General features: G+C 38.1%; 12 protein-coding genes across 16 annotated transcripts; 7 read left to right on the plus strand and 5 right to left on the minus strand.

Moving 5' to 3' along the window:
* Positions 1-485: 485 nt before the first annotated feature.
* Positions 486-3,164, minus strand: rbx1 (ring-box 1, E3 ubiquitin protein ligase; the record flags this gene model as incomplete). 2 transcript variants are annotated; one of them, XM_084433411.1, is made up of 5 exons in its annotated part: positions 2,826-3,164; positions 1,799-1,877; positions 1,628-1,698; positions 1,386-1,471; positions 486-690 (listed from the first exon to the last, which is right to left on the minus strand). In XM_084433411.1, the coding sequence occupies exons 1-5, from the start codon at positions 2,901-2,903 to the stop codon at positions 678-680; spliced, it is 327 nt and encodes a 108-aa protein (XP_084289537.1). In that variant the 5' UTR covers positions 2,904-3,164. The 2 variants fall into 2 exon arrangements, with proteins under 2 accessions (XP_084289537.1, XP_084289538.1); XM_084433412.1 differs by lacking the exon at positions 486-690 and having other exon boundaries at positions 1,382-1,471; positions 2,826-2,940.
* Positions 3,165-3,394: 230 nt separating this feature from the next.
* chadla (chondroadherin-like a) lies at positions 3,395-11,540 on the minus strand. The gene is made up of 10 exons (XM_084407892.1): positions 11,418-11,540; positions 9,140-9,324; positions 7,904-8,098; positions 7,637-7,792; positions 7,001-7,146; positions 6,639-6,877; positions 5,209-5,486; positions 4,355-5,047; positions 4,029-4,195; positions 3,395-3,941 (listed from the first exon to the last, which is right to left on the minus strand). Exons 2-10 carry the CDS (start codon positions 9,293-9,295, stop codon positions 3,596-3,598), a joined length of 2,376 nt encoding a protein of 791 aa, XP_084264018.1. The 5' UTR covers positions 9,296-9,324; positions 11,418-11,540; the 3' UTR covers positions 3,395-3,595.
* A 1,845-nt stretch (positions 11,541-13,385) lies between these two features.
* On the plus strand, positions 13,386-22,890 carry napsa (napsin A aspartic peptidase). Its single transcript, XM_084429779.1, has 9 exons — positions 13,386-13,732; positions 14,996-15,185; positions 15,278-15,401; positions 15,491-15,609; positions 16,534-16,733; positions 17,270-17,392; positions 17,573-17,717; positions 18,998-19,096; positions 22,211-22,890. The coding sequence occupies exons 1-9, from the start codon at positions 13,509-13,511 to the stop codon at positions 22,370-22,372; spliced, it is 1,386 nt and encodes a 461-aa protein (XP_084285905.1). The 5' UTR covers positions 13,386-13,508; the 3' UTR covers positions 22,373-22,890.
* A 959-nt stretch (positions 22,891-23,849) lies between these two features.
* Positions 23,850-38,204, minus strand: mief1 (mitochondrial elongation factor 1). The gene is made up of 6 exons (XM_084434985.1): positions 38,097-38,204; positions 35,926-36,221; positions 32,652-32,813; positions 29,810-29,990; positions 28,887-29,149; positions 23,850-26,094 (listed from the first exon to the last, which is right to left on the minus strand). The coding sequence occupies exons 3-6, from the start codon at positions 32,796-32,798 to the stop codon at positions 25,276-25,278; spliced, it is 1,410 nt and encodes a 469-aa protein (XP_084291111.1). The 5' UTR covers positions 32,799-32,813; positions 35,926-36,221; positions 38,097-38,204; the 3' UTR covers positions 23,850-25,275.
* Positions 38,205-40,624: 2,420 nt separating this feature from the next.
* On the plus strand, positions 40,625-47,327 carry LOC311304792 (uncharacterized protein; the record flags this gene model as incomplete). The annotated part of the gene is made up of 4 exons (XM_084432036.1): positions 40,625-40,670; positions 42,106-42,553; positions 42,674-43,072; positions 43,452-47,327. The coding sequence occupies exons 2-4, from the start codon at positions 42,107-42,109 to the stop codon at positions 47,325-47,327; spliced, it is 4,722 nt and encodes a 1,573-aa protein (XP_084288162.1). The 5' UTR covers positions 40,625-40,670; position 42,106.
* Positions 47,328-49,221: 1,894 nt separating this feature from the next.
* On the plus strand, positions 49,222-51,424 carry mpst (mercaptopyruvate sulfurtransferase). Its single transcript, XM_084414073.1, has 2 exons — positions 49,222-49,854; positions 50,647-51,424. The coding sequence occupies exons 1-2, from the start codon at positions 49,266-49,268 to the stop codon at positions 50,946-50,948; spliced, it is 891 nt and encodes a 296-aa protein (XP_084270199.1). The 5' UTR covers positions 49,222-49,265; the 3' UTR covers positions 50,949-51,424.
* A 908-nt stretch (positions 51,425-52,332) lies between these two features.
* Positions 52,333-55,984, plus strand: LOC311293655 (SUMO-conjugating enzyme UBC9-like). The gene is made up of 7 exons (XM_084414085.1): positions 52,333-52,922; positions 53,159-53,241; positions 53,342-53,425; positions 54,222-54,294; positions 54,527-54,636; positions 55,237-55,316; positions 55,430-55,984. The coding sequence occupies exons 2-7, from the start codon at positions 53,176-53,178 to the stop codon at positions 55,491-55,493; spliced, it is 477 nt and encodes a 158-aa protein (XP_084270211.1). The 5' UTR covers positions 52,333-52,922; positions 53,159-53,175; the 3' UTR covers positions 55,494-55,984.
* A 209-nt stretch (positions 55,985-56,193) lies between these two features.
* cimip4 (ciliary microtubule inner protein 4) lies at positions 56,194-61,598 on the plus strand. Its single transcript, XM_084433531.1, has 5 exons — positions 56,194-56,213; positions 56,590-56,649; positions 56,739-56,871; positions 56,986-57,096; positions 59,985-61,598. The coding sequence occupies exons 1-5, from the start codon at positions 56,196-56,198 to the stop codon at positions 60,065-60,067; spliced, it is 405 nt and encodes a 134-aa protein (XP_084289657.1). The 5' UTR covers positions 56,194-56,195; the 3' UTR covers positions 60,068-61,598.
* A 19,004-nt stretch (positions 61,599-80,602) lies between these two features.
* On the plus strand, positions 80,603-92,768 carry il2rb (interleukin 2 receptor, beta). The gene is made up of 10 exons (XM_084419530.1): positions 80,603-80,742; positions 83,245-83,335; positions 85,123-85,234; positions 85,334-85,403; positions 85,504-85,591; positions 88,974-89,107; positions 89,271-89,493; positions 89,601-89,700; positions 89,915-89,999; positions 91,279-92,768. Exons 2-10 carry the CDS (start codon positions 83,257-83,259, stop codon positions 91,969-91,971), a joined length of 1,584 nt encoding a protein of 527 aa, XP_084275656.1. The 5' UTR covers positions 80,603-80,742; positions 83,245-83,256; the 3' UTR covers positions 91,972-92,768.
* Positions 92,769-98,455: 5,687 nt separating this feature from the next.
* Positions 98,456-106,416, plus strand: c1qtnf6a (C1q and TNF related 6a). Of its 2 annotated transcripts, none has more exons than XM_084413716.1 (3): positions 98,456-98,500; positions 101,474-101,650; positions 104,078-106,416. In XM_084413716.1, exons 2-3 carry the CDS (start codon positions 101,482-101,484, stop codon positions 104,623-104,625), a joined length of 717 nt encoding a protein of 238 aa, XP_084269842.1. In that variant the 5' UTR covers positions 98,456-98,500; positions 101,474-101,481; the 3' UTR covers positions 104,626-106,416. The 2 variants fall into 2 exon arrangements, with proteins under 2 accessions (XP_084269842.1, XP_084269843.1); XM_084413717.1 differs by having other exon boundaries at positions 98,477-98,495; positions 104,078-105,071.
* Positions 106,417-111,794: 5,378 nt separating this feature from the next.
* mgat3a (beta-1,4-mannosyl-glycoprotein 4-beta-N-acetylglucosaminyltransferase a) lies at positions 111,795-131,316 on the minus strand. Its single transcript, XM_084413709.1, has 3 exons — positions 131,144-131,316; positions 113,939-114,146; positions 111,795-113,214 (listed from the first exon to the last, which is right to left on the minus strand). The coding sequence occupies exons 1-3, from the start codon at positions 131,167-131,169 to the stop codon at positions 111,976-111,978; spliced, it is 1,473 nt and encodes a 490-aa protein (XP_084269835.1). The 5' UTR covers positions 131,170-131,316; the 3' UTR covers positions 111,795-111,975.
* Positions 131,317-133,672: 2,356 nt separating this feature from the next.
* ddx5 (DEAD (Asp-Glu-Ala-Asp) box helicase 5) lies at positions 133,673-138,627 on the minus strand. 3 transcript variants are annotated; one of them, XM_084405861.1, is made up of 13 exons: positions 138,465-138,627; positions 137,342-137,513; positions 137,145-137,241; positions 136,925-137,058; positions 136,781-136,846; positions 136,557-136,698; positions 136,311-136,471; positions 136,063-136,235; positions 135,863-135,973; positions 135,714-135,775; positions 135,570-135,629; positions 134,492-134,713; positions 133,673-134,353 (listed from the first exon to the last, which is right to left on the minus strand). In XM_084405861.1, the coding sequence occupies exons 1-13, from the start codon at positions 138,503-138,505 to the stop codon at positions 133,947-133,949; spliced, it is 1,848 nt and encodes a 615-aa protein (XP_084261987.1). In that variant the 5' UTR covers positions 138,506-138,627; the 3' UTR covers positions 133,673-133,946. The 3 variants fall into 3 exon arrangements, with proteins under 3 accessions (XP_084261987.1, XP_084261986.1, XP_084261988.1); XM_084405860.1 differs by having other exon boundaries at positions 137,342-137,516; XM_084405862.1 differs by having other exon boundaries at positions 134,479-134,713; positions 137,342-137,516.
* Between the last annotated feature and the right edge of the window lie 1,790 nt (positions 138,628-140,417).

Genomic DNA, 140,417 nt, shown 5'->3' on the forward strand with positions numbered 1-140,417 from the left:
ACAGCCTTCTTCAGGATACATGTCAATTGTTCAAACAAGTCTTCTTAAACTATTAAAACTCTTCTGAAAGTGATTTCAGCAATATCGCTATACGTTATCGTTATGGTTGTGGTGGACAGTTATTCTTTCAAATTTTGATCATTTTTAGAACTATCTTTATAGTATACAGGCCTTTAATATCCAGTGATATAAATCAGTATGTAATGTAATACTAATATAACGTAGTACTGTATATAATATTCACAGAATTACATCAGGGTCTCTTCACTTGTGCACTGATCTAGAATCTGCTTCCATCACTTATAGATTCTTTTTTAACTCTTAATATTTAGAATCTGAGAATTCTAAATCACATTATTCTTTTATTGTTATTATTTTAACAAGAGATGGAGCAGCCTGAGCTTTTAAAGTCTCTTAGATTAAGCCATCATGTAACATTTCTAAGTAATGTGTAAGAAGAATAGGATGCAATTGAAACTGACAGCTGCATTTAGAGGGACTTTTATTGATCATTTACAGCTTTGAATGCTGTACACAGCACAGAAATAAAAAAACAAGCATAATAATCCCAATGTGGACTTTAACAGGGAGAGAATTATGGCATCTAAACAAAAAATACAGTTGAAGAAAAGCAAATCCTGGATGTGAAGCACAAACACTGGGTCGTCCAGACGCCGCTAATGGCCGTACCTGGAAAACAGAGCAACATTAGATCAGCAATAACACAAGTGTGAACATGTAAAACCAACGAAAGACATGTCAGGAACACCAATGCAACTTTCCAATGATAAAGTTCTAGAAAATACTATTAATGGAGGAAAACATAAGTAAATGGTTTAAAAACTTTTTTTTTTGATATGCCCTTTAACCTTTAATCAAAACAACTTCCTCTCCCTCTTGCAGCTCATCTCTTCTCTGATGATGCGTTTACTGGCGTGAGGGCGGGGCAACCTGTCACTCACATGACATCACAGCAACAGCAAACAACCATCCAATCTGACGCGGGGAGGACTTAATTTCGACCCACTACTCTCGCACATGACGTCATAATTCCATTTATGATGTAGCTTATGAAGGTTTTGCTGCTGTTAGGATGATTTACCCGCCTTAAGAGAGATAATTAGTTTTTTTTTTAGAGTGATGGATGAGGTGGGTTAAACCTCATGTTGTCTATGTGAACGCTTTAAAATGTAATTTAAGAGTGACAAAAATCAAGCCCCGCCCTACAGTTTTTCTTGCTCGAGAAGCCGCTTCACTCGGATATACGTCAATAGGGAAGAAAAGACAATCGCAACTTCCATTTTATGCCTTTAACGTTAAGTAGGATTTTCTATTAATACACTTCCTCGGTCTGCCACTTCTAATAAAGAAACAAAATCACTTACTTCTGAAACTCCCACTCTCTGTTGTCCAGGGGACACACCTGTCTGGTCTTCAGCCAGCGAGAGATGCAGTGGAAATGAAACGCGTGCTGCAGAACCAAAAGCACAGTTAGAACCAAAATGAACAGACCTAGAGATCAAGCAGTATGTGTGTGTGTGTGTGTGTGTGTGTGTGTGTGTGTGTGTGTGTGTGTGTGTGTGTGTGTGTGTGTGTGTGTGTGTGTGTGTGTGTGTGTGTTACTCACATTGCAGACTCCCCAGGCCACTGTACACTCCTCTGATGTAGCTGATGCCTGATTGGCCTGACATTCTATACCTGAAGGAAATACAGGTGTTAAAAATGAACTGGACGAGACAAAACAGAGAACGCCGTCAGATTAAAAGATCACAAGGACCAAATAGGAGTTGATACTCACAGAGGTCCATAATGTGATTTCTACAAATGGCACAGTTGTCCACCACAATGTCCCAAGCCCACAGAGCCACGGCATTCCACTGCAAGAGAAACAGTTCAACCAATCAGATCTCAACACAATTGGGTTGAAATTTGTACATATTTTGTCAGTTTTAAATCGAATTTGATCTCATTCGCATGTTTTCGTATGATCTGCGTATGCCCCACTGAGTCAGTGACAGTTATGTTTAGGAGTTTACAGGTAGACCTATATATTTATTTCTAAAAAAAATAATGTTTTTTTAATGGAAGCCTGTTTCCACCACAGAATAATAAAAGGTAAATTCAACTTTTTCATCTCACAATTGCAAGTGTATGTCACAATTCTGAGGGGAAAAAGTCAGCATTGTGAGATTAAAAAATAGATATATATTTTGTGATAATTTTTTATTTCATGATACTTTCATATAGGCCTATACCATGTTCCTTGTAACGTTACTTAAAAAAACGCATAGTAACGTTACTACTCTGACACAAGTTCAGAAAGTGTTATGATCAGACTCAGGCCTGAGTCTTCGGAAGGCGCCCATGATGTCCAAAAAGATCAAATCGAACGTTCGGATTGAGTCTTATGAGAAACATTCGGAACCCGCCCATAATTTCCAGAAAAAGTTATCTCGGCAGGCAGCTCCCATCTGATTCTCGTGATTCCCATCTGTGTTTCATTTCTAGTGGCCTGGTTTAATAATCTGTCGGATTACGCAGCAGAATTTACTAGAATTCGAATAAGGAACGCCCAAGTTATATGTGTTTGCTTGATATCAGATTCTACATATTCTCGTGACATATTAAAAGCTGTTTGTTAATCATAAAAAACAGCCATTGGTTGAAGATGATGTAAAAAAAAAGGAGCGGAGCAGAGCAGCTAATGCTAACAGGGGATTATAAACACGCAGCTATGTTAGAATTTAAAAGTTAAAAAGACAACAAAAAAAAAAAACTATGTATACTTAACATCAACCCTTTACATTTACTTCTCAATCCGTTACCTTTTTCACTTCAAAACGCTTCTTACTGGCTCCACTGTTAGCTCCACTCGGGGTGTCCACATCCATCGCAGCCGCCATGTTTGTTAATGGTCTGCTCTCTCGCGAGAGTTAATGAGATCGCCTCGTTCCTCAGTTTAATAATCAGCGATAGGTTTTAATCATAAAACACTTCTGTGTCTTTTTAGACCTCTTATTTTAATTATATTAATGTATTTAAAAGTGGCTTTTCTCAACATATCTATTGTAGAGTAGAGTAGACTATACTGTTATGTTGGTAAATGGAAAACATTAGGTTCCACCGAGATTTGAACTCGGATCGCTGGATTCAGAGTCCAGAGTGCTAACCATTACACCATGGAACCAGATGGTAGCATTAGCGAAATATTTCCGTATTTAAAGGAACGTTAATATAATCGTCATTTTGTCGTCCTTAATATATTATGAGATGTCATTTAGATAGAATTGCAAGGGAATTCAAAACAAGGTTTTTTAACATATTTGCTTTATTTAAATATGCACACACTCAATATTATAAAAAGTCATTTTATGAATAAAGACATAGGCCTATGCCTAAACAGCTTTTGCTGGAATGGTTCACGGATTATTACACAAATTAATTTTGTTCCGCCCTCAAATAAATTGCACAATTTATGATAAGTGCATGTAAACAAAGAAGTGACTATATCTTTATTAGCTTTACTTTGAACCAAATCAACAGCAATACTACCACACAGTAATTAACTGCTGCTAGTTTCAATAAACTCAATGGCTTATTTCCTTGACAATTTAATCCTTGGTTGCCTTCCTCTTTTTTTCTTGTTTGGCCTGGTTTTCAGGGCTCGCACTGGTTTGAGTTCGCTAGACTCCTTTTTCTTAGGAGCCTTTGCTGGTTTAGGATTAGGTTCAGATGAAATGGGTCTGGCCTTTGCTTTGATCTGCATGGGTTTGGGTTTGTTGGGTTTAGGGGCTGTGGTGGGGATGGAGGTCTCATTGAAGGAATGATTATTTTCTTTAGAGCAGTTCTTAAAGATGACCGCCTCAAGCACGGACTGGCCTCGCAGCTCAGGGGGGTAACCGCACACAGCCTCAACCTTCAGACTCACATTTTCCAACCACCTGAAAGAAAGAGAGTTGAGACAGACAGACATGGATGGATGGATGGATAGATAGATAGATATGAATTTTCATTGGTGTGCATCTCACCTATAAAATGGTAGCAATTTGCAGTCACACATTAGTGGATTTTTGTTGAGGGCAAGGTTTTGAAGGCCAGTAAGAGGTGAAAGGTCAGGCAACTTCTCTAACTGATTCCCTTCCAGAGACAAAGACAGCAGACCAGGACCAAACCCTGCCAGAGACCTCACGCTCATCTACAACCACAAACCAAAAAGAAGAAAGAGAGAGAACATTGTCCATTACAGAGATTAGTAAAAGCAAGGATTAACTGTTGATCCTTTATCATTCAATAATGCATGCAATAAAAAATCTTGTGTAGTTTGTCATTTAAAACAGCACAGCATCTCCTCTACCTTTTGAATACCCATTTTATCAATGTACAGGTGCTTTAGACTTGCAGCCACCGCCCGGAATGCTTTTGGCCCAATCCAGCGAATCGGATTCCCTGAGAGGCGGATCTCAGTTAAAAGAGGGGCGTGGCCTAGCGCATCACTCGGCACTTCCGTTAGCACATTAGCTCCAAGATGAAGGAGGTCCAGCTTGGGTGCTGGATCCAGAGCTTTTGGCACTATGGTTGCGATGGTGTTATTGTTGAGGTAGAGGCCTGTCAGCTGAGGAACTGTGGAAAGGAGCCCCGAAGGCTCAAGTTTAGCTATGAGGTTTCTCTCCAGATGCAGCTCCAGGAGTTTGGGAATGTGAGCTAGTGCAGCTGAAGAAGGAAACTGAGTGAGCTTATTGCCTTCTAGGTGAAGGTACATGATCTCATGGGCACCTTCAAAGGCTTTTGCATCCAGGGAGGACAGTTGGTTGTCGGACAGGTAGAGGTACATTAACCCCTTCATGCCCTGGAAAGCTCCACCCTCAATCTCATGGATCTTACAGCCGTCCAGATGAAGGGACACCACCTTGGGGATGCCGGGGAAACTCTTGCTAGGTAGATAATGAAAATGGTTGCCACGCATGTCAAGCAGAAGAGTGTTGCCAGCGAAACCAGTGGGCACTTTAGTGTGACCACGGTGCTCACATGTAGCGTGCTGAGCTGCAGCCTTGATAATGAGAGGAAGGAGAGCAGAAAATGGGGTGAGACGGAGATATGTAGATTAAATTAGGTTTGTTGTTACGCTAACAGACCAGAATAAGAAATCTAGTAAATCTATTATGAATAAATAACTAAGATTCCCTCCACCCTTATCCAGCCCTTTCTCACCTCACACTGGCAATTCATTGGGCATTTGCTCTTTTTCTTTGGCTTGGCTGTTGGCACGGCCTTCTCTCGCACTCCATCTTCTTCGTTTCCTTCTTTTTCAGTCACATCCAGCATCAGCTCATCCTGTGGTCTGCAGCGGAGGTCTTGTTCTTGAACATTTTCTAGAGGTTCATCTGAGAGGTGTGGCGGCCAAGCACAGGCCCCGTAGAGCTTGATGCCTGAGCTCAGCGCCCATGTCTTCAGCCCTTGCAGTAAACATGTACATCTGATGGGGTTCCCTGAGGGACAGTGATTGAGAGAGAGAGAGAGAGAGAGAGAGAGAGAGAGATCACTTTGCAGTCTGATTTTGAAATCTATGAATTATAAGATATTTTAAATTAATAAATCACATGCTCTTCAGAATTACAACCATGTAATTGAAAGATAAATAATAATATATCATATTGTAATATGTCATATTAAAATTGTAATAATAATAATAATACATCTATGATAAATAATATAACTAAAGTTCCAACTATATTTCCTTCCCAGCAGAGGTCCGGACAATAATGTTTTGGAATATTTATAATAAACAGTCAGAATAGTCATCAAAGATGAGTATATTGGACCCCCAGAGCCAAAGCAGTGGTGTTTGAGACTTACAAAAACACAAAAAAAACACCAGTTGAGCCCATTTGGATATGAATATTAAAAGGTTAGAGCAGATTTTTATCAGTTTTATCAGGCTATTCTTATTTTTACCCTCAGATACTCATGTATGATGAAGGCCAGCAATATTCTAGGGGCTCTATATTAATGGTAACCAAATACAGATACAGAACTGACAACTATACTGTATGTTGTTGCTGTGTGAACATTGCCAAATATAACTTGAATAAAAAAAACTACTTTTTAAAAAAGTTCCACCGGTTTCCTAAAGTTTGAGTAGGAAAAGGTTTAGCAGTGGTTCTTCAGAAATGCCACTAAATTAAATAATTAATAATAATAATTATTACAATTATTATTATATTTAGTTCAGTGGCATTTCTAAAGAACCACTGCTCACCTGAAGTTTAAGGAAATAATTTAGGAGTAATATGAACAATGATTCAGTTATTATTATTATTACTTTTAATATATTATTATTATTATTATTATTATTGTCATTAAATTACATTTATAATATTATAAAAGTGCATATAATTAAATTACATATTCGGTTACGATGCGGTTCCGGTCTAAAAACAACTGCTTCAATGATTCATATTTTTTAGGTGATTACATTTATAGATGGATGGATGGATGGGTGAATGGATGGATAGATAGTCTATATAAGAATACAAGATAATAAAAATGTTTGTTGAGTAAAAAATGATATTGACTGAAAGGTTAGTGTGGTAACAAAGTAAATACTGAGAGAACACTGACAAAGCTGTATTCATGGTTACCGGTGAGGTTAAGGCTGGTGAGCCGCGAGGGCCCTGTGAGGGCCTGTATGTAAGGAAGCTGGTTGTAGCTCAGGTCCACATGAGATATAAAGGGAGACAGAGACAGAGCCGACTCAGACAGGTCCTGCAGGGCCATGTGGTTCAAAGACAGATGTGTGAGTTTTGGCATTGACACGCTCTCCTCCACCAGATATGTCATAGGGTTAAAACTCAGATCTAGATGAGTCAACTCCACTAATCTGAGACAAACAGAGAGAACAGTGAGTATACCAGAGCATGTCCAACATCATCAACAGTATTTCATATTGTTAGCCAATTTCTGTGGCAAAATAAAATAAAATTCAGTGGTTGAGGGTGGTTACCTGGTCATGGTTTTGGTAGGAAAGTACTGGAGTTCATTATGGTCCAGGTTTAAATGCGTAAGTGCAAGAAGACCAGCAAAGGCTTCTGTCGCAAGATTATTTAGGGAGTTATAACTCAAACGCAACAACTGGATATTTAACATTCCCTGGAAGACACAGATATTTGGGAATTATTCCAGAAGAAAATGATTGAAAATGGTCTACAGAAGGAAATAACATTAACCTTTCAAACCAACCATCAAAACCAGTATAAATTCAGATTGGACTGGTAAGATTTTTTAATGCTTTTGAAAGAAGTCTCTTGTGCTCAACAAGGCAACATTTATTTGATCAAAAATACAGTAAAAACTAAGTAATATTGTGAAATATGTTTCATTTGAAAATGTAATTTATTCCGGGGATGCAAAGCTGAATTGTCAGCATCATTACTCCACTCTTCAGTGTCACATGATCCTTCAGAAATAATATGATGATTTGATCCTCAAGAAACATTTATTATTATTATCATCAATGTTGATATATTGCTGTTTAATATTTTGTGGGAAACCGTGATGCATTTTTTTCAGGATTCTGAACAATCAAAATATTTTTTGTATTTTTTTTTGAGAATCTTACTGGCTCCAAACTTTTGAACACTAGTGTACCTGGAATGCCCAGGTAGACCAGCTGGTTATGAGTGAGGGAGAGCAGGTTTAAAGAGTTTAACGCAGCAAACGCCCCAGGGTGGATCTCTTCGATGCGGTTCCGGTCTAAATACAACTGCTTCAATGATGATAAACCATCAAATGATTCCTACAGGACGGGGAGAGAGAACAAAGACAAAAACACACAAATAGTCAGGTTCAGAAAGATTATAGCACCATTCATCGTTCTAAAATCTCAAAGAAGGAACCTGGCACAAACCTGGTAGAGGATGTCAATGTTGTTGTTAGTGAGGTCAAGCTGCACCAAACGAGAAAGTCCCCTGAACGCCCCCTCTCGTACAGACTGGATACTGCATCCCTGCAGGTTCAGGTGGGTCAGGTAGGGGGAGTGTTTGAAAGCACTTTTAGCCAGTTCCCTAAAATTATTCCTCTTCAGGTCCAATTTCAATGTGATCTGAGAGAAAGAAAATGACAAATACTGCGTATGAAGATGTTGATCCCCATGCTCATAAAGTTGCAAACAGATCTTATACATGTCACGGATATGTTTAGGGTGTGTCTGAAGTCGGCCATTTTAAGGGCTGTCTCAATGGCAAAATCCGCTCCCTAAAAAGTCTCACAATGCACCGTGAAAACGAGGGAGCATCGATGCTCACGATGTTCCCTTAACTTAAATCACGTGAGCCAACTCACACATGCGATAGATGTCTTTTACAATACAAACCATTATTCAATTGTATGTCAGCTAGACAGGTAATGAACATAATCTAACTAACATTCATAATTTATTTACGGCTTTATCGTAATGTCAGAAAGATATCATTTCAGCTGTTGTTCATAAATACCAGTAGGGAGCTGATTGAGTCGCACCCATTGTTTTATTTATTTTTAGTTTGGTCCTGTTCTGTTCCTGTTTGCCTGTGTTCCCTTTGCTTGTTTGTTTCCATGGTTTCTGATTAGTTACGCACCTGTTTCTGTTCCAGTTAATTGTCTTCCCCTGTGTATTTAAGCCCTTAGTTTCCTATGTTCAGTGTTCGGTCTCATTTGCGTCATACGTGGTTGTGTTTTCTGAGAATTCTTCCCGTGTATTTCCAAGTTTAGTTTTGTCATTAAAGACTTTGTTATTGAATTGCGACTATTACAGCCACGCCTGACAATGGCTGCGTCCAAAAACTGATAAATGCTGCCTTCGGAGGACGCATTCCATGGTCGTGAAGCATCAAGGCACGTCCGAATACAACGTTGGTTTCACTTCCTGTTTCCTGATCGTTTTTTGAAGGCAGCATAGATGCATCCTTCGCTGCCTTTGATTTCCCACAATCCTGTTCTTTCTGTGACAGTCGAGCTAGAAAAATAAAGATGGCGTCTGAAAGTTGCGGCTGGTCGTCAAGTTTTGTGTGTAAATGTACATTTTTGATCAACGTTTTCCACTTATGATGTCATTTCTGGCGAGAAATTACTATTGTAGTAATTAAATGTGGAAAGTCACACTGACCTCGTTTATAGTAGGTGGAACATGTGTGAGGTTCTTCCCTACGCACGTCACTGTGAGCTTTGCGTTGTCACAGACGCAGGCGGCTGGACACTTCGCAGTCTGTCCCGCAGGCACAGAGCTCATTAGAAACAGAAGCAGACATGCTACTGTCAGCATCTTGGGAGTGACCTTCTCCAACTGAAGGGCTGCAATGGAAAATGACTATTATTTGCATTGGAACATAATGGAAAGAGCAAATACACACTGACAAGATGGTACCATGTAAAAAAAAAAAAGACTTTAAGGTCTTTTTTGCTGTTATTTTTTGCATTTTCTATACAGGTGTAGTAGGTCTATTCTTTCACATGTCAAAAAATTTAGCCTGTCCATTTATTTATATGTAGTGTACATGAAATTTCCTCAAAGTAATACATTATATAAAAATGAAAAATTACACTACCATTCAAAAGTTTTGGGTTAGTATAGGTTAATACATGCTTTTGAAAGAAGTATGCTTGCCAAGGCTGCATTTATTTGATAAATGTGTAAAAATACTGATGTAAAAACTGAGATGTTGTAAAATATTATTATTTTGAAGGGGGTGGGTTTACAATCCCTCTTCTTGTATTATATAATTAATTGGAAATCATAGTATTCTTAAAACCAGTGTATCTATTCTGGTATTTCTGTTACAGGCAATGTCTGTATTTGGTCTCTGAAGTGACTGAGGGTCCGGTCATGCCAGGAATGCAGGGTTTACTCATTTAGCCCGGCTTCCAGAGAATAAATAATTAATTAATTTGCTCATACAACCAAATTATTCAAGAGTCATATTTTGTAGAAAGAGAATTGTCAGTTTTAACTTTATTCTTATTAATATTATTCTGCTGTCCTCATGATAGCTGCATGAGAAACATAAAGACGACTGTGTCTAAGGTCATGAAGGTCAACAACGCATTACATGTTCACCAACCCATATTCACACTAATTCTTTTTAGGATTTATAGCACCATTGGTTAGTATATGTTAAAATATGACAGTGAATCATGTGTAGACATTTGTATCAATCCTCTGTGTGGATGGAGTTTTAATGTTATGTTCCAGATAAGTCTTGACAAAACTCAGCTTTGAAGGGAAAAGATATTGCACGGTTTATCCAATTGTGCTTGCAGGACTTATTTTAGACGCATATGACCATGCCAATCCAGATGAGAAGAGTCCTTCCAGAATTTATGACTCACCTGTGACTCTTACCAAAGTTTCTTACATATAAAGGACAAAGTGTGCCTTAGATAATGTCTTTAAATGACCTCAGTTGCATAAAGAACAGAATACCATGTTTACCATCCTCTTAAGTTTCAGGCTGGATCCTCTAACTCATTTTCAACGGCCTTTGGAAGAGTGGAGAACTTTGTCTTCAGCTTTGACTCCTGCTCTTCATTGAGCATACTGGTCTCTTTAGTCGAACTGTAATTCTCATACAATTTAAAAATCACTGTTTTCTATTTGAATATATTGTAATAAATATAATTTATTCCTGTGATCGAAGCTGATTTTCAGCATCGTTACTCCAGTCTTCAGTGTGTCACATGATCCTTCAGAAATCATTCTAATATTTGATATCTATAATAATTTGATGCTCAAGAAACATTTCTTTTTATTATCAATGTTGAAAACAGTTGTGATGCTTAATATTTTTATGGAAACTGTTATCCTTTTTTCAGGACACTTTGATGAATAGAAAGTTCAAAAGAACAGCATTTATTTGAAATATATTTTTTTGAAACTTTACTGCCACAATTGAATACATCTTTGATTAATTCTAAAGTATTAATTTCTTTTAAGAAAAAAATACTCACCCCAAACATTTAAATGTTAGTGATCAACGAAATAAACATATGAGAACAAACAGTGTTACAGTCCTTTCAAATATTTTCCAGGTTTTATTCTTATTTCAACCAAAACACACAAAACATTTTTTAACATCGATACATTCTTGCATTTTGACCTCTGATCCCATTCTGCCCTGTTCAAATTAACACAGTGGTACCACATTTCACAGTGGCTCCAACCTTTAGTGAATGAATGGAGATGTAGAAAGACAAAGAACTGTTTTACTCATTTCCATTTTTTAAATCTTATACATATGCCAATTCATCCTGAATGCAAACCTTTTTGTGGTAGCCTATAGGCCTATAGCCTATATCTTGATCAGGATGGGAAACATTTTAATTGGACTTACTATTAATTTGTAAATGATTATTTCAGAGATGTAAAGATAAATGGGGAAAAAACTCACCTCTGATACAACACTTGCTTAGTGATTTTTCCTAAATCCTTTCGAGTTATATTCAATCCCAGATGGTAAAAGTTATGGGATCAGTAGCTTACCTCAAGCGGTTCTTGAAACTTGACAGTGATGAGGAAATATTTTCTTGTGTTAACTTCCATTAGCCTACAGGTTTTTGAACTTACAACTAAACATGACGCAAAACATGCATCTGTGCATAGATAGATAGATAGAGATAGACACCGCGCGCTGAGTTCAGTGGGATGAGCGCGAGAGAGGAGAAGAGGAGGCGCGTCGGAGGAACGCAGATGTCAGATTGGGGGGGACAGCGCGTTGTCAAAACTTATAGGCTAGTGAATGAGGCTAAATAATAAAGCATAGCATAGCCTACTTATAATGCACCATTTTTCATGTTTTCATAATTATTTTATTTGACCACAAATTCCAAAACATTGCCTAGCCTACTCGAAAATATAATTTTTACAGTAAAATTGTTGACCAAGTAACTGTTTTTACGGCATTCATAATCACCCATCACTTTTAAAAAACTCTCTATAAAAAAGGAAGTAAAATAGAGAAAAAAAAAAAGTACAAGTATAATTCCATCAAAATGGGTATGGTAGCCTATAGCCTACATGGCTACTTTTGAATGACTGAAGAAATAGCCTAGTTGCTGTTGCCCGTAAAATGGTGTACAGGCCTAGTTCTGTCATCTAGCCTACGTCATCTACCAGCAGGGTCCACGCTAACAAGTCAAGTCTTTAAAAGAAAAAAGAAAAGAAAGAAAAAGAGTTTGTTTGTAGCCTAATGTTGCGTCAATATAGGCTATCATTTCGTACAATTAATAAGAGGACATTTTTTATTTTTATCTGGGTTTAGGTTTTGTTGGTTAGGCTACTCCACTTCCTCCTTTTGTTATTGCAATTTCCGTTCAACGAAAAAGAGGAAGGATATTTTTGTCATTATTTACATGAACCTAGGCTACTTGGATTAGAAACAAAGATGAAATGTTTGTCTGAAATGAAAAGATTTTAATTTGTCATGGTTGCTCATTTGGAAGCCTATGCTTTCGAACTAGGCACATTTAAAATATAGGCTAGCCTACAAAAACATAAACACACGATCTGTCATTGTAAACCAGTTACACCACATTTCAGCAGGCAGCCAGTTGAGGAAGCGGTCGCGGGTGTGTGAAATTGAACTTGATTGATTTGTTCTTTTACCCAATAGTAGTGTTACATGAATCCTGCCAGCCAATCAGGCTTAAGGAGAGCGGAAACGCCCGAACTTGCACGAAGCATCTCCGAAAGTTAGGCTACTTGCGGATGTTCACACCGCCAGCGATTTTGTCGCTGCATGTCGCTAGTCTCTGTACAGTGAAGTCGCTTGTGGGCGTTCCTAGTGTTGTCGCTCTAATGTTATTGGTAGACTGCACGTCTGAGCATATACCATCACAAGTGTTATATAAAACTGAGATATAATTCTAATTTGACTAGGAATTGGTCTTAAAAGATTTAAAATCAATATTATGCTGTTGGGAGAGTGTTGTTATATTAACCACAGCAGTGCAGTGCATTAAATATTTAACTACATTAACGATCGATCAATCAACAAATTAAACTCACTCATACTGTCAATAGTTACTAAAACGTCATTCGAATTTGACAAATAATCCATTTCTTGTCCCTTATAATCCACATATGCAGGGGAAACTGTAAAATGAACTGTCTGCAGCAGTGCTAAACTTGCATCATGAAATTACAACACTCGAACTAAATGTGTGAATTAAACTCACTGAGAATGTCGACAGTTTCTTTTCCATGCATCATTTTATTATATCCATACAGTCAAATCATATAAAGCAGTGAAATCGCCCTCGAACTCTTCTTGCCTGCACTCGAGACGGTGACGTGAGCTGAACTCCACTGAAAGTCTTCTTTCCTATTGGTTGTCGCTCGCGAAAATCGCTTCTCATTTGCATAAAGTTGAAATTTCTGAACTTTTGTCGCGCGTCTCGTGTCGCTTGACACGCCCACATTCTGTCGCCAACGGTCACTGTCGCTCGTGTCGCCGGATGTCGCCAGCGCTCCATTGAAATGAATGGGATCATGTCGCTTTGTCGCTGCGTGTCGCTGGCGGTGTGAACGGGGCTTAAGTTGCGCACAGTCAAGCGGCGGCGGTGGAAAAGCGTACTTCAGTATTGAATTTGTTTCAGGATCTGAAGTTAAACTATTTGTTTCTTTTAAAGATCAGAGAATGAATCGCTTTCACCTTTTCGCGTTTTTAATTTGGCTGTTAATTGAGGACAGCCAAGCAATAATCAGGTAATGCATAATTTATTTTATTTTTATCGATGTAAGCGCGTCATGTCCTGCACATATTTAGGCTGCATACATATGTAGGGTAACTTCATGAAAGAGTTTGCTACAAAAAACGTAAACAGCCCAATGGTGATTCTGCGCATTAACAGTATTGAAGTTTATCTGTAGGCTATTGCAATAAAATTGAATCTTCAGTCAACAGATCCCACGCATTATATTTCTTCAGTTTAGTCTGGCTGCAATAAACAGTGCTGCTGTCAGGACGTTTTGTGTAAAAGCTATTTTATAGCATCAGCTCGTGCTTTGGACCAGGAAGTTGAACTCACATGACAGAGTATTGCTACAAGTTTGTAAACAGTAACATGTGTGAACTGGGGGGTAATTCCAGAAAGCAGGTTATGTGATAGGCCTGTACCTGGGTATGTTTAAGGGTAAGTAATCGGATAACCTCAACTTTCGGTTTCAAAAACGAAGGTAACTTTTAGGGTGTGCAAGTAGAAGCATCTCTGTCTGAACATAACCTGCTCCGCACATCTCAACGCACAAGTAAATAAACCGGTCTCAGTCCTGTTGCGCAGATAATTAGTCCATTCGGTTCGTACGGGAACTTAGTGCTTATAAAAGTGCCGAACTCGCGGTGTTATTAATTATTGGCCTGATTTATGTTTCCATTAACCATGGTATAAATATTGGTAAAATGATTAGATCATTTTGATTGATCTAATCCAGGTTTTAATAAACTGTAGCCTATCTACAAAATATACTTAGGCCTAGATTATGAAAAATGGCACATTTCAGCATAAACAAAATAAAAAAAATAACCTGCTGCAGGGAACGTTCTGGTTCTCTATAGGTTATAAAATAAGTTCTATAAATAACCTTCTGGGAAATTTTTCATTAGGTTGCAAAAAAAGAACCTACAGAGAACGTTCCTAGAATGCTCTTATTTGGTTCCCCAAAAACAAAGGGGGAACTTTCTGTGTTTGCTGGGTTTACTAGGCTACTTGTTTCAAAACATTCAGAGAACATTCAAAAGTAGTTTTTATAACTTAAGGGGAATGTTAGCAAAATGTTCATGGAACATATTTTTGTTAGTTGGAATAATCGCTACGATACCATAACATACCATTGCCTTTGTAACGATGGCACGTACAAGCACTAGTAACATTCTCTTTGGAAAACCATATTGTGACCGTTTTATAGATGCAATAAACTACTTGAAGCAGGTGCACGCGCTCAGGTGCTTTATCACTGCTGTTTCTCTAGAATTCCTCTGCACAAGACGCGCACTGTGCGCCGCATGTTGGCAGACAATGGGAAGACTATTGATGAGCTCAAATCCATGGCCAGAGAGAAAACCTCCAAAGTCAAATTTCCAATCGCTACTAAAACCACACCACCACCGCGAACAACACCTCTACCACCACCTGTAGAGAAACTCACCAACTTCATGGATGTAAGAGAACCTGGTATTCTATCCCTTGTTTTATGCTTTTGGTTCTTGCGTAAAGAATTTAATTAGTCTGGTTGTCCTTTCTCCCTCTTCAGGCCCAGTATTTTGGAGTGGTCAGTATTGGTACCCCTCCTCAGGACTTCACTGTGCTGTTTGACACCGGATCATCCAACCTCTGGGTTCCATCTATCCATTGCTCCTACCTGGACATAGCATGCTGTGAGTGGTGTTTTGAATGATTGTATTAATCCGTATTTGATTTTGGGTTTCTTTAGTAACTTTGTGCTTTTACTCTTGCTGTCTATCAGGGTTGCACCATCGCTACAACTCTAAGAAGTCAAGCACGTACGTTAAGAATGGCACAGAGTTCGCGATCCGGTACGGCAGAGGGAGTCTCTCTGGCTTCGTCAGTCAGGATACAGTCACTGTGAGTAAAGACTTGACAGTAACCTGTCATGAAAGCTATAAAAACGTCAAAATAACAAGAAAAGCATCATAAAACTGACCTACTATACCACACTACATTACAGGTCCTCAAAGAAATCTGATGTTTTTGTGTTAAAAATTTGAGTTCTTTTGAACTTTTTTAGAAACGAACCAATAATGTTGTAGTTGCTGATGCCAATCTTATTTTAGTAAGTAGTAGTATAGTGTTATATTTATTAACTTGGCTTTATTTTTATATTTTCAGTTTTCATTTTAATGCTTTTGTCATTTATATTTGTTTTTAGCAATTTTAGCACTTTTATTTCAGTTAGTTGCCAAAGCAATATTTTTCATTTTCATTTAAGTTGAATTTTTTCGTGAAAAATGTACACCGGTGGTCAAAATTTTAAAATATTAAAGTTTTGGTTTTTTTTGGTCGTTTTTTTTTAAAGAAGTCTCTTTTGCTCACCAAGGCTGAATGTATTTGATCCAAAATACAGTAAAACAGTAATATTGTGCATTTTCTATTTTAATACATTTTAAAATGTAATTTACTCCAGTCTTCAGTGTCGCATGATCCTTCAAAAATCATTCTAATATGATGATTTTGTAATGATTTGGTGCTTAATTATTGGCTCAATATTTTCAACATTGATAATTAATGTTTCTTGATCATCAAATCATCATATTAGAATGATTTCAGAAGGATCATGTGACATTGAAGACTGGAGTAATGATGCTGAAAAATTCAACTTTGCATCACAGGAATGAATTACATTTTAAAACTCTTTTTTTTGACCACCGGTGTAGAATTTGTTTTTATTTCAGCTTCATTCCAAATAAGAAAATCAATTTTTAATAGTTAACGATAACAACACTAGTTGATGCATCAACATGACGGCCTCTCGTTCGCTTCTGTCTGTAGTTGGCAGGGCTGAAGGTGCCAGACCAGCAGTTTGCCGAGGCGGTTAAACAGCCTGGGATTGTGTTCGCGGTGGCACGTTTTGATGGCGTCCTGGGCATGGCATACCCCGCCATTTCTGTAGATGGGATTACGCCGGTGTTTGACACGGCCATGGCTGCCAAAATCCTGCCCCAGAATATCTTCTCTTTTTATATAAACCGGTAAGGCTCGCTTCTGCTCTTGGCTCCTGTTACTCCATTTCAAGTTTCATTTTACTGTTTATTTTAGATTATTTTAGCCAATCGGTGGACATTTAATATTGACATGGGAGAGTTTGGGAAGGAACTGGGAAATGACCTTGTTTCCCTTATCTGAGGTTCCTCTATTTTCTTCTCCATTTCAGTTTTATAATGTTGAAGAATGTGGCTACAGATGTAGACTGATAGTTTGACCTTAAGCATGAAAGAATTGTATTTATTCTTGTGTTAAACGGTAACGCATGACTCATTACTGCTTGCATAGCAGTGCCACCCCCTCCTTGCTTTCCAAAACGCACTTGCATGTTATGGCCAATTTATCAGACAATAGTTGATTGTTCTGTCTGTATAAAAAGCCTCTTTTTACTAACTGAATGATTTGTGACAAACGTGTGTATGTGCGTCAGGTTTTGGCGACTAAATGTCTTTTATAAGGTGTGAATAACCTAAAAGATGGCTTAATGAACATGCTAAATTTTATTAACAAATGTTGTGTGCAGGGACCCTGCAGGTGAGGTTGGAGGAGAGCTGATGCTGGGAGGTTTTGACAACCAGTATTTCGACGGTGATCTGCATTACGTCAACGTCACGCGAAAAGCCTACTGGCAGATAAAGATGGATGAGTATGTGATCACCAAGACTGTGGCTTTTCAAAGATTCTGCTCCCTCGTTTTAGACTTGATTGATTTTTGTTTACTGGATTATCAACTATTTTTGGGGGTTCAGTCTCTATGATTGTTGGAAACTGAGACAAAATCTATTTGTATTAATACTCATTGCATATATTGGTTGTTTTCCTACAGGGTTCAGGTAGGTGGCACTCTAACCCTCTGCAAAAGTGGATGCCAGGCAATTGTTGACACGGGAACATCAATGATCACAGGGCCGGTTCAAGAGGTGCGGGCCCTGCAGAAAGCTATCGGAGCCATACCACTGCTTATGGGAGAGGTGAGGAGAACTCCAGCTAAATATATATATATATATGTATGTATATGTGTATATATATATATGTGTGTGTATGTATGTATGTATGTATGTGTATATATATATATATATATATATATATATATATATATATATATATATATATATATATATATATATATATATATATATATATATATATATATATATATATATATATATATATATGTATGTGTATGTATGTGTATATATATATATATAGTTTCTGCAGGTTTTTTTTTTTTTTAAGTCTTAATTTGCAAACAAAGGGCTGAAATCAGAGCTGAAATCTTAAGTTGCATTAAATGTTGCATGCATTGCAAAAAAAAATGTGTCCTGTTTTCCAATATAAATATAAAAAAATCTTTGAATTGAGATTTACTTGAGATGTAAGTGTAAAAAGAACTCTTGAAAATTTTTACCAAAATAAAAGTAGTAGTTCACCTAAAAATCATTTACTCACTCTCAAGTTGTTCCAAATCTGTATACATTTCTCTGATCTGCTGAACACAAAGGAAGTTATTTTAAACAAAGTTAGCAACCAGGACACTTTGGGGCACCATTGACTTCCATAGGAAAAAAAAAATACCCAGAACTGTTCAGTTTCCCACATTCTTCCAAAGAGTTGTTCCAAATCTGTATAAATGATGACAAAATTGTGTGAACTATCCCTTTAAGTGCTTTTATGCGTAGAACAAGAACGTATATCTGCCAATGAGTTATCCAAACTTGCCTTTGAATTAAGTTTTTCTCAGCCCATTGGCAGATATTTAGTCTTGTTTTAATCATAAATTTCATTTTGATCAATTTGACAGGAAACAAGACTTCATATTTTGTATCTCTAGTAAGTGCATATTGATTAAAGAATCTTAAGACTTCTGTTGAGGAAGAAAATCACTTTTTGTGCAGTGTGATCAAAATACACCAGCGGTTGGAAACAGAACAATTCAAGCTTTATTTGTAAAATGAATTCAAAAGTAATCGATATCTCCTGAATTTTTTTTAAAACTGTAAAGTGTTGCTAATACAGCTGTTTTTCTCCCTAGACATTCACATTTAGAGAACATATTGACGTATTAAGTTCCCTTTCATTTATTCCGTAAATTTTCTCTACTTTCTCTTAAAAAGGTCTTAAAAATGTACCATCATAAACTTTTTTTGGGACACGTTTTATCTTAATATTTTCAATTGTTTATTTTATGTATTTATTTTAGCATAAAGTGAGGAAGTCGTAATGTAAATATTTCCATGTGTTTCCTCTGTAGTACTGGATTGACTGTAAGAAGATTCCATCACTTCCCGTTGTTTCCTTAAGCCTGGGAGGGAAGATGCTCAACTTAACTGGAGAGGACTATGTTCTGAAGGTAGTAATAATAATAATAATAATAATAATAATAATAATTCGTTACATTTATATAGCACTTTTCTGGGTCCTCAAAGCGCTTCACATATGTAAGGGGGGAATCTCCTCAACCACCACCAATGTGCGACAGCAGCCATATTTAGCCAGAACGCCCACCACACACCAGCTTACTGGTGGAGAGGAAACAGAGTGATGAAGCCAATCAGTATATGGGGATGATTAGGAGGCCATGATGGACAGGGGCCACTGGGCAAATTTGGCCAGGATGCCGGGGTTACACCCCTACTCTTTCGAAAGACATCCTGGGATTTTTAATGACCACAGAGAGTCAGGACCTCGGTTTAACGTCTCATCCGAAGGACAGTGTCCCCATCACTACACTGGGGCGTTAGGATCCACACAGACCACAGGGTGAGCGCCCCCTACTGGCCTCACTAACACCTCTTCCAGCAGCAACCTGGTTTTTCCCAGGAGTCTCCCATCCAGGTACTGACCAGGCTCAGCCCTGATTAGCTTCAGTGGGCAACCAGTCTTGGGCTACAGGGTGATATGGCTGCTGGCAATATCAGATTCTGGTACAGAATCTGCTGGGGTTTTCCTTTTAGTCTGCTGAAGTTGGAAAGGGACATTGTAGGGTATCTCTGTACCATGTTCAAATCTAAAACCTCATAATCTGTCACAGAATCTCAATTTGTGATAATCATTCACATTTTCTGTTGCTTTTATGTTTGGAATCTAGTCAAATCTCTTCTGAACTGAATGCAATATTAAAGAGCTACTTCGCTGCTGGCAAAATGGGCTTTCAATAAAACGTGGCTACCTATTACTGTAGAAAAACAAAACCAAAAATTAAATCTGTGCTACCTGTCTAGAGAAAACCAAGTAACCATGACGTAATTGATATCAAATACGTAGCTGACATTTTAACACGTATGCGCTGTAGTAGGTTTCGATTACGTCATGAAAGTTTAAACAAGCATGGGCGCGATTACCTATAACATTATCCACCACAAATTACATTATTTTATCAAATCTGTATGACATATGCCATCCATAGTGTCTATAGATAGAGGATGAATTTAAACATTAAAGCTTTTACATTATGGCCCATGTTTTTCTCCCTACTGGCAGCTTTAAAGATGTATGCAATTTTAAAATACTGGATATGCATTTTTTATTTTATCTCCTGTGACACTGCCTACATAAGTGCCATTATTATCCATTATAGTATTATTGTAATCCATTATTATAAGTTTACACAAAGCACTGTAACATGATAGATATGCAAAAGTTGCACTATAGTTATTAGGATATCCATCACTCTAACGAATTTAGTTGAGTTTTAGTTGTTTTAATCTGTCATATAATTTCCCATTGATATAATGCCATTTCATTTTTGTATTTTTAGATCATTCTAATATATAAACATTTTAAAACAATAAAAATGACATTAAAATGAAAGAAAAGATGGGTTCACATGACTAATAACGCCTCTGTCAGGTCAAATAAATGTTCTTTATAGTTGCTTTTCACACCATCTAAAACACTCAAAACAACATTGGAGATCATAAGTTTAACTTTAGGTTATACACTAAATTTCTAAATATTTAGAAGGGAAAAGTCTGCCTAGACAGAGATTGAGTGCTCTCTGGATAACGGAACGCCATAGCGCTATTTTTCATGCAAAGAGTAATGTTGGCTAATTAATAGGCTATCTTTTGTTATCAACTTATTATTGTTTGTAAAGCATTCAATATGAATATATTTCAAATGTCTTTATTCATTAGAACGTCGATCTATCTCTAGGGATTTAATTTGCATAAAAAATAGAATTGTTTGCATTGTATTAATATTAGCCTACCTGACATTGTCCCCAACAGTTTGTGAATTCGTTGGATGTTTTAACAGTCAAAACCCATTATTTATCAGACACAGGATCGTTTTTCTTCTTTTTCTTCTTGTTGTCTTTATTTATTAAATCTCTTATGGTATAAAAAAAGATGTCCACACAGAGAAAAAAGGCTGTTGTCTTCACTTTTGCTAAATAGGTGGGAAAACTTCAACACCCATAATGCACTGGGCATGTTGCCATTTAAGGCCCCTCCCTACCAGTCTGCTATACACTTACCGAAATCAAATACGGCCTTGATTTAGTAGGAAATACTTCTTAGCAAACTTTTAGTCATAATGGTGTCGACTTGTATTGGTTCCGGGAAGAATTCAAAGAGTAAATGTTTAACAGGAGTGAGTTACTTTCGGTTTTCAGTGCGTACAGGTAAGAAAGCTGTTGTCATAGTATTTTTACCATAATGCTGTTCAAAGAGTAGACAAAGTATGATACAACTTTCAGTGATAAACCTACCCTTATAATAACTGTTCTGTTAATAATCCCCGTCTCGATCCAGCTGTCTGTGGGTGAGCCCGGTGAGGATACAAAAATGCGGAAGTATAATCTGTGGTTTTCATGAAATCCCTGGAGCTGTCAAAAGTCGTCAACATGCAGACTTTTGCTGACAAATAAACGTGAATTTCTGGGTTTCTTCGCTCGCAACACTGAGAATGAGTAAAAAGTTAATTTACATGTACTACCGACCTTTGTAACAATACAAAGGGGGTTGAAAAACGGCAAAGTTACACTTTAAGTAAATAATATAGTGCATTAGTGCCCGCCCTCTTTTTCAGCGCAAGTATTTCAGCTGGTTCCAGAAGTATTTTTTCCATTCATTTTCCCATAGGGATGCTTCAAGTCTTCATTAAAGAGTTATAAGCCTATGAACCAAGCCAAACAGCTATGAGGTGAATCACAACAGTGCGATGTTTGAGTTGAAGCAAAAAAGTTTTTGATTCAGACAAAAAGACAAAGGCACAAGACTGTGTACTTAACGGTTTTATTGAGGGAAAGAACTACAATCCCACAAAGCATTGCGAACCGCATAATCGAATTAAAAACGATGAAGAAATCTAAAACTACTCACCAAGACTATCTTTTCATTCAAAAGGTTATCATTCAAAATCAATCTGAAAATGGATTTGCTTTCGTTTTGAGTTTTTACTTCCAGAACCCGACTGTTGCGCTCTATTGAACTCAATTTACCTCATTTCTGTCTCTTCTCAGGTGACTCATATGGGTATGAGTGTTTGTCTGTCTGGCTTTATGGCTATGGATATCCCGCCCCCCGCCGGGCCGCTGTGGATTCTGGGAGACGTGTTCATCGGCCGCTACTACACTGTGTTTGACAGGGAAGCGGACCGCGTGGGCTTTGCTCCTGCCAAGTGAACAGAGAGTGCGTGAGATTATGCTATGGTACTGGATCTAATGGACCATTAGCTATACAGTTGTTAAATTTGTTGCAAGATGAAAATATGCAACATTGACATGAGCAAATCAACAAATGCCTGGATCAAGATTAAATCAAGATTAAAACATGTTCAGCTACGGTTTCTCTGTACTTCCCCTCGAAGGCTGCCTTGTGTTTTTATTTTGCACGAAGTTTCAATAGATTGAGTCAAACTATGCATTTTTATACTTTAGCCATTAATAGTACATTTAATAAAGCCTGATTACATGGCTGGTAGATTTCTAGTTTTGTAACTTTTGTATTTGAGTCAGCTCACTTCTGTATATGTGTGTATCATTTTTGATAATGTTAACAGCACTGGTGTATTTTACTTGATTTACCAAACTGAAGTGAACTTTCTGTTAAAGCTTGGTTTCTTAATCACTGTCTAATCACTGAACTAGAAATTGTAGCAAAAGTTCTTCCAAACCTGGAGTTAAATAAACTTTTGTTTGTAGTTACGTGTTTGGTGTGGGTTCAGCTCAAGCATTGTATTTCGATGGCGGTCAACAGTTGTATTTACTTTGAAAACTTTTAGAAAGTTAATGTCTTGTGAATACACAGGGAAATGTCATAAAGAGGCCATTCCCATAAATGAGTTGTCTAAAAATGAACTAGACTGATGGGGGTTTTAGTATTTAGTGATTTGTTGAATCCAATGTGGGGAAAACCAGTACAAGCAGGGGTGTTTTCCAGATCTTATTTCTAGAAGTTCCTCAAATAGCTTTATATACTATATATATATAGTCCAATTTGTTAGCAGGAATTTCTATGATTTCATTGACTGCATCTCCGACCCTACAGAAAGAGACGTGGGTTCTCTATACTGCGATTATTATACCCTCAAACAGTTTATAGTATCAGTCATCTTCAGTCTGTTCATGAGATGTTGCAAAACGTCCATCACATGATTTATAGGACACAACATTCAGATGTGCCACCATTTCAAATACATCTAACATGAACAGAACTGCAACAAATGTTGATTATAATATTTACCTTTGGCTGAACTTCTGTCATACCACTGAAGTTTATTTAATTTCCCTTCAACAGATCTAATTTCCAAGTCCTGAAAACTGTATGTGAACATAATGCAAACATTAAATTGGGGTCAGTAGATGTTTAAATGTCTTTGAAATAACTCTCTTTTGATAATTTTTACAATAAAAAATGCAGTTAAGTAATATTGTAAAGTATAATTTAACATAACCATTTTCTATTTTACTATATTTTAAAATAGTTTATTCCTGTGATGGCAAAGCTGAATTTTCAGCATCATTACTCCAGTCTTCAGTGTCACATGATCCTTTTAAGTATTAATTTCTTTCCAAAAAAAAACATCTTACAGACCCCCAAACTTGTCAGCTATTAAGAGTCATAACTGTAGACACAAAATAATTCACAATAACACTGTAATACAGTTTCACTCCATTTTATTTTGTTGTCATCCTTTGCTCTCTATCGCATTACAGAGACCAGAGTCACGAATCACTCTTACAGAACAAATGATACAAAGTGCCGTTTAATAAAAATAATAATCACCAGGAAATGAAGAAACGAGCACAGACGCATCACATGCAAAGTACTAGGCCAAGCTGAACTCCACTAGCAGATCTAATTTGGGTTCGGTGCTGCTTTCATTTCATTCGCTAGGTAAATGTCTATCTGCTACATCACACAGGTCGACACAGGTGTTCCGGTGTTTATGCAAGCAAAATAAATGCTTCAGTACACATGATCTTTTGAGTTTTGGCATTTCATAGCGGAGACATAGCCTACTTTATATTTTGTTCTATTAGACGACTCTCCAAGCACAAAGTATGATCATAAGATATACATAAATAAGTTTTGGTTACATCTGTACAATCAGTACAAAAATACTAAAATGTCTCTGTTTTATTAGGCTCTTGTATATCTTTTGCACACAATATCCTTCGGTTCATTCGAACATTCCTTTTAACCCATACATCCTCATACAATATAGACAAGAGGGGAAACATCCTTCCATTTCTGTTTTCCAACACCTTTTAAATGATTCTACGTATGGGCAGCTTCAATACAAGAAAAATCACATCTGCTCTTTGTTTAGCCATTCTAAAGGAGTTTAAACATATCTTTTGATGATCAATTCAGGTGTTTAGCTTCTTCTGGTTTCAGCAGTGTGTAATAACCCGTTTCAACCATTTCAATAGCATCATATTTCTACGAGCGTCCTTTGAAAGAGTATGAAGAAAAGCAATGTATCCTACATCAGCAACAACTAAAAATCCTTACATAACATGTCTCCAGCACTGCTTGTCATAACAGGTAATCTGCATATTTTATTGGCACAAACTGACAAGAAAAATTGTGTTTGTCTTTGCAATTAATTTTGAATAATGGACAGAATTCGTCTTTTGTTGTAAGTGTTTATGAACAAATCAAGGAAATACTGAACCATGTTCCACAAGTCCCAAACTGGGGAACATAAAACCATGAATGTATCACTGTAACATGCCAAATTACCTCCATTGAATCTCAATGCATTGTGTGCAATAACGGACACACGTGAGATGACTGTGCCTGAATTTATACGAATATCACATACAGACGATATAATCTTCATGCCAATTCACTGTGCATCAGGAAAGACAAAAACACCTAAATGATTTATGATAGGCCATATAAAATATGACTAACAGATGAGTTTGTTGTACCTGAAAATAACTGATGATGGTATAATTAAAAAAACAATTGAGGTTACTAATCTACTCAGAACAGGACACGTATGAAAACATTGCCATTATTTTGGTTTGTGTATCAACTCCACGACCAAACAGTGGTAGTGTGTGTGCAGGAGTTGTTAAACAGTTCTCAAGAGGCTCTCTGGGTCGGACAACGCGCAGTAGAGCGTGTATCCCAGTTCGTCTATTTCCTGTGGCGTTAGCTCACAGAACAGATTGACCTTGAGATTTAGGGTGCAGGGTAGCCTCCCAGCTTCTAGGTGTCCCACTAGTGCACGAAGCAGCTGCATGAAACGGTCGGCGAGCGCTTCTTGAGTCCAATCGCCCTCCTGTTCGCTCAGGAGAAGGATTGTGTTAGTGAGCTGGCTTGCGTTTAATCGTGTTAGCGCTGGATTCAGTTTACACACGGCTTTAACAACTTTAAGACATGCGCAACGGCACCCGCCATCTTCCTGATCAAGGGCACGTAACTTTGTTGTTTCCGCCACGCGAAAACTTTGCCTCCACAGGTTCTCGTGCCGTTCGGCAGCCAAACGATGTGGTTTGGCGATCAGTGAGACGCCGTCCTCCATTACAAGCAACGGGAGGAAGTCCACGTAAAGGCGACGGTCCGTTTCGTACTGCACTTCTAGCGTAAGCGTTTCCGATGGGACCACGGGTCGAATGATGTAATCTAAAACGCTACCGATGGCGGGCCAGTTGATGGATCCAGCGACGAGCTTCTCGAAAACTTCTAGGACGCTCTTTGGGGAAAGGTAACCACCCACAATACAACGGTCCCAGTAACTGCTTCCACGCGGGAAGTACTCAAGGTTTTCCCGACGAACCAGCCAGAAGCCAGGAACGTTCATGATGGTGTCCTCACCAGGAATGGATGACCAGAGATTCTTCTCAAGGATCATGGGTACCATCAGCTGGGCGTGATCAGCAGTCACCACCTAATAATTAAACGAAAAAATGTCACCGTTTACACAAAAAAAATTAAGTTAAAAAAAAAACTTGCAATATGCGATATAATACACAAATGGTTTCATGAGTCAACTCGTTTGGTTCTCAAGGAAAATAAATGCACACACAGATTAGTGATAATCTGCCTAAAGAAAAAAGTTATTTTGTCAAGAGCAGTGAGTGTTTTTCTCTGTTCCCTTTGTTCATTGATTAACTTAAGGGACAGATATAATTAGTGGCTACTGTGTACTGTCCCTTTAAGACCAGCCGCTGCTGTCAGAGACGCAGATCTCACACGCGCCTCATTCTCTCACGAGTCACAACTCTTCACGTTCATCATAAGACTACTCTTATGTTATGAAGATACTCGACAAAACGACATTTTGGCATAATTGTGTGTGTTATTGTTCGTTCAAGCTCGAAAGAGAACTGTATTCTGGGCTGTCTTGTGCGCACGCACGATATTAGCGCGAGTCTTTCTGTGTGTCATATAATCGTGTAGGCTTGACATCGCGATTGCGATTTGATTAATCGTGCAGCACTAAAAAAACAAAACAACATTGATAATAATAAATGTTTCTTGGATCATGTGACACTGAAGTAATGATGCTGAAAATTCAGCTTTGCATCACAGGAATAAAATACATTTTAAAGTATATTCAAATAGAATTTTGAATTATAATAATATTTAACTTTTACAGTATTTTTGTTTAAATAAATGCAGCCTTGAAGAGGCTATAAGAGACTTCTTTCAAAACATTTTCCTAGTTGCATTCGCACCACCAGTAGGAACTCTGAAGTAGTGTTGTCACGATACCAAAATTATTGTTTCGATACCGATACCAAGTCAAGTATTGCGATTTCGATACTTTTTCGATACTTTTCCTGAAAGGGAGAAACACTCTCAAATATCATTGCTGTGCTTTATTTTAAAACCGGGACAACATTCTAATCATATAACACACTAATAAATGAACTATGAACAGCAGATATATTAAACATTTGAACAAAATATGAAATATAAAAATATAAAAAATAAATTAGAGCAATGACATTCAAGGTAATTTTTTTTTATAAATTTAGCAGCATTATCTCATTTATCATAAGAAACATAAGAGCTTTATCTTGATTCTGAACTTTGAATAAAAATATGAACAGCGATTATATTAAACAATGTTTAATATTGGTAACATATGATAAGCCTTGGTGATATATTTGACATGTGGGGAGAGAGTTGTGGAAGGCCTATACTTCATGTTAAACATAAATAAATAGCAGCAAAGACAACGTCGGCAGTGTTGACGGCAAAATAGGCTACAGAATAATTCGTTCTGTATTGAGAGGTGCAATATTTGAAAATCGATAATATTTTTTTAAATTACATTTATATTGTATTTATGTCAAAACTTTCAAACATCAAAATGTCATTTATTAATATGTATTCGTGTCAAAATGACATAGAAACATCTTTTCCTATTCTATTTTGCCTGGGAACGCTTCCAACACGCTTGCGTGACGCGTGAAAAATAGGCGTCGGTTCTATTTATAGCCTGTACGCGTTTTCCGCGCTTCTCGAACTGCGCCCAGACCTTTCTTTTACTGTCTATGGCCCAGACTCGTGTGTCACGCAGGCAGTTAACATGGGAGCCGAAATAAAAACGGACACGACACGCAGCCAGTGTGTCGCCGGCTTTACAAATCTGGAACGCGGTCATTCTTAGAAGTATCCATACTAATAAATTAAGGAATCGTGACGTTTTTAATTTCCGATTTACTTTTTAAATATTGGTGCACCGTGCAACAGAGCAAGGTAGGCAACGTACTTCCATATGTCACTCCTCGCGTCATCTTTTTCTACGAGTCGTGGACCACTTGTGCTCGCACATGCAGCCATCTCGCTGCAGTGTTTTGTCACATGACACTGTCAGCGGCAGGTTCTTTGCTGCGTGCGTCAGGAAAAAAACACAGACGTCCATAGGGAGGCGTTTTTTTTTTTTTTTTTTTTTTTTTTTTTTAAGTATCGATACTGATAAATTTAGGTATCGTGACGTTTTTAATTTCCGAGTATCGCGATACTTTTGAAGTATCGGTACACCGTGCAACACTACTCTGAAGTGACGTAAGCCACGCTTGTTGTGATTTTTATTTTGACTCCGCTCAGAACACCAGAGCCCGAGCACACAGCGCTCGCATTCTCCGTGTTCTGTAGTTTACAATCTGTTTAAAAGTCATATCTAATACGTTATTAGGTAGAACTGTTATACAAAGAAAGTAAACAGTATATGAAAAAGTATTAGCGTTTGCCGTGTGGTTGTGATGCTCAATGTCGCTAGCTGAGCAGAAATACATAATAATGTTTTGCTTGGTCCCCTCAAAGTTGCGTTGGATTTTCTCCTTAGTGTAAATGTTGAGAGGTCTATGTATCACTGTTTTTCGTGTTCGTAGAGTTAGTTTTTGGAGTAATTATATAGGCTATAATCTGTCTGTGTACACAGCTTTTTTTTTTTTAAATGGCGGGTGCTGGTTTTTCACGTACGTTGGACCAATCAGCGTACACTTACGTCACTGGTAGTTCCTATTGTACTGGGTTAGACCCTATTCTGAAGTAGCTAATTTAATTCCCCCAAAAGGCGTTCCTAGAACTAAAATTATTCCCAGTTCCTGCAGTGTGAACTTGCCAAAAAGGGGGTACTTCTGCCATTAGTTCTAGGAACTATGAAAAGGTTCCTCTGGTGCGAAAGCCCCTTATGACACTCTCTGAATGGTTCCCCTGTGTTCTCACCTGGAGGTCGTCATACAGACTGCCGCTTAGGTACATTTCTCGTAGGGGCATATCAGGTAGTTTGGCGTGGAGGAAGAATCGAAGCTCCGCACAGATATCCAACGCAGCACGGCGAGCTACGGCCTGCTCTTCTGAGGGGATCGCCACTCGCTCATGAAAGAAGGCCCAGAGGTGTTCCTGCAGCGAGAGACGAATCCGTGCCCTCTGGAGTTCAGCCTTACCAGAGCCGCCACCACCGCGGCCCATAACACGATGTAAAGAATCTAAAAAAGCAGAAGAACACACAAAAACAGACTTAAATGCCACTGATCATATTTAAACATTCAAAGGTCAACACGTGGTAGAATAATTCTACTTTATCACAACACACAGCCTAAAGCAACACAATCTTTAGTTTTCCAGACACAGATTGATACTAGGCTTGGACTATGAGGGAGGAGAGATGGCACAGGGCGGTGAACTAGTCATTCAACAACGAGAGAGGTAGAGATTCTGAATATTTCCTATGCTTGACATTGATAATTCCTTCAGACAACTCATCAACTACTCAAAATGATTAAGCACAACCCTAATGCCCAGAACACGAATAAAGGGACTACAGAATCCTACAGTGTGTTGATTAAGGAAGGGTTTAAATACCCACTGAGCAAGTAGAGAAGACACTCCATTATGTACAAGCCTGGTAAACAATAAGCATACAGGTTAGGATAGGACAAACAAGGGATAAACCATGGTGGGCCAGGCTTAAAAATAAATAAAATAAATGAATTCAAATGAATGAAAATCAAAAAATAAATATTACCTTTCCTCAAATCTATGAAAATATATATTAAAAAAGGGAATTGAAAAGCACATGTTGTCTCATGGTCTTTGCATTCAAAAGCACAGTATGTTGTGTCTGCAAGGCACCAGAGATTCATTACCTGGCTTGAAGGAGCTTGAGGAGGTAGGGAGCGTCTGTAGAGAGCGGCTCACGTTCTGTTTCATGTCACGGTTCAGTGTCCGTGGTGACGACCCCATCCAGTTCGGCTCCTCCCAGCTTCTTCGTCCTGATGGGTCGGCTTTAGTGGGACTGGATGGGGCACTGAGAGCTCTATCGTACATCTGAGACAAACCAAACTCAATTATACACCAAAAATAATAATAAATTTAGCTGCTAGCAGCAATTCCTGGGCCAAGCCCCTTATGGCCATTTTTGGCATGTTTGGACATTGGATTTTATTAGGAAACCTTTGAACATTGCACAATTCGTATGGTTAAACACTTGCTACACACTGAATTTGATCAAACAAGCTATAGCTTGTTGCTTTCAACAGCATGCCACTCATATAACGGTTTGTTTAATTTTGGCTCGCAGCTATTGGCTCTAATTACACAACATTACACACAATTTTATAAAGTTTCCCCACACAGGACTCAAACCCACAATATCTGGGTCAGGTGTCTGTCGCTCATCTCATTGCACCACTGGGAATATGTGTTTTCACACAGATGCCAAAATTCTATAGTTCAAGTGAGAATCAACTCAAAATAAAGATTTGTAAATGAAGAGTTCAGATGCAAAAGCCTCTAAGTGCCATCTGAAAATTTTCTTCTAGAATGATCATTTTTATCAAGCTCGTATATTTAAGTTCAATAATTTCACTTAAATGACAATTAATAAGTCATTTTCACTGCCATTTAAGTGAAATTACTGACCTTAAATATAAAAGTTTGATAAAAATGATCATTCTAGAAGAAATTTTCAGATGGCACTTAGAGGCTTTTGCATCTGAACTCTTCAAATGCACTGCATGTTATTTTCAGATGAGATCATTCTCCAAAAGACAATGTCTGGAACAGAAGCAACTTTTGCATCACTTCTGGCCACAGTACCTCTTGTGGTCTGGGCATGTGCCAAACTGGATTTGAACCCACGACCTGAATGGTTCGAGGCTCACGACACGTGGAATTACAGATTGCACCGCTCAGTTGACGCTGATTCAACAAGCTGCAAAGGAGAGCCTTCGACGTTAGAATGAGCACACAAAAGCATGCTAAATGTAGCTAATGGTTAATCTGATAGCTGAAGAGCCACATCAGAAAGTATAGCAACTGGTTAGCGTGTTAAATAATTATCTAACATAAGACAACAAACACAGGCAGGGTCAAATTTGGAGAGATATTTCTCAGGAACGGTAGTGAATATCAAAAGTTAGTTCAGTCATTTCTGTGCGGCTAGGTCCAAAGTTCGTCAGATCCAATTTTGGGCAAAATTTGTAGGAGAAGCAAATAAAAAAATGTTTTTTTTGTATTTGCTTTAATATGGCAGACAGTCACATTGTTGGAAAATGACCAATTAGATTTTGTCGGAATTGGCATAAACCAAGGAACAGAATGACAAAGAAGTTTTTGCAAAAAACTTATATCTCTAGAACACTAGGTGGCGCTGCTTATCAGGTATCTTCAGGGCATGTCGATGATGATACCTACCAAATTTTGTGTCTAGATGTCCAATCGTTTAAAAGATATTGCCATTTATGGCAACATTCAAAATGGTGGGCACGTGGTTCGTTCAATCGTGGCAAAATCGGTATCATCAGATTCGGCATGACACAAGGAATCCATAGACAGACATCATGATTTTCTGACAAACGGTTCAACAGTTATTAGCAAAAATAGCAATTTTGCAGATCTAATGACCTGTAGGTGGCGCTGTTCCCAAATTTGGCATGGACCCTCAGATCATGGTTCTGATGAGGTGTACCAATTTTCATGCTGATTGATCAAAGTTTGGCCTAAATACAGCCTCTGAACCAATTTTGGGTCGACCCCGTTAAGTTTGTAACACCATCACAAACAAAGATGAATAATAAAAAAAAATCTGTTCAGTCAATATCTGTGCAGCTCAGTCCAAAGATCATCTGAGCCAATTTTCATACTAATTGGAGGCGCTATATAGTTAGTCCTAGAGACCCCAAATATTGGTCAGATTACTATTCATTACCATCACTACAAGTATGCCAATTTTTTTTTATCATTTTCACGGTTCATAGGGCTACCATTGACTCCCATTGAGGAGGAATAATAGTAAAGTAAACTTACAACTCCAAAGGGGCTAACAAAAATCTTATTTTTTTCTTTTTTTGGGGGGGATAAATAGATAATTCACAAGAACAGCAGTTATTTCAAAAGAAATCTTTGTAACAATATTAAAGTCTTCACTGTCACTTTTGATTAAAATAATGCATCCCTGTATTAATTTCTTTTAAAAAGAAAAACACTCAAAAATTTTACTGCCCCCAAACTTTTGAATGTTAGTGTAGATTTTTGGTGACCATTTTCCTTTCTCTGAACTTAATTAAACTGCATTTTTACAACTGTAAAATCTGTCAAATTTGTTTTACAAACAAATTTACAATTTTTAAGATACCTTTAGCTTTAATTGTGAAATAATCTACAGAACTTGCGCAGCTCACGCACAGGATATTAAACAAAGCTGACTTCATCCTTCAATAACAAACTCTTCGCAAAGCTGAATTACATTGTGAGAGACACTGAAAGGTGATGCTCAAAGTGTTTAAGATCAAGCTGAAATGATCTAGGACGGGGTTAATAAACATTATCTGCTCTTCCCTGTCATTTAGATTCTGTTTTTAATAAAAGCTCTTTCAGAAAGACTGGAAGATAACGTACAGTTTATATAGTACAATTACTTCAGGGGAAGATCACAGGAAATGTGATTCGTTAGGACAGAAGTGCATTACATCATGTTCCTGTACTCACTCTTTTGACCGCCAGCGTGGCGATCCCGAGCATGGCTGCTCCCCCGACTCCCAGCACCAGCTTTGCATTAGAGAGCACAAAGTCAATCGCTGTGCCAAGCCCATTGTCGTCTTTCTTCCCCTTCCGATCCCCGTTCACTCCTGCCATCGATCTTTTCCCTCCCTGAGATGGAGAAAGAGAACAGGAAAAGAAGAGACAAGAAATTAATTTTTTCATCAACTAAAAGTTATTTAAGATGCTAAGCTTATATGCAGTTGATGACATCACATGAATCACAATGTCACATGACACATTGCAGTTATAGCTTGTGTTGTTATTGGTCAAAAGTTTAGACAGAGAAACAGGTATGGCGGGGCTCGACAATAAGGAATGCCTGATGGCCCGGGGTCAGCGTGAAAGACGATGGGGCAGATTCGTAATTGTGAAATGTTAAATATATTAAAAGTGGAAACAGCTGCTAGAAAACTGGATGTGCGTCAATACACAGTAGATCAGTGCATGAGGTCTTAAAGAGACAGCAGCCAAATATTCCTGTGTCCTTAAAGGATTAGTTCACCCCAAAATGAAAATTTACTGACCCCAATGCCATCCAAGATATCCATGTCTTTCTTTCCTCAGTGGGAGAGAAATTATGTTTTTTGAGGAAAACATTTCTGGATTTTTCGTCTAACAATGGACTTCATTGGTTACCATCGTTTTTAAGTTCTAAGTTTTAAGCTCAATTCGGATTGAGCTGATCAACAAACGGACAGTGACCTACGTCATCACGTTGAAAGGTCATGCCGGCGCCGGCAATACTATTTGAACTACTATTCATATTCATCAGAATGTTATTCATATACTATTCATATTCACTGAATACTATTACTATATATATAATAGCAAACAATACAATTTGAACTATCCTCCTACGTACGGTCGCATTGTAAACAGTGGGCGGTACTTCTGCCGGCGCGACCTTTCAACGTGATGACGTAGTTCCCTGTCCGTTTGATCAGCTCAATCCGAACTATTGAAGGTAAAAAGTCTATAAATTATCATAAAAAAAAAAAAAAAGACCTATCGTTTCGCTAGATAACAACCTCTTCTTCAGCTGTGATCGCGTACAGCCCGTTTAAACACTTCAAAGACTTTTGAAACTGCATTGATTTGGACTTAAAAACGATGGTAACCAATGAAGTCCATTGTTAGAAGAAAAATCCAGAAATGTTTTCCTCAAAAAACATAATTTCTCTCCCACTGAGGAAAGAAAGACATGGATATCTTGGATGGCATTGGGGGTGAGTAAATTTGGCATTTTGGGGTGAACTAATCCTTTAATGTTCATCAAACAACAAAAGACAAAGAAAATCACTTAATGCTCTTGACAATCACTTTTGTAGCTTTAATAAGGATTGATATTTAATTTATACAGTGAAGACTATCCAGTGTTATTTTACATTTGATTATTTAATTTCTGTAGTATTTCTTACAGTCCTGAAAATCTTAAAGCACTGTTAAAGGATATTTGTTTAAACAAAAGGTTGCATGGGTTAAAAACAATGAAAACAATAACGATTTTTATTCACTCGTATTTGAGTATTTTTATACTATTATAGTTTTTGTTAAACTGTCCCTATTATGCTATAGTAAAGGCTCCTGATTTTGTTTTGGAGTCTCCTACAACAGGTTTACATGCATCAAAAAACAAAAAAACTAATAATTTACATTGAACATCACCACATTTTTCAATGATTCTCATATGACTCGTCGGATGAATCAGTCTCTCTAAATCCCTCCTTTCCGTGAGCTACTCTGCTCTGATTGGCCAGACGGCCCAGTCTGCTGTGCTTGGTCTATGATTGTATGAAGTCGCACGATTCTACGAAAGCTCAGTGATTGTACATACTGTAAAGCGACGACGTCGATTGTACCATATCCGAGCGCGAGTCTGATGATGAAACATTGGAAGAACTAGTTATTCAACCTGTTTCTCAATGATACGCTGCTCAGTTTGACGTACATTATGAGATGTTTCAACTGTAATTCCTCACCATCAGCATTAACAAGTGTATGTCCATCAACCAACAGATGTGTATATTTCTAATTTATTGCGGTGAACATGCGGGAACTGCACATATGTTAAACAGCGCATATGTTAGTCAAGCACTAATGTGAATGACTGATGCAACATTTAAGTTTGCAAAACAAATCCTAATCCTTCATCATTACTCAAAGTAGTAAGAACAACAGACAATCTGCATTAATAGACACAGTTTTAGGTAATAGTGGCCCACAGCTGCTTAGCAGAAATATAGTAAGACAGTAATAACGTGAGTTAGCCGGTTAACCGGAAACTTGCACAATATAAAACACAAAACTATGCTCGTCCGACTGTTTGTACTGTACTGTATTTTATTTTATTTTTCTAAACTGTTTTAATTATTCTTATTTCTTTTATTATTTTAATTTCTTCTATGTAAAGCACTTTGAATTGCCATTGTGTATGAAATGTGCTATATAAATAAACTTGCCTTGCCTTGCCTTGTATTTTGAACTCCCGGTAGAAAATATATACATCAGTAATTATTCATACTAACAGGCTGTGATTCTGAGGAGCAAGCTAGTCCAAATAAACTGGGTACTGACCCGTCTTTCAAGAGCAAGCATTTTGCGAATCCCGCGTTGAACTGCGAGATTTGAGAAGCAGTCGTCAGTAAAATGACGTGTTTGTGGGCTGGTCAAGTTGTTAACGGGCGGACAACATACAACATAGGCGGGCATTACGCAAATGTATCTTCTAGTGACGTAGAACTGTCGCGCAGTGGGATTCGAATTACAGAAGACTCGTTTAGGCGGCTCAGAGTTGATGACAATAACTTTATCGTGCACTTTCGACTTTTACGTTTACATTCACAAACAGCATTATTACCAACTGCATGAAAGGGAATATTCAAAAAAACAAAATTGGGGCACTTTAATTTTTTTTTTTTTTTTATGTACTTTTGTCATGTTTAAATATTTCTATTTATGTTCATTTATTTTTATTTTAGCTTTTATTTATTTCCAGTGAGCAATTTTAATGCTTCAATTTATTTGATTTAGGTGCCAAGACAATATTTCTAATTTTCAATCAGTTTTCTATTTAATTTTCACATTTTAAGCTTTATTTCAATCAACAAAAATGCTTTTTAACTGTTTTAGTTAATAACAACAACCGTGGTTTAGACATGCATGCACCTCCTGCGACTGTAAGCTGCCTACAACGTTTCAAATGCAGAAATGCTCATCTTACCAGCTAGCAGTCAGACTGTCTGGTGCTGATGGGCCACTTCTACACCAAGCCGCCCAGCCTGCTGTTGAGGAAGAACTGTCCTCTCTTCAGCGCGTCCTCCCTCTCTGCTGGGGCGCTGAGGGTCTGACAGCGGCGGAACTCTCGGGTCACTGCGCGCCGATAGAAGTCGCGGTCGGTGTACTGTAGGTGTTGACCTGCACGGAGCAGAGCTCGGTACAGCTGCAGGACAGCACTGCGGGACCAGCCGCCCATCAGGGAGGGTTCAGAGCGGGCAGAGACCAACGTCTCACACGCACCTGGAAGATGGACACTTTAAAGTCAGTGTTAAATGGAAGTTGCATTGCAGGAAAACCTGTAGGGCGGGACTTGATTGGATGGCTTTTGGTGCATTCAAGTCCTCCTGGGGAGTTCGTACTTACGAGGTAGTAATGTCGTGTTTACGACGGCCGGTGTGTTCAAGACACTTTTGTCGGAGTAAGATGGCGGTGTACTTTCTCATAATTAATTACACAAAAATAAAGCAAGTTTCTTAAACTCTAATTCTAGAAAATGAAGGACAAAGAAATGTGCATCAGGTGTGCTTTGCTTTTTTATGTTTTTAAATAATTTATGAAGCCACTGCAAACTTTATCTTTATTACATTATATTATAATGCCATCGTACTCTGTGCAGGTAATTAGCTTACTTCGCTGTCAATAGAAAAGCCTGACAATAGGGGCTTTCGCACCGGAGGAACCTTTTCACAGTTCCTAGAACTATTGGCGGAAGTACCCGGATTTTGGCGTGTTCGCATCGCAGGAACTAGGAATTATTTTAGTTCTAGGAACTCTTTTGGAGGTGCTAATTTAGCTCCTATTTCAGAGTAGGGTCTAAACCAGCATTATAGGAACTATCCGTGACGTTAGTGTACGCTGATTGGGTGAACGCACACGAAACACCAGCACCCGCCATTTAAAAAAAAGCTGTGTACACACACAGATTATAGCCTGTATATTTACACCACAAACTACCTCTACGAACATGGAAAATAGTGATAGATGGGCCTCTTAACCTTTACGCTAAGGAATCCGACCTAACTTTGAGGGGACCAAGCAAATCACTGCTAAATACCTTTAAGTATTGTGGTATTCCACCATGTTTCTCATTGAAACGCCCCCAACTCGTAAAGATCAGGGCTTAAAGAAAATCCCGAGCTTCCCACTCGTATTTATGACATTGTGTTCATGTGCGTTCAACTCGTATATACGATCTTTACGAGATGACTTGAAAGCACCATTTGCTATTGCTGTGATGTCATGTGAGTGACAGTTTTCCCCTCCCTTGCACCAGTAAACACGTCATCAGAGAATTAAAAGATGTCGCTGCAAGAGGGTTAGGGGAAGTGATTTTGATGAAAACTTAAGGGCACATGAATTTAATAAAATAATGATGTGCACAGATAAATAAGAAATACAATATTCCATAAAGAAAAAAATCTATTCAATTTCATGGTGACTTTAATACCACCCTTTGGACGGATGACAAAAGGACATTGAACACACCAAAGTACTGTGGTAACTGCGGTCATAATGCAAATATGTATTCAATAAATAGCTGACACAACCAAACCGCATTCAAATCACAACAATTCAACGCTCTTTCTTTCAAAACAAAACAAATAAAAGCAGACCAATGCTGGCACGTGCGGCTTATATTAGTTGTATGACCCTGTAATGAAATGTGCAATGTCTGAGCACTAGTTATCATAATTAATGTTGGGGATATTTAAAATACATGCCTGCTTTTTACATGCTTTGATTGATACCCGAGTAAACTGTCTAAGACTGAACCATCGCCTTTATCACCACTGCAATGTCCAGTGCAATAAAGCCTGTTCCACACATAATATTTAGGTATATCAGGGAAAAAAAATATATAACGTTATATATATATATATATATAAATATAACCTTTTGAATAGTATTAACACGCTGTACGGGAAGCAGTTCTGGCGAATGTTTATGAAAATGAGACGTTTGCAAGCAGAGCTGCAGTTATTTTGCATGCTACCGTTAGCTAGCCTCATCTCCAGTGACCTTCTTTAACTGTGGAAATATGTCAATAAGCTCAACCTCCGAGGTCTCAAATGTTTTAGAAACTCATATCCGGTGCCAATAGAAACTTTTACTCACGTTTGAATTAGACAGAAATGAATGTTTAGCTTGACAAGGGTGGGGGAGATCAGACAGCCTTCAGTAAAGGGTCGACCAATGCCGCTCCGGAAGAAGAATTTAAATGACTACTTCCGGGGTTATTGGAACAAGTTTGTACCAGACGGGCTCTGTTTGTACTCTGTTTGTACTGTCTATGGTAAAATGTTTAGTGTGTCAAAATCAAAAATCAAAAACCATTAGTGTGCTGCTGACTATTTAGTTAGCATTACCAGTATATTTCTGGCGTTTCTGCAGTGCATCAGGGTTTTTACAATTATAATTCTTTAATATATTGTATTTTAAAAATACCTTTAAAATGCTTTTTATGGATTTTATTTTACCCTTTTCCAGACTTTAAGAACCTCTACTATGAAAATAGTAATTATAGATATAAAAATAAAACATTTCAATATTTACTGTGTGAAATTACATGCACACACACACACACACACACATATTAGGGGTGTAACAATATATTGGGTCACAATATATCGCAATACAACAATATGTATTGTGGATGGTGACAGTATGTATCGTGGATAGTTCACCCAAAATAAAAATGACTGTGAGAATAAATTCAAATTTTCAGAGTTTTGGTGTCAGTATTACATTAATTACTAAAATGATGAATATAATGCAATGGAGGAATACGTGTGGGTCCTGATAATGCCACATGTCTTATGTTACCAGTAAAAAGTGGCCTACATTATTTTTTTATATATCTAGCCAGTGACAGAGCCAGTGACAAGACAAACAATTCTGTATTTTCAGCTTCAGAATCATGAATATTTTTATTCTCGTGTCACCATTGTCCTGTGCATTGGGTTACCTGCACTAAGTCCAAGTCCATTTACACCCATAATGTAATATCAAATTTAGCTTTTACTTTTTACAAAAATATTTGTGATATTTACCTTGAGTTTTACTTTTTTCACACATCAAATCTTATATTTTGTCTTTCAGCATGATTGTTTGGTTACCACGTTCCCTATAACTTTTGATAAAACTTTAGGTCAGAATTGTTCTTTCTTGATCGTTTTGGTATATGTATATACATATAATTGTGTCAAATTATATTATGCAAGATCATTTAGATAACCTGTCCTACATAAAATGGTAGTTATGAAACTAACCTTACCAAAACAAATGAATAAGAAAATGTATTCCAAACATGTAAAATGCTGTACTGAATAAAGAATCTGATGTGTACTGAAATTATGAAATTGTTCAGGACTATGATGGGGAAAATGTGATGCCCGTATATTCACTGATGGACATTGTTACAAATTAAAACAAACAAAAAAACTAGTGAAAGTGTGTTTTAAGATTCATAACAATTCACAGGGCCAAAAGTGAAACACCCAGGAACCCAATCTCTATAATAAAGAAACACTACCAACGAAAGTAAGGCAAACAATTCTGTATCAACATCATAGTATCATAAAATTTGTCAAGGTCTGTCTGATCAGGATGTGTTCAGCCTGAATGTCATAGTTAAACATAATCTGGATATCTGATAACAAAGAGCACCTGCAATTTCACTAAAAATAATTTGGCCTTTCTCACGTGAGACACACAAGATAACTCACTCAATACATTCTTTGTTCAGCTAACGGGAAACAAAAATCATCACCACACAGCACATCACATGACATTTTTTAGGCTTCCGTGTCTAAGGAACTCCTCATCCTTCTTCTACCATCTGATGTCTTTTAATGAGATAATGAAACTTCAATGTCCTTTACAGACACCATGATTACAGTGAGCACAAGTTACCCAAATGTCCAGATTATTTTACTATCATACTATGATATCCTAAAACTGATGGATGAGATTATAAAGCAATACTGAGCTAATTCAACCTCAAGTCTAATCACATTTTGCAGGTTATTCTGAATGACGGAAGGATGTGAATGCAGAAAGAACATTAGACATCAGATAAAAAATCTCACAGTGTGAAAGATAGAACAAGACTATCATTGAACACAGTTACATTTCATTCGTTTCATTTCCTCTATTTCTAAAACACTTTTAAACGACTTTATAGCTCAAAGTGCTCAACAATCATAAAGGACATAAAAAACAACATAACACATCACATTAAAACACGACACAGCAAATCAATAACCCTGTATATACAGTAGTGGTATAAATATGTTTTTCAGAGCATACTAATAAGGATCAAACGCAGCTTCCACACAGAAAATCTAGAAAGATCAATTTATGTAGACTGAAGACTAAAATAAGTAGCTTCTGCGGGAGTTGACTGTTTAGAATAAAAATGTAGTATCAAAAATGCTGTTCATTTGTAGAAACAATAAATGAGGCAGATAATCTTTTATTGCATGTAAAGAAAAGGAATGTCAGTGTGACAGTCTTCCTGTTATACTGCACGTCTATTGGGAGATAGGAAATTAAATTCCTTAATTGGAATCACTAGGTTCAGATTACAGTCCTCTTCTTGTTTGTTCACTGCAACAAAAGGTTGTTGCACTCTAGCTCTCATCGCATTGACTAGACGACATATACTTTGGAAGTCTTCACTGCTCTGAGGTGAGTTGAATGCTTATATATTGGTTTTTTTTTGCTAAATGTTTCTTCTCTGACATTAAAATACACAAGTTTGTTGACGAACTTTAAATAACTTTGCACTGAAAATCAGAAACGATAAGAAATTACATTTTGCCTGAATGGCATTAAAATCAAGTAGTCAAGTTTTCACTGAATTAGTGTCAACCAAACTTTAAACCACTAGCCATGTGCATAAGTTTGTTAGTGTAGTACTTTATATAAATATATATATACATGTACATATTATTCAATGATACATCTGAATATTTCAAAACTAATGTACACAGAGTTAGTTGTGCTTTTAAATCAATAAATTAATGGTAGTTGGAAGCTCAATCTGGAAGCTCATTTATTTGCCCTCACAATTGTGTAATTATGGCATTGCGAGATTGTGTTTTATTTTATTTTCTGTATTTCCCCCCCCCAAAAAAAATACAAGGGGGATGGGGGGGTTATGCAAATATATCCTGGCTTCATTTGTGATGAAAAACATTTTGATAAATACTGAAGAAAAAATCATACATGCATACATAAGAATGTCAAATTAGTATGTAAGAAGTATTAAGTTCTTGCAAAAAAAATAAAATAAATTAAATAAATTAAATTCTCAAACCAAAAGAGATGGTTTAAGTTAGTCTCACAGCCTGGCCTGGTTTATGGTGGTTTAAGCTGTTTTAAGCAGGACAATGCCATGTTTTACAGGCAATTAATTTTGTAAGAATATTGTATCAAACTTTAGTGAATGAGTATGTAAATTAGATTTTCTTGCAAAAGATACAGCAGTCTCAAAATACTTCCATGGGTGTTGTTCCGGTTTAAAGTGAATGAATTCAGAAGTAATCAATGACACTACATCATGATCAAGGTTACCTAGAGTGAACTTCCATGTCACCAGAGACCATAAATGGAAAAAAGAAAGACAGCATTACAAGAGTTACAAAAAGAGACAGCGCGTGATTAAATCAACCAAAATCAAATTAGGAACATGCAGCATGAGACATATTCCCATGACGACTGGCTATACAAATAGCATGCTATACTCATTATGGCCACATGGCCAAAAGGTATATTAACAAGTTAATTTTGAGTATCTCTACATTTGAAATATGTCAATGTTATTAAGTCATCATGTACGTTAATTGTGGTCATCCTTAAATATGTTGTATGCCTTTGAAACATGCTTGTACAGTTAAAGTACATTACTAAATCACACTAAGTCTTTTGTGCTGAAAATAAGCCAATTTATTAAGCCTCGTAATGAAATTATTGAAATGCACATGACAAAAAAAAAAGTCATGTGTTACATGTACCCTGATAAAATGCTCTGAGTGTAATCATACAAACATAGTATTATTCAATTTAAATCACATGACACAACTTAAGCATGTATTATAAAGTTGTATCCTCTACTCTGTAGGATGGCGCTACCTGATTATCCCATTCCAGAACTGGATGTTACTCTCCAGGAAGCTAGCCGGGTGCTTCAGCTCACCTTAAATCCCGACCAGTACCAACACTATAAAACTGCCCTCTTTCAGCAAAGAGATGCACTCCAGGAAGTCCAAAAACATCTGAAAGATCACGCTTCTGGACGTGAGAACTGGGTGACTGAGGAATTCAAAAAGCGGCTGCTCTCCTGCTATGACCCTCTGCCCAATTCCACCGCTATTCCCTCCATCCTTCCCTCCTCTAAGCTAAATGGGGAGTCTGCACAGATAGAGCGGGCTACGGCCCTGCTGTGGGCAGCTGCTAAGCTGTACAGTGAACCATTGCTGGTGGAAGGGGATTTACCAACTGAGCGAACACAACAGTCACAGGTTTTTGCAGCTAGTCGCCTACCAGGCAAGAGCAGTGATGAGCTAAAGGTATTTATTTCCAATTAACCTCCAGTTTTTACTATTTCAAGTAACTTTAACTAGGTAAAACTAATTTTAATGACCGATTTTAATCATCTTAATGACATTTTCTTGGCCTTAATGTTCCAGACATACCCAGACAGCCTTCACGCCATATTGACCTGTCGAGGGGGTATATTTCCGATTCAAATTGTATGGAAACCAAGTGCAAGGGAATCTCTTTCTGCTGTACCTCTCAATGACATCTACGCCCAACTGGTGAATGCAATGAGACACCCAGAAGCACCTCCCGAACAAGACCCGTCCGTTATTTGTGGTCTGTCTTCTCTTCATCGCCAAGCCTGGCATTCTGTGAGAATGGATATCTTAAAGACAGGGGGTGAAGCAGCAGTTTCACTTGAAATGATGGAGAGTGCCATTCTGGCTATTTCCCTGGAAGACCACCCAGCACCAGCTGATCTTGCAGAAATACTTAATACAGTCCGACTAGGGGAGAAAGATAGCAGATGTTTGAGATACTATGATAAGGTGTGTAAAAACAGGATGTTTATATAATTAGAACCTTTTAATTAGAACTGTACAGCAGTAAGCTTAATTTCCAACGCCAATTGGGGTTTGCCAAATTCCAGAAATGCACATTTCCATCACTCATTAAATTCCACATGTTGATATTTGAATTGAATTGGCGCCCAAACTTCAAAGCTTTTAAAAGCTTTACTTTTGCTAATTTGGTATTTAAAAAAAAAAAAGTTTTATTAAGATAAAATTAAGTACTGTAAAGTAAAATACTGTTGAAATTCATGGATTAAATGACTTCCCATAGCAATGCTTAAATCAGACTCAACTGGCTGTAATGTTTAGATATGAATGGCAGAATGACATAACTATTTATCATCTTCATCAACAGGTGGTGAACTTGGTGGTTTTTAAAGATGGCCAAGCAGGCATGTTGTTTGAGCATAGTGCCCTGGATGGAATGGTAGCTGGGCTTCTTGTTGAACGTCTGTGGCAGTTCTCGGAATCTGAAAACATAGTAATAAACACCCAAACCAATAAGTTAGGTCCATTCTCAAATGCTGGTTCTCTTCACCCTAAACCTCTGAAAATGCCTCTGAAAGGAATAACTGTACCGAATCAGTCTGTTTCTAGCCTTCTACAAGCCAGCCAGTCAGTCATGACTTTTGAAATATCATCTTACCCAGATGTGTTCACCACCTTAAGGGGTCACAGAAGTCTATATGATGCATGGATTAATTTCACTTTGCAGCTGTCCTTGAGGCAAACACTTGGGGATGCAGCTACTAGCCTCATCATGGTGACACCTACTCACATGCGTCACTTTAAACACGGCCGCTGTGATCCCACATACTCCACAACTATTAGATCTCACCAGCTTGTTACAGCACTGGCATCCTGCATTGGTCCAGACAATGTTCCCCAGTACACAAATGAGCTTTTCAAGCTATTTCACCTTGCCTTTTTAGAGCACAAAAACCTAATCAAAGCTACAAAACTTGGCCTTGGAGTGGGGCCTCATCTGGCAGCCTTGCGCAGATCTATGTCTCAAGATAACCCACTCAAGAAGTTTCTTGACCCTTTTGGATGCCCTTCGATTTACTTGACTGGGTCAGATCTAATGGAGGGAGTTGAGTGTGCTGTAGGTAACGTCTATGCTACAGACCAGCTGGCTGTCACATATCTAGGCAGGAAGGACAAAGTACGTCTAGTCCTGAATGGAAAGGGTACTTTCGCCAATGTCCTGGGAAATCTCAAAGAAAGACTTGAGTTCAATCTAAAACTAGTAATGCTTCTGGCACTGAGGTATGCCATTGCAGGGCAGATGGGAGCCATTGAATGTCTCCTGCAAGACAATGAAGAAAAACTAGTAAATAGATCTTCAGTGGACGATGCAGTCAGAGCTGTGGAGCAACAAGGACAAAACAAACCCATGCAGCCAGATTTCACTTTAGTGATCCATGGTGGGGCAGGAGAGGAAATGATGTTAAATGAGAAGGTGATTGGGACCATTGAATTTGCCCTTCAAACAGCTCTAACTCTTGGAGCACAAGTACTTTTTCATGGAGGTAGTAGTTTGGATGCAGTACAAAGAAGTGTAGTTGCGTTGGAGGACTGTTTCTTGTTTAATGCTGGCAAGGGATCAGTATATAACCAAGATGGGGAGCATGAATTGGAAGCCACCATTGTGGATGGACATGGGAAGAACTCTGGATCCGTGGCTTGCCTGCGACGAGTGAAAAACCCAATAAAAGCAGCCCGCTGTGTTATGGAAAAGAGTGTGCACTCTTTACTGATTGGAGAAGGTGCCGAAGAGTTTGTAAACAGTCTTGGAGAAAAAGAAACAACACTAAAATCAGAGTACTTTGACACCGACATAAGATACAAGGAGTTGCTTATGAAGTCAGGTGATGGCAAGAATAACCATCCTCAAACTGTAGGTGCAGTTGCGCTGGATAAGTGGGGCAAGTTAGCAGCAGCCACATCCACTGGAGGTTTAGTTGGCAAGTGGAAAGGCAGAGTCGGTGACACCGCTATAGTTGGGGCAGGAATTTATGCTGATGAGAAACTAGCCGTGACATGCTCTGGTGATGGTGATGCCTTCTTACGCCAAACAGTTGCTCACAAAGTAGCCAGCTTATACAACCTCAAAGGTTACAGTCTCAGACAGGCTTGTCGAGAAGTTATCTACAATGATCTGGAAGAAAAGTGTGCAGGAATTATTGCTGTAGACCATCATGGTGAAGCCGTTATTGAAACCAATGCTGGGGTCATGTTTGTTGGTTCAATGGTCAGTGGCATTCCTCGAACTGAGGTTTTAAGACCTAGGAAGGAGTTTACGAATGTGATTTGGGAGACGAATGAATTGGTAGCTCACCTACAGTCTAATCCTTGGACCCCAGGAGCCACTGTTCTCACTCGAAAGACTATTAATGGACCTAGTAGCATCTTTCAGTTAGTGTTACCTGACTACATAGCAATGATGCAGGGGGCACAGACTGTGGCCAATCTCCTTTGCGAGAAACTTTGTGTGCATCGCTGCGCCCTTGTGTCCATGCCAGAACTTGACAAGCCAGCTTACATCAAAGTCTTGCCTCTCCATGACCTAGAACCAAACTGGAAACCTCAATTAGCTGAGGAAATGGAGTTCAATCCTTATGACCCTGGATACTGTAGCTCCAAAAGTGGTCCACGATGTGAAGATACCCTTCTTGACCAGGTCCAGGCAAAGATTCGCTCTCGACTCCCGACACCCAATGCCCCTTCTTGCTTTGACTTCCATGGAGATCCTTCTGATACCGGCCTTTTCCCCCGCATTATTCGTGGTGAAGAGCAACAGTGGCGTGTCTGGGAAGACAATGAACATGTAGCCTTCCTTACTCCTTTTCCAAATACACCAGGCTTTACAGTTCTAGTGCCAAGAAAACCTCTTACCAGTGACATCTTCGGTCTGAATGAGAGCGACTATACATCCCTACTTGTGGCAATACAAAAGGTTGCTCATCTTGTGCAAGAAGGAATGAATGCCCATGGTGTAGCTCTCATATTTGAAGGGTTTGAGTTTGATTATGCCCATGCCAAACTGATTCCATTAGTTCATCAGCCTAATGGCCCCAAATCCCCAGTTGTGGTTTCTCAGTACTGCCCAACTTATACAGGATATGTAACATCAGTAGATGGTCCTCCAGCTAACAAAGAGGACCTTACAGAGATCCACACCAAGATAACAAAGACTACTCCACCTCAGTCCTGGGAAGACCCCCAGACTCATGCAGAATTAGCCATCAAGAGCAATTGGTATCGCAATCTCTTTCAAATCCAAAACACCCTGTTTCATAGCACAGTAGAGTACTTCAACAACAAATGCAAGTATGCTTATGCACTGACACCTATCACAACGGACACAATTTCCTCTCCAATGGGTCTGGGGTCAGATTCTGAGCCAGTGTTTGTCAATATGTTGGGCCAAGATGTATATCTGGCAGACTCAATGCAGTTTGTTTTAGAGTACTTTATGAGGTTTCATGATGGTCTTCCTGGGGCTTACTATGTGTCCCCCAGTTTCAGAGGGGAAGATCCTGACGCTACACATCTCAACCAGTTCTACCATGTGGAATGCGAGCTTCTGGGCGACATGGATGCTGCCATGACTATAGCTGAAGGCTATGTTGCACATTTGACTCAGGCAATGGTAAAGCAACATTCTGATATTATCTTAAACACAGCTGGTACACTATCTCATGCCCAAGAACTACTGAAGAACTTAGAAAAACCTCTTCCAAGAGTACCCTTGGATCAAGCCATTAACATTATGCCATCCTCTGATTGCCTTGAGTGGGTTCAGGAGGGACAACCACAGTTTGGCAGGAAGCTAACGCGAAAGGGAGAAAGGGTCCTAATTAAAAAGTATGGAGGTGCTGTTTGGCTGACAGAAATGGACCATCTTGGAGTGCCCTTCTACCAAGCATATATTGAAGGTTCAGGCAAGAGCAAAGCCAAGGCAGCTGACCTTCTCTTGGGGTTAGGGGAGACAGTAGGGCTTGGGGAACGTCATTCTACACCTGCAATGGTACGAGAGGCCTTACAACACCATGCTGTACCAGAGGACTCATACAAATGGTACATCAACATGCGTCAAGCCATCCCTCTTCTAACAAGTGGATGGGGAATGGGCTCAGAGAGATACCTGTGCTGGCTTCTGCAGCACAATGATGTCAGGGACATGCAAATCATACCCAGACTGAAAGCCAAAAAGTTTATGCCATAAATGGTACATATGGTCCTCAAAGTCTACAACTTGTGCAAGGACTTTACACAGCATACTCAGTATTTATATTGACAGTTACAAAGTTATAGATGACATATAATGTATGGAATCAATACTAAATATACTCTTAAGAATTTTAGCAAGAATAAGGATATGAAATCTTGAAATAAAAGTTATACTATAACTACACTACATTTCAGATTGTTACATTTTTGACAACAGAATATTTACACTGTTTGATTTACATACTGTTTGGTGTAACTCCGTTTCTGCTATACTTATTGTTTACCCACTTTGTTTAAAAATATGTTTGTAAGAACTGATGTACCTTTTTGAGTATTGCAGAATTTTAAATACTGCACTTACATATCACAACAGTGTATTTCTTTTTATCACTATCTCTGTATCTTTTTTGCTTTCCTTTTATGTTTTAATACTTTACTAAAATATTATATGAATGCATTTCAAACTGGCTTACTGACTTACTGACTAAAAATTGTATAATAAAACTCTTATAACATTCTTTCAAATTATAATAATAAAATGCAGATAAATCATCCTTAATGTCTTTGAATTGTTTTAACAATAAACACTGAGGCTGAGCACATAAACCAAAAACAAGAACAAGTAGCTTACAAAATATGTGATAACTTAAATTTTTGCCATGTAGCTGGTCAAATATTTTAACTGATGAGCAAGCGAGCACATTAAACACTAGTAATCAAATGGATAGTTCTGCTGACACCGTAAAGGCATGGGAATCACTAAACAGTTCATTTTGATCAATATCTAAAAGGATTAGAGCTGTGCTAAAACCTTCAACACCATGTAATTATATTCTCATGACTCCCACAGAACTGCATACCTTGTGACAAGCTAAAAAAGTCTTTCACAAACTGACAACAACACTAGAAAACAGTGCCTCTTTCACCAACTCACACAAGTCACATAGTAAGCATGTACTAGTAAGCATAACAAGCATCACAAGAAAGCATAACCAAAAAACATGACACAGCTAAACCGAGATAAACGATGATATGAAACAGGTCGGTTAAAAAAATGTAACAGTTACCACTCTTCTACTCAGAGAGCTAAACAATTTCATATTATATATTCATCATCACAGTGCATGCATTCGAGTGATTTGGTTCATTTATTTCAGAAACCTTGCCCTATTTACCCTTTGCATCAATTAAAACATCACTTGCACTCAATTCTTTCCAACATTGTTGCATTTCTGATGTATTTCTTATGCATTTCTTTACTGCTTAGAAAAGAAGAATATTTATCTTTGGAATGGAGTGAACTTTTTGACACATCCAGTCATGCCTTAGTCAACAACAACAAAAACTTTCAAACTGAAAAAAACTTTCAAACTTAAAAAAAAAACTCACTCCCTCAAATCTATACTATGCAATCATATATTTAATATTAAGTGCTTTTACTAAATATAATTTCAATGTATAAGACAACACACAACAGAAAGACAACAAAAACAAAATGAATATTGTATCATAACCATTGTACTAATGACATCTGGCTGAAATGTATTTCGTTACTGAATGCATTGATCACTTAAGATACTAAAAGTCAAAACGGAAAAAAGCAATAAATATACCAGGGGGCACCCGGATTTGAACCGGGGACCTCTTGATCTGCAGTCAAATGCTCTACCACTGAGCTATACCCCCTCGCGGTTCTGCTAAGGATTTATCTGCCATTTATTAGCAATGTTGTATGTCGTACTTAAAACAAAATCGAAGTAGATCGTACATTTTAAGTTAAATAAGTAAAAAAACGTATTGTTTAGATTCCCCCTTTTCCCGTCAACAAAATTTCACACCAAGGTAATATTTGAGCAGTAATTCATTGCTCGCAAATTTGCAGCATAGACTGCCGTCGAGAGGTTGTAGTGCAGTAGTGGAGCGCGCGAGTGACATGGCTGCTCAAGCTCGAGCTCTCGTAGCGGCGCGATGGCTCGCGGACGCTGTCAAAAGCAACCGAGTGGGACCAAATCTGCGGATATTAGATACATCTTGGTATTTACCTAAGATGAAACGCAACGCTTGTGTCGAGTTTGAACAAACTCACATTCCCGGAGCTTCGTTTTTCGACATCGACAAGTGTTGTGACAAAAGCTCAGAGTTTGATCACATGCTGCCTACCATGGGCGAGTTCGCAGACTATGTGGGTAATCTGGGAATAGGGAACAACACTCATGTCGTCGTTTACGATGCCAGCGACTTTGGCTCGTTCTCTGCACCACGGGTGTGGTGGATGTTTAGGGTGTTTGGACACAATTCCGTGTCGGTTTTGGACGGTGGGTTAAAGAACTGGTTAAGGGAGGGTCATCCCGTTACCGAGCAATATAGTAAACCAGCGCGTGCCGAGTTCGGAGCGTCCTTTAACAAGTCCTGGGTCAAAACTTATGAAGACGTTTTGAACAACATTAAAACCAATGAATTTCAAGTAGTCGACGCCAGAGCCAATGGACGATTTCGTGGGGTTGAACCAGAGCCAAGGGCAAGTAAGTATGGATTGTGACCTGTCACATTATAATGTTTACTTGAGAAAGAAAAAAAAGACACACAATGTAGATATTTCAAGTAATATCTTGATTTAAGAATATTTAGATATTTTTAGTGGAAAACAAGACAATTTTTCATTGTTAACTATTTTAAGCAACATTTTCTAACATTTGTATAATTGTTATATGCATTTTTGTGACCACATGGAATATATATATATATGTATGTAGATAGATAGATAGATAGATAGATAGATAGATAGATTTTTTTTTCTTTTTAAAGGTAATCATTCAAAGCACTTTCAATTATACAATTTATACATACAAATGGATTTTTAATTTTTTTGTGACCTACTCTTTTAAGGTACAATATCCAATGTTTTACTGTATGACATTACAAATGTATATTTTGGCTATTTTTATGGTACACAATTTTCCTGAAGAATGGAGTTAAGAAAATGAAGGCAGATGCTATCAGTCTATGAATGCATATTAGCACTTTTCTATTATCAATTTCAACTATTGATAGTGTTTTAATTCTCCACAGTAATACAGTACAAGCAATGTCATACAGTGCCATACTGTTTCTAGCTTTTGTATATTTATTATATACATTTTGAGACCACATTCATATGGACTTCTAAGTTACGTATAAGTACTCTTATAGAACATAACACAAGGTACAATAATCAAAGATTTATTTATAGACATAACAGATTTATTTATTTGTTTATCAAAAATGCCAAAGTGCCATAGTCTTATTTCTCTACATTTCTCTGTTTTATATCTTAGACACAGAGCCTGGTCATATTCCTGGATCGATCAACATGCCTTTTCCCAGCTTCATGGACCCGACATCAGGTCTAGAACATCCTGTGGAGGAACTCACCAAGCTCTTCCAGCAGGCAGGAGTTGACATGCAGAAGCCCTTCTGGGTCACCTGTGGCTCAGGTGTGACAGCCTGTCACATCGCCCTCGCCGCTCACCTGTGCGGCCACCCGGGGGTCTGTCTGTATGATGGAGCGTGGTCCGAGTGGTTCACCAAGGCTGCACCTGAACATGTGATCTCTGAGGGAAAAGGAAAACAGCCATGATGGGTTCTTAGACCCGTACGACACCTTTTCTTCGGAATAAAGAAAGGATGACTAATGGAATCACAAGAAGCCTCATTTTGGTCTGCAATGATTGCACAACAAGGCTATTAAGTGCTGCACTATTCTGCATAAGCCATTTCTGGATAAAATAACGGTTATATAAATCTAGAAAGAGAGTTACAAGAATTCATAGCTCAATTCAGTTGTCAGAATACAGAAACATTCAATATTTCAGAAAGTCTCTAGAATGTAATCAGTTAAAAAAATCTAATTTATGTTAAAAGGATATTTTTTATATAAATATAATGTAATTATTGTGCATTTAAAATAATGCACACCAGATAGCCTATTTGAGGGGAAATTAATGTTTAATTATGCCAAATAGAAATTTTATTTTACTAGTTTAAAAAAATAAGCAAACTATAATTAGTGACCTAACCAAGTTGTTTATCTAATAAATGCAATATACACAAATATTTCATGTCTTGTGTGCCAGTGTTTAAAACAAATAGTTTCAACTATACACGCATGAGGGGCATTTCATCATATTGCCCTCACTGATGAATTATGTCAACTTACACATAAACATAACAGGGCTCTCCAGTTTTATCAAAAAGTTTGGAGTGAGATCTGTTATATTTGCAAATTTTATTTCCAAATATTTGCAGCAGCGGCCTCTCGGCCCCACCCAATTCGCTCAAATTTTTGCTAGCAGTGAAATTTTGCCTATTGTTCATAGTTGACCAGCACAAATGGAAATTATAACAATTGGTAAATATGATAAAAGACAGACAAATTCAGATTCATCCAAATAAAATAAATAGTTTTATATATTTAAAAAATACAAATTTATAAAAAAAATAAAAATGAAATTTGGCCCCCAACGAGCCAACTGAACATCAGTGCTCAATGTACATACTCAGTCATAACAACTTGCCCTGAGCATGTATGTCAAGGTGTGTGTTTGTGTGTGTACACATTTAGCTTATGAATGGTGTTTTGTGTTGTAAGTATTAGTTGCACATTTTGATGCCTTGATGACTGCTGGGGTAGGGGGCTCCCACTTAAAGCACTGTTGCTCAAGGCCAGCCATTTCACAGTCATGATGGAAGATTGCGTTCGATCCAGAGCTAAATTGTTCCTTGTTTTGGTTTTGTTCAAACCCACCATGGAGAACACTCTCTCTGCATCTGCATTCGAGTGGGGAAGATCTAAAACCAGTTTGGCAATCTTAAGACAGCCTACCAAATCGACTCACAGTGTACGTGTTGCCTAGTAACGTAGGTGGTTGAAGCTGGAACACGTAATTTACCCGGATACAACAATAATGTCTGATTGGCTGGTAGGAGGCACTAAACTGAGTATAATTCGAGACAGCAGCTATGAACTCGACAGAGAACTTCCATCCGTTTGCCTGCCCCTTGTCCATTAATTGTATAGCGGGACAAGTTATCCCTTAGATATCAGCATGAGAAATACAAGGTGTGGCGTGTGAACTGGTTGAAATGCGTGTGTCTCACGGTGAATGCGTGAGACTTGAGAGCCCATGTAGATCTCCCGCATGGATTTTCAAATTTCGGTATTTCTACCCCTCATGCCACATTTTTAATGGACGCATCCATAGTCGCCTCTATCATTGCCTGATGGTCCTGCGAGTAAAAACAAACAGACGCTGCTCTCCATTCCACTGTCTTCATGACTTAACGTTGTTTGTCTATTTTCCCGACATTTTAGACAAAAGCTAGATGTAATTTTAAACCTATTATACGATTAGGTTGGCAAATTCATTTGGATTTTTAAAATTCAAAATCAAACGCCAGTTCGAGTCGTGAGCACTAAGTGGGCGCGAGGTATCTTCCTTTACACCTTTGGATCGTTTTAACATTTCGAGATTTTGTTTTGGAGTTCGCTAAAAACCATTGACTAAAACCGTTGGGTACTGGCTGGAAAGGCATTTTAAAACATTTGTTTAAGGTAAGCCAGCGACTGTAATTGTTGACAGTTAGTGGCGTATGATGCTAATGGTGATATGAGTGTTGTGGCGAGGTAACTTAAGTTAGTAGCGCTCACAAAATTGAAAGTGGTTCAACTTAAAACTTCATGTGATGTATCTTCAGACGTTATATTCATATAAGCTCATCTATAATGTGTATTTCTGTCTTTACGGATGCACCGACGACACGTTTGATGGTGTGTTTTTCTGCCCGCAGGGTGGCGCTGTTGAGTCATGTCTGGAATTGCTTTGAGTAGACTGTCACAGGAGCGCAAAGCCTGGAGGAAAGATCATCCTTTTGTAAGGGACTCACAGATACACAAGATCAAATGTTGCAGGACTTGAAAGTTAATTGATAACTATAATTTGCCCTGTGGTACCTTTTATTGTTTCTCTGTAGGGTTTTGTGGCTGTACCAACCAAGAACCCAGATGGCACCATGAATCTCATGAATTGGGAGTGTGCGATACCAGGAAAAAAGGGGGTTAGTTTCCAAATCGACAGTCTTTCTTCTCAAACAAATCCCGTCTAAATTAAGTTTTAGATCAAGTTACTAACCTCCATTTTCACAGGCAAGGCTTTAGTCTAATCCCACACTAAAATGCATGTATGAGCTGTTTTAACTGAAAGTAACTTGAACTGACATCTTAAAATATGTCAGTGCCGTTGTTTTGTCTCAAGATGCACACCAGTAATGTTTTTTACTAAGTCACGTTTATTAAAGTGTCTTAAATGCCCTAATTGAACTAAGGCCTACTCCTCCTGGCTTAATCTAAACCCTGTCTGTGAAACCGGACCGAATATTTGTCAAGGGTCATTTTTATACTTATGTTTAACATTTTTACACGTGTACATTTGTTTAACATATCCTACTCCTTTTCTTATTTACATTCCCCTGCATAATTGTATCTGTACATATTAGATTGGTATACATGCAGATCTGTCTTGTCTTTTGTGTACATACATAATTTGTCTAGGTTGTGTGTCTATATATATATAATGAATAATACAAATAAGTAAATATTAATTAAAAAATATGTTTGTGAGTGTTTTTGTAGTAGGCTATTATTACCTTATTTTTTATTATTTGTCTCTTTTGCTTGAATTATGCATATTACAGTTCTTATCACCTAGCCTATATGACATGCCTACATACAAATATGAATCTATGGTGTCTTGGACTAATTCAGAGACTCATGTCAAACATCATGTTTGAACTGTGAACCAGTCAACATGTTAATTCACTGGAGTTTTAAAATCTGTCTATCTGTGTCCTGTAGACTCTTTGGGAGGGAGGTTTGTACAAACTGAGAATGTTGTTTAAGGATGACTATCCATCTTCACCACCCAAATGTGAGTTTTCTCCTCTGTAAGAGATGTTATACTCTAAACGTTTGTTTTTATATTGCTTATTATTGTCATTGTCGCCACACCTTTTTACAGGTGTTTTTATTTGTTGAACTCTGATTATACCTCTTGCATATTTTTTGTAAGGCTGTTCATTAGCACCTAAAGACTGTTGTAAAGCTGCTTTAAAACAATATGTATTGTGGAAACAAACCTGACGCATTAATTTTGTTCTCAGGCAAGTTTGAACCTCCGATCTTCCACCCAAACGTCTATCCTTCAGGTACAGTGTGTCTGTCCATACTGGAGGAAGAGAAGGATTGGAGACCAGCCATCACCATCAAACAAGTATGCAAAAACACACACAATTTGTGCAGTTATACACTAGCGTTCAAAAGTTTAAGGCTCTGTAAAAAAAATTAAAGGCATTGTTTTCTATGTTACTTTATTTGAAAATGTAGTTTATTCCTGTAATGGCAAATCTTCAGTTTTCAGCATCATTACTCCAGTCTTCAGTGTCACATGACCCTTCAGAAATCATTATAATATGATGATTTGCTGCTCAAGAAACATTTATTATTATTATCAATGTTGAAAACAGTTGTGCTGCTTAATATTTTTGTGGAAACCGTGAGACATTTTTTTTTCAGGATTCTTTGATGAATAGAAAGTTCAAAATGAATAGTAATCTTCTGTAACATTATAAATGTCTTTACTGTCACTTTTGATCAATTTAATGAATTATTGGTGAATTAAAGTATTATTTATCTTTTTTTTTTAAACTTGCAGACCCCAAACTTTTTGCATGGTTGTGTACGCCTAGCCTAATCATGATTAAAATACTTCGAGATCATTGTTGCTCATAAGGTCATAAATCATTTGAACAAACCTTTTGGGCCTATAAGCAGTGAGCTTTTAGTATGTCATTGTGTTCTTGTGGCTGTGTAGATTTTGTTGGGCATCCAGGAACTTCTTAATGAGCCCAACATTCAGGACCCAGCACAGGCAGAGGCATATACGACATACTGGTAAAGTTCAGCCAAACATCACGTGTACCTTTTTAATATTAGATAGTACTGTTTACTTTCAACCGATGCCAAGCCCACATCATTGATCTTATCTCTCTCTCATTCTTCTGCAGTCAAAACAGGATGGACTACGAAAAGCGCGTGAGGGCACAAGCTAAAAGATTCGCTCCCACATAGAACAAGTGCACAATCTGAAAGCCTGTGCCGAACAGATCCAGTTCCCACATAGCTGCCGTTCTGATGCTCCAGAATCCTTCACCACTCAATGAAAATCCCCAAACTGCAGTCGAAAGTTGAAATAGAGATTTGTTCAAGTTGGCTTCAGAACCAAATGAGGATGGGTGTAAACCAACTCTTTAAGATGAAAGCAACCAAGATAGAAGTTAAAGTTGGCTGCTGATCTGTGACCAGTGTTTTACAAAGTGATGGTAAAAAATTAATAAATTTGTTCAGATCAGTTGTTCAAAATCAACTTTAACACAGAGCAGAGATGGTAAAGGCGGAGGGTTTCTGTATATATAGTATAAATATTGAAAATTATTTACTTGACTTTATAATTGACTTTTATTTACTTTTTTTATCGTTTCATTACATTGATTAAAATATGTGTGGCCATAATATATGTATGAGTATGTATTATTTGAAATAAAAAGAAGTGGTTGCTACAAGCCTTGTTGTTTATGTAATTTATATTAATTGTAACATACAATTAATAGTTTAATTTTTAAGGTAACTTTAATTATGTAAACAAACTGTCGTTATGGTGCTTTGGATGCATGTTTGTGTGACGTTCATGATGGCGCTAACCATTGATGCTCTGTAGAAGTCAATGATTTATTAATGTCGCAGGTAGAGTTTCACCCCCACTCCAACCACAACATGACCGATCGCTGGTCGGTAGGTACCTCCTCTTACTTTCCAAAAGCTTGATTCTGTTTTATTTTATTATAATTTTTTCTTTTTTATTCACTTTGGTTTCAGGACATTTGTCCAGTCAACCTAATCGTTATAATGGAAATTTAATTGTATGAAGTACTTAAGGACTCTTGTGTCTAGCAAGCTTGTGATGGCAAAGTGAACCTGGCATATTTTTTTATGTTGCTGCATCAGTTTATTATTCGTCATATTACTAAAGTACCCTGCATGTATTCGCACAGTTTTGAATCTTGATCATTTGTCTATTTCCAAGCATGTTTGTCAGGTTAAAGATGCAAATATCAGGACAGTAGTAGTAACTTTGGTTCTCATGCTGATAAATTATATTTATTGATAGGAGGATTTGAGGATGAACACCATCAGCCAATCAGAGAAGAGGACAAATGGCTGCAATCAGGTCCATTCTGCACCACAACATTGACCATTTTATGACATTGAAATTGCTCATATCATCATGCATATGTGTATTTTTGTCCATATGTTCAGGTGTGCAGAATGCACTGCCCGCAGGTTCCTCCTCTTTGTGCTCCTCATTACACTGATACAGGCTCAGATAGCACAGATGAGCACAGATCCTATAATATGATGGGCCTCTATCTGCGTGCAAACGTCTTCCCCGGTGTGCCTTGAACACAAATTCACAAATTGCATCCTTTGGTATATTACATAAACACACCAATTACCAAATCCCATATCTGTTCATTAGAAATCATGTATGTGTTGTTTTTCACAGGGCCCTCGGTTGTGTGGTCATCTTTGGTTAAGGACTCATTTACTCGTCATCATCTACCAGCATTTATCCAAGATGCAGTGCACTCGCACGGCCACAAAACAGATCACTTAGGTAAGCTTGAAGATTGGAATCCTGTTCGCTCATTTCTCAAATAAATAGATCTCAACCAGGGGGCCCGTGGGGACTCAGGATGACTTAAAATTATTTATTAAAATGATATTAAAAGTATTAGAATGATATAGGAATGGCTAGACTGGTTCGAGTTAATACAAAGGCAACAGTAACTCCACTCATTATAACCGAGGTCTACAGAAGAGCATCTGTGAACGCACAACACGTCAAACCTTGGAGCAGATGGATTAAAGCAGCAGAAGCCACTCCTGTCAGCTGAGAATGGGAAACTGAGGCTACAATTCATACGGACTCACCAAACGTGGACATTAGAAGACTGGAAAAATGTTGCCTGGTCAGATGAGTCTCGATTTCTGCTGCAACATTCGGATGGTAGGGTAATAATTTGGCGTAAACAACATAAGCAATTATCCATCCTGCCTGAATCGACGGTTCTGGCTGCTGCTGGTGGTGTAAGGGTGTAAGGGGATATTTTCTTGGAACAATTTGGACACTTAAGTGTCAACTGAGCATCGTTTAAAAGCCACAGCCTGCCTGAATATTGTTGCTGACCATGTCCATCCCTTTATGACCGCAGTGTTTTTATCTTCTGATGGCTACTTCCAGCAGGATAATGCTCCATGTCACAAAGCTCAAATCATCTCAAACTGGTTTCTTAAACATGACAGTGAGTTCACTAACCTCATATGGCCTCCACAGTCACCAGATCTCAATCTCAAAGAGCACCTTTGGGATGTGGTGGAACGGGAGATTCACATCATGGATGTGCAGCCGACAAATCTGCAGCAACTGCATAATGTTATAATATATGTATGTATGTATATATATATATATAATATATGTGTGTGTGTACATTTTTTATATTTTGTGGTTGCTATAATATTCTGAGTGGTTTTTAGCATGTTGCTATATGGTTACTGGGGTGTACTGAGTGGTTGCTAAGTGGTTGTTTTTTGGCCTAATTCAAAAGACTCCAGCCATTAGTCTATATGATATTCTGGTCCCTCGATGGGATATTTTCACCTTTCTTTTATCAGCTTCTGTTTAATCTCTAACCTTAATTGCAGCACATTTACTGTATTTCTGCATACATTTGACCTACATTAAGATCAGATCTTTATCATTAGTATAACTAGATCCACCTCACAGGTGTGGCATATCAAGATGCTGATTAGACAGCATGATTATTGCACAGGTGTGCCTTAGGCTGGCCACAATAAAAGGCCACTCTAAAATGTGCAGTTTTATCACACAGCACAATGCAACGACAGATATCGCAAGTTTTGAGGGAGCGTGCAATTGTCATGCTGACTGCAGGAATGTCCACCAGAGCTGTTGCCCGTGAATTGAATGTTCATTTCTCTACCATAAGCTGTCTCCAAAGGCGTTCCAGAGAATTTGGCAGTACATCCAACCGGCCTCAGACCACTTGTAACCACACCAGCCCAGGACCTCCACATCCATCGTCTTCACCTCCAAGATCGTCTGAGACCAGCCACCCGGACAGCTGCTGCAACAATCGGTTTGCATAACCAAAGAATTTCTGCACAAACTGTCAGAAACCGTCTCAGGGAAGCTCATCTGCATGCTCATCGTCTTCATCGGGGTCTCAACCTGACTGCAGTTCGTCGTTGTAACCGACTTTGTTGTGCCATTCATCCACGACCATCACCTCATGTTGCAGCATGATAATGCACGGCCCCATGTTGCAAGGATCTGTACACAATTCTTGGAAGCTGAAAACATCCCAGTTCTTGCATGGCCAGCATACTCACCGGACATGTCACCCATTGAGCATGTTTGGGATGCTCTGGATCGGCGTATACGACAGCGTGTTCCAGGTCCTGCCAAAATCCAGCAACTTTGCACAGCCATTGAAGACCAACATTCCACAGGCCACAATCAACAACCTGATCAATTCTATGCGAAGGAGATGTGTTGCACTGCGTGAGGCAAATGGTGGTCAAGTATATTGGCTATATAAAACAGTATAATGGGTCCGTGCGTCAGGTCTTTAAAGTGACAGCAGCCTAATATACCGTTTTTTATACATTAACTTTTTTGCTCACCAGCCACTGTGGCTAGTGGTTTTCCAAAGTTACTAGCCACTCAGCATTTTAACTGGCCACAATTTTGACATTGATACCATAGGGAAAAACTGCCATATAGATATTTTTAATATTACCTCCTAATTTGGCAGCCGGTATATTAGGCTGCTGTCCCTTTAAAGACCTGACGCACAGACCCATTATACTGTTTTATATAGCCAATATACTTTCCTTTATGTCAGTGCACTTTGGGTGAACTGGAATTAGTAAAATTATGCGCAATACGTGCAATCTCACGCTGAAATTCAATCCTTTAACACCAACAATATTTATCCAGAGCAAATGAAATGAGAGGGTAAAGGGACGCTGTCATGATGCTGATTGGACAGCATGATTATTGCACAGGTGTGCCTTAGGCTTGCCACAATAAAAGGCCACTCTAAAATGTGTCAATCAAATCTATATTTTTGACAACTCGGCATTGCACTTAGTTTATTATTTCAGATGTCTTTTTAAAAGACTACAATTGAAAAATGTATATTATATAAAATTCAATCCGCCAAAGTGGCTTGTAGGAGTTACTGCGTTGCACACCACAGCTGAAATCCACCCGCATTTGGCTCATAATATATCTATAAATATTTTTACATGACTTAGTCATGTAAAAAAAAAAAAAGTACACCCTGTTGAACAGGACATAATAAAAAAAGCACCTGGTCTAGCAGGTCTTAAAATTAGGTAAATATATATAGTTACAAAGGAAGTATCACAAATGCCTCATCTAAGCCACATTTGTCTTGTTCTTCTTTCCCCTTGCAGTGAAGTGGACAGAGCAGAACTTTCTCAACAAGCGACTGCATAAACTGCTGAAGGAAATGGAGATCAAGGGTGTGTCCAAATGAGCTTGACGTTTTCGAAAACCGCAGCAAATTAACAATCGCACCTTCAGAGAAGTGTTATCACAGCACCCACACACTTTTAGCTATTCTCATACACAAACACACACACACATATATATATATATATATACCACACGTGAGCCTCAGTATTCACGCGTGGACCCTCCTACTCACACTTCAGCTGCTAATTGTTGCACTTTCTGTGCCATGTGTATAACACAGGTCAAATGCAGTGACTGAATCGAACAACTGACTTTGCAGCAGGTCAGCTGATAGAAAAAATAAGTTACTTTCCGATAATAGGCATGAGCGAAATACTATGAATAACTGAAATTGTAGGGCTGAGCGTATATTGGTGCAACTCTTTCCTGCTCTAGTACTTCAGTAGTCCCTTAAATCGCCAGAGTTAAAATCCTGGTGTTAAAGACTTTTATAACAAAGAGTTAAAGTTCTGGTGTTGAATTTCAAATGAAAACCAAGCCATTTTCAGAAATCTTCTGCATGGAGAAAGTTGCCTTTTGTCTTAAACTTTTATACAGCAGGTATAGGCATTTTTCTTAACAAGGAAGTAAACTATTTTAAAAATGTATAAAAAATGGTGGATGTATGGTGGATGCATGCAAATATACTGCTAAAGAATGATGTCAGTCAGTGTTAGGACAACCAATAGCAACAGAGGAGACAGTGACATTTTAAGCAGATATGACTAAATGGAAAGTGTACATTTCCAATAATTTAGGGGGATATTCTAAGGGAAGCACCAGCTAAATGCAAACTCCCCGACCTGCTCTCAAAACATTTATCTTAGACACACTCCCACCATTGTGTCTCTGTTAACAGCCATCAGGCACCTCCTAAAACAGCGGCTTCCGGAATGTCTGCAAGTGTGTGTAGGGCTAGAAAGGTCAAATGCAGATCACCCCAAGACACGACTACACCAGCGCAAGCACCAAAGAGCATATCTTGTTCTCAGAGTATCAGATGAGTAGCTTCATTCATGTGAATTAAATGTGGGAAAATGACCTTCAATCATCACTGTAATGATAAAATACAAATACAAATACAAATCTGGTGCAAGGGATTCATTAATATGACTGTTGGGACAATTCTGTCTGATGAAGCAGAGTTGCTTGCACCTCTAATACACATCTAAACAATTTGCTTCACAGGACAAGACTTATCTAACTGAGTAGAATTGTGGTGAACTTAGAGACATTAAAGTATTCTAATGTACAGACAAGTCTAGGAACTATTGCTTAAACATCCATTGAGGAGAATATGTTAATTCACTTCTCCCTTTGTAGACCACCACCATTTGCCTTCAGGTTATTTGGATTCTGTCAATTGGTTTTGGTGTTTGTATTCCACTCCTGTTTTACAATGCTTGGCTCAGGGTATAAGAAGGCATAAGAGACTGCTGATTTTGGAGAAAGTCTTTTACCCTGCCCCTTCTGCACACCAGTGCATATGACCATACTGGAGAAAGGCTTTTACTCTGCCTCCCTCTTCTACACAGCAGTGCATTCATTGTTACAGCACAGTTTTTCTCTAAAGTCTTTCCATTCTACTGTCTGTATATTTAAACATGTAACTTAATAAAGACTTTGCCTGCTTTAAAGGCTTTGAGAATATTTCCTCTCACTGCTGATAACTGTTAAAAGCTAAAGTGATTGTAACTTTTGATATCTAAATGTTCAGGTTAAATCCTATGTTTTCCTATCAGTTCTAAAAAAGCTTACCTTTAAAGAATAAGAGGTTAAAGGACAACAACAACATTAATGGAAGTCAGATTAATTATATTGGATTCAGATAAGTAATTGAATTATGCACGTCATTCTTCAACTGCATTTTTTTCTGATTATTGCCTCAAAATACCAGCTTATACAGTTTTTGGTGACCCCGACGTGATAACTTTTGGTGAGTTTGCTTTTTTTTTATTCACATCTACCTCGCTTTGTAATTGACTTTGGATTTAGAAAATTCAGTGACGTCACATAACTGCCAGATTCAAACTGTGCTTTTGCGCTTTAGGTTGGCGCTGAGCCAGAGACGGACACGCTCAGCGCTTGTCATTTATTGCAACTATACGGTGTTTTCAACCACATAATGTTTATTTTAGGTTTCAGACATTTAAATACACATTAGCGATAGTAAAACAAAACATTTAGAGTTTGTAAAATACACACTGATGTCTATGGAAGAAGCAGTAACAATATGGAGGCAGCAATAACAATCCATTCAAAAATTATTTGTTTTATTTATTAGACATGTTTTATTCATATCAGACACACATAGTGGGCATAAGTAACTATAAAGTTTACTCTACTCTTCTCCCAGTTTACCAGCCACTTACATTAAAGGAACACTCCACCGTTTTTTGAAATAGGGATTATTCACTTTCTTTCCTACATTTAGATAGGTGGGCAAATGCATTTTTGTCTCAGTGCATGCATTGTTTTAGTTTGACAGGGTCGGCGCTAGCTTAGCTTAGCATATTGAATGGAATCCCTAGTTGCCAGCTAGCATGTCCTGAGTAAAAGTGATATATATATATATAAAAAAAAAAAAACCACCTAATTACTTCTTGTGGCCTGCGTATTCACAACAAGTACAAATAGCGATGCAGATTAACACTTGGCGATTTCCTAGGCAGATATTGACTTAAACATAGATATTGGCGTGATATCTCTGCGCCCAAGTAGCAGTGCTTTGCCTGTGCTTCCCCCTAATATAGTCCCAAGTCAATATCTGCATAGGAAATTAGTGTTAATCTAGTGTTATCAGAAATTAGAAAACTAGTGTTAATCTGCATTGCTATTTGTACTTCTCTGTGAATACGCAGGCCACAAGAAGTAATTAGGTGGGTTTTTTTTTTTTTTATATCACTTTTACTCAGGACATGCTAGCTGGCAACAAAGGATTCCATTCATTATGCTAAGCTAAGCTAGCGCCGACCCTGTCAAACTAAAACAATGCATGCACTGAGACAAAAATGCATTTGCCCACCTATCTAAATGTAGGAAAGAAGGTGAATAAGCCCTATTTCAAAAAACGGTGGAGTGTTCCTTTAAGCGTAGCGTCAGTTCTGGCATGTCATGTTAGTCAAGCTCGCATCAGCTGACTCTCAGCTGATCCATGTCTACCTATAGGAATACGACGCCTATCACTGTATACATATATAAGCTCCTTCAGTATTATCAGCAGCTATAGCGTTACTTAGGAGCTAAATACCCTCCTCCATCCCCAGCTCCTCCTCTCGTCCAGTCAGGATGGCATTCTGATTCCCCTTGAATCAGAATAAATTCTCGAATCATGTTGTACTTTAAATCTTGAATTAATGATATCTGCAATACATTCATGTTGGTTCTCTTTCATCATCTCATTTCGAGATCCACCTATGGCTGTAAGTGGCAAGTGTTCGAAGGGTGGCATGATGGGCGTGGTCTCACATCTTATCAGTGTTCGGTGCCTGATATTTTGTGTTTCCTGCAAGACCTCATGGAAAGAGGCAGGTCCTTTTCCACCATTAAGGTCTACCTGGCTGCGATTTCAGCCTGTCATGTGGGTTCAGCACTCAACATTTGCTTTGCTGTTGTTCATTTAAACCGTTATGCGCAGAGAGCGCCTCATTCGCGCCGCAAGACCTCCAGACACGCGTAAACGCGTCTTTACATTGACTTAACATTAAAATCACTCGCGCCAGACACTCTATTCGCGTTTGGTGTGAATGCAGCATGAGGGTGAGGGCGAGGGCGAGAGAGAGAAAGAGTGCCTGCGAGTGCGAGTGAGCGAGCGAGCGAGAGTGAGGTCTGCGGTCTTGGCCATTAGTTGATTTACTTGTTTTTGTGTAGGTAATACGTTGTCAAATATGTTTAAACTTAAATAAATAAACTAACTACCTATACAAGTAGTTATGTCTCTTTGTATTAATTTGTCCTGTTATTGACGTAATGCGTGTCATTGACAAAATGCGCAACCAGATGTTCGAATAGGCTATGTGTTTTTTTTTAGAGGGCATATTCAAACTTTATTTTTGAGCAATTTTGACAGCCATAATGAGTATTACATGCACACAGTGTTGCCTTGTGCTTGCACGCTAGTGACCGACAACACAGAAACGAAGAGACAGCTAGCTCCCTGCTGGAGTTACATCGTATGCCGGTGGAGCTATGCAACATATAATACATAATACATGGATTTATTTAAAAAAAAAGAGCTTTACACACAACCTTATCAGAGCTAATGATAATGACCTGTATTGTTATATATTTATGTAGTGTTGATTTTGGTGTGTACAGTGGTTTTACATTTAAAAGGGTTGTAAATCTAGTTCAAGTAAATTTTAGCATGTGTTGTAAAGTTTTTCTTTCTTCAAAGCAGACCAGGAGACGTTGGGATCACGTTCAAACAGAAGAGTTTCTTTATTTGAGCGCGGTTGCGGTGCTTCCAACATAATCTAACTCTAATACAGTATGCATTGTAGTTATATACATTCCAAGGGGGAGGGATTACATAGAGGTGGAGACTCTGAACAAAGCATGCAAATGAAGTAGGAACACACCCTACTCTGAGTTCAATTGAATCAGCATAACTATTCACATGCTGATACTGGCCAGGAACTCCAATTCCAAGAGCCATCCCAGAGCCATTAAAGACAAAAGGTGAAAGTAAATCAACCTAACGATTCAACATCTGGGCTCCGAAAGGTGAGAATCAAGTGATCTGACTCATTTAAAACACAATAGAGAATAAAAATGTAATCCAACACTTCCCCCTTTGAGAGTTCTAATAACTCTCACAAAAATACAAATTTATACACTTAAAAGTTAATTATTTTAACTTGTGTAAGTTACAGGCACGTATAACTTATTCTGTGTTGTGTCCTTGATTTACATGAGTGTCATAGTTCTTCTCAAAACCATAACTGTTGACACCTGCGACGCAGGGTGTAAAATGTCATATAAACTACATGATTACACAGAAAACCATGTAGCATAAGAGTGGAATTCTTGAAAGTCCATGGCGCCTGAATAGCTGTGAAGTCTGTTTCCTGTAGCGTCCATTTCCCACGTAGAGTCGCTCTGATGACTCGTCCCTCATGAGGCTTGTTCATGGAAATCTGAGGTGATGCTTTACACCAGGTTTCTGCTTGCGAAGACATCAACACATACGAGTAACACAAGAAAACAAAGAAACAGCAGAACAGCAATATTCATGCATAGACTTCATCCTTCCATAAGTCATTTGATCGTATAGTGGTTTTAAGTCTAACTTTTATCAAAGTACACTTAAAAGTTCATTCTTGTAACTTGAAAAAGTTACAGGCACAAGCATGATCTGTGTTGTTCATCTGTAATTGCATGCTGACACAGAAACATAACATGCAACTAGGGTCCGTGAATTTTCTGCGTTGTGTATTTTTTTCTTTTTCTTTGGTGATAGTTCGTTCAGCAGTGGGTCTGGTTGTCTTCTTGAGGTTGGGGCTTCATACGCAGATGAGACAGTCGTTGCATATGGATCTCGGAAAAGCCATCAAGTTTTATCTGCACACTGTAAGACAGAAGACAGAAAAACAGAGAGCAGTATTTCTTCAAAACACTACGGTTGTAGCAGTTTAAACACTATGGTTCTATCGTTTTCAGAGTCTACTGTTGTCGTTTCATTCTTTCCCTAATTCTTAATTGATTTGACACCTATGGACCAGTGAGGTAAGGATGGACTAAATCGGGAAAGGCCTATGAGGTAGTGTCTTAACCCTGGGTTCACCCCCGAACGCATGTTGCGTTCAGATCCTCCCAGGGCACCCCACTTGTCCGTGTCCTATCCTGTCTCTGTAGAAGGGGGAAACAACTGTACAGTGTGTGAGAAAATTGGCACATTTCCATTCTCCAGTGAAACATCAGTCCTAATAGAACATCATAACAGAGGATGGGTGTCTGACTGCAATATTCGGTGGCATCATTTAAGGCTGTGAGTATTCTGAATGTCCCCCAAACAAAGGCTGAGACAGTCACTTTCCTTTTGTTCTATTAAACAAAAATAAGTCTTTCATCTTTGTTGTGAGTTACTGGGGAAATGAAGCACTCACAGCCTAAATGGTTAACACTGTATCAAGTTGCCCCACGAGTTTAACGAGGAGGGGAGGGGCTGCTTCAGAATATCAAGCAGGCTAAGCAGAAGCTGAGTAACCTTATTTACATCTTTAAAGTTATTTTTGCTTTTCCTACACTCATTTCCAAAATGTCCGTGCTTGCCACAGTAAGAACAACTGGCTTCTCTAGGACATTTGCGTTTCTGTTTCTCTGAATTGACCTTAAAGGATGCTGCTGCAATTTTTACCCTTGCCTTGACATCAGAGTCTCTCTCCCAAGTAGCTAACTTGTCCAAGTTGTTTTGGAGGGTTCTACTGGACCATGTTAGTTCTAAGTAAGGCAACGCCTTTTTATGTTCTGACAGAAGACCCTGAAACCATGCGCGAACTAGGGGACCATTATCACCTAGCACTTTTTCTGGAGTATCTGCAATTCCACTGTACACTGCAGTTACCTGACAGAACCTCTCAGTATATTCACTCACAGTTTCTTCTTTCTCTTGTACACAATTGGTAATTTTCGACCAGTCCACTTTCGGTCCAATAATGTCCTTTAACACTTTCAGAACTTCCTCTCTCAATTCATCTTTACTGGCTTGTTGCAGTTCAGAATTGTTTACAGCACTTTCAAAATCATTGAATTCTGACTCAGTCAAGATCTGTGATATTAGCTGAGTGACTTCAGCTAGAGTCATATCATAGAGCCGCATCTTTTTGGACAACTCTCTGCTAAACTCAGAAAAATTTCTTTGCACTGATGGCAAACTTTCAGAAATTCTCTCGATATCTTTAGGACCTAAAGATGTTTTGACTGCTTGTGGCTGCAATATGGGGGTTGCAAATGAAACTGTATCAATACCTTTTCCCTGAGGCTTTTGTCTAGCTACGCACACTTCAACTGCATTTACATCTGCATTGACATTGTCCTCTATACTATCAAAAGACTGTAAATCAGGATAGCTTTCATCTGACTGTTGGTCTTCTAAATCACATTTGGTTGAGGCTTTGTTATGGCCCACCTTTGTCTTGAGACAGGACATGTGAGTCTGCAATTGTTTGTTCTGATCGTTTAATGTAGCAATACAACGAGCTTGTTCTTGTGCAATGGATAAGCTAAATTCTCTGTGACAACAGATAATGGCTTTCACATCGTTCTTGCGAATACTTTCTCCTAGTACCTTCTTACAATCTTCAATTGACCACACTTTGTCGGCATCAATGCTAAATTTCTTTGTTAAATTCAATCTGACTTTCTCAGTCACGATGGAGTCCATGTGCTCTAAAAACATTTTGTGAATTTCTGTTACCACAAACAAACACTAAAAAAACTTCTCTCTACTGTCTTGCAAACAGAGGGTACAATCTTATTATCACATGACGCTAAATTTCTCTAGCTTACAGATAGGTCTTCTCTAGCAAGAGCAAACACACAATATTAACATGTAACTGTTAATCTTCCCTGCCAACAACAGAGGGTAAATTTCATCTCTAAAAGCAAACTTTAGAGGCTTATCTTTAGTTAACCAAACTCTACAGCTGTTTGTTAACTACTTCTCTGAACGGCGCAGAGGAAAACAATTTTTGTACTGGTCTGCAAAGGTTCTTTGAATGGAGTGAAACTCACCAAGTCTTTCGTTTGTAGAGAAAGATTCCGTCTGGAACTTAGTCAGGCTTTGTTGAGATCTTTGAGCTTGAAGTTTCAAGATTCAGTTTCCTTTTTCTCCATCCGGGTCACGGCACCATCTGTTGTAAAGTTTTTCTTTCTTCAAAGCAGACCAGGAGACGTTGGGATCACGTTCAAACAGAAGAGTTTCTTTATTTGAGCGCGGCTGCGGTGCTTCCAACATAATCTAACTCTAATACAGTATGCATTGTAGTTATATACATTCCAGGGGGAGGGATTACATAGAGGTGGAGACTCTGAACAAAGCATGCAAATGAAGTAGGAACACACCCTACTCTGAGTTCAATTGAATCAGCATAACTATTCACATGCTGATACTGGCCAGGAACTCCAATTCCAAGAGCCATCCCAGAGCCATTAAAGACAAAAGGTGAAAGTAAATCAACCTAACGATTCAACATCTGGGCTCCGAAAGGTGAGAATCAAGTGATCTGACTCATTTAAAACACAATAGATAATAAAAATGTAATCCAACACATGCCATAGTCAACTTTTATCAGGTAATTTCACAACAACAAAAATGTGGCTAGTAAAAATGCTGTGTGGCTAGTAACTTTGGAAAACCACTAGCCATACTGGCTAGTGAGCAAAAAACTTAATGTCAAGCCCTGCTTACAAGTATTTGAGAATCGGAATATCAGATAGGTGATGACATGGTAAGCAAGTTTGTGAATATTTTGAATAAAAAATGAAAAACTAAATAAAAGCGATACATCTGCCATACAGTGTTATTGTGGCTGCGGTGTGTCACGTGACAAGCATGATGCGTCGCCATGGAAACAATAAGCGGAAACGTTCTAAGATAATGGTCGCATTAAAAAAAACTCACTCTGGGGGGTCAGTTAGAATATTTTAAATGTACGTGGGTTGATAAATATTTTAAATGAAAGGGTTAAATTGCTATCAGCTCGGTTTCAGATATTTTGATCTATAAGATACCACAAGTTTTGATGACGTGCATCAATGTATCAAAACTAGCCTGAGAGTGAGATCTTGAATGGACTAAATGCCTTCATAATCTGCATGGTTGGCGTTTGACTCCGACTGGATGGGAATTGATTTTCAATCGGAAACAGTACTGAAGAATCGTTTGAGACATATGCAGATAATATGTTTAAACTTTTTAAAGGGAGTACTCTGGAATTGAAGTTGTTGTCTGCAACAACGGAGTTCTCTTTGAATTACTAATTAGAAATGCAGGATTGCATGTACAGCAATTGCTCCTGTGTGTTGTCTCTCCAACACAAAATACATTTAAATGTATCAAACATTGAGTCACAGACAAATGCATTGCAAGATAGCTGTGTTAAGTTGTCATGAAAATCCTCAAACTGCAGGAGAATTCAGAAAGCAACACTGTGTCATGCTGAACAGATTCTGGCCATTCAGATTAAATGTGCTGGTCACCGGGCAGAGGCAGACCTCCCCCGTTTCCTGAGAGACCGACAATTAGCCTCTAATGGCACAAACCAATACTCTGCAAATAACAAAAGCTTGACTGCATGTAACACAACTAGCAACGACGACTAGTCGGCTTATGTTATTATGAAAATATTCGTGTATTCGAATGCTCAGGTAAGATGATAAAATTATAACAGCCTTCTGTCTGAACCTTCTTGACTTTCTTCAATTTCATAATTTTCCTTTTTTTCTCGTGCAATGACTCGTTCACTAAGCTGAACAGCCACTAAGAGTTCTCTCTCTCACCGATGGCCCGACACCGATCCAACATGCTGAATCGATCCAAAAAACCCGACAGCGTCCAACTAGAGCCAGCGGTGTGGAACACCGTTGACTTGGTATGTCCTGGCCTTTACTGAGTTAACAACATTAGTCATGCAAGGCCTCCAGCCATTAAGGTCATTTGTTAGTGGGCTAGCAGCCCAATAGCAAATAGCTAATTAGTTTAACATCTAAAATCATCGATCCTGTTTGCAGTTTCAAATTTGTAATTGTTTTCATATAGAACACAATATAGTTGTCTGTTTTACTACATGTAAACATACACCAATTGAGTTTATTTCTTTAAAAAAAAAAAAACGTAGTCTAGAGGTTGTAGATGCAACATGCAAACTAGACCATGGGCCAGATTTACTAACAGCTTGTGCCAACGCAAACCCTCTTTTTGTTGTTAAAAAACTACTGTCAGGATTTACTAAAGACAAGCAGTGAAAAATTTGTGCTGAAAAGGCATGGACGGTGTCCATCAAACAACTGTGGTGAGTTGGATCAGTCAACAAACAGTCATGTCATCTCCTGTTATTGTCACTTGCACTTCCTGCCACATGTATAGTATAGCCTTTTCTGTCAGCGGTGAAGGGGATGGATTTTTGGGAAATCCACTGCTGCTTCAATGTATATGTAATGAGTGATTATAATCAAGGTATTAATCAATATTTTTCCCTCTAAACATCACATGAGTTGAATGACTTCTCTAGGCTTATGATATTTTACTTTGTTATAGAAGTTACCAGTGTGATTACTGAAATGTTCTTTTCATGTATTCTATAATGTCTGAATTTGATATCTGAATGCAGTAAAAGTGCTTGCTCATTTAGCTCGGCTTCCAGAAATGAAATATGATACTCATTTTGTGTTTGAGAAAGGTCTTCAACGTGTCAATACATACATCTGCTTTTCTAGGGTACTCTGACAACTATGGTCACAGGGGTCATTGAAGTCTATAGTTTAAGGGACCATTTCACAGTTAAAGCCTTACTTTCCATTTAGACTAAAGTGTCCTCTCCTTGAGAGAAAAAAAAAAACATTATCTTGATGTTTTGAGGTGACTCTCCTGTTTTGAAGAGTTCAGATGCAAAAGCTTCTAAGTGCCATCTGAAATTTTCTTCTAGAATGATCATTTTTATCAAGCTTGTATATTTAAGTTCAGTAATTTCAGTTAAATGGCAATGGAAATTAACTGTTAATTGTCATTTAAGTGAAATTACTGAACTTAAATATACGAGCTTGATAAAAATGATCATTTTAGAAGAAAATTTCAGATGGCACTTAGAGGCTTTTGCATCTGAACTCTTCAGTTAGAGCATGGCCAAATCCAACCTTGGAAAAGCTGTGTCGGTGTGTGTGTGTGTTAATCCTTTTGGTTACAGGTTAATAATAATAATAATAATAATAATAATAATAATTTGTTACATTTATATAGCGCTTTTTCTGGGTCCTCAAAGCGCTTCACATATGGAAGGGGGGAATCTCCTCAACCACCACCAATGCATCCACTTGGATGATGCGACAGCAGCCATATTGCGCCAGAACGCCCACCACACACCAGCTTATTGGTGGAGAGGAGACAGTGATGAAGCCAATCAGTATATGGGGATGATTAGGAGACCATGATGGACAGAGGCCAAGGGGCAAATTTGGCCAGGATGCCGGGGTTACACCCCTACTCTTTTTTGAAGGACATCCTGGGATTTTTAATGACCAGAGAGAGTCAGGACCTCGGTTTAACGTCTCATCCCTGCTTAGCTTCAGTGGGCAACCAGTCTTGGGTTACAGGGTGATATGGCTGATATACTTACAAAGCACTAAATAGTTTAGCTCCTCAGTACTTGAGCAAGCTCTTAACGCACTATAGTCCTTCCAGACACTCACTGCACTATTGCAATCTCAAAATTCTGGCCAGTTGATAAAGAATATCAAAATCAACTGCAGGTGGTAGATCCTTTTCCTATTTAGCACCGAAACTTTGGAATAGTCTACCTAGCATTGTTCGAGAAGCTGACACACTCTGTCAGTTTAACCAGTGTGGTAGATTTTACCCTACACACCTGACTTAAGTTTAAGCAAGTGTCCCTGACACCTGCAAAATTATACTCAGGTGACTTCCCCTCTGACCGCGTTGGTTGACGCCTAAGTGTAGCTTCTCTGACCGCGTTAAAATGCCTAAGAATTATAGTTGCCTGACCGCATCTAACCCCACCTAAGAGTCTCACACTGAGCTGAATGACATCTCATTCCTTTTTTTAACACTATCACTTAGGGATAAGGTCTCTAGTGTTCCACTAACCTGCTGCGCAGCAGCCATACTCCAGATATACTCCTAGACAATGCCTTAGAATATGCTTTAATCACGGCCGGAAGGACCTCAGACAAATTTCAGAGAGAATCCCACCAGCAAAAAGAATACAACCATTTTTATAGAATAGGAGCATGGCAAAGGTTACATGAGACATTACATAATTTTCCTACAATATTATTAGTTCTTCAAATGTATTGTGAGGAATGCTGGGGATTTATCTTTTTGTTTGGCTTTGGTTCCGCCCATCTGAACCTTTCTGCAGCACGTTTTCGTTGTATGGACTGAAGGCAGGGATAATTGATCTCACCTGGAGTGGAGGACATTTAAGAGAGGAGAGGTGAGAGAATGGGGGCTCGACAGTGGTGAATGTGACTGGCTTTCCGCACTTGGGAAAGAAATGGGGATGCTTTGTGTTGCTCGAGACCATTAGGGGTTTGTCTGGCAACGAAGATAGCTAGCTAGATAGATCGTATCTGTGTAGTTAGATAATAGTGGGACTGGGTGTGTAGGAGCGCTGGCCACATGTTCCAGGTGCGGTTTTAAGAGACGTGATTCCCAAAGAGAAGCATGCTGCGCAAAGAGGACTAATTAATGCCAGTGATTAATGATTAATTGCTGTGACTGCGGGGACGGGAATAACGCGAAGAAGAGCGCGTGCTTTCTCTGTGGACAATTCGGCACGGCTGATTCCTTTCCCTAGACCCCGGGATTGGGTCTTGTTTCCTGGAAATGGGGAAGTGTTTTATATTTTAATTCTTTCATGTGTGCATGTGTGAGTGTGTATGTTGTAGTTTTGAGTTTTAAGAAGTTGTATGGACATTATACTTCGTGTACGCTGCATGGACTGGGGACGTGCTGATTTTTCCACTTGATAAACTGATTGCAGTTTGATCACGATTTCTATTGTGCCGTGCGGGGCTGAGGATAATCACTGGAGTGCAGTGTAGTGACGTTTTTGAGTTTCACTTGTGAATCACCGTTTGTCCTAGTGGGAACATACTGAGTAAATGTTTGTTGAACTTCTTTAAATGCTGCTTTACATAATGGGTATATTTTTCTAAATGAATTTGTCAATAAAGTGATATTTTTCCATAAAGTCCTATGTGTGATGTACCCTCTGTCCTCCATAAAATCTGGTTAAACCTCATTAAAGCTGCATTCAGTAACTTCGGGATTTCTTCGCTGTATTCTCGCTTTTTGCTTGCAGGTTTCTCTCTAGAGCTCCCCCCACAGCTTCGGAATAGATATTTGACAACACTGTTGTAACTGTGTACTGGCTATTCTCAGACACCAGAGGCTAGCAGATCAACGACATCAAAGCAGATGGGATATTCTTTAAAACGTCTTCTTCATTCGGGTTCGAACAGCGTGAGGGAGCGCAATAATGACGGCATTTTAGCAGATTTCTTTTGGCCGTAAAGCAATTGTTTACATCGTGAGACCTGATATCACGCGATACTTCCTGACGCGGCGGCCGGCGGCCCGCCACCCCAAAGTTGCAAGTGCGTATTTTCCGCTCACGGGCACCAGGGGAGTGCGAAACGACCACCATTCAACCCGAAATGAGTAATATAACCATTCCAATGACTCCGAAGCTGTTAAGTTAAGGTAAAAAAGTTACTTAGTTCACCTTTAAATAAACTGAAAGGTTTACTACAGTATAATACAGTAAACCCTTCTGTTACTCAAAGTCATGAGTTTATATATTTAGACATCTGTCTAATTTAATTTTTAAAATATTTTAAAATGTTTGCTATGTTTTGAGTGAGACTTGTGTAATCAATCTAATAATCTAACAGTGAATTTAGCTGACGTAGTCAATATAGTGGAATAAAAACAACACCTAGTATTTTTCACCGCAACTTTAAAGGAAGCAAGACAATGTTGTCGAAACGAGTGCTGGATACCTGAGGTAATACTTCTCACCATTTATTCAGAGGGTATAAACGATTGTTTTCCATATCCATTTTCTCACTTCCGAACCCTCGAAGTCCACCAGTCGGCGATGGATGGCTCAGCTGGCTCACACACCTGGTCAGGCTCGCGCGGCTCGGACTCTGTGGCGATGCGATGCTCGGTTGCTCATGTGGGCGCGGGCTCATACATCGCGACGGTCTCCGTTGCGTTACCTGCTGTGGGCCACCGTCCAGGTGGTTCTGGCTGTACACTGGATGGGGAGTGGGGCTGGCCCACTCCACAAAATGTTGCGAAGCCCCCTCGAGGAACCTCCCCGGACAACTGTGCACGTGTGGCAGCGCTGAGTCCGACATGCTGGAATGTGCACAGGCAGTTGTCCGAGAAGGTAGTCTGATGGGCGAGATCCAGAAATGTCTCTAAATGTTCCTCGAGAGAGCATTCTCCCTGCTCAAGGCACAGGAGTTGAACTCCTGGAAAGTCCATGGTGAAAATGGGGTGAAAATGGAACAAAAACACTGAACACGAAAACAAAAAAGAAAATCTTATACACACTCAACTTTGTTTGGTCCTGTCACGGGTGGTTGCAGGCATACAGACGATGACAACGAATAAAGTTCCAACAAAGTTACTAAGGGCCCTTTCACACCTACCTTGTTTGGTCCGGATTTTCGGACTTTTCAGTTTGGTCCGGATTTTCGGACTTTTCAGTTTGGTCCGGATTTTACAGGTGTGCACCTCCCCCGGACCACGGTCCGGACCAAACAGACGAAATTTGGTCCGACGAAAAGAGGTAGTCTCGGTCCGGATCAAACTGAGCAAAGGTTTGGTTCGTTTCTAGTGTGAAAGCATTTTCTGTATGGTCTGGACTTTCAGACCATTTACAGGAAGTTCCGGTGGTTCCCGCGTAGCCTAAACAACTGAAGAAGAATATTTATGTGCAGATCTGTCAGTCCTGCCCACCGCGTTTTGCGCGCACGCGCGCACACGCACACACACACACTTGTCCTGCGTCCTGTCGGCGACGATAAAATGTTCACACAACGAGGACTTTCATTTGGCGAATTTGAACTAGCGTCGAGTATAGTTGGTGCTGCAGGGAGTAATGCCATAATAATAACAGTATAGTGGCAACGATATGCGTCTGTTCATTCATTCTTGTCCAAGTTACCCGCCGACTTGATAACACGTTGACGTCAGACGCACATCAGTTTACAAACCAATCAATGTCAAGATGCAGTCCACAAAGATGATGACGACAGGACGCAAGGACGTAATGTAAAGTTCTTTAGTGCACTCGCATAATTGCAATGTGAAACCAAACCAAAACTAACCAAATGTATACAATGTATCAAAACATGACCTTTCGTTAGGACCTTGGTGCGGACTTTCAGGTGTGAAAACGCCCTGAAAGTAGCCTATACCACAGGACAGGCAGTAGCAACACACACTAGCTATAGACGACACTGGACTCTGAACTGAAACAGAACTGAACATACAGATGGTGATAAAAATGATTTTGTGGTGAAGTTAATACTTCAGAAAAAAAAACCAATGTAATTTATATGAAAAAGTTAGTTCAGGCAAGAATTGAAGTAAATTCTATATTAGTAGGCCTACTCAATTCAAGCACGTAGAAATGAAAGCGTAAATATCAACGTTATAAAACTAAGTAAAATTACTCAACTTTTCTGATACTGGTGTTCCCATCATGCACTAGGCCTTGAATAATTAATGAGGTTGATTTTTCACTGTTTTCCAGCTGTATTTACACTGTTTTATCATTGATTTTGTTGGTAGGATTAGTAACTTGCCATTTTGTGACATTTGGAGTTCATTTTCTACTCAAAATGACACATTCAAACACAAAAACGATCCATCAAATGTTACCGTCATTTTGCATTGTCTACCAAGTATTGAGGTCTCTGCGTTCACACGTCACATAATTTGTAATAAATAGATATGGTCTATTATCTTAATTTTTTAGATGGTTTTAAGTAAAGCATATACTTTAAAAGAGTGGTTTAATTCAATGTTATATTGTTAGAGTGATATTTCTCAGCTTTTTTACTAGCCAAGTTGAAATTACTTGTTTTCTTTGTTACTTTCACTTAACTTAGTTAAGTGGAGTTTACTTAATTCCATTCCATATGTGTGCAAAAACTTGCCAAAGAGAAATTAAGTACATTTTACTTATTGTTTTTTTTCAGTGTGATGGTGACTGATTAGTGCACAGCTGAACATAATTACCACAGAGACCCCAGACATAAAATGTGATTTGTAACATTTATTTATTTTTTTAAACAAATGCAATATCACTCAATTTATTAATGTTTTTACTCTACATTGGTGCAGTATTGGGGGGATTTAAGGTATTTAAATATATATTTTTTAATTTTAATGTACAATTCTCTTTAAAAATATCTGCATTTCTCATTTCCATTCATGGAGATAACACAGACAATGTGCCATGGTTTGTAGAGCATTGTGCTAGTAACTCAAGATCATGGGTTTGATTCTGCATGGACTGATGTATACCTTGAATGCAATGCACATCACTTTGGATAAAAGAGTCTGCCAAATGTATCATTATATTGTAATGGATCAAATAGCAGGTTAAGCATTTTTGTATTAAAACAGATGGTATATGACAGATATAGACAACATTAAAGACATTTGGCGAGGTGTTGTGGGGAAAGTTTCTGTGACTGATGTCTTTTTGTTTTTCTGTAAGATGTGGTATGAACGTAACGTAAAACTGACAGTCTCACTTGCGTGGTTTGATCTTAAAAACCACTGAAACCTGTTTTTTTTCCCTCTCCGGTTGTGATGGCTTGTTCTTTTCATGTACAGCTTCCTGAAAATCCGGTGTCAAAGAGGCATTGCGCATTATTAAGACAACACTTTCTTAAGAAGAGGTTTTTAAACACCCACTCAGCACAAAAACAGTAGCCTACAGTGCACTTTTGAAATGAAAATAAAATAAATTGTATGGAGATTTGTGTTTGTGAAATCTCTACACACTCACATTTTTCCCTGTTTTATCTGTGTATCTTTCTGTAAACACCGCAACTCGTATCAGATTTCAGATACAAAAAAATATTCACTATCACCACAGACTTTTTTTTTTTCTATCTCGATAGTTGTTGAACCACAGGTTGTTTATACCGCTCTTTCTGTGGTTTGTACAACTCAGAATCCAGAACTGATTCACGTGTTTGCAGCACATGTCAAGTGAACAAATTCTACGGTGAAATATGTAGGTTGTTCGTATGACAAGTGATTGCTGAAATGTTTCACAAAGCTGACAAATGCCTTGTAATGAGCCTGTTTGCGCTAATATTTGTCTGGAATTTGATTCATTTTAGTGAAATTTGGTGGGTACGTATATATTACGTAAGGTTCTGTGCTCTATTGCATAATATTTTCCTCTATTTGTGGTCTTCCTGCAAAGGAACACCTTCATTACGCCTTGATACATGTTGCATGTTGATTTAACAAATGGCACCTTAGCCTTTTAAATCATGAGGTTGTGTGTTTTTTTAAATATAATATTCAACATTTTTCTTAATCAAAAACTTATTAGGCTACTAACTAAACTTCTTATTAAGTCTCTCTTGTATTATTTTTAAAGCCTGGTTTCTCTAAAACTGTTTAGAATCTTAAGTTCACAATAGTAAACAATAAGTATCAAAAGTTATGAACAGAGTTGTAATCCATTCCATTGTTGGGAATCTTAATGAATTTAAGTCTGTTTTCTTTTTCAGCAGTTTGAGCTGTTTTAATATTTTTAATATTTAATAAAGTTGTAATATTTAATAATAGTTTATGTACAATTTTAATTCATTTTACTCAAATTAATTGTATAACTGTATCATTTATCTCTTTTAATTCCTTTTATAACTGCTTTTATTTTGTGTCTATTTTCTATGCAAAGCTCTATGAATTGCTATAGTGTGATTATTAAAATTCCTTTCTATGTAAAGCTTTTGAATAACTGTTTTCATTTTTCTTGCTTTTATTTTTATTCCTCTTTATGTAAAGCACTTTGAATTGCCATAGTGTATGAAATGTGAAATATAAATAAACTTGCCTTGCCTAATAATAACAAGTCTTTAAAAATGCAATATCTAAACCAGCAACAGTAATCAGAACTTTCTAAAATCTTAATCTCAACCATAAAAAAAAATCTGTCACATTTTGTTGTGCTGACTATTTTGTGGCCAAAAAGATTCATTTTTGATCATATTTGAACATATTCACAAGCAAATCACAGTATATTTATGTCAAATGTATTTTAAAATAAGCAGCTTCTATTTTTAAACAATTTTAGAAATGTGAGATTTGTTTTGTTCCACAAAGTCAAATTCTTGAAAAACATTTATTTTATTTTATTTTATTTTATTTTATTTTATTTTATTTTATTTTATTTTATTTTATTTTATTTTATTTTATTTTATTTTATTTTATTTTACAGGAATATTCCAGGTTACATAAGTGAAGCTCTTGGTTGTGTCATGATTTCAGGAAATAGTTTGTGAGAGATTCATAGAATTGTTAACAAAAAAAAAAAAAAGTAAAAATTATAAAAAGTGAATACTTATGCACTCGCAAGAGACATATATCATTTTTGCATAATTTAGATACAAACAGTTTTTCTGTGGTGATGGACAGGATGATATGCTGTCAAAGTGTGTGGTTTTCTATTCTATTGAACATGTCGTATTCCTTTCATTTTCATTCTTGATCTTTTTTTAATTCTGTTATGCCATTAAACATGAACAGTTAGACGCGTTTATCCTGCAGAACCAGTCATTTCAAGTGACTCTACAAGACAATTACAAGTTATTTGTCAAGAGCCAACAATATTTGATAGCTAATGCAGAACGGAAATGGAAAAAAAAATGTTGTTGCAATATTTAACAACAATATTGTGTTAGCATCACCTGTATAAACACTTTGTGAAAGCTAATATGCTCTATTTCAGATAATGGTTTGTTGTGTAGATTTAAAATGAGTTAATGCTTTAGTTATCACAAACTATCAATGAACAGTGTTTTTTTTTACAGCATTTGTAATATCTTGCCAGTTCACAATGCATTAACAGATGTAGCTAAAAAATCTATTCATATAACAAGATTAATAAATGCTGTAAATGTATTTTTTACTATTATGTAATGTGTTTTTTTTGTTGTTAACTAATGTTAATATATACAGTCTTAATTGTTAAAAAAGTGGTACTCAGATGATAATCTCCTAATGGTTTATTATGCTGACTCTTTTCCGCTGCAAGAAGCTGCAAAGCGCATCGTTGATTTGGTTTATTTTGGGCATTGCTGGTCAAGTTACAAAGTGCTTTGAATGTAGGTTGTAGTTTCTACCCACATATTTGTACATACACTCTTAACACCTACTTGAGACCCCTAAAACACCATCTCCTTGCGGTCTTGCAATCCGAGGCTGTTTTCTTGTTTTGCATGAGTGTCAATCCCTCCCCCTTCCCTTCACCGAGACAACTGACCTTTACCAGAGCAGCGAGTTACGCATCTTGTTTGCTCACCTCACACTCTGAGTTCCTGTTCTGATGCTGCACCAAATGTCAATTGTTCTAAGTTAGTTTTGAGTAGCCTACTTTCTTAAACTTTGCGTTCTCACTTGAATTATCATAGTACAAACTGTTAACTGCTTACCATACCAAACTGTCAACAAAACCAAGTGGGCTTGTAAGTGCGGCTGAGCTTTTAGAGAATCATTGTTGTTCTTTCTGCTTTTTTTCATGATGCGAACATATAAACAATGACCTCATGTGTGTTATGATGTCATCACACAATCATTTCTTCTATTCCAGATAAATACGCAGTCACCAACTAGAATACGATGAGTGCCCGCCAGGGAAATCTTTTGCCCTCCAATTCACGACTGCATGAATTCTTATTGAAATGACAGAAAGACTTTGGCCAAGCAATGGTAAATGTGACAACACATTAAATGGATTGTTGAACTCTCCGTTTAAACCATTTGATGTACTGGGAAATTAGCTCTGACGAGGACACTGGTAATAGTGTAAAACATCTGCTCAAACTGAACCCTTCCAAGATCCGAAAGTGAATATGTTTTATTTAAGGAGAGTTTTATATCATTTGTCGGTGCATGTGGATTCCTGCATGCATGCATGCATGTGATTGTTTATATGCATGTTTTCTGAGTGAGTGAGTGTGTGTGTGTGTGTGTGTGTGTGTGTGTGTGTGTGTGTGTGTGTGTGTGTGTGTATGTAGTCTGTGGGTATAAAAAGTTTGTATGAAACAGGATGTGGTCCTCATCAAACTTTTGTGCTCAGAGCACCTCTCAGGCGCCGTGTCGAGCCCAGCGTGGGGCCCAGGTGGCTAATATTCTCTCTTATCAAAAGCCAAGAAATTCACATTTTCCTGGCCTCTCCAATAACTTGTAATAATCTTGCTCTAAAAATCAAAGCTCAGACTATCACAAAATTGTGTATACTAAGACACAACAATAAAATATATAAATAATACATTATAAACGATAAGAAAAGAACATCCTTACATCAAAGAAAGATTGAGAGGAAATTATTTCTCTTCGGCCTCTCTGACCTCTTGATTTAGCTTTGTAAACATGTCAGCAAACATTGTGGTTAGTCAAACATCGAGCAGGGAGGAAGAAAATGCAATTGCAGAGCGAGAGAGAGCGAGAGCGAGAGAGAGAGAGAGAGAGAGAGAGAGAGAGAGAGAGGTCGGATGAGTAACAGAAAGGAAGGAGTAGAGTGATAGAGAAAGAGAGATCCTCCTGACAGATGGAGGTAAAGGGGGAGGGGCAGATAGAGCAAGAGCGGTAAAGAGAGGAGGATGAAGAGTAGGTGGTCAGGTAGACAGACAGACCTCAGCATCCATGCTGCCTGTGCAGACAGCTGTTTGACAGTCAGCTGAAGGCAAAGGGTAAGTATTACACTTGCGATATTAAATGACTGCTGGGTTGAGCAATGATGCATTGTTAAACAACAACTGAGCTGATTTGACTTAAAAATGATGTCATTTTATGAACAGCCATTGACCCTAAAATGTTATCGAACACTTAAGCCGCAATAAAAAAAAATGGATGTCATTGCAGTATATGCAGTATATTTGCGATTGCAAATAAGCATTTACTTTGAGCAAAACATTTCACAAGAAGAAATTTGTTAGGTTTCACAATAGTTATACTGTTGAAAACTAAGCGTATTGTGACTTTATGCCGATGTGAATCAGTCTGGAAGATGTGCACCAGAAAAAACTGAATTCATTCACTAAAACTCCCCCTCGCAAAATGACACAAAAAGTGAGTAGAAAGATAGTTCTGAGAAAAGATGTAGAACACATTTTTTAGCAGATGCCGCTTGGTTTAATATTTAGCGGTCTGATGCAATTGACATTTAGACATTTTTAAGTGTGACTTTAGTGTCCAGATGCTTGGGGGTCATTGTATGGGTTGATTATTAGTCACCACTTATTGGTAAATAAATTGGTAAATACTCATTGGTGAATAAACTCTTTTAGTTAATTTATCAATGCAAAGGCAAGTTAGTTCCTATTAAACTTCATGTGCTCTTAAGAATAACCCAAGATGCTAGGAAGTGTTCTGTGAAACCGAGAGTGTTGAAACTCATGCAGCGTTCACTCAGATCAGTAGTTGAGGTTGAAACCCGTGTGTCAAATAAACTGCTATCCAAATTACTCAGCGCTCACTTTTAAATGTGTTCAAGTGAAACCGCACCGTCAGTGATTGCTGTAGAGTGTCCTGTCACTGTTTGATTTTACTTTTACAGGCAAGGCATCTTCTGGGCTATCAGTCTACAAGTGCGCCTTCTTACAAGAAGTCACCTTACGGTTACAGCTGAGGGTTTTTGTTGCTGTCTGTGGGTGTCGTTTTGTAGTGTTAGTGGAAATTGCCTGTATACAGTTTGACCACCCACTCACAAAGAGGGGTGCGCTGTTGACAATGGCCCACTCAGCAAAAGTGCCAAAGTTAGCTTGCGTCATATATGCGCACCTAAAGAATTTTGCAATGGAATTCAATATGCGTGCTTTGCAGTTTACCGTTTTCTTTGGGCAACATCCTGTCAGGTAAAAAGCCACAGCGATGCCATTTAAAAGTGAAAGTCTGAATTTTAAAAATTAAAGCTCCTCTGGCTAACTGGCTCTTTGCATTATTGTGCACAAATGTAAAAAAAAAATCTTTTTTTTTTGGCATTTTATCGTTCTAGACATTTTTTAACAAAAGAAAGAAAGTCATACAAGTTTGGAAAGATGTGAGGGTGAGTAAATGACAGTAGAATTGTCATCTTTAAGTGAACTATCCTTTTAAGGTTTCAAAATTAAGCTGTGGTGCATAACTATAAATCTGCTTCTTGAAGAGTAGAGTGCTAAGTAAGTGCTTTGTAAGTGATTGGACTTATGATTTTTATATTTAATCATTTAGCAGATGCGTTTATCCAAAGCGACTTACAAATGAGGAGAAAAATAGAAGCAATGAAATTTGGAAGCAACCAAATAGGGCAACAATATGCAAGTGCTGTGACAAGTCCCAGTTAGTCAAGCACAGTACACGTAGCATAAATATATATATATAGAATAGAAATAGTTAGTGCTAGTTGAACTGGTCAAGTGTTTTTGCCTTGCAGATAAAATATTTTGTCATTGCATTGATTGGATAATTTCGGGTCCGACTTTGAACCCAGAACCTTTGTGTTACCATCCCAGTTCAGCGTGACTAAACTTAGTTCTCCTTCCTGGGAGCAATATTGTGTGCATTTGTGTCACACTTTCAGCCACAGGTAAAAAACCAGCTTCATTTGCGGTTGCGCTTTTAGTCAAATCTCCATAGCGACAGTTTGTGACCTCATAGCAGTTTACTGAGTTATTAACAGATCACCATAGATCATATATCATCTGATTACCACACAGATATCACCATAGATATTATATATAATATTTAGACAACAGAATGGGACAACCACAGTAGCACTGCACTGAGTCCAAGTTTTAACCTCATATAAATGACTTTAGGAAGCCAGATTTTGAGTTTATATGCTTATGGAATGATGAAATGATGGATGAAATGGATGAAACATTGAGTGTTGCTACTTTTGTAGAATGTTAATTTTGAAGTGTTTGATGAGTCAAAAGTGAGAACTGCTTTGCAGAATGTCCAAGCTTATCGTGTCCATACAATGAAAAATGAATGGCGATGGAAGATTTTATTTTGATCTGTTCTAAATACAAACAATCTATTTACTTCAGAAGACTTGGAGTATAATATATATGGGCTACTTTGGTGTCATTTTTGAGCTTGGCAGTTCTGTCCCCATACACTTTCATTGTTTAGAACATTGTTTAGAGTAAAATATTGTTTTATACTAAAGATGTATTTAAAAAAATATATGTTTTATATGTGTGTTTCAGATCCAAGTAGTGATGAAGGATTACTGGTATACTCCTTTCTTCATCTTTATCATACTTTATAGAACTGGCCAGTCCAATAACATACAAACAGGTACCTTACAAACGCAGAAAATTTCCTTAACATTAGTATTTGCTTCCCGTTTAGTTTTTTTTTTTTTTTTTTTTACAATCATAAAATAATGTTCTCAGAACGTTGCAGGGAGGTTTTTTGAGACAATCTTAAAATAACTAACAGAATGTTCTTTCCCTAATTATTATTTTTAAGTAGCCTGGTTAAAACCAGACCATTCTCAGTAGTAACTGAGTTATGGTCTGGCAAAGCTTCATTAATAACTCATTTCCAAAGGGGCGTCACCAACGGACGTCGCTCAAATGCCTCTGGGCGCAATTGGATAGACCTAAAACCAATCAGAGTGATCGTGTAAAGCCATATGCAGCGTCCCAATTCGCCTAAGTTACACTACGCCATAAAAGTATGTACTCTTTTTGTGAAGAAAAGGTATTTACTTTTGAATGTGTAGCAAAAAAGTAGGCAAGCTTTGGGACATACTACTTCGTCATCTTTATCGGACGGATCTGTCGCGTGCATCCTGTCACTTAAAGGTTGTATCATCGATTTCAGGCCCAAACATAAATGATCACATTCATCTAATCTTTCCTAAGGATCCGCTAACTGCCTGCTAGCTGCCAAAAATAAATATTGATCCAACCAATCACCGACGGGGGGTGGGTGTTGTGAGGTTTTGCGCTCGTGCACGGCTGCCTATGACGGCCGCACGCGAAAACCTCACAACACCCACCCCTGTCGGTGATTGGTTGGAACACTATTTATTTTGGTTTTGAGTGGTGGTGAAACCAACTGTTTTTGCGTGCAGATCGTGTGTAGGTGAAATCGCTGATACAACCTTTAAACTGCCCTGTCAATCATCTTGTCACAGTTAAAATCCTCTATTAAATCTAATTTAATTTCCTACCGTTTCGGAGAGAAATGTAGTAGCACGCTCATCTGCCAGTGGGTCTTTCATGGAGACTGTCCTCATGTGTTTGCAATTTGAATATAATAATGCATTTAAAAGTTGGTGCGCTTCACCAACGGAAGTCGCTCAAATGCCTCTGGGCGCAATTGGATAGACCTAAAACCAATCAGAGCGATCATCATCGTGTAAAGCCCGCCTCAACGTTTCTGATTGGTGCCTCGATTTGGACGGATTAGAAATCGGCTTGAATGGGCTCTTTGCCAGACTACTTGCAGAGCAAATCTAAATTTGCCGGAAGTTTGTCTGGGTTTTCCCAGGCTAATTTTTAAGGGAAGGAACAAACAATCATTCTATATCTGTAAAGAAAGCTTTCCTAAACAAATTTAAAAAAGGTATGTTTCAGTAATGTTCAGAGAACATTCTGGCAGCCAAATAATGTTAGTTGGGTATATTTATGCTAATTTTCTTAAAGGGATAGTTCACCCAAAAATGTAAATTCTGTCATTACTCACCTTCATGTAGTTCCAAACCTGTAAGACTTTCGTTCATCTTCGGAACACAAATGATGATATTTTTGATGCAATCTGAGAGATTTCTGTCACATGGATTACTTTCATGATGTCTTTACTACCTTTCCGGGGCTTGGAAGTGGTAGTTGCATAAGCTGTCAATGGAAGGACAGAAATCTCTCAGATTTCATCAAAAACATCTTCATTTGTGTTCTGAAGAATCTTCAAGAGTCTTACGGGTTTGTAACGACATGAGGGCGAGGAATTAATGACAGAATTTTTATTTTTGGGTGAACTATACCGTTAACTTTACAAGTATTGAAAGACAAAATAAATATTTACTTGTTTTCTATCCACTTATAACATTTGTCCTCTGGTTTTACCAAAAACAGAAGATCTTTCATGTGTGAGTGACTACTTGACAAAGATTTCTTGTGAATGGCGAAGCTCTACAAATTACTCCGGCCAGCGATGTGAGGTTGTGGGGAACAAAGATGAAAAAAGGTTTGTAAATTTTAGTTTCACGTCTCAGATTGGACAAATTTAATATTGATAAAAAAAAAACCTTTCTCAAATTCTAATCAAATTTGAACTTGTGTGTAGATGTGAGCTGGTGCCACTAAGCAGTCAATCACATTCTACCAGAGGTTGTTTTATAACCTATGGAAAAAAAGTGAGTAGAAATAGATCTCTCAATTAAGTTAAATTACAATTCACCAGAGTTGATCAGCGTGGATTGTCTTCTTACGTTCCCCTTTCTCTCTCAAACACAGCATTTTTTTTTCATTAACAAAATCTGGTTGAGTGTAACCTGTAATGGATCTGTCAGAACTAAAATGCAGTTCCACCCTGGCCGACACAGTAAGTGGATTCATTCTGCTATTAGTGATATGTTTAAAATGGCAGGTTAATGTAAAAAAAACAAATACAGAATGACTGAAATTAGAGAATTAGAGTAATTGTAACAGTAAAAAAAAAATTTGCCTGGAAGACGATTTTGCTATTTAAATGAGCAAAACATTGTTATCACAGTACGAAATAAGTATTTTGATAAGGGCATTTAAAAAATTGGTGAAGACATGGTTGAAGGGATAGTTGACCCAAATATTAAAAAGTCTGTCATCACTTACTCACCCTCACCCTCAATCATACAGGTTCCAAACCTCTATGATTTTCTTTCTTCTGCTGAACACAAAAGAAGATATTTTAAAGAATGTTGGTAATCAGATAGTTGATGGGGCCCATTAACTTCTATAGTAGGAAAAAAACGTTACAAACTCTGGTTCCAAATACCTTCTTTTGTTTTCAGTAGGAGAAAAAAAACTCATACAGGTTTGGAATAAATTGAGGGTAAGTAAATAATGACAGTTTTCATTTCTGGGTGAACTATGCCTTTAAGGTTTTTGTTGTTGTTGTTTTAATAAAAACGTCTAGTTTACAAATGTAACCTCCGTTCCCTGAGTAAGGGAATGGAGATGTTACGTCGAACTGACGTCATGGGATCCCGTCTGGGAGCCCAATCACCTTCAAGTGGTAACAGAACAAGCCAATGAACATTGGCCAGTGAGATTTGCATGCCGAGTCACCCCCACCAGGACATACGGGTATAAATAGGGCCTTTTGCTGAGGAGCCGAGACAGGGTCCCGGCCATTTAGCGGTGGTTCAGGGCTGTGGCAGGGGGGACATACCGTCTCCATTCCCTCCTTCAGAGAACAGGAGTTACATTAGTAACCTAAACGTTCCCATTCAGTCAGTCATGTTCAACGTTACAATTGACTGACGTCATGGGGTCCCCATGGAAAATGCCGTAGCCTCTGATCTGTGTTACGAGTGTTGGAGATGTAGATGCTGGCAAGCTACGGCATGCCGTCTTGGCAACTGCTCTCACAATGTTGTAACCTATCCAGGTCCCCATGTAAGCCAGAGGAGGTACTCCCCCATACCGAATGGAATGGAAGAGACATGGTTTACTCTGAGGACGGTCAAAGCTGCTTTTCCTACCTCAGGGAAGAGTGCTTCGGAACTCAATTCTCATAATTTTTCAGCCATGACCGTTATGCTGGGGAAGCGTGCACTATCCCAAAGGAGGGGAATGCTATGGAGACCACAACCTGCCCGAAAGGAGATAACGTTTGGAAGTACACACAAGGACTGACCCGAGGGGCAGTTCTACATATGGAAGATCTCTGCGGTAGGCCCTACCTAGCCAGGGAGGCACTGCTACCGGCGCAGAGACAGGACAGAGGAGAACCGCCCAGGGAAAAACACAGGCTTACCGACAGGGAAAATGAGTGGAGTGAGCTCTCACCCCCAGGTGGCACGTTTCGCCTTGGGACTGGTACGCCAAGGCGATGACATCCACAATCCAATGGGCCAACCTCTGTTTGGAGACAGCCTTTCCCTTCTGCTGACCTGCAGAAAAATAGCTGTTCTGAGCTTCTGAAGCTCTGCGTGTGGTCCATATAAACACACGCAAACGGGACACAGCAATGCGAGGGCTGGGTCTGCCTCCTCCGGGGGCAGTGCTTGCAAGTTCACGACCTGGTCCCAAAAGGCAGTGGTGGGAACTTTGGGCATGTATCCAGGCCGGGGTCTAAGGATGGGTTGAGACAGGGCCGGGCCAAACTCACGGATCACTTATTGAAAAGGCCTGCATGTCCCCCACCCTCTTGAAGGAAATGAGTGTGATCAGGAACACTGTCTTTAAAGACGCTACGGTCAATGTGTTGCCAGTACATACTTGTCGTGCAGCAACAGTCGGAATCGGCACATGGCCAAGGAGTACTGCTAGCAACTTGCGGCAGTTGATATGCCACTGCAGTCGAGGTTCAACAACATGCCTGGACACTTGTTATAGGGGCACTCCGGCCCATAGAAAGGCAAGGTCCAACCATGGGCTGAATGTTTGGCGACAGTTCGGTGTGATGGTCACACGGAGTATGTCATGGCACCTCCGCCTGAAGAAGTCTCATATGCATCAATCCGAGCAGTGTGACCGCGGCTGCGGATGCCAAATACCCCAGGAGCCTCTGAAATTGTTTCAGTTGAACAGCTGTTTTCCACCTGAATGTATTCAGGCAGTTCAGCACCAACCACGCGCGCTCGCTGGAGAGACTTGCTGTCATACTGACCGAGTTCAACTCCACACCGAGAAAAGTTGAGGATGCGAATGCCCACCTCCCTCAGCGGGAGAGGGGACCTTCTGCGACTTTGGTAAAGACACAGGGAGACAGGGACAGCCCAAAGGGGAGGACCTTGTACTGATATGCTCGACCCTCGAACGCAAAGCAAAGAAACGGTCTGTGTCGAGGTAAAATTGAGTCATGGAAGTATGCGTTCTTCAGGTCGATTGCTGCAAACCAATCTTGGGAGCGAATGCACATGAGGATGCATTTCTGCATGAGCATCTTGAACGGGAGCTTGTGAAGGGCCCGATTCAAGACACGCAGATCCAAGATTGGCCGTAACCCCCCGCTCTTCTTGGGTACTATAAAGTACGGACTGTAAAATCCTGACTTCATCTTGACTGGAGGGACAGGCTCTATTGCATCCTTCGCCAGGAGGACTGCAATCTCCGCATGCAGTACAGGGGAATGTTTGCCTGCACCAAGTTAAACAGGACGCCGCTGAACCTGGACGGGAGACACGGACGATTCCGCCAGGTGGCGGCACTTTGCGGGCACAACTGAACCACAATTGCACGTCCCACCTGTTGAATGTTCATGTAAGTCTTGGTGGCCCCACCATTGAATGGAGGAGGCAGAAGAACAGAATGGTACCTAGTACCTATTTATACTAGTATGTCCGAGTGGGTGTGACTTTGCATGCAAATCTCACTGGCGAATGTTCATTGGCTCATTCTGTTACCACTTGGAGGTGATTGGGCTCCCAGGAGAGACCCCATGATGTCAATCCTTATGCTATATGTAAAATGAAATCTGTCTATTACACATACCCAAACCTTTTGTTTTTTTGCCATTCAAGCCATAATTAGAGGGTTCAGACACCGCAACACCACAATAATACGCACCCCGATTGCTATGAGATGGGGCTGGGGATGTTGCTTTTTTGTTTACATTTACATTTATGCATTTGTGACTCATCACAGTCAAAGAATACATTTGATCAATTCCTTGATTCCTTGAGAACAATTGAAACGATGATGACTTGACTCTACTTGTTTATCAATGTAACTGTTCTCTTGTTTGTTTTATGTATTTGTTTTCTTTGTTTGAATGACAGTTAAGACACAACCACCAGATGAACCCACTGTAAGCAGGGATAACATAACTTGGAGTAAAGGCAGTAACTTTCCACAAGCCATAACGGAGTATGAATTCCAACTGCAGTTTAAAGCCAAACATACAAGCTGGGAGGTAAGCAAACATTTGTGTTTGATTTAACATTTACCCTAATGAATTAATCAAATAAAATGGCATTCATTTGAACACATCCAAGTCAATTACAAAATTATTTTGAGTGTTTTTTTATATATTATTTTTGTGTATGTGTTTTTTATGTGTATATATGATTTTACAGATGGCAAAACATTGGAATATCTCTCATGAAAGTTCCGTGCTGCTGAACCATAATTCCCTGACTGTAGGAGAAGAGTACCAGGCCAGGGTTCGTGTGAAGCCTGTTGAACCCATAAATGATGGTTACTTTCAGGGGGAATGGAGCCACTGGAGTCCTGCTGTGTCCTGGAGGTCTGACATTGGAAAGCCATTAGTGAAATCAGGGGATGAAGAATCATCACCAGGTGGGGCCTCTTGCCAGCCTAGTAATATTTTATAATAATATTTGTTTGTGAGCTAAGATCATCATATATTTTATGACAGCAGTTTTCATCTTTTTTTCCTCCATCAGTGACTGATGATATGCGTGTAGTTCTGATCATTGGCTTCCATGTCTTGCTTGTTCTCTCTGGTTTTTCTTTGGTCATCTATAAGATAAAGAAAAGCAACCGGTGAGTATTAGATGTGTATGTGTTTATCTGTTTGACCTCAATTTTTAAGACGTTCAAGGCCTAGTTTTTTACCCTATTTGTGGAGAGTGCTGTGTAGGCATCTGTGTGTGTTTCTAACTACAGTATTTCCGTGAAAGTATGTAACTGTTGGTCTTTGTACCTGATATTTGTGTTTGTTTGTGCATCTGTATCAAGCGTTATTATTTCTTTGCAGGTTATTAAAACCAAACCATCAACATGTTCCAGATCCATCCAGATATTTCCAGCCTCTTCACACCATTCACGGTGGAAACTTCCAGGTGAGTTCCGCTGTATCTCCTGCATAACAGTAGTATTGTGAAATATTATTACAATATACATATATATATATATATATATATATATATATATATATATATATATATATATATACACACAAACAGAACTATTGGCACCCCTGGTAAATATGATCAAAGATGGCTGTAAAAATAAATCTGCATTGTTTATCCTTTTGATCTTTCATTAAAAAAAAATCACAAAATTCTAACCTTTCATTGAAGTAAAATAATTGAAAGTGGAGGGAAAATCACATTATGTTGGCCACAATTATTGGCACCCCTAGAATTTTTAGAGTAAAATATCTCTCAAGTATATTTTCATGAATATTTAAAATTTGTATCACACCAGGGTGACTAAACATGAAATTGTCTAGCTATGACTTGTTTGCTTCACAGGAGTATAAACTTCAAATGGGATGAGGTTCTATGGTCAGATGAAACTAAAAATATATATTTTTGGCAGCAAACCCAACAGATGGGTTTTTTTTTAAATGAAAGATCAAAATGATAAACAATGCAGATTTATGTTTACAGCCATCTTTGACCATATATTTACCAGGGGTGCCAATAATTCTGACCACAACTGTGTGTGTGTGTGTGTATATTTTCATTTTAGTCTCATTCTCATCGAATATATTTTAAAGTGTAATTAATTCCTGTGGTGATTGATACTCCAGTCTTTAGTGTCACATGATCCTTCAGAAATCTTTCTAATATGCTGATTTGATGCTCGAGAAACATCTATCAGTGTATAAAACAGTTGTGCTGCTTAATATTTGTGTGGAAACATACATTTTTCAGGATTCTTTGATGAATAGAAAGTTCAAAAGAGCAGCATTTATTTGAAATAGAAATATTTCGTAACATTATACGTCTTTACTGTCACTTTTGTTTGATTTAATGCAACCTTGCTGAATCAAAGTATTAATTTCCTTCAAAAAAAAAAAAATCTTACTCGCCCCTTACTCACGGTGATATTGCTGTTTTTACCAGTATTGTGGCAATTCCCTCTTTTCACTTTCTATGTTGTGAATTCACACCAACGCAGTTGAGCATGCAGAAATGTATGAGACTACCAATAACATTATCAGGTTCACACATTTTTCTTCCAATGCAAAATCTTTGCAGTACAAACTCACACACACCCAAGTTTACAGATGTGACAAGAGCTGCATTTCTTGCAAATGCTTACTCACATCTTCCTTCAGCAAGCCAGAAAAACACACACTGACCACATGCATTTCCTCTTTCCTTTCCACAGAATTGGCTGGGCTGTCAAAATTCAGACGGGCCATTTCTTACCCCTCAGTCATGTGACGATATCTCACCTGTAGAAATCTCTGATATTTGGGACCTGTCCTTGTTGGATCCCGACGCTCACATGTCTACTGCTGCGCTTGTTCACTCCAATCAGATGGACTCTGGACTTGAGAACAGCGGCACCAGCCATGCTTCATCATCTGGTTTCTCTAACATGGGCTACTTCTATAGCAAATCGCTTTCGGGCTCTCTTTACCTCGAATCCTGCCCCGTGTACTTCACCTATCACCCTGAGGAAGGCACAAGCTCCACTCCCTCGTCACCTGGGTCTTCACATGACTGTTTGCAAACCCCAAGTTACCAGATGGAACAGCCGATGAGCCCGGATTCAGGGTTCGACATACCTGGAGAGCAGAACTGTGATGAAGACCAAGATGCCGCGGCGGAAGGACATGCGCTGGTTTCCTTCATTATGTCACTGCAAGGTTCCCTCGGTGCTGTTCGCCCAGCAGAGAGTTTCGCTCCGGTGCCCATCATCACACCGTGGTCTGAACCTGTGAGAGCACCCAGCTGTAGTTCCACCTCTGAGCGTGCAGAGTGCGCTGTGGCCAGACCCTCCTCCATGATTGAGCCCTGCGGGAGTGGATATTTGACCCTGAAGGAGATGCAGAAATACAGCAACAAATCCATCTGAGCGCAGGTCCAGTCCATCTCTGTCTGTATGGGGGAGACTGGTCACTGGGGCCTCTGGGTAGGTTTAGTTTTGAAAGTCAGAAAGATACACTACCGTTCAAATGTTTGGGGTTGGAAAGATTTAAAAAAAAAGTATTTGAAAGTAGTCCCTTATACGCACCAAGGCTGCATTTATTTGATTAAAACAATAAAGTAAAATTACTTTCGTTAAATATTATTAAGAATTAAAAGAACTGTTTTCTATTTGAATACATTTTAAAATGTAAATTATTCCTGTGATGGTAAAGCTGTATTTTCAGCATCATTACTCCAGTCTTAAGTGTCACATGATCCTTCAGAAATCATTCTAATATGCTGATTTGATGATCAAGAAACATTTCTGATTATTGAAACAGTTGTGCTGCTTAATATTTTAATGGAAACCGCGATGCACTTTTTTCATAATTCTTTGATGAATAGAAAGTTCAAAAGAATATTTGACATAGAAATCTTTTTGTAACATTAAAATTGACTTTACTGTCACTTTTGATCGATTTTATTGCATACTTGCTGAATAAAGATATTAATTTCTTTCCAAAAAATAAAAACAAAAACAAAAAGAATCACTGACCCCAAACTTTTGAATGGTAGTGTACCTTAAAGTTTTATTTATATAGCGCCTTTCCAGGGCTCAAGGACGCTTTACAATGAACAAGCAACAATAATGGCAAGGGACAATGACAACATACAAAACAACAGTAGGTAGATGAGAGTAAAAGTACAGTAAAAGAGAATTAGGTAGATGTCTGCATACAGCAGAAAAAAAAAAAAAAAGCTATATAAAACATTTCTACATTTCTACGTTTATTATTCAGGAAAAGGGTACATTTATTGTAGTTCACTGAACACACTTTGACCTTCTGTGATAACATGCCCCAAGAGCAAGACATATTTTCACACTCTATTGGGGTCAGTTGTCACAAGGGGAACCTAAACAGCCGATTAAAAAGTGTTTCAGTGAAATTGAACTAAACCATTCATAAAAGCCCGTTCACACCAAGAACGACAACTATAAAGATAACTATAACAATATCTTAGCGTCCACGCCAGCTGCCAGTTTTTATCGTTCATCATTGTCGTTTCACTGTGCCGTTGTCGTTACAGTCGTGCTGTGAACTCTGCTATTCTTTTATATATTTTTTTATTATATCGTTGTCGCTATTGTCCTCGGTGTGAACGGGCCTTAAAGCAACAAATTATACAAGGTGGTAACATACTAACATTTCAAACATATGACTGGAAATTTATGAAAAATACCTTGGTGGGGGACAGAATTCACACACAAAAAAAAGTCCCAGTGAACCAGAAGTTGCAACCGACTTTACTTCAGAGTTATGACGTATTTCCAAGAGAAACAGAATACTGAATAGAGGCCAGGGTTTTATTTTAGCGCACCTCCTCTCCATCCCTCGCACATATCAGACTGACAGTTGGAGGGGAGTGGTTAAGGATATTCAACCCAAGCCGTCATCAGAGAAGGAATGCCATTCCAATTTTGATTAAAGTTTACCATGACAAACAAAACATTTTTTTCTGTATTTTAACTTGCACAGATTAATTGTTTACCACAAGATTGGTAATGTGCGCTAACACAGTAAATAGGGTCACTTTTGATTTCATGACAACTTTAAGAGCCACTGCTTTACTATATTCCATTTGAATGAATTAAACAGTCACAAATAGTTCAAGTAACAGCTGCATTATAACATCTTATATTCTAGATACTTTTGTACAGCAACATGAAGCTCGATTTAAAGGCATGTTCTGGTTAAATAATAGAATAGGCCTATCAGTGACGATCAAGACTATATAGACACATTTACAGCTCGAATAACACGTTTTTTGCAAGCTTTACATTTCTGTTTTTATGCCCTCTGGAATGTCTTGCCCCATAGACTTTCATTGTAAATGCATTACAGGGAAAAAAAAGCAAATCTGTTTTTACGAACTGAGGGACACACTGAAATATTTTTCCATGGTAGTTGGCAGAATGCCAGAGATGCTGATCGAGCTTAACGTTCTGAACCCAGAACATTTTCTTTTACACATGTGTTTAAATGCGTCTTAAAGGGATAGTTTACCCAAAAATGAAAATTCTGTAATCATTTCTAGAAAAAAAATCTAAATATCTTCTTTTGTGTTCAGCATTAGAAAGAACTTTATGCAGGTTTAGAACAACATATGAACAACATTTTTAATATTCAAGTTCGAGTGCAAAGCATTTGCTTGATTTTTAGCTGCTATTTACGGTTATTTCATGTTTAATGCCATGGACTGCTATGAACATGGTATGCTGCTTTTCAAATGTGATTTTTTTTTTTTTTTTTTAAATTCAGGGTGTCATTTTGAAGTATGCAGAAGCTTACAGGCTTTTCGACGTAAAAATCTCTCGAGATATTACAACACTCATTTATACTGTTATATCTGTTATATATTATACATATATATCTGTAGCCTACATTTTCTAACAGAACTTTGTAAGGACGTTTGTGGTATTATTTGAGCATTTCTGAATTGTACTTTTTAGAAATCTCAAGAATAAGCCATTTTATTTCATTAAAAAAAATTGTAAATATATGAAATATGCTTTTTTTTATCTTAACAAAGAATGCACTTGTTTGATACTTATTTTATGTTTCTTACATTATTATAAGTTACTCATCTGATAGTCATAGCTCTTACATAGCCTTTTTTATTGTTGAGACTGAAATAAAATCCCCCAAAAATATAGTGGTGTAAGTGTCATCTTTACAAATAGCGTGTGTTTGTGTGTGTGTGTGTGTGTGTGTGTGTGTGTGTGTGTGTGTGTGTGTGTGTGTGTGTGTGTGTGTGTGTGTGTGTGTGTGTGTGTGTGTGTGTGTGTGTGAGAGAGAGAAGTTATTGCAGGTAGGTACTATGTGGTCTGACATTTATAAGTGCCAACCCGTTTCCGTTCACTGCTTTGGAGTGTGGCTTGTGTAACCAGACAAAGTCATGCTTAAATTTGTGGCCTGAAAAATGAACTCAGTGAACCATTACAAAATAGTCTTCTGAGAAAAGGTGGAGACATAACACGCTTTTTAACTTACTTGACTTACCTTTTTGAGTGCGTTGTGTTTGATGATCCTGACCCTGTCATAAGGCTTGGCATCCGGTCCTCACATAGGTGCTTCCTGATTGGATTTGACCGTCTTTAAGGAAATTGGGTCTAACGGTTCATCTTTCCACTAGTAGGCAGTAGTGAGCTCATGACTGTGGTGTCAGCAAGGAGACAGACTGCTTATAGGTATATGAATGCTAATAGTGGGATCAAAACAAACAATATAGCAGTTGTCCCACCTTTCATACATAAACCGTCATTCAGTTTGGGGTCAGTAAGATTATTATTATTTTATTTGGTAACACTTTAGAATACTGTTCCTTCATTAATGAATAACTACACAGGAACAAATGAGTGATGCACTATTAACATTGTAGTAACTACTATTAACTAACAAGAAACTCTGATTAACGAATTAGTAAGTCATAGCGTTCAGTCGAATGTGGTAGTTCACTATTAGCTAATCAGTAACTACTATTTTTCATACCTCACTGAAGACTACTAAGAACTACTATATACAGGTTCATAATTAATATTAATAATGCATAATATATAATAAGGTAATGGTAACTCATTAGTAATTAATCAAGTGTTACTACATCCTTCTAAAGGAACTACTAATTATTTGGATCAGTATTCTAAAGTGAAGATCATGGGAACACACTAGTAATGACTAAAGTGTTACCAAATCCATTGGAAGGAATTACTATTCAAAATCTTACAAAAATCTCAAAAGCTTACAATGACTTATAATAATTAGTAGTTCCTTTAAAATGATGTAATACTTGAGTCATTACTAGTGGGTTACCATTACCTTTTATTATAAATTATGCATTATTCATGTTAATTATGAACCTGTAGATATAGTTATCTGGGAGGTATGAAAAAAATAGTAGTTCTTGATTAGCTAATAATGAACTACTACATTCATCTGATCGCTATTACTTACTAATTTGTTAATCATTAAGAGTTTGTTGTTAGTTAATAGTAGTTACTAGAATGTTAATAATGCGTTACTCGTTTGTTCCTGTGTAATTATTCATTAATGAAGGAACAGTATTCTAAAGTGTTACCTTTTATTTTTTTAAAGAATGAAAGGATTTAATACTTTTAATTAGCAAGAATGCATCAATAGACCATTTAAGTGTTTGGAAACAGCGATGATGTGTTTTGTAGGCGGAGCCTTCCAGGTGACAGAAAATAAAGAGCTCTTTAAGTTGTTTATGATCATTATTATTGTACTGTTATGTGCTTTGAGACATGAGGTAATTTAACATCGTCTCTTGTGACGCTTTGCAGACTCTGCTCTTGCTGTGTGTTCATGTGTTTTGAAGGAGGCGTGGCTTTGGAGACGCTCTTAAGGGAGTGTGGGATCTTATGCTTTCAAAGCTAGCTTGCTATTGCTAGCCGTTCCGAAATTGCCTACCCTATATTTGACAGTAGCAGTGTATGGAAGCCACAGAATAAAATAACAAAAAGGTATTTCAAGTGTATATCTCACAATTCTGACCTTTTCCCTCACGATTCCGAATTTATTATATCAGACATTCTGACTTTTTTCCTCAGAATGGACATTTTCCCTAATATCTCTTTTTGTGTTCCACACAGAAGAAAGAAATATGAGATTGAAATGACATCGCAGTCGCTGAGTAAATGATGAAATATCATTTTAGAGTGAATTATTCCTTTAACTTCTTTCATATCCAAACACTCCAGAGAGTATAAACCCATAAAGAAAAGCTTCATAATAATGTTTTTCACAGATCCTGATGCTAACGGAGAATAATTATGCGTGCAAAGCCACAGAGGAGAATGTTGGACAACAATATTGAAAGGAAAATGAGGAAGCATTATGGAGAGGAATGCAGCACGGGTTGAGTGGAGGACAAAATCAGCCTGTTGTCAATCAGAGGTCAATGACAGACCTTAATTTTCTTTCCATATGGGGAGAACGAGATGATTACTATTGCATAAGTAACAGGAATTCAACCAGTGACCCAGACGTACTAATGCTAAACAGATGAGTATGTGTATTCTAAGGGTGTGTGTTACTTTTAATATTTACAGAACCTCAAAAGTCCTTCTTTTATTTCACTAGATTTTTTTAATGATCCGTTGCTGAAACGTAAAGCTTGCAGTATTGGCCATCATTTGTGAGCACTATTGTTAATGTTGACACTCCAACCACTTATTCTCTTATTATTTCTAATTACCTTGGAATGCCCCATTATTCCAAATGAAAGTAAATAACCCACATTCCTTCTGGAAGCAGCAAAGCATATATGTTATATCTGTCATATTTTAAATGCTGCTTGCATCTCAGCAAAGCATAGTATCTTCAGATGAGTGCATGTCGGTTGAGAGCTTTGTGGGATGCATCAGCATAATTAGGGAACAATTCACATTTTAATTTTTTTTAATTATTCGAAAAATAATACAAGTTTATTTTAGGAGTATGGAAATCTATAGTAGGCTAATTATTTTTTAGATATATAAAAATATGTATTTTAGGTATAGAATAAAGTATATTCTCATTTAGATAAGTAAACGTGTGCGGGTCAGATTTGGTCTAAATTGTGGGATGATTGAATGCAGAAAACAGCTTAATAAACTAAATAAGGTTTATTGAAAATGTAGGTAAGGTTTATGTAATTTGGTTTAAGAATACAGTGTAGAAAATACCATTAGCTCAGTATAAAACCAGTCAAAACCAGTGTAAAGATCCCACCATGATAGAAAAACGAATGCGTTTCCACAGAAGTGCATGGTGAACTAGTAAATTGTGCAGACATTTTGCCTGAATTTTTTATGTGAGATGAACATGAGTTTCCAAAGACCCAAATCTTGTTATTAATTCTCCTGGGAGATGAGCATGGGCCTCTAAAGACCAAAATCTTGGCTATTCATGTAACAAGCTGCATCCTGCAAATATACATGCTGTACAGGCCGCATTGAGTTCATGAGCGAGTTCACATGTGTTTGTGTGTGTGCTTATAAATGTTTATGTTCATAAATGTTGTGGGTTTTCACATGGTTTACTCTGTACTAATACAGAACAGGGAAACTTCTGAAAGAAACAGACAAAAACTGATCTTTCTGAAAACAGTTTGTTTGGACATAGAAAGATTTACCTCTCTTGGAGAAGTTTTGACCGACACTTTATATTAGAGAAAGGGAGAAAACGAAGAAGAGTAAAATAAATAGGAAAGTCTGTCTCAGCTGGGAGGCTCTTTGAGTTTATGTTCAGGAATGGGATGGAAGAAAGGCACTGAGGGTGAATTAAGAAAGCAAGAAAGGGAGGGAGAGAGAGAGAAAGAGGGAGGGAGAAATGAACTGACTGAGGATTTTTCCCTGTTCTTTTTCTCTTCTCCGCGCACTGACCCAACGGCAGCAGCAAACATCAAAAAGTACTGTAAGTTTTGCTTACACACACACACACACACACACACACACACACACACACACACACACATGCACATACAATCACACCAGAAATAAACTGCTTTAGTTCATTTAGGCTTTTTATAAAGGAAAATTAATTTAGTGGCAATTTTTGTAAGCAAACTGTGCAGCCTCATTAAGGTGATCCATAAGTTACAGTGCTCAGAAAGCTTTTGCGAGCTAGTTAACATCTTTCCAGCAGATGGACAGCTGCCGAGACAGAGAGCATGTGGAAGGCGTTCATGCTCTGCCACGGCTGAAACCCGCCTGCTGTTTTACAGTACAGTAATAGGCTAGCCTACTGGAAGATAGACTTAATGTATTTTGTTTTAGCACGTTTTAATAAAGGATTTAATTAAGTTGCTACAGGTTTTAAAAACATTTTAATTTTAAATGAATGGACGATGGAACATTTAGCTGAATTTTAGCTTTATTTAAAAGAAGGCCTACACTATGTAATTTTTTTTATAATGAGCCAATGCATCATGAATTCTTCCAAAACGAGTTTTTGTCTGACCCTGATTCACTATGGTAAGTGTTTATATTTTAGACGAGGCGGGATGGTTTTCGTGGGAGATTGTGTAGCCTACATACATAGCCTACGTCACTCGCCCGTGCGTGTCTCGTCATAATCCGTAAATAGAGAAAAGTTGCTCCAGCTATTGAGGTGTGTATGGCTTGGGAGTGGAAAGGATTTGAGCCTCAGGTGTTGTAAAGGCGGAGATGGCGTTTTTATTACTCAACAGGTGAGTAAGGTATTTTATTGAACAGATAAACTGCCATAGCCTATGTAGCTCTCTAACAGAGTTAATAAAGCATTGTCTATTGGGTCATTTCATTATAGTTGTTGTAGCACTGTGCTGGGATTTATTTTCAAAGTACTACTGTGTCTATTAATGGGTAAAGCTACAGTAACGTCTTCAGCTTGTCAGCTTGTGATCCTTTCCATCTGGTTATGAATGTGTAGGATAACCGCATTCATCCGCGCAGTCACGTAGAGCCGAAGCACAACCAAAACAATGTTCTTCCGCAACATGCATGAAGTTTTGTTTTTAACCGCTAGAAGGACAAAATGTTAGTGTACATTTATTGTAATGGTGTATTTTTGTTTAATGCATTAATTGAATTGAATTTATTTGTACAAAAATAATCTGTGGTTGAAGACCTTTGGATTAGAATGTGATGTGTTGTTATTTGTTTGTCAATTAATCAAGGACTGATTATTTTTTGTATGAATTTGAGTCATGGTTTATCCCATAATTATTCAATACAAGTCGATGTAGGCTATTTCTGTCACCTGCACTTTTGCAATGGAAATTAGCATGAAAGTTTTATGACTAACCCTTTTAATTTTGACTTTTAGCGAGTTGTTGAGACGTTTCATGCTAGCATTACCAAAAGCTTTAATTTTCCTATGGGTCTCAACACGTCAGACTCAACAGTCTGTTATAGTCTGACGTAATACAGAGTCTGCCTTCAGATCATAAAAAATGCTCTCACTCAAAACAAAGCTCAGCACAGAGAAGAGCTTGATACTGTATTGCAGATCATCCCGGCTGTGCTGCTGCTTTCCAAGTGAGATCCGAAAAGTCAAACACTCTTATTGGTATCTTCACTCAGGAACCTGGAAACACAGATTTGGTGCTGACATGTTCACCTTGTGCATCTGAATGATCCATTATGGCTTGGTGAACACATGACCGAATGCATTTATTAGTGGAGTTGAGCTTCTGCTTCAAACGTACACTTCCGTTCAAAGGTTTGGGGTCTGTAAAAGTGTTTAATGTTTTTGAAAGAAGTTTCTTATTGCTCACCAAGGCTGCATTTATTTGATCAAAATTAATAATAAAAATGTTCTGTTTGCATATATTTTAAATTTAATTTATTCCTGTGATGTCAAACCTGAATTTTCAGCATCATTACTCCAGTCTTGAGTGTCACATGATCCTTCAGAAAGCATTATAATATGCTGATTTGCTGCTCAGGAACATTTTCTTATTATTCTAATTATTCTAACAGCGAAATGTTGCATGTTTCCTGATGTTGCAGTCCCTGTATCCTTAATATCAGCATGGATACAATTTTGTCTCCCCTTTTTTAACAGTCATTTTCCATTTTGTCTTCTTGAATGATGTTGGTTTATATAAATATTTGCTGGTCAACCACCGACAAGGAATGTGATTTTTAGGCTTTTCATCTTGATTATATGATGTTTTATATAATCCACTGATTTAAATTCCACTTCTTCTGTCCAAGAACTGCTCACTTAGACAGGAAGAGATGTTTGACCTACATGCAGGCTAAAGCATCCAGCCAGGTTTTTTTTGTTTTTGTTTTTTTGTTGCTACTTTGGGCCAGTTTATCTTAAGTACATTATACCATAATCATTGACATCATGGCAAAAGTGAATTTGAATAATTGCACAACAGTCTACATCTGATTGGCGCTATATGATTCCATGGAAATTCAACACAGCCACAGTGTTTACATTCTTTAGGGCATTCAACCTGTGATTAGTATCAGTACAGAAAGTATTTTAACACCATACATTCTTAGCAGACATGAATTTGGAAGCGTTTTTATCTCATGAGAATTAGCAGATGAACTTTGGCAGATACGAGCTGGATTCTGTCGAGCGGAGAGAAAGACATCAGGCAAGACAGACTGAACTCTGTTAGTTTAGCTGTAGTAATGTGTGCTGGTTGGACTCAGACCAACAGAAACATTAATCTGTGTCCTGAAAGGGCCTACATTTGTCAGGCTGCATTCCACTCAGCACTACCCAGAAGCCCCTCTTTCTATTTTTCAGGATTACACTAATCCAGTCTACCTTAATGATCCCACTAATAAATGCACAGTCTCACATTAGCGAAATAACAACAGTGTGTGGAACGTTATTATAGGGAGTGCCTCTTATAAGTGCATATTTATTCTCTTTTCTCAGGTCGCACCATGTTCGGGTTCCTCCTGCTTGCCTGTCTGTCTCTACATCTGGTAGTCTCCGTACCTCAACCGCCCTGCCGTCGATGCTGCGACCACCTCCCACGACAAGATGACGCCGCAACCTTAAGAGAAAGCATGCCTGAGGTCCGCACATACATCAACATGACCATTCTCAAAGGTACCCGAAAGTCTTCAAAAAGTGCTTTAGCTCAAGACAAATAGCATCAGAAGAAACTATAGCGAGGGAGAACTTTGAAAATCTCACTGTACACTCTTAGAAAAAAGGTTTAATAGGGTTCTAAATGGAACCCTTACATTCTTGACTTAAAGAACTCTTTTATGCCAAAATGTTTCTATATAGGGAGAAATGTCTTAAATGATTGCATAATACTTTAATGTTTAAGAGGATATTTCATTTTTTTCTGGTAATAAAGTATATTTACAAGCTGTTTCATTCATAAAATGTACTTGAAAACAAATTTAATTAAACTAAATCCATATAACTATCCCATGATGAGAACCCCTAAAAGGTTCTATGAAGCGCCTGATAGAATCATTTAAGACTTTTCTTCTAGGAGTGTATAGCTGAATTTTGACCCCAATGATCCTTGTTGGATTTCAGTTTTCCCTGTTTCCCAATCTTTCGCTTGTCTGTTGTCTGGCACAAGCATTTTGGGATATTGGAACTGAACTGCAAACTGAACATAACTGTAATTCAACTGGGAAATAATGTGTTTACTGAGCTGAATGATTGGAATATGTGTTTTTAGCTGCTTTCTTCCTCTCAGTGAGCCTCAGTTAACCTCTCTTGGCTCAGAAATATCTGCTCTGCTGGAGGCCCTCTTGGTGGACAGGAAGTGACAAACCTGGCAGGAAAGGTGCTGATGTGGCGAGAACCGTTACGAGATAGTTGTTTTATGTGTCTGAGTATGCACATATGTGTATGTGTTTGTTGCATGTACAGAAATGAAGCCTGCAGGAAATGTGGTTTGTGGAAATTTTGAGCTGCCGAAATGGTACGTTGACAAAGATGGACAAAAGAAAAGAAACTGAGCCCAAGTTAAGGTTTTTTTTTTTTTTTTTAGAAGCTGTGATTTGAGATTCTTGGGACTTATTTTAGTCTGCCAGAAATTGCGCTTGTGCCTTTTCGGATTTCAACATTGGTATAGGAACACTTTATAATTAACATTTGTTAATGCAATAAAAGGATATTCACCCAATTTTTTTTGTTTATAATTTACTCACCCTCAAGTTGTTTCAAAACATGTATGAGTTTCTTTCTTCTGTTGAAAACAAAAGAAGATATTTTGAAGAATGTCAGTAACCAGACAGTTGATGTGGCCCATTGACTTCCATAGTATTTTTTTTCCTACTATGTAAGTCAATGGCTATGGGCGTCAACTTTTTGGTTACCAACATTCTTCAAAATATCTTTTGTGTTCAACAGAAGAAAGAAACATGTTTGGAAACAACTTGAGGGTGAGTAAATGCTAACAATTTTCATTTTTGAGTGAACTATCCCTTATCATGCAACCAATCGTGAAAGAACTTAACTTGGTGATTTTGTTTGAATTAGGAAAAATTGTGTTGATCTACGGTCGGTTTTCAGGTCTAATGGCAGAGCAAAGGTTTGAAGATAATCTTGCTGAGCAAGTTATTTAACACTGTAAAGCCTGAAAAAGAAAAATCTAATTTCTAAATGAAACACTTTATTGAATCATTAGTATCATATTTGCTACATCAGGCTTTTAAGGCTCATATAATATGATATAGGAGAAAATGGAGCTCATACTCGAGGTGGGGAAAAAAGACCTACATTTTTTTCAAAAGACCAAACTGAGCAAAAATATGTCATTTGGTGCAGATGTTGTTATTTATATGAAAACAAAAGTCAGATGAAATCTTAATTTGAAGCTTGTAATGTAAGTCTGTGAGATCTGTATAAGAGATACAACAGTATAAGAGACTACTTACATAATCAGATATCAGATTTATATATACTGTATATCAGATTTCACTCAATATCTCCCAGTAATATGTCTTAGAAAGATGATCATTAAATGCTTAATTTTATGACAAAGCTCTGTAGTTTTCACTGTGGGGGCAAAGCATATAATGCAATGAAATACAATGATGATTGAGATGATTAAATGTTCCTGAAAAGGCTGATGAATCATATTTGAAACTCACATTTTAATATGATTTTCAAAAAAAAAAAAAGTATGGACTAAGTTGCTTCTGTCTAGTAAGTGTTCGGTTTGAAATATTACTCGTATAGCGTTTCATTTATAAAAGTTCACTGAAAAAAGACACGTCTCACGATCTGAAGGGGAATGTTTTTAGAATTATGCTAAAAGGCATTTTACTTGCTAAAAAATATATTGGCATGTAATAGTTTGTGTATAAAAAGCAATGTTTTCATCATGTTGATCATTTAGAGGCCTTAGAAATTAGTGTATCAAATATGATTCAGGCTTTATAAGGTTAAAAACTGTAAAAAAAATTATAATGTCCACCTGAATGATAGCCTAATACATGATTAAGTTTCCTTTAGGTTTCTAGGTTTCCTTCTGCATCTTTCTGACTTTTCTGACATCTTTTCAAGGTGACAAGGGTGACCGTGGAGAAAGGGGCACTCCTGGGAAGCCTGGGATTGAGGGTTCCCCGGGACCACGAGGGTCTGAAGGCCTTCAAGGAGATAAGGGGCAAGCCGGAGCCCCAGGTGACGCCTGCAAGTCTCAGCACTCTGCTTTCTCAGTCGGCCGACGGAAGTCCCTTCACAGCGTTGACAACTACCAGGCCCTGATCTTTGACACCATCTTCGTCAACGCCCCCGAACACTTTGACATGTTTGCTGGGAAGTACCGTTGCCACATACCAGGAATCTACTTCTTCAATGTGAACATCCACACGTGGAACTTCAAGGAGACGTACCTGCACATCATGCAGAACGACAGCGAGAGGGCCATCGTTTACGCTCAGCCCAGCGACCGCTCCATCATGCAGAGCCAGAGCGTCATGCTGCCTCTACAGGAGGGCGACGAGGTCTGGGTCCGTCTTTACAAGCGGGAGCGTGAGAACGCCATCTACAGCGACGACGTGGACATTTACATCACCTTTAACGGATACCTCATCAAGCCCGAGACTGAGTGATACCAGAAACGACGGCGGGAAGGACAAGATGGTTGAAAATGTGCCAAAATGCTTGAGCGGTGAAGCAACTTGAACAAAATTGAAAAGCATCCAAACATTTCATTTTAGATTTCTGCAGTTTAAACGAAACCCCCTGAGTGCAGTGCAGAGAAATCTGCTTTTCATACTTCCACAAGTCTTGTATGAAGAAAACCAGTATCTATACAAAATACAGTAATTTGGTGTTATTTTATTTCATGGTAAAAGCTTGTCAAATTAGACGGATGCCCACATGGGCAGGTTGTGCAATGTTATCTTCAAAAAGTTTGGTGCCAACCACATGTTTTGAATTATTATCTGTCAAGAGCATCAAACCATAGAAATGCTAAGATTCATGGTAATACTAATACAAATGTTAGATTTCAAGGACAGTTCTGTTAACTACTGGATAATAAACAGTTAAAATCTGAAGCAAAACCAGTTGAGGACCACTGATGTGGCCCAGATATTTAGGTCTGTGTTTAGACTTTTTCAAATCAGGCAGGGTCTACCTAAGATTTATCAGCGGCGTCTGGGAAAAGGAAACTGGTTTATGTTGTGAAGGGATGTTTACATGGTGTGACTGACTATTTGATCCTGCTGCTGGTCTTTTCTGACCTTTAACAGACATTAACAGGCAACTGGAGTCGTAACAGAACAAGTTCATCACATTGAAGCGCGAGGTTGCTGTAGGATGTTCTGGGTGGTGTTTAGTGGATTGCTGTGTGGTTGCTAGGGTTTTGTAGATGGTTGCTAAGTCATTGCTTACTATCCCAAGTTAAAAGAACGCAAGAACTAAAAGTTTAAGACATCTGGTCAGGTTTTTTTCTTTTCTTTTGGTGTATGTGGGGGGTGGGGGAGTCTATTATACACTACTGTTCAAAAGCTTCAAAATCTTTTTTTGAAAGAAGTCTCTTATTCTCAAAACCGGTCAATATATTTTAAAATGTAATTCATTCCTAATATGATCAAAGCTGAATTTTCAGCATTGTTACTCCGGTCTTCATTGTCACATGATACTTCAGAAATCATTCTAATATGCTAAACCTAACCGTAACCAATGTAGTTACTTTCTTAGGAAAGTACAGGTAAGTGCATGTACTGTAAAATAAAATGCAACCAAACAAAAATCTTACTGACCCCAGACTTTTGAACGGTAGTGTATTTCAAGAAAACGCCATCAAAAACAAGTCATTTGCCAGTTTTAAATGGGTAGAGAGCCCTGAGAAAGTCAGCTTTGAGTGTGTGTGTTGGTGTCTGGCTCTGTTTATTGGAAGGAGGGGTGGGGGCTTTTAGTTGATGTTAAACAGGATGTATGTGGCTTTCCTATTTCAGTAGCAAGAATCCACTTGAGAGAGACTCAGATGATAGAAATATAGAGAGGGAGAGCAAGATTAAATGTTCTGAAACCACAAGGTACAGATCTCTGCCCAACACATGACTTAAAAGAGTCTTCAATACAAGCTGGTTGTTGGTTTAGTATCTTAATCCGGCTTCAGTCTGGTCTACAGAATCCGGATCTCAGGAATGTATTTATTCTGAGATGATTAAGTAAAGAAATGGAGTTGAGGAGAAGTAAAACACAACACAATTGTTGCCTAAGGAATCAGGTGCTAAAAATCATTTGTATTTTGACATACTTGACAGTGATTTTAAAAAGGCTTTGGTTTGTATATTAAAGGAACACGCCGACTTTTTGGGACTTTAGCTTATTCACCGTATCCCCCAGAGTTAGATAAGTCCATACATACCCTTCTCATCTCCGTGCGTGCCGTAACTCTGTCTGACGCACCCACCGCTAGCCTAGCTTAGCACAAAGACTGGAGGTAAACGGCTCCAGCTAGCATACTGCTCCCAATAGGTGACAAAATAACGCCAACATTTTCCTATTTACATGTTGTGATTTGTATAGTCACAGCGTGTACAAATAACAAGGTCACATGAGACACAGCCATCTTCTAACCGTATACATACTGGGAACTATATTCTCAGAAGGCGAAGCACTACTTGGGCGGAGTGATTTACTCGCAGCACCTGAGAAGCCCCGTGGTGAGGAGAGAGTTCGCAGAGTTGGAGTAAATCACTCCGCAGAAGTAGCAGTGCTTCGCCTTCTGAGAATATAGTTCCCAGTATGTATACGGTTAGAAGATGGCTGTGTCTCATGTGACCTTGTTATTTGTACACGCTGTGACTATACAAAATCACAACATGTAAATAGGAAAATGTTGGCGTTATTTTGTCACCTATTGGGAGCAGTATGCTAGCTGGAGCCGTTTACCTCCAGTGTTTGTGCTAAGCTAGGCTAGCGGTGGATGCGTCAGACAGAGTTTCGGCACGCACGGAGATGAAAAAGTTATGTATGGACTTATCTAACGCTGGGGGATCCGGTGAATAAGATAAAGTCCCAAAAAGTAGGCGTGTCCCTTTAACATCTCATTGGTGCTAAAAATGATTTGTAACACATCAGGTGCTATAAATGACATACTTGACAGTGATTTTAAAAAGGCTTTGGTTTGTATATTAACATCTCAGTGGTGCTTTATGTTAATGTACTGTATATGGATGTCAAGCTTTTTTTTTTTATTGATGATTTTTAATGACACAATAAAGGGTTAATTTCACCAATGTCGACTTGAAGTCATGAATGGAAGGTTTCTTGTTGTTTCTTTTTTTTTCTTGCTGGAAAGTTTCAGCCTCGAGACAAAAATTTGGGTAAAACAAATTCTAAAGATTTCAAAATATAGTGTTATTCATTTAACCCTGGTTCAATGTCAGCCATTGAACAGAGGAAAAATGCTGCTGTTCCCACGCCCTCTAGTGGTGAATGGGAATAGCGCATGTCATTACGATCACAATAAAGGAGACTAGTCATATTGGTCACTCACTTATATAGAAAACATGACTTACAAAGAAGAAAAAGTCTGATTTTATTTTTCTCGAATAAATATTCCATACAAACAAGTCACTTCCTACACAAATGATCAATTGTAAAAGCAACTATAAACTTCTCTGAATTCAACACAAGAGCAATCACCATTATTGAGTAAAATTATCCAAATTATTTCCAACATTCCTGTGCAACAAACATATGAAAAATACAATCTCATTTCATTAAATACAATCTGAAATATCAGTAATTGCACAGCAATCATTAAACAATGACTGCAGTAGAGCATAATCCAGTGTGTTAACATTTAACTCATGAAACTACTGTACTTAATGTGTTGGACAGGAAAAACAACCATTTGACTGATTGTTATTCAATAGTACAGACTATGGCTTCTAATTTCTCTACAGGAAGTACAATCGTTCAAAATGTTGGCACTGCAAAAACATTTCTCATGTAAACAACAATTACTTGATTTTCTCTGTAGGATTTGTGTCACACAAATCAGATTACATTATATAATGTAAAAGAAACAGTTCAGCCACAAATGTAATTTCTATCATCATATAAGAGGAAATGCTTAACAAAATATTCCAATGTGATCACGAGACATTAAAAAAAAAAACCCACAAAAAAACTTCTCTTTCCACACTACTATGCATGTTTGCATGTTACTATGCTACGAACGAGTAGGCCCTCTGTAAATAAACAATAGAAATTAAACTCTTGTAAATTGTTCCTCTTAAGCAGGCTGGTGTTGTTAAGAGATTTAACAAAGTTTTCAGAGTGTACAGATCTGAGAAACTGCTCTCTTTTGTCTTTGTAAATACTGGCAAAAGTCTCATAATAACCAGCATTTTAGCAGGTCACACAAGGCTGCATCTCTGCCATGTAGGAAGGGGGAAGAAGACAAAGCAGCAGCTCAGATTTGACTTCGGCTCACTGCCCCTGTGAGATCTCTCTCGGGTAAACAGACAGTGGCACTGTTGCCCTCTGGTCCCATAGAAAGCAACCACCCACCTACTGAGTGACTAGTGTTAGTTCCGCATTATTTCTAAACCTCGTCAACTTGGCAAGATTCCTACCTGAGATAAAAAGCACAAATGAAGCAGGATCACACGAGCAAGAGTGCTGATGCTATGATACCTCAAGCCGGGCCAATTTAGTGCAACAACAGCAGGGTTACGAGTGTGATTTCTTTGAATAGGCCTACAAAATTTCAATAAACAAAGTTTACTGTGATGACGCGTTTTCACAGTTATCAACATCGCAAATATAGGCTAGATATGGTTTAATATTTTCATTTCTAAAAAATGAATATACATTTAGTTAGCCTATTACCTTGGCAGTAAATGTAAAAAAAACCGAGGTCAAAATTTCACATCGTTGTTCTAACTGCTGTCGCCTAATCCATCTAGCCAGTTAGTTTTTTTTTCTTCTATTAATTCACAGGAGGATGTTAACAGCAGTCAAAATGGCACATTTTAACCTTTTCCCTGCCAGCATTTTAGATCATTTTCACATGTCATGGCCCCTTGAATATTTTGTTGTATGAATACCTGAACATGCAATATCCAATCAAAAGAAGTTTAAATCCAATCAAAAGAAGAATAAAAAGTTTTATTCTAGCTTCATGCATTCTTTTTTTATATATTTTTTTATCAACACTTGGATAAGTTTAATAAAATAAAATAAAATAAAATGCAACAGCTGAGAAAATCACGCTTTTAACAAAGACTAGCCTACATCTGAATGGTGCGTTCAAGTCATCTCAGATCGTATTTACGAGTTGAACGCACATGAACGCCACCAGAGAATAGACGGGCTCTGACGCCACCACAATAGAGCTGTAAGTCCCGCCCCTTCCGCTAACCCCACTGGACCTCTAGGTTGAAAAATCGTCAATGCAAGTGAATGTGAGAAAATAATTTTCTGGTCCCGTTTGAATTTTGCCATGAATGTGAACATATGTTGTCTGTGAATTTTTTATATAATTTTTCGTGTGAAGAATGCTACAATTTAGCGGGTAGAAGTTTGATACGGTTAGACTTTAGCCGCTTTCTGACCGGAGGAACCTTTTCACAGTTCCTAGAACTATTGGCTAAAGTACCCGGATGTCGGCTTGTTCGCACCGCAGGAACTAGGAACGATTTTAGTTCTAGGAACTCCATTTGGAGGAACTAATTTAGGTCCTACTTCAGAGTAGGGTCTAAACCAGCACTATAGGAACTACCCGTGACGTTAGTGTTCGCTGATTCACAGACAACATGTTCACATTCATGGCACAATTCAAACGGGACCAGAAAATACTTATTTTCTCACATTCACTTGCATTGACGATTTTTCAACCTAGAGGTCCACTTGGGGTTTTACGGATGGGCGGGACTTACCAGCTCTATGTCGTACGAGTTGTGGGCGTGTCAGTGAGAAACATGGCGGAATACCACATTACCGAAAGGTATTTAGCAGTAATATAGTCAGGCTTTTCTATTTACAGCGAAGTAAGCTACTTACCTGCACAGAATATGGTGGCATAACAATATAACAATGTAATTTGTAACGATAAAGTTTGCAGTGGCTTCATAAATTAATTAAAAACATAAAAAACCAAAGCACACCTGATGCACATTTCTTTGTTCTTCATTTTCTAGAACTAGAGTTTAAGAAACTTGCTTTATTTTTGTGTAATTAATTAAGAGGAGGTACACACACCGACATCTTACTCCGACGAAAGTGACGTGAATGCACCGGCCGTCGTAAACACGACTTATATACCTTCATAAGTATGAACTTCCCAGGAGGACTTGAACGCACCATTATTCAGAACGATGATCAAAACATAGATGGAGTAGATCGAGTCCATGCTTGCACAGTACTATAGCCCGTCTTGGGTCTACATTTTTTTCAGTATAACGTTAGGCAGTTTTGATTTATATGCTGTTTAATGTTTGTGATTACGTTATTTTACATTATGCAAGTGTTCAGGAGATACATTCTCAGAAGATGCGTAATAGCGCCCTCTACCGTAAAACAGTGAAAACACGGAAACCCGGAAAATTCCGTCAATGACGGGAAAAGAGGAAACATTAAAGGCCAATATTAAAGTTAACACTTAATAAATAGCTGCATTTAAATGAAACAGTGCACTTTTAATGTTTGGTCTAATGCAATATCATTTTAACTGTGAAAGTTAACTTTGTGAAAGAATTCCCTCCGCTCAAACAGTAACCTAGAGCACGGCGAACTACACTAAGGTCTTGGGTTCGATTCCCAGGGAACGCATGAACTAATAATTGACACACATAAACAATTGAATTCTCTTCATTTTGAACCTCAAGGTTTTGAATGCCCTTTTTGATGCCATGCTTTCTAAAACTTTCCATGTTTGGGCTATGCTTGTTATCTCATAATTTCTTTCCTGTTGCTGCTAACTTTGCTGACACTGCAAACTCAGTTCCTGACAGGAGTTCCGGTTTCAAAGCACAATCTACAAGATTCACATCAGTGATACTTACAGCTAATGCTTAACGTATCTGTATCCAAGCCCACAGAGCATGACAGACCCTGTGAAAGCCTTGAAACTCAAGCCATCAGCAAGATCTTACAGACTGTGATGGGGCCATTATAGTTCAGTGGACATGAAAGTGGCATTGCAGCTGCAATATCATTGTCGTTTAAAGTGTAAAAATAATTAGAAATATAAACAATACTCATTAAGATTTTTTTTTTAATCATCTTGTACAAACAAGACAATGAAGACCACAAGACCACAAATCCATCCAATTTTAAAATTAGAAATTTGTCAACGAGGTAAGAAAGAAAATAAAAAAAATAATTTTAAGATATATTCTCTGAAAACAAGTATTTACATATTATTTTGTATAAATAAGAATATATTTTATATTACTATTGTTTTTATATTATTTGTCTTGTTTAAAGTTGGCATGAAAGGAAAGTTGTAATAGTCTTTTCTGCTATATTGTGAAGTATTTCCGAGTGAAACGGCTTCTCAAACAACAAAATAAAATGTAGGGCGGGACTTGATTTTGTCCATGGGGAATTGATTGGATGGTTGTGGTTTGCTATTGGTGTGATGTCATGTGAGTGACAGGTTCTCCTGCCCTCACGCCAGTGAACACATCATAAGAGATGAGATGAGCTGCAAAGTTATTTTGATTCAAGATTACGAGAGCATATTAATTTAAAAATAATAATGATTTGCATGGATAAATACAGCAATATTCCATAAAAATATATTTTTTTTGTCCATTTTGACTTCATGCTGATTTTAAAGGATGATTTTTTTTCATGATGGCAATTTTTACCACAGTCCCGAATTAACTGTAACACTCTCTCTAAGTCTCCATTAAGAATACATAAACATTAGGATACAGAAACTATCAGGTAAACTTAGTAAATGCCTATTTGAAACAGATCCGTTTCTCTTAACGTTTCTTTTTGGCAAACAGGTTCTCCAGCAAGTAGCGATATTTATTATAGTTATCCAGGAGGTATTTGGGAGCGTACATATGCTCTTTGGGGTTTGTGGGTGGGTAGTTTGATACAGACCCATCAAACCAACCTCCTGTACGTATTAACTCTTTAATATAACTTATATTCCGTTTCTCACTGTAATCGCCCCAACGTGGGAAGTCTCCATTCTGAGCTGATATAAGCTTGTAATAAATCCCTTCTGGTTTAAAACACCAAGAGCAGTGCCATCCAGCATAGTGAACAGGGCTTCCGATGGCCCACGGTACTAGAATGCGTCCTGTGGAGTTCTCATATTCTCGGAATCCTGACATGGAATAATAGGATCGGCGGCGAAGAAGAATCCCATCACCCTTGTAAACCTTAAAGAGCATAGCTGCCGTGCAAGCAGATAAGATGTTTAGCGTTCCGAACTGCCTCCAATAAAATCCATATAGGGATTTGCGCATGTGTATCCCAACCGGTTCCGACCAGCCGTCGTAGAGTTTTAGGAAAAGGATTCCATCTCGAGCAGGAATTTCATCTGCATCATCGATGATGAAAACATCATCCTCTTTGAGGCCCTCAATCCTTGACATTCCATTTTTGGTCAAATATGTGCGCAGGTAATCATCCATGATCCAGCCGTCCTCACGGCCGCCCACTGGAAAGTGGTCCAGGAAGATGTACAGAATCTTGTGCTTAATGTAATCGAACGTTCCGTTTAGGAGCAGGTGCCGGAAATAAAGAGGTCTTGTGTCCCCGTACGCGGTAAAGTTGGATTCGCAAACCAAAAACACGTCCACAACATCTGCAAGTTCGTGAAATCGAGCGTGTAGTAGGTCAAACTCATGGTTGATGTTGATGGCATTGATGACTCGACGTGGAACTTTTCTGGGATTTACTTTTGACTTGGACGGGAGATTGGAGTGATACACAATTGTCGGTATGCCACAGTGAGGGCCGTGCCAACCCTGCCGACAGGGACACTGAACCACCTTCTTGCCTGCATTGATTGTGTCATCTTTGGAGTTATGTTGCAGTAACCTGCGGTGAGAAGCAGTGTCGGCCATATCCGTACCCTCACGGAAGCACACGGCTCCGGATTTGGTGTGGATGAAAAAGGGTGTGGAATCATCATGGAGTACAATGGTACGTTCATGAAGTTTCCCACCTGGAAGATCTGGCAGAATCACATTTAAGTCATATTGATTCTGTTTGGAGGAAAAGAAGATTATTATTAGAAACACAGTTTAATATATTTGTAGACAAGTGACATTCTTGAGCGCTGTGACATTCAGTATTGTTATCTAATCTGTCAGTTACTTGGACGCCCAAATAGGCCAATCCCCTTATATATATATATACATAAGTCAATATTAGTACTTAAAATTAGGTAAATACAACCTTAGATGAACAACAATACATGACACTTGTCATTATTTATTTATAAAATAAATAAATAAATAAAAAGCCAAAATGGAGAAGCCAGGCGTGACAAACTAAGTACACCCTATGATGTGATTTTTGGCAACAATCATTTTCTATGACTTTATCAGTCTCACACATCGCTGTGGAGGAATTTTGTATTTACCTGTATTGAGGCTGTATTTACCTAATTTTAAGACCTGCCAAGGACTGTATGATTTTATATTATGTCCTGATATGTTAAACCATAGAATACAAAAGGTTGTAGCCTACTTTCTTTTTCACATGACTGTATATACTGTTTATATAAAGCTGAAGTCTGTAGATGAGACCATGTGACCCAACCAGTAACTTTTAAAATAACCTGCCCTCTTTATAAATACAGTTCTAGTCAGTACTAAACTGGTTCGTTAAGTCACATGAGGAAACAGTTATACTCTGAGATGAGATAAAGGACAGGTCAGGTAGAAGACCTCAGATTAAAACTTCTTTCACCCTCATCGCCTCTACCTTCAGGTCTTGTTGGGAGTGGAAGACAGTAGTCGGAAAACTCCAGAAGATCCTTTTGAACACCTTCAGGTCCTTTAGATGGGTGGAGGAATACGAGAGCTCCTGCAGCAGTGAAATATTGTGCAGGGCTTTGTAGTAATGAAGGAAGGAAATGACACAAATCCCCAGTAAGCACAACAGGAAGACCTTATGCTTCCTTATTCGTATCCTATAACACAGGTACAATTCTGTTAGTTGGACAAAAACAAACTCAGCCACTAACATCCAATTTCAAAGAGTAAGTGGGTGGTTGACATATTTGGCTAAAAAAAAGTTTTTTAAAAAAATCTCAAAATGTAAATCATGGAACTCATTGGGTTATATTCTACCAACTCTTATATTTCCAAATATATATGTGGTCTTGTAGATTTTGTCCTAAAATGTACATTTATTCACTAGTTTACTGTCTTAGTGACTAAAAATGTCATATGGTGTGACATGAATGTTATTGTGTATTAAATTAAAAAGGGGTATAATGTGATAATGTAAGTCAATTTATCCTGATTCTTTATCATTACTATATAAAAGTATAGCATTTCTTATGTGCAAATATGTTACATTTTGCATTATTTTACTTTATCATCACTCATAGACAGACGTTTACTTGTAATCTTTCAATATACTTCAAATTAATTTGGGAATACCTTGTTATAAAAGCACCAAAATGCTTGTAACCTTTGCTGGCACTATTCCCCATCTGTCACATTGCTGATTTTATGATTAATAACCAAAAAGCCTTAATATCTTTCAAAATTCTGAATGTCACACCAAATGACATGGTGTCACGCCATATGTCACACCACACAACAATCTGTATGCAAAAATCTGTATTAACTGCATTTAACAAACAACCCAACTTAGTTTGACAAGTGAATCATTGTTTCAGTTACAGCAAAAATCACAAAATTGTTTAAAACACTGAGTTCTACTCAAAGTAGCAAAGAATCATATGTTTATAACACATTCATTAATCCACTTACTGTATTCATTTGATGTTGCACTTTTTATTTTAATCTGCTGAATATTAACTACATGAATTCTAATAATCTTTATAGTAAATCATTGAACTTTTTTTTTATTTAATGCATAAATTCATTTCAAAATGAGGATGAGTAAAACAATGACCGAACAGCAAGCTGATGTATCATTTCCTTGTTCTTTCTTTATTCGCATTACCTCGCCATCTACTGAAATCTACCTCAAAAAATAAATAAATAAAGGGAAACATTTGAGTGAGAAAATGCTGTAGTTTAACATGGATTCAGCTTGAAAATGGGATAGTAGGGATTCACCAAATTGAGTTGGTGTATAGATATTAAATGTGTACTATAGTATCAAAATGTGTTAAAAGGACGAAATATTCAATAAACTTAACTATTAGTTATAAAATATGTATCTAAGAGCATTATTTACGTATTTAAATGCAATTCATATCATATAGTGTGACAAAATAATCATATGGTGTGACAAGAAAACCCTGTCACACCTTATGATTTTGTGTCACACCATATGAGGTTTCATGTACTTAGCATGACATTAAGCAATGTGCTTTAGCATGCTAAAACCATGCTAACTACAATATGACAATATAGTTTTGAAGGTAATTTTGACTGAAAAGTAATTTCATTTGGGCATTTTTGTGTAAAATGAGTCACACCAAAAGACAGCGCAAAAGGGAACTGAAACAGGAGTGCCGGATATACTTGATTTTTTTTTTGGAGAAAACTCACATTGTAACTTTCAGTGTCCTTCTGAGGTGCTGTTCTTCCTCCTGAATGGAAGGACCCCCACACCCAAAAGGTCTCCAAACAATTGCCCATTTAAAAAAAGGAATATGGCGTCACACCTAATGATATCCATTTTCGGGACAAAATGTTTTAGTTAAGGGCTGCTTCAAAATATTATGCCTGAACTTTTAATCAAGCAGACTCACAAGTAGACATCTGGGATATCAATATATGATTGAATAAACAGAAAATGAATTCATTTTCTTGTTTTTATTCAAAATCTAAATTTGTGAAATGTGCTTGGGACAGTCACGCCGCCATATGAGCTTATTCTGGTTTGGCTGAAAATTGTGAAAAAATGGAAGATTAAACCAGCCCGTTCTCATCCCAAGGCGTCATAATACTGACGCTGTTGACATTTCGTCTGCATCAAACGCACATGGCACCCTTTAGCGTCAATATGAGACGCAGATAGAAATGAGCCAGAAGGCGCCTCCTAGCGGTCTAACCCTAAACCTACCCCAGAACTAAACCTACCCATATCCTGTGCGTGTCATATTGACGCTAAAGGGTGCCATGTGCGTTCGATGTAGACGAAATGTCACAAGTGTCAGTATGTGACGTCCAAGGATGAGAATGCGTTGATTAAACCCATGAATGCCCTGTATGTCCATATAAAACAGCACTTTCTGAACAACATCACCACAGTTTTTGATATGGTTTTCTATAATTTACTTAACATTGACACACTGGACCAAAAAAAGGCCGTGTCATGTCAACCACCCAAGTGTGTCACTCATTTCTTTAAATAGTCTGGCTGTCAAAGTGTCTTCTCAGTTCAAAGTAACAGGTAATTAATTAGCAGAAAGTTATCGCAAAAAGCAGTGTTGTGCAACATTAGCAACCATAGGAAAGACTGGCGGAAACAATCTGACTGACTCTTCTTCCGTGTGAATGGCCCCTTACATTCTGTGAGCAAGCTGAGCAATATATGTAGTAGAAAATGAAACTATTTTTCTTTATTTGACAAGAAAAGTGTCTAATGTTGTCATTTCAAGCATAACAAGCCCTAACTGTCAAGCACTGGTCTTTCCACTGTGCAAACTGCAGTTTATGCCTTTATTACATTGACAGTTCTCAAACTGTCTCTCCAAAGAGGCAAGGGACTAGCCTTAGTGCAATATTTGCATATATATGAAAAGTTAATGGTGTCAATAAACATTATTTTACTAGTACAAGAACGCTGTGGAAAGTAAGCAGGTTTGGAGGAACTAAACCCTCGAGATAAATGGACTTGGGTGGACATGAGAAGAATCAAGGAAGTGGTTTTACTGCTGTAACTGTTACTTTCAAAAAAGGAAATAAAAAAGGTGGAAACAACACATACACAATGAACACTTAGCATGAAGTTAACATGACCACAGATCCTCAGGCACAAAAGTTAATTGCTTATTTTTCTTTTGGCTGAGAGAGGCTAAGTGAATAATTCTCCTATCCTGTATGTTCAGTTTTTCTCTTATCACCAGTTTTTCTCAGCTTCCAGTGTTACTATTGAACAGGACAAACGCAAATTATTGCTGAACTACAAATGATACGATCAAACATTCGTTCAAGCATGGTTTTATATGGTGCAAAGGTCAATGTGTCTTACTTCATACATGTGTGGCTTGTAAACGTAATCTCAATCATCTCTCTCGCTCTCATAACTGCATTAGTCTGTTATCAGTGGCTCAACCCTCTGTTACTAACTCTAAAATGACGTTTAGCAACGGAGCTAAACAAGAAAACGTTCAAACTGTGAACAAAGTGTAGCCTATCCTATGACAAAGATTGTTTTAGTAATAAAGTAATAAAGTAATAAAATCAGTATGTATTTTAATAATAATTCAATAAAAAATTTAATAGTGTAGGGTAGGCTATATATGGATCCTTTTCACAGACTGTAGTGATTTTTTTTAACGATCATCAGCATCGTAAATCCTGCAAAGTTTTTAATATTTTCACTTAAGAAAAAAAAAAGATGTAAATTTATAACACTTTACTTTGTATTCCCATACACAAAAGAATTATATTTGAAATATATTTTCTGGATATGTTTTGGAATATATGCAAATATTTGGAATTGGCCCAATAAATATATTTCATACTTATATTTCATATATTTTTGTTATATTTCAGAATATATTTCAATGTATTTGGAATATATGCCACATATATTTTTGACACTTTTGGGGACCCGTACAGAAAAAAATACATTGAAATATATTCTGAAATATAACAAAAATATATGAAATGTAAGTATGAAATATATTTATTGGGCCAATTTCAAATATTTGCATATATTCCAAAACATATCCAGAAAATATATTTCTTTTGTGTATGGGTTATATTACCTTTGCATCAAATTACAAGAAACTAGTTAACACTGCTGTGGGGGTGTTTTTTAATACAGGAGCTGTGGGAGTGACGGTCAATTTGACATCGTTCTCTCTTCCGGCTGCCGTTATTAATCTCTCTCAGTTTTTTCCCCCTCTTTTTGGAAGTTGTGAAAACACCATAATGGAGTTTTTCTTTTGTCATTTCAATGTATGCTCTCATTTACCGCTATAGAAGTTTACCCAACTATGACGATGTCTGTTTCTGAGAAACTCGGAAATATGAAAAGGGTCCATGTTTGTGAATTTGTTTATGTACTAACTTATCCATGGCAAGAAGGGCCATAGGAAAGGAGCAAGGGTGATGGCGTGAGTGCTGTGAAGCGAGTCCCACGGAGGAGCTCAGGAAGAATAAAAGGAGGAGTGATGACAGTGAAGGATGACCAGGCCTGGACTTTATGTTGTGTTTTTATGGCTATATGCGGCAGTCATCCGTGTGGGGCCACCGCTTTACTTTAATGACACAATAATTAAACAACAAAACTATAAATTTGTTGAGCGTTTGCTGGTTCCCGCCTCCTTTTTTCCTTATCAACAAAACAATCAATTTCCCTATGGAGAAAATTAATAGAGTTTTTGTTTTTAAATAGTTGAATATAACTTTCAAAAAAGTGCAGTAAAAAGTTACAAATGTAACGTCAATCACAGTTGCTAGGTGACAAGAACGATCCTCCGTAGGCTAGACTGTTCCATTTAACAACACTCGGTAGCTTATATGTGGGAGACTACTGGAACTTCCAGAAGAGGTGGGATGTCTGTAATAACAGACCGTTTAAGCGGGTATTGCGAGTCATCTTGAGGTAATAAAATATGTCAACTTAATATTTTATCCAATTATTTACTTATGAGGCAAGTAGCCGCATAATAAGCGGGATAATTTCTATTTGTCAAGAACACAACTTAAGAAAAAAGGACAGCTTACCTCACCTTATCCTACCCTATAAAGTATTAAAACCAGTCTGATCTTGTTTTCTGTGTGTCATGAAACCACAAGACAGTGATTTTACTGGGTGGTTTTGTGTTTGTTCAACCCGATCTCGCAGCAATTCGCACGTATTTCACGAGGTGGCTAATTCATACGAATTCGTACGACCTCACTTCGTAAGATTTTAAGATCCTGAGAGCATCAATGTGCTGGTTCTAAAACATCACAAAGTTACATTCACAGGAAGACCCGCCAGTACGGGCATGTGCTTGCCTGAGCTTAGTTTGTCTAGCATGCTTAACCTTGATATTGTGAAAGGCTGAAGGCCTTTTTGCGGCCATCACTCATGAAATACAGGTACTTAGCTACACAATGGCTAACTTTTTTTTTAGCAGATGAAGTAATGGGGCAGATTAAATGCTTGTTCTTGCTTGTTCCACCGAACACAAAAGGGTATATTTGAAGGATCTTCATGCAGCTCTATTTCATACAATGAAAGTAACTGCAGTTTATGGTTGTCCCAACTAAACCAACAGAATTCAAGTTTGAAGACAAAGACCATCTGGTAACCAACGCTTATTCTTATCGGACCAGTGCTTACAATTCAATGATCTTGTAAAGAAATCATTATCGTTTTACACCTTACCATCATTTGTTTAAGAAACTTATGGAGAGACACTATATATTTATTTTTTAGTACACATGAAAACTTTTTGAAGACTACTATATATATATATATATATATACACAGTTAATAAAATAGTTATAGTTATAATTGTAGTTTGACCACACCCTTTTGAACACATCAGTCAAAGATGAAAATCCTGCCATGGCGCTTGCCATTTTTTTATCTGAATGGTGATGCAAATATTTTCCTTCTGTGTTTTACCTAAAAAAACAGCATCATACAGTTTTGCAACTATATGAAGGCGATGACTGAGATGACTGAATTTTCATTTTTGAGTGACATGTAAAAAGGGCATCCAGCAAATCCTTCTTATCTTTAGTGCAGAATAAACTATAATGTTGACCATCATTCTCTGTTCTCACTTCCCATCTGAGAATGTGTAATAAGCATGTGTGTGTTTCTTCAGAGGGCACCCATGCCAGGGGCACAATGACTCCTTTTTTTCTGCCAGGCTCTCCCTCTTCTAATTCTCAAATGTCAACTTTTTTTCTCAGCCTGTACAAAAGCTCTGTTCTCTTGGTTTGGGAACACACACACACACACACACAGATGCAGAACACCCGTAACCTCCTTTGCCATTCTGTAGACCTCAGCTGAGAAAGAGGATTATGGTTTGTTTTTGTGTTCTCTCTCTCTCTCTCTCATGCACACACACACACACACACACACACACACACACACACACACACACACACACACACACACAATTCTTAATTTAAAACACTGATGGTGGTTTTTAGGGGCAGCATCACCAATTAGATCCAAACAAATCTTTGTTTGGATATGGAATACTTGCAGCCTGTAAAGCATATAATGTGCTTGCAGTTTTGCAGACTTGGTCTTATGCCTTTCATATATACTTCCTAACAAGCTATCACAGAATATCTTAGTAACCACATAGCAATGCTCTGCACCCACACAGAATTCTCTACATAAGACACATCACTCAAAACTAATGAAACTTGTGTTTCATTTAGAAAACACTGCTATTTAAATGCCACAATAATTTCCTGATTAACCTACAGCTAACATAGAAATCAAAACTCAATGTTTTCAGAAAGAAAGAAATCATTTTTAGCCTCTTGCATTTCTGTTTATAGTGTAAATATACATTAGAAACTCAAAACTCAATGTTTTGAGAAACAAATACATTTTTGACCCTTGGATTTCTGTTTCTTTTGTAAATGTATACTGAATATGCATACAAGTCAAGTCAGCTTTATTTGTGTAGCACTTTATACAATACAGATTGTTTCAAAGCAGCTTCACAATAGTAACATATTCAAATTCTCCTGTAAAGCAGCTCTAACAAGCCAATAGTGTCATTATTCTGGTGGTGGTTGAGAAGAGATTCCCTGATATGATTGTAAAGCGCTTTGGGTGTACAGTAGTACATATGAAAGCGCTATATAAATGCCTCATTCATTCATTCATTCATTCATTATTCAGCTCAAGTCAGTTCAGTGTTGATTCAGTTCAGTTCAATAACTGTAAAGTTGATCAATTGTGCATATACACTGTTTATAAAGTGTATTTGTGCACATACATGTATGTGCGACAAACTACTGTACACTCATGGCACGCTGAACATACAAAAGACACAAGAGACGAGTATTGTTTTACATTTTTCACATCCGTGTGCAGTTTTGCGTGTATGTGGCTAATAATTTGATGGTTTGTGTGGAGGTGCTACGCAAAAACAATCTTTTTAAGAGTTCAAATAGTTTTGAATGAAGTGAAGAGATCTGTGATGTTTTGCATTTTTTGTGCAAGTTTCATAAATTGTGTCAGATATTAATATATATTTTTTTATATAGAACAGTGATTAAACTGCCTGGAACTACCTGTGCATGATTAAACCGTTTTAATGCACACCTTCCAGCCAATCAGAATTGAGTATTCAAGTATATTATATATATTCATTTTATAATACAATGTATAAGAATAAATAATATTATTACAAAAATATACTAAATTAATTTATTAATAATAATAATACCAATTTATAGTAACTTTGACCATAGTGCATCTCCAAATAATACCTCCTTTAATGTAAGTCAAGGAATTTTTTCACCTGCTTTATCATCTCTTTATCCAGGCCAAAATCACAAGTTATTTACAAAAGTAATACCTCAAATCTCCTCAATAAGCCACGTGATTTTTATAGAAATCGTGTTCATAGTATAAACAGCGAGAGAAACTGCTTACTTGGAACTAATAGTAATATAAGCAACAGTAACAGTGATGCTTACTTTAGTAAAAGGCAATACATCCTCAGTTACTCTAAATAAACATGCACACAGAGGTCTGTATAAAACAACACCCTCGGCTGATTATTGCGAATCAAACATGGTTTCTAAAGAACTTTATTCAGACCGTTTTGACACAAAGGAAATCCATAAACACATATTTTCCTGTGCATTCATTCATACATGCACGGCCAATGATAACAGGAACGAGAAAGACCACAAACTGACAAACATGACAAAAATAGCCTAAGGTTCTATCATGTGGCCATATCTGAGCCACCTGATATGAGTTCAGATTAAATCGACTTCACTGGCATTCCAACAAAAAGAGACAGAAACAAAGGAGTTTCACCATTTAGGAAACATATAGCTGAAACCAAATAGTAAAAAAAAAAAAAAAAAAAGCCAAAAATGTGCAGAGATATATTATATCTCAGAGCTATTTGCTTCAAGCAGGTGTTTCCTGATCACACAAAGTTTCACTCTCTAAATGGAATGTTCTAGAAACCACATCATTTTGCTTTTAGTTGTTTTGCATTTGAGTTCAAACACTTTCATTTAACCTGTTAAGCTGCAACCCCACTTTTGAAAAATCCCCAGAAATGACATACCCAAACTGAAACAGATACAGTTCATGAACCCTTTGCACTAAAAACACAAGTATGATCTAAACAAGTATGATCTAAGTATGAATTTGAAAGCTGACACCTGGCAGTTTATTGTAAATGTAGAATTAATTATTGTCATAATGATCTTTTTTTATATAAATAGCTTCAAAGGTTTGTAAAGTTATTAGAAATGTATTTTTATGAAACATCTTCATGAAAATAAAATTGAAGTTGGCACTGTAGCAATCTAGAAATGCACTGCAGCTAAAGCCATATGTCTGACCATGTTATATTTAAAATCTGAAGATGGTAAGTCTAAAACTCTGTATTTAGTTAAATGTTTTTCAAGATCATGTCATATGACTTTATTTTGATTAGACTCTAAAATGCTACTGATGTTTAGTCATCACCTAAGCATCCATTCAGTCTTTTGTCTCTATTGTTTTGTGGTGCAAACGAGCCCCATTCAGTCTCAGTCTCCCTATGCACACATTCACACCTCTCCAGCCTGGTTATGGCTCTAAATATGCATTTCTTTTGTCTGCATTATAGTTACTAACGACTGGCTATTCACAGGCTATTCATAAGGTTTCAATCCCTAATTTCTTTTATCAAAGTTCTCACTTACATTTGAAACTGTATCAAATGCCCTTCTGGAATAAAGAATCATTGCAGTAAGCATTCCTATTTAGAAAAAAAATCATAAAATAATAACTGCTAGGTAGGTGGCAGGTGCACCTGGGGCGAGCTAGCATGTTAGCTTAGCACACCATCAATACACGACCATTTATGAGATTAAAACCATGTTTGTGCTCCAAACTTACTTTATAACGCAAGTCGAGTGTTTTAAATAATCTTCTGTGATCTAATTTGGCTTCAGATAAAAAAAAAATTAGACAGAACATATATTATTTTATAGTATTCTGCACGATGATAAAGTCTATATCGATTAGCATTACATTATAAATGTAATCTATTATTATGAAAATACCTGACATGGCTCGAAGAACACAGGTAACTCAAATATCATTGCAATCATGTTTATTGTCTTCAAAACATCGATATCTGCATGTTACAGCGATCTCTGTTAGCTGTGTGTGTATCAGTGACGTCCTGGAATGTCACATGATTATGACTCTTCTTCATGTGTTCCATATATGGACTATTATTGTGCATATAGCGCCCTGCAGGCTGTTGGTATGGATTGAAAACACATTACAGAGCCCTGCACGGCCTCAAATCTAGGCCCGAGCCCGGCCCTGGCCCGAGACGCTCAGGCCCTATCCGACAGCTCATCAGAATTATCAGCCCGAGTCCGACCCGAGCCCGTTTTGTTTTGTTTTTTCACAGCGGCAGCCTGCCCTATTTGCAGCCATTAAAATAGGTCCGTTTTGTTAGTTGTGTTTCTTTTCTTTTCATTTCTTTATTAAGTTAATTTAGACAAATGTTTGGAGCATTTTTTTATTTTATTTTTAATGACGACCAAGGAAGCCGAGCCGACAGCGAGTAAAACATGTTTGATCAATTTAGCCTCTCAAATCAACGCTAATACTTTACTTGGCTACAATAAAATCCATAGATATAAAACACTTCAAGCATATCACACAGACAGTTAGTTTAATCTTTATTTATTAAACCACAGTGAGTAAAACAATTTTTTTTGAAATACTGAGGCAGGCTCAGGCTGCTCGCAACAGCGCTCGCAAACGAAATGAGCAATAGCCAATCTAAACAAATTAAATTAAATTAATTAAAAACAAACTTGCAGGTTATCTTACCTCAAAAATGCACCACAGAACATGGCCATTCTTTTTTCCAGTAGCCTAGTTTCCGACAGTTAAACGAAAATAAAGTCCAATCAAACGAAAAACGAAAAACAGTAGGCTATAGTTTCCAACAGTTAAACGAAAAGAAAGTCCAATCAAACGAAAAGTTAGAACAGTCTCTTACAGAGCATCGTGGAGAAAAAGAATAGCATCCACAGTGGAAGGTTTTAACCCAGTCCCCCTCTCTTCTATCACTCTGCAATTTTTCTCTTAATATTATCCATTATTTGCACATGAGGTGAATCGTGGGTCGCGCTGACGGGAAACCTTTTGTGTGCCTGCGTGCGTGCGTGAGACTGTCATGTCAATCATATGTCAGTGTAATTATAAGATTATGAAAGTTATGAGGTTATGAAATGTCTTTCTATGTTTGTTTTTCTATCGTCGACGTCAACTTCTCATATTTTTTTAATTAATGTCTAAAAATATAAAAAGAAGGATAACCCAAAAAAGGCCCGAGGCCCGGCCTCGGCATAGACATCATATAGGTAGACGCCCTATCGACCGCTACTGCCTATTGGCACGGACGAGCCGTGGGGCCGCCATCTTAAACCGGTCAACCGCTCCGCTCAGTGTAATCTGTTTGCCAGGTGTCAGCACATTTAATTAATCATATCTCACTGAATACCGAACCGATTTTCACGCGGGTTTTTTTGCTGCAAACGTCATACATGTAGCTATGATACAGGACACATTGCATATTTTATTCACAAAATACAATCAATAGTACGGTAATGTTAAATGTTAAATCTAACTTGTGAAAAGTAATCCCAGAGCGATGGTCCGCCGATTTGAGCAGGAATATGTTGCACAGTGCTCTGGCGTCTACTGCTGCTATGCAACGCAAATACATACAACCGGCGTAGCGTCATAGAACGTCTCTGAAAAGGTTCACGCCCACTTTTAGGGGAAAACAAACCGGCGAGCGCCATACACAGTATCGGATTGAGGACGTGTACTAACCCTTACAAACATGTAATTTTTATTTAAACATTTTTTTTCACACAATAGGCTACCCCTATTATGTATTTGTATTTAATTAAATTTTTCCACACAGTATTTTGTATTTTTATTTTATTTTAAATACATTTCCATGTATTTATGCCCATCTCTGCCTGCCATTATCATCAATATCTTGCTGTTATGGAAATATCATGAATTACGGATGATGCTATCGAAAGCTAAATCAGGCTAGTTGTATGGCTGGACAGAAAAGTGCACTCAGTAGCTACTCTAAATATAAAGACATAATATTATACATTTAAAGATGTTTACTTCTTAAAACCGAAGTAAAATCATTCACTGGCTACCTGGTGACTCGATGAGGTACGAGTAAATGTCCGGGTATGACACTTCTGGCCACTGGGTGGGGGTGTTAGACCAATTTGACGCTGGTAGGGACATGTTTTTAAGTTGCCCAAATTAAGTTTATAAATTTATCGTTCACACTCTATGGAAGGCAGGGTGGACATATAATTACTCGACATATTTCATCTAAGTGATTTCTGAAGCTATACACGTCTGCCGGCTGTGTACGGACGTTGTTTTGTGCCGCTATTTTGTATTGAAGTCTATGGGAAGTCTGGTTTGTTTTCCCCTAAAAAGGGGCGGTTACGAAATTTACAGTTAAGTTCCCGGATGTGCCGGTTGTATGTATAGGAGTATGACCGGTTTAAGATGGCGGCCGCATTTCTTGCGCCCAGCGGCCAATAGGGCGTCTAGCTATATATGATGTCTATGGGCCTCGGCATGTGAACTATGACATGAAAATTGGCCCGAAGCCCGGCCCTAGGGGCGTAAAAAAGTCGGGGCCCGTCGGGCTCGGGCTGAAATGCAGGGCTTTACATTACATCAGTATCCAGCGCTCATAATGATTACATCGACGCATTTGGGTATAAATTCAATAAATATTATTCCTGTCTATAGAAATCTGATGTAAACCTATGAGAATCTATCAATATTTCTCCAAATCTGCACATTTTTGAGCTAAAAGCCCTGAGGGACGTTGTTTTGTCAAGCGCTGTCATGACGACAGCACGGAGTTACATTTTTATTATACATTAATGGGTATTATGTAATGGGTAATTCCAACAATTTAATGATACTGCTCTCATAAATATAATTACAAGTGTTACATGTAGAATCTTAAACCAATAGCCTACTTAATTTCTAACAAAAAATATTTTAGCAAAATATGTATTTTAGAGAATTTTGCTCTATGTAGTTTGCTCTACATATTTTGCCATGTCAAACATGTCATGTCAAACAATTCAAGTCAGTCAAGTTTTAAAAAACTCGCTTTGTTCTCAGAATATGCTAAATAGAAATGCTTTCAGGGCTTTCTAATATAGACAGATAAGGAAGTAGGTACAAAAAGAGCTGGTATGGGGTTCCCCCTCGGTTGAAACTGCGTTCTGGTGTTGTGCCGAATTCTAACCCCTGCCAAATGATTACTCCCTAGAATTGGTGGGTTTAGTTGTGGGGGAGGGGTTAGGATTAGGGGTGGGGTGGGGTTAGGATTAGGCAAATCAGGTAGCAACTTCAACGAAGTGGTAATAATTTGGCTGGCAGGCAGTCAAAATGCGACTCAACACTGGCACTTCTCGCATGTTGCTATAGCACTCTGACCGTCAACACCGCCACCCAAACCGGTGTTGTGCCAAATTCTGACCCCCACCAGATTATTACCCCTCAAGTCCCCAGTAGGTTTAGGATTAGGTGTTGGGGTGGTGTTAGGATTAAGCAATCAGGTACAGATCGAAATTAGGCACTGCGTACCTGCCAACTTCAAGCACTTGATATATAACCGTAAAATTACATTTATGCCCCAAGGCAAACATGTGTCAGCCACTATGCTTTTGTTTGAAGTGCTTATAAAGTGTTTTCATGTTTCGGACAATTTGAATCATGTTTTTGATCCACAGCAGCTCACTCTGTCTATTTTCCATATGCGTTTTTTACCACTGTAAAGTGACATGAATGGCTGTTGGTTTCCAAGCACGGCGCACAGACACGACTAATCGATAATCAAATTAGTAGTCGATCATTTTCATTATCGATAATAATCGATTAAATCGATTAGTTGTTACAGCGCTATAACACAATGAGCGATTTTGAGAAATAATTTTTTCATGGATTTGCTAAAGTTAGAGATATCAAATTGTGTTTTTCGTTGCGAAAGCCAAACTACTTTGTTTGGGCTTCCAAAAGAGGACACAATTAGAAAAGAGCGGTTAAGCTTTATTTACAACACTGTTCCAGAACAGTAGGCTACAACCAAAATATTCGACTGTGTGCTGCACATTTTTCAGAGGACTGTTTCCAGAAAGTACAAGGCCGGCTTGTGCACAAAGGCTGATTCTAAAAAGTGAGGCATCTTTGAAAGTACAGGTGCTTCTGACTCATAGACAGCCTGTAGCCGAAGTATGTTTTCATATTTTAAGAATTTGCTACTGACTATTCGAACACGAGTTTTGAGCAGTATAGTAGAGTAGCGCTTGTTTGTCGTTTCTACGATCACAAACGCAGACATGGTTTAATGTTTACATAGTGTTCTCACACCCATAGCGTGGCGCAACGTGTAAAAAGACGGTATAAGTCATTATAATCAGTTATTATGTCCCCAATGAAATAAAACCGTACCAATCTGATACGTTCTCGTCCAGTCGCGCTGGCAAAGTTGATTGATCAGCTTGGTCATCTGCATTTTCCGCATAAGATTCGGGCTCGAATTGATAAGGTAGTGCCGACATTATCACCTGTCATAATTGCTTTGGGAGCTGATGTTCCAAATATGGTAAGGGGCGTAACATTTCCATCACAAGCGTAAGGTATTCAGGCCAATCACAATGCACTGGATCGCTGGCCAATCAGAGCACACCGCGCTTTTGAGAACGATGAGCTTTGTAAACATTTTCAGAGAAAGTTTCAGAAAGGCGGGGCATAGAGGAGCAACAATAATGTAGGCCTACGGTATGTGTAAAATAATGACTTTTCTTTAACCTAAAATCGCGTAAACACGTTGCATTAAACCAAATACACAAAATAATGTTCTTTTTAGAACCATCATATGACCCCTTTAATCTTTGTTAATTTCAACATTTACTAATACTTTATTAAAATCTTGTTAACATTAGTTAACGCACTGTGAACTAACAAACAATGAACAGCTGTTTTATTAACTAATGTTACCAAAAATTAACAAATGCATTGCTCATGGTTAGTTCATGTTAGTTAGGCTAATACATTAACTAATGTTAACAAATGAAACCTTATTGTAAAGTGTTACCAATATTTGAAATAGAGTTTTGTTTGGGGCAAAGTAAACTAGACATCGGGATTCACAAATGTATAGGCTATTTCCGTTTTGTTTGTCATGTCGGTGTAATAATTTCTTATATGGAAAGAACTTCAGATCAAAAGAAGAAACTCGTCAAACCGTTGCTCCACCATGAGAACAGTTAACCTGAAAGAGAAAACACACAGAAAATGCAAAGTATACTTGCATTTTGAATCACGTTCTGACACATTTTGTCACTTTATGTAAGGGTGTCTACATCTGATTGTGCTGCAATAAATTTGCATAGTAGAGTTTCACTTTCACAAACCCTAAGGCCTTGCAACACACCACCCACAAGTGCAGTAATGCAAAATTTCACAAATCGGTCTTAATAGACAAATGGTTTTGTGTATTATACACTTCAGGCCTTTCAAATGCCCAAGTTTTGTGTTCTGGTGAATAATCACACATTTGTAGGAGGACCCTCATCACTGTTTTGGCCTTGAGCGAGACACATTTAAGACAACTGCAGAGCTTTATGCAACTGTGTTGCAAAGAACTATGGATGAAAGGCAAAGTAAACTGAACAATACCACTGTAAGTTGTATGTTTGTGTTATTGGCTGCATTCGAAATCACATACTCTCTTGAGTAACAAAGTAATTACTTCATGATTGCTAAAAAAGTATGTTGAGTATGAGTATGTGTAGTATTAATGCAATCTAGGCGTGTTACATTCGCCATATTGTCATTACCAGCGTCAGTTACGTCACTTCACTGCCATTCTGATCCTCTCCGTGCCTCACGTGCCGTGTAAAGTGGCCATCGTGTGCACACTTCAGAATCTTGCCGGAAGAAGTTCATCTGGTGACTTTTTGCCAACTCTTTTATGAGTAGCCTACTATGATTTTTCCCCTCTTGATTGCTCCCTTATATAAGCCTTTTAGTTCATTCAGTTTCTTGTTCCGTATTGGTTATGTTAATGTAGTTGTGTTTTACTGTGGTTGCTCCTGCGTGTTTGTTTCGGTTATTAATAAAGTGTATTTGTTGGATTCTCCTTCTGCATGCGCTTATTGCAGCCACTACACGTAACAACCACCTTGAGTTGACATGGAACATACTGTATGGTATGTGCACTTCTTACCCAGTTATGCTAAAGAAACACTTGTCTTCTGTTTATCTCCATTCCTGCTCTGTGGTTTGGGTAGGAGCTATTCTGGCATTGAGGGCCTGTTAAAAGTTTGTAACTTCCAGATGCGTCACCCTATTTCTTTTTAGATTACTCTGCTTTTTAGCTGAACTCTGAGACAAAATACTGTAAAAAAAAAAAAAAAACATTCTCCGTGGGACAAATTACATAGAACAATTGAGAAGGAAGATAAACTGGATAATATAGAATACAAATAAAAACTGTCCTAAAAAGACCTTGTCTGAAAGTTAAAAAAAGGTTTATTTGTAAGTTGTAAAGGCATTATACTTTGAATACACACATGGATAGGATGCTATACAGAAGTCCTATATAGTCTGTCTTTCCTTCTTTTGCCTATAGTTATTAAAGTCACCATGAAATCAAAATGGACTATTCTTATTTTTTTTTTAATGAAATATTGCAGTATTTATTATATACGACTTATATGTGCACGTAATTTTTTTTTGCCCTCGTAATCTTTAATCAAAATAACTAAAATAACTCTTCCTTGGGGAGGTAAATAACCCTACCTTGCAGCATCTTCTCTTTAATGACGTGATGCTTGCTCGGGGTCACTCACATGACATCCCACCACTAGCAAATGACAATGACCCCACCATCCAATCAATTCCCCATGGTCACATTTTTTTTTTTTTAAGAAGCTGTTTCACTAGCATATTCATCACAAAAAAAGAGGAAATAAAGGCTCTCGCAACTGCATATTTAAAATATGTTGTGCATGTCCAATCAATGTTTTTGTACTTAGAACATAGGCCTAATACAAGGGTTTACAAATATACAGTGTGACATCTTGAAACCTTACGGATCTATGATACATCAGCCAAATCTGTCTACATTTCGATTTTTTTTTTTTTTTTTGGAATAGGCTATTGGCATTTTTTCCCTTCAATTGTGTGGAATATTATAGCAAATATAATATAAATACTTCTTTTTAACTATTTTTTTTTTGCTCCTGCATGTGCCATCATTAAATTGTGTATTTTTCACATCTGCCATAAACATCCTGAAACGTTGTTATTGGCATTCATCATAGAAAAAATCGAATCTGTCTAGGATTCATATCGAGGCACGGTGAACTAACTAGGTGAAACATGCAGAACATTTAAAAGCCCATGCGACTAGTAGACAGCTCACAAAGTGCACTTAAGTAATTTGACATTACTGGTTACGATATAAACAACATCATCAAACCGGCAAAAAAATTGAGTAGGCTATCTTACCTGACAGACAGGTATGATCTCCCCATGCTGCTCCTGCATGTGCCAGTCAATTCGTTTGTTTCTCAACGCATGTAGAGTTTCTCTGTGTTTGCCTCTTAACTGTTGACTACACTCGCCAGGAAACTGAACTGTACACGCTCTAGCTCGCGCGCGCACTAGTGAAGCGCGAGGACTCTGAACCGACTATTGCGCGTGACTTCCTTACAGGTGAATTACATTTTAACCCACCCACAACCACTCTATCCTTGTATATGTCTTATAATAATTCGTCATCTCTCTTTATGACAAGTTATTGGCATGAAAATTAGCCTATAATTATTGGTCTGGCGCGGATTCTGGTGTTCTGCCGAATTCAGGTGGCGTCGACGTTTCAAAAGCTACCAGTCCGTATTTCCCCCCACAGTTTGCGCTTGTAGGCTATGTCCCATTATTCAGGATTTCCGATGACACTATATAAAACACGGGAGAGGATGCACGCGATATTCTGTAGTTCAAGACAGTAAATTCACACTTAAAATAACGTTGTTGTTTTTTTTCCCCGCAGTGATGTCATTGCTGACAACCCAGTTTTGTTTCCCGAAAGTTCAGTGAGAAGTTCTTAAAAGAGCCTTTTTTTCCCCAAGTGAAAAACATCCGAAAGACCTACTATAGGTCTATTCGAGTTCTTACTATAATCCTTTTGTTTAATGGATTGTTCCAGGGATAAGTTTCTTCATGGAACCATAGATGAAAATAAAGAACCTTTATTTCTTTACAATTAGTTAATAGTCAAGTGCCTCAACTAGTAAAGTCATAACATAATGATACATTTGCAAATCATTAGCTAATGATTAATTAAAAGCAGACAATTCGAAGTTGAAGTAGGCTACATGACTTCAACCCATTGTGGTAATTAACGCATTAATTTACACTATTAGTTAATCAAATATGTTATTAAGGAAGTAATACATTATGACACATTTAATTAATAACAATTAATATATTAACTTAATCTATTAATCATTTAGAATATTTATTATCATTAATTAATGGTTTAGTTCTTCACGAGTCATACATGTGCATTAGTTAAGCATGAATTCAAGCATTAGTGCACACGTATTGTGAAGTGTTATCAAATCTTTGAACTGCATTTTTTTCCTCGCCCAAACTCCATTCCACAGCCTGTCACACACCCAGTTTAAGAGCAGGTCGTCTTCTTGTAATTAGGAGTGTAGTGAGTAGGCCTGCATGCTTTACCTTCACAAATGAAATACTCAAAGAACTTTGCATTTAAAGAAAGGCCATTGTGAAGCGTTTCTATTATTTACACACTTTATGACATTTCAATGTTTTCAATCTAATGCTTTTACAAGACTTGACTCTTTGTGATGTAGTCATACAAATAATTAACCATTTGCATAACTTGAACAAAAGTTTTTATTTCTCAGATAATAAAAGCCAACAGAGCTTTTGCCGAAAAGACAGCTAATATCACAAACCTTATAGTTTGCAACACTTAAGAAACAGTCTTTGACTTTACTGAAAGTTGCTATAACAGAAAGGCTAATTTGACGTTTACTTGACTGACAGGATCGCAGTTTCAGTGGTTGCCAAGCAACATAAAACACGCACTGCTCGTTCTGTGTGCCTCGCGTTTCCGAACCTGAAAAACGCGTTAGGTGTGATCGGGGCCTAAGCTTAGAAGACATTCAAATATTTTAGGTAATGCAACTATTGTTTTGCACATTGACTGAATCTGCCAGGTGGCTTTTAAAATCCCTTCATCTGGTAGGTCACTTCTGCAACACATTCACATTACCATACATCACCATCCAAAATAACTGTACTGCTCAATATTTTTGTAAAAACCTGTGTTTTTCCAGGTTAAGCATTAGTGCAAGGTCCAACAAGTGTGCAAATAATTTGAAAGAATGTTTATCCCTATGAAACTGTATTTTCAGTTAACTTTAGTCAGATGCATTTACATTGTTAGTGTGCCTCAGATGTAATCAACTATCTGTGTCTGTAAAGGTGTGATACAGCAAAATCTAACACCATCACATTGGTGGTGTTAACAATGTTAAAATTACTTGTGGGTTAATCAGAGGAGGACGAAAACATTACTTATCATTGGTGTTACACTTATTTTATGTGAAATATCAAATTATAAATGGTAGAATGTATTGATTTTAGTCTTCATTGATGTCATGTTATTAGCAGCAAAAATGTAAAAACACCAAGCTGAACAGTTAAAACTTTTTGGAAGTCACTTTTTTTAACAGCATAACCCAATAATTGCTAAGAGTTAATGTTACCAATCATCTTCAAATGAATTATATTATTTTAAATTGAAAAGAGGTTGGGTCTTTAAGAAATATTAAAAATCAGTTCCTTTTGATTTAGCACACTTATCAGTAACCAAAAACAAAAATTCCTTTGCTTTCCTTTAATATTATACCCAGAGGCAATACAAGATCCATTAACACATTGTGACATGTGACCTAAAAGCTGCAGCTAGCAGGAAAGCATGAATGGACAGACACAAAAAAGGTAGTTTAATATTTTATTTGAGGACCATGCAATAGCCATTAATGGCCCTTGACATTTTTACAAGTGTAGATCCTTCATTACCTCTACATAGTACAAAATAACTTTAAGTTACTAAAAAAAAAAAGAAAAAAAAAAATACAACTAACAAAAAGGGTGAGGGCAGGAAAAAAAAAAAAAATCCTGCACAGCATGTACATTTTACAACCTGCTTTGAAGAAATAAAGTTACGTGAACAGAACAATGAAAGATTAAGATTCGCTAAATGAAACTGCATTTACTGAGGGAATGCAGGAGGGGCCATGGGGAACGGCATGGACTGTTGCATCTGTTGAGGGTTAAAGGGGAACGGTGGAGGGTGGTTCATGCTGTTCTGAACGCTCCCTTGATTGGGACCAAACTGCTGGTTCTGATAGCCTTGGTTTCCATAGCCACCACCACCAGACTGACTGCCAAAACTACCCTGTCCGTTATTGCTGTAACCCCCATTAAAGCTGCTACTGCTGCTGCCGTTGTAGCCACTAGATCCGTTTTGAGTCTTGTTTCCAAACACCTTCTTTTGCCCATAAGAGTCACCACCATTACGGTTGTCCTGGCTGTAGCTGTTGAAGTCCCGCCTGCTGCTGGAGTGGCGATCCCGGCGGTCGTCCCTAAACCCCCCACCTCGCCCTCCCCTTGAACGACCTGGAAAAGAAATTAGGAGTTACAGTAGGATTCGCAGATAGAGCAAACTAAATCCGAACCGTACCCTTCTAGAGAGATTATGAAGGACAAAACTGTGAAGGTAAACCACAGTTCTTGTATCTCACCAATTGGATTTACCTCCTCTGTCTTCGGCCATTTGGATGAGCTTGGGGTTTATGGCTTGGTTGGCCTCCCGGAGGACAGAGACGAGGTCGTGAGCCTGTTTCATGTTGTTGGGCGTAAAGAAAGTGTACGCCGTGCCAGTTTTCTGACTGCGAGCCGTACGGCCAATGCGGTGAATGTAGTCCTCGGAATTGTTGGGGTAGTCATAGTTAATGACAAATTTGACGTCCTCCACATCTGTTAAGAGAAAATGGACGCGCCATGGCAGGAATAGAGGAGTGCGGGTGCACACCGCCACAGCAGCGAGAATAATAGACGTTAGCAGGGGAAACAAATGATTGATAGGTCATCGACTTACCATGCTGAGGAAAGGATGGTTAAAAATCAGGACTTTAAGGATCCAAATGACAATTAACATTGTCCTCTATTAAAAGTGACAAGACAAACTGCTGCATCTTGCCAAGACTCAACTTGCTCAAAAACAAGACCGATTAAGGGCTTAAATTTAAGGCTGACGCAAGCTTTCCAACCAACCGGTGCTCACTTGAAAGAAAATATGATTCTCTTTGGCAGGACTCGACATGACTGAAGCCAGCAAAAGGAGGGCACGCATCGACCAGCCGGGTAATCGCATTCAGTGCGGAGGCATGTAGATTAAAGCAACTGCTCTCGATGGCAAAACACTAAAATTTTATACAAGACACGTCCTATTACGTAAACGCCCAGTCCTTATACTTAAAAAGTTCAACAGTTCAAGCTGTTGCGCGAGAGCAGATGCGAGCAGGACGCAAGTGCGACCACACAACGGCGCCGCACTCCTCCATGGTATGCCGCCCCTTGGATTACGCCCCAATCACAGAGCTCCGACCACCTCTGAATGCAATTTGATTGGCTGGCAGACAGGCAGAACTCCACAGAGGAGCTCCTTACCCCCTCCTGGTGAACCTGGACGCGTCATGCCAAGGTCCTGCCTCCAAGACTCCACCTTCAGGTGAGAGGGGCTCAGAAAGGCACAGCAGTTAAAAGGAAACGGCAGAACTTCATAGAAAACACAATATGAAAATGTTAAAGGACATATTGAGAAGGAACAAACCTAGTCCTCTGGAGGCAACATCTGTGGCAATGAGGATGGGCGCTTTCCCATATTTGAATTCTGTTGAAGTAGGAAAACAAGTCAAATCAAGTGAATTAACCAAGAATGAGTTGATGATCCGAGACCTTTATGGCAAACACATACCATTGAGCACCCAATCTCTTTCCTGCTGGCTTTTGTCACCATGGATACCCATTGCTGGCCACCTGCAACAGAAAAAGCCAATGAAATTCCTCCATTTGACATTCACACAAAGCAATTGTAACATGGCAGAGCAGAGAAGGTCATCTTACCCATCCCTACGCATCCTCCTAGTAAGATCATCACACCTCCTTTTGGTCTCCACAAAGATAATGGTCTTGTTCTCCTTCTCACTCATGATTTCCTCCAGCAGACGTATCAGTCTGGAATGGAACAAGTTTGTTGTCATGCATTCCCTCACACAGCCATCGAAAACCAAACTTTAGTCACTCCTAATGTTCCCAGCACTTACTTGTCCTCCTTCTCGCCATCATTGCAAACGTCGACAATCTGTAGGATGTTGTGGTTGGCGCTGAGCTGCAGAGCACCAACGTTGATCTGTACGTACTCCTTCAGGAAGTCCTCTGCCAGCTGCCTCACCTCTTTGGGCCATGTAGCACTCCACATAAGAGTCTGTCGGTCTGGCTACAGGAGGAAGCAAATTTAATAACATTTTTCAAGAGATAACAGCTTCTTAAAGTACACTAAAATAATACATACTCTAATTTGGTCCAAGATTTTCCGAATCTGAGGTTCAAAACCCATGTCAAGCATCCTGTCAGCTTCGTCCAGCACAAGATACGTGCATCTGCGCAGATTTGTTTTTCCGACTTCTAGGAAATCTATAAGCCTTCCAGGTGTGGCAATACAGATCTCAACTCCTGAAAAAGCAGTAGAAAAGACAGACAAATTTAGTACACTATTAAAAAGCGGCCCAAAGAGATTCGAGCTCGGTTCCACTCGTACCCCGTTCCAGGTCCCGGATTTGTGGTCCTTTAGGCGCGCCTCCATAGATGCAGGTGGACTTGAGACGAGAAGCTTTGCCGTACTCTGCCGCCACCTGCTGGACCTGCTGTGCCAACTCACGGGTGGGAGCCAACACTAAGCACTAAAGAGAAAAACACCTGATTAAAGTGCTGATTTTAAGACACTGATTAAGATTTACACTTGACAGATATAGTTGAACTTACAATGGGCCCATCTCCGTGCTCCAGGAATGGTTGGTGGTTTATGTGAACAATAGCAGGAAGCAAGTACTGTAGAAGAAAACTCATTAAAACCTGTTGAAATGACTCAAATATAAATTATGACAGGATGATTCATAAGCATCATACCGAGAGGGTTTTTCCCGAGCCGGTCTGTGCAATGCCGACCAGATCTTTGCCACTAAGTGCAACTGGCCACCCCTGAGCTTGGATGGGGGTTGGATCAGTCCAGTTCTGTTTTGTGATCACATCCATCACATAGTCTGCATAAAACAGAACAAATGGTTAGTTTAAACTTGCAAAACTCAATAATGAACATTATAAAATTTAACACTCAGCACTAACATACTTGGAAAGCTTGCTTCATGGAATTTCATGATGGGTTTGGGGGTGTCTCGACCCTTCACTGTGATCTCTTTGGTTCTCCTGTAGTGTTCAACATCTTGCTGCAAAAAAAAAAAAAAAAAAAAAGCCACATCTTTAAAATCTCCAACTGATGAGGAAAAATAATACAAATCTAAATATCACAATCATGCATTTACTTACAGGTAACCTCCGAGCAACCTCATGGTGCTCCTGGTAGAAGTTCTTCTCAAACTTAGGGAGCTCATCCAGGTTCCAGTGCTTTTTCCGCAGACGGTCACCTGGATTCCCAAACTTCTTGCCCTGAGGAGGTCCATTTCTGCTGCCTCCAAAGCGTGGGGGGCCACTGCTGTAGCTACTGGTAAATAACAAGGGCATTATATTAAAACACTTGGACATATATACACACACACATACATACATATATATACACATATATAAAATATATATATTATATATATACACACACACACACACACAATTGCCATGGTCCCAATACTTGATGTATTAAGATATGATGACTTGAATACTTGAGTGATGCACGTGTTTTGGGAGAGGTACCTTCGTTTAATAACCCCCAAAAACACATAAATTGTGTGTACTATACTTCCAAAACACAGATATGGTAATACCATAGTACCATATCAGATTGCATTTCCGTAACACTTTTGATAAATACGCCATACAGTCATATAGCATTGGTATGCCATGGTAACACTACAAAAACATGGTACACGGACTTTTGTGCTTATTACTTGACAAAAAAAAAACAAATGGCAGGTAAGCAAAACACAAAAGGCCTGAACAATAGACGCCAAAAGCTCTAGTTTCGATTGACATCGTGAATTCTTTTCTGCGCCACGTTTTAACGCCGCTGCCATTTTATTTCCTACCGGCAGGAGACAAAGAGGAAAAACCGGCCGGCATTTTAGAACATCACAGCCACATGGCCCGACGAGGCCTTAAAACGATATAAAACTACGAAATTCATGTTAAATGTAGCATCAACATAGGTATTTTCGACGTTTACGACATATTTTACAAGTTAAAACAACAGGCACGCCTTTTCCACACGATTTCTATCGAGAAAATGGATACGAAACGTTACCTACGCATCCCCATTAACGTTACACAACAACACACTCGGTCAGATTTTAAACCAAACAAAACGGATAGCAAACTGATTCGATATATCGTGAAAATAATCGATTAACAGACACAAAAATCAAATAAATTACAAAAAAGAACCGGATTAATATTTTAAATCATCACAAAATTTCCTACGAAAAACCAAAAAACCTCTTACCCTCTGTCGCGACCGCGATCTCTGTCGGAATATCCAGGCATATTGTAATCTGAGATTATAAATTAAAAAATAAATACTCGGACGTTCTTTTTCCCCAGTAATGCGCAGTGACTGTGCTAGCGAACGCCGATAAGAACGTGCACTCGCCGAGTTTTATAGGAAGAGGAAGTGGCTTCCGGTAAACTGCTGACGTCTTTCTGACGTTCGCGCGTCCTCGTCGCTGAGCATGCGCGTTAGGAGATTAGACTTAAGATTCAAGGGGTTTAGCATAATATTTGTTATCAAACCCCTGCAAAAGCTACTGTGACGGTACCATTATAAAATGATGGTATCAGATGGTAATGCATACTTTATATAATCATACTTCATGGTATTTACATTGATTTAACTCTTAGGTTCTTGAACTTACCATGGTACATGTCCAAAAACATGTCAGTATGATGGCACTTCTTTTTTGATTTATTAGTGAACAGTAGTTAATACTTAATAACAATGCAAAACGTTTAATTTAATTTAATTGGCTATAGAGAGTTAAGTGATTTTATAAAATCTTTTGAACCTTGTGAAAGTCTCTTTAAGTTGTAACCACAGGCCATTGTCTCATTTATAAATGCAAAACTGTTATCCTCAAAACCTATATATATATAATCCAAAGGGACTTCCTCCAGGTTTAGGACTACAATCCAAACAACTCTTAGTTTTGTAGATACAAATTGGGCCTATTACACTATAAAAATATAATATGAGGATGAGAACCGCAATCTAGATTGAACTGAATGTGTGTTTTTTTACATGTATAATCACAAATATGTGTTAATTTGTGTTATTTCATAGCTCTGATGATTTAATGTGAATTATAAAATGTGAAAGAGGTAGGTGAGGTCAAACTTGTGATTGGTTTCGTACAATAATGTAGTAAAACTGCTTTATTGGGAATGCACTCATTTTGGGTTACATTACATTGTGTAAAAGGTAAAAAGTTAAGTCTGTCTTTAGATTTGGACAAATCAAGTCTGACACCTAGAATACTTGCTAAAAGGGGAATATTTACACCTTCCCCCACTTTACAAGATGGAGAAAAATGTCTTTCTTATTCTAATAGTGGCATCAGTCCCTTTGTTCCAAGATGGTGCGTAATAGCCCACTTTGGTGTCACAAAATGATTGTGAAGCACTATTTTGCCACAATACCAAACCCGATACTGTAGTATTTGCAATCATTCTTATTGCAGTAAGGTAATGCATCAAGGTTGTAACCCCCCTTTTAACACATAATCATCTTCAACTCAATTACTGGAATGATTGGTTGATACCTCAATGAAGGAATAACTTTTTTGCATCATTCAGACACAGGCACACAGAACCAGGCGGCCACAGTGATCCCATCAGGAAGGCAAGTTTAATCAGATCTAATTACACACAAAAATAAAACACTCTTACAAAAAATGATAGTGTGTGTTACATTTAGCAAATTCCACCGGTCAGCTATGAAAGTTAAAAGTGTTGCTAGTAAATCATGCTATAAAGGAACGACCCTCTCAAAGTCAACAGGGCATCCAGTTCAAATGAAGGCCTATGTAACTATACAGTAAAAAAAAAAAAGGTTAAAAGAAGAGAAACCGAAGAGATCTTTGTGTGTGCACCAGATTTTAAATGAAATATATAATCATTCAGTCCATAAAGAGTTTGGTAAATATATTTGTTTGCCTATTATATACAGCCATTATATAGTGTGTGTGCAAAATGTGTTTTTTTCTTTCAAATCTAATTAAATTAAAAGATAAATGACAGTCAGTGACTCACATATATGAACAATACTCTATAACTATACAAAGCACCATCTCAGAATATTTAACTGATCCATCCAGAGGCTTTTTTATTATTTTTTTCACCTTCTTTCACACTCAAATTTTTATATATATATATATATAAAAAAAAAAAAAAGTAACAAAAG

The sequence above is a fragment of the Rutilus rutilus genome (genome assembly GCF_951802725.1).
Source record: "Rutilus rutilus genome assembly, chromosome: 1".
Classification (NCBI taxonomy): domain Eukaryota; kingdom Metazoa; phylum Chordata; class Actinopteri; order Cypriniformes; family Leuciscidae; genus Rutilus; species Rutilus rutilus.

What these genes read in the sequence shown, in the direction of transcription:
- chadla (XM_084407892.1), bottom strand. Translation starts at nt 9,295, where the DNA reads ATGCTGACAGTAGCATGTCTGCTTCTGTTTCTAATGAGCTCTGTGCCT. An exon ending in CCTACCAAAACCATGACCAG is followed by an intron (nt 6,878 to 7,000) that starts GTAACCACCCTC and finishes TGTTTGTCTCAG; the next exon opens with ATTAGTGGAGTTGACTCATC. An exon ending in CAATGAATTGCCAGTGTGAG is followed by an intron (nt 5,048 to 5,208) that starts GTGAGAAAGGGC and finishes CTCATTATCAAG; the next exon opens with GCTGCAGCTCAGCACGCTAC.
- napsa (XM_084429779.1), top strand. Translation starts at nt 13,509, where the DNA reads ATGGGATCATGTCGCTTTGTCGCTGCGTGTCGCTGGCGGTGTGAACGG. An exon ending in GACAGCCAAGCAATAATCAG is followed by an intron (nt 13,733 to 14,995) that starts GTAATGCATAAT and finishes CTGTTTCTCTAG; the next exon opens with AATTCCTCTGCACAAGACGC. An exon ending in AACTCACCAACTTCATGGAT is followed by an intron (nt 15,186 to 15,277) that starts GTAAGAGAACCT and finishes CTCCCTCTTCAG; the next exon opens with GCCCAGTATTTTGGAGTGGT.
- mief1 (XM_084434985.1), bottom strand. Translation starts at nt 32,798, where the DNA reads ATGGCAGGAGTGAACGGGGATCGGAAGGGGAAGAAAGACGACAATGGG. An exon ending in CTCAAGCTCCTTCAAGCCAG is followed by an intron (nt 29,150 to 29,809) that starts GTAATGAATCTC and finishes CTGCTTTTTTAG; the next exon opens with ATTCTTTACATCGTGTTATG. An exon ending in GTCTGTATGACGACCTCCAG is followed by an intron (nt 26,095 to 28,886) that starts GTGAGAACACAG and finishes TTTAATTATTAG; the next exon opens with GTGGTGACTGCTGATCACGC.
- mpst (XM_084414073.1), top strand. Translation starts at nt 49,266, where the DNA reads ATGGCTGCTCAAGCTCGAGCTCTCGTAGCGGCGCGATGGCTCGCGGAC. An exon ending in TGAACCAGAGCCAAGGGCAA is followed by an intron (nt 49,855 to 50,646) that starts GTAAGTATGGAT and finishes TTTATATCTTAG; the next exon opens with ACACAGAGCCTGGTCATATT.
- LOC311293655 (XM_084414085.1), top strand. Translation starts at nt 53,176, where the DNA reads ATGTCTGGAATTGCTTTGAGTAGACTGTCACAGGAGCGCAAAGCCTGG. An exon ending in CAGCCATCACCATCAAACAA is followed by an intron (nt 54,637 to 55,236) that starts GTATGCAAAAAC and finishes GTGGCTGTGTAG; the next exon opens with ATTTTGTTGGGCATCCAGGA. An exon ending in GAGGCATATACGACATACTG is followed by an intron (nt 55,317 to 55,429) that starts GTAAAGTTCAGC and finishes ATTCTTCTGCAG; the next exon opens with TCAAAACAGGATGGACTACG.
- cimip4 (XM_084433531.1), top strand. An exon ending in GCGTGCAAACGTCTTCCCCG is followed by an intron (nt 56,872 to 56,985) that starts GTGTGCCTTGAA and finishes TGTTTTTCACAG; the next exon opens with GGCCCTCGGTTGTGTGGTCA. An exon ending in CCACAAAACAGATCACTTAG is followed by an intron (nt 57,097 to 59,984) that starts GTAAGCTTGAAG and finishes TTCCCCTTGCAG; the next exon opens with TGAAGTGGACAGAGCAGAAC.
- il2rb (XM_084419530.1), top strand. Translation starts at nt 83,257, where the DNA reads ATGAAGGATTACTGGTATACTCCTTTCTTCATCTTTATCATACTTTAT. An exon ending in GTCCAATAACATACAAACAG is followed by an intron (nt 83,336 to 85,122) that starts GTACCTTACAAA and finishes TACCAAAAACAG; the next exon opens with AAGATCTTTCATGTGTGAGT. An exon ending in TTCACGGTGGAAACTTCCAG is followed by an intron (nt 90,000 to 91,278) that starts GTGAGTTCCGCT and finishes TCCTTTCCACAG; the next exon opens with AATTGGCTGGGCTGTCAAAA.
- c1qtnf6a (XM_084413716.1), top strand. Translation starts at nt 101,482, where the DNA reads ATGTTCGGGTTCCTCCTGCTTGCCTGTCTGTCTCTACATCTGGTAGTC. An exon ending in CAACATGACCATTCTCAAAG is followed by an intron (nt 101,651 to 104,077) that starts GTACCCGAAAGT and finishes CATCTTTTCAAG; the next exon opens with GTGACAAGGGTGACCGTGGA.
- mgat3a (XM_084413709.1), bottom strand. Translation starts at nt 131,169, where the DNA reads ATGGGGAGATCATACCTGTCTGTCAG. An exon ending in AGATCATACCTGTCTGTCAG is followed by an intron (nt 114,147 to 131,143) that starts GTAAGATAGCCT and finishes CCTGTGTTATAG; the next exon opens with GATACGAATAAGGAAGCATA. An exon ending in ACTCCCAACAAGACCTGAAG is followed by an intron (nt 113,215 to 113,938) that starts GTAGAGGCGATG and finishes TCCTCCAAACAG; the next exon opens with AATCAATATGACTTAAATGT.
- ddx5 (XM_084405860.1), bottom strand. Translation starts at nt 138,505, where the DNA reads ATGCCTGGATATTCCGACAGAGATCGCGGTCGCGACAGAGG. An exon ending in GATGGCGAGAAGGAGGACAA is followed by an intron (nt 135,974 to 136,062) that starts GTAAGTGCTGGG and finishes GTTCCATTCCAG; the next exon opens with ACTGATACGTCTGCTGGAGG. An exon ending in AATGGCCGAAGACAGAGGAG is followed by an intron (nt 134,354 to 134,491) that starts GTAAATCCAATT and finishes TTTCTTTTCCAG; the next exon opens with GTCGTTCAAGGGGAGGGCGA.